The 144,179-nt window shown below is 45.8% G+C and overlaps 5 protein-coding genes and 6 pseudogenes across 7 annotated transcripts; all 11 read right to left on the bottom strand.

Moving 5' to 3' along the window:
• Nucleotides 1-20,694: 20,694 nt before the first annotated feature.
• LOC147966377 (uncharacterized) lies at nt 20,695-22,475 on the bottom strand. Its single transcript, XM_087530806.1, has 5 exons — nt 22,448-22,475; nt 21,980-22,365; nt 21,236-21,350; nt 20,868-21,155; nt 20,695-20,795 (listed from the first exon to the last, which is right to left on the bottom strand). Exons 1-5 carry the CDS (start codon nt 22,473-22,475, stop codon nt 20,695-20,697), a joined length of 918 nt encoding a protein of 305 aa, XP_087386932.1.
• Nucleotides 22,476-51,522: 29,047 nt separating this feature from the next.
• On the bottom strand, nt 51,523-53,518 carry LOC125516955 (uncharacterized). The gene is made up of 3 exons (XM_048682209.2): nt 53,182-53,518; nt 52,549-52,784; nt 51,523-52,469 (listed from the first exon to the last, which is right to left on the bottom strand). The coding sequence occupies exons 1-3, from the start codon at nt 53,312-53,314 to the stop codon at nt 51,804-51,806; spliced, it is 1,035 nt and encodes a 344-aa protein (XP_048538166.2). The 5' UTR covers nt 53,315-53,518; the 3' UTR covers nt 51,523-51,803.
• Nucleotides 53,519-65,944: 12,426 nt separating this feature from the next.
• On the bottom strand, nt 65,945-67,005 carry LOC147966376 (uncharacterized; annotated as a pseudogene).
• Nucleotides 67,006-68,199: 1,194 nt separating this feature from the next.
• LOC147966375 (cytochrome c oxidase copper chaperone 2 pseudogene) lies at nt 68,200-69,530 on the bottom strand (annotated as a pseudogene). The gene is made up of 2 exons (XR_015607736.1): nt 69,348-69,530; nt 68,200-68,632 (listed from the first exon to the last, which is right to left on the bottom strand). The product of XR_015607736.1 is annotated as a cytochrome c oxidase copper chaperone 2 pseudogene (transcript).
• A 3,320-nt stretch (nt 69,531-72,850) lies between these two features.
• On the bottom strand, nt 72,851-73,717 carry LOC147966374 (uncharacterized; annotated as a pseudogene).
• A 2,440-nt stretch (nt 73,718-76,157) lies between these two features.
• LOC125516954 (uncharacterized) lies at nt 76,158-77,779 on the bottom strand. The gene is made up of 3 exons (XM_048682208.2): nt 77,626-77,779; nt 76,939-77,174; nt 76,158-76,835 (listed from the first exon to the last, which is right to left on the bottom strand). The coding sequence occupies exons 1-3, from the start codon at nt 77,777-77,779 to the stop codon at nt 76,158-76,160; spliced, it is 1,068 nt and encodes a 355-aa protein (XP_048538165.2).
• A 10,467-nt stretch (nt 77,780-88,246) lies between these two features.
• LOC147966373 (uncharacterized) lies at nt 88,247-90,411 on the bottom strand. The gene is made up of 6 exons (XM_087530805.1): nt 90,384-90,411; nt 89,916-90,301; nt 89,172-89,286; nt 88,804-89,091; nt 88,664-88,731; nt 88,247-88,477 (listed from the first exon to the last, which is right to left on the bottom strand). The coding sequence occupies exons 1-6, from the start codon at nt 90,409-90,411 to the stop codon at nt 88,247-88,249; spliced, it is 1,116 nt and encodes a 371-aa protein (XP_087386931.1).
• A 29,047-nt stretch (nt 90,412-119,458) lies between these two features.
• Nucleotides 119,459-121,454, bottom strand: LOC147966372 (uncharacterized). The gene is made up of 3 exons (XM_087528864.1): nt 121,118-121,454; nt 120,485-120,720; nt 119,459-120,405 (listed from the first exon to the last, which is right to left on the bottom strand). Exons 1-3 carry the CDS (start codon nt 121,248-121,250, stop codon nt 119,740-119,742), a joined length of 1,035 nt encoding a protein of 344 aa, XP_087384990.1. The 5' UTR covers nt 121,251-121,454; the 3' UTR covers nt 119,459-119,739.
• Nucleotides 121,455-133,890: 12,436 nt separating this feature from the next.
• LOC147966371 (uncharacterized) lies at nt 133,891-134,951 on the bottom strand (annotated as a pseudogene).
• Nucleotides 134,952-136,027: 1,076 nt separating this feature from the next.
• Nucleotides 136,028-137,476, bottom strand: LOC147966370 (cytochrome c oxidase copper chaperone 2 pseudogene; annotated as a pseudogene). The gene is made up of 2 exons (XR_015608894.1): nt 137,294-137,476; nt 136,028-136,578 (listed from the first exon to the last, which is right to left on the bottom strand). The product of XR_015608894.1 is annotated as a cytochrome c oxidase copper chaperone 2 pseudogene (transcript).
• Nucleotides 137,477-144,045: 6,569 nt separating this feature from the next.
• The window catches only part of LOC147966369 (uncharacterized), a 1,622-nt pseudogene continuing 1,488 nt past the window's right edge, over nt 144,046-144,179 (bottom strand).

The following is a 144,179-nucleotide window of genomic DNA, read 5'->3' as shown; positions in this document are numbered from 1 at the left end:
CAATAGTTTCAAACAAGAGATTAGAAAAGTATTTATGCTATGTTGTCATGATACGGGGACTTTCTGGTAGATGGCCTCGACGTTTCCTCAAGCTATGAAAATGCACTATAATTTGCTTATCATCAATGCCTGCAAATCTCTGTCTCTCTCAACATAGTAGATCATCATTAGACACTAAATCCTTTAATGAGATTGCAAAATGCTTGCATTAGATCCCTCATTAGACACTATATGTTCATCACCAGGAGCATGTAAAATGTTTGCATCAAATCCTTCATTAGCAGTCTATTCATTAGACACTTCAGGCTCAAGAACAACATGAGCTTGTATGTTTGCACCGGAAACTTGATTAGATACATCAGATTCAGTCAGTTCAGTATTGATTGGGGGATTTATAAAATAAGTAGAAATTGGTTTCATTTTATCATAGATTCCCTACATACAAGCAGTTTTACAACACCGTCAGGTTTAACTATTGGCCAGAAATTGAAGAGTTGAATTAGATATAATCAGGGATGTGATGTACCTGCTCGTTGCGCATGCTACTCTTGCAATTAGCGACTGTCCATTTGCGCAAGCTCGATGCCATGCCCGTGCTGCCGCCGCTGCCTCCCACGAAGGTACACCCAGGGTTGGATCTTCATCTTCTTGTCCTTCCATTCGCTTGAAGCCCGGCGACCGCCCTCCAACGAGGGCGCGAGGAAGTGCTGTGTCGGTCTGTCCAGCGGCGGCTAGGTTAGGAGCGAACCAGACTGGAGGCTGGAGCGAATGAATTCGGATTTTTCCTGCTGTCGATCGATATGGGAGGCGCTCGTTTGGGCCGCGAGCCTGCTATAGGGCATGCCTTGCACTTATGTTATTGGCCCATCCAAATTGAAACATTTTTCTTCATTTTTTACATTGCCTACTCGTGCGTTGGGATGAACAAAACTAGCATGGGCCAACCTGGACGACTCAAACTAGGTGCACACTTTCCAGCCACCTGAGGCGGCCGCCCATACCAAGACCCTATGGTGGCGTCACCCCTTTTTGCGTGTATGATTGGATAGTGAAAAATATTCCAGTGGCGCTTTTGATTTACCCACATAATGGTTGAATTGCTTGTTTCTATGAACTGATTTCGCCAATAATGTGAAGGATGCCAGTCTTTTCATCCTATTGTAGATTGCTTAGATCTCGATATGCCAAAAGTAATCGCATGAAATATACAGTAAAAGCTAGTGTGATGTGTTTGGCTACAACTAGTCTGACTACACGTCCTCATATAACATATCAAGGATGCACCATCTTACCAGATTAACCATTCGACTTACCCATGCAGTTTGGGAAGAAAGAAGTATTGGGACTGCGTATCCAAGCAATTGATGCCATGGACTCCTTCGTACAACCTTGTAAGCGAAAAAGAAGTTGCAGTGTGCCTGTACAAAGAACTAGTGTAAGTTCAGTTACCTGCTTCTCGGAATTTTTGTTAGCCACTTATTGCAAAATGTTCAATTATGTTGCTTGGCTTAATTTAGTTTGCTACTGATTACATAATGGCACAGCCTGTTAATCATATTGTAGACTGCACCTATCTATGTGTTTGATACTTACTGTTAAGAATTACCTGTTTGCCTTAACTTAAATATCTACTTGTTTGTTTAACTGCTTTGCTGCTGCAACAGCGTGTTACAATGATGTTAATAACTACTTTTCAGCATCCAATTGAAACTCTTTAATTCCTTGATTGTTTAACTGGTTTGCTGTTATAACTCCCAGTTGAGATGTTTTGCTAACTTCAACTTTTCTGAATCCAATCGGAACTTCAATGGCAAAACAGGTTAGCCCAAGATCAAAGAGCAAGGTCCCCATGGACGTTGCATCATCCCACAGCAGTGGCACCGGCCCAATCGTGCATTATGAATTGCCAACTGCTGATGCTCTAGAGGCTAAACTAGTGGTAGAAAGAGATTCTGCTTCTGCACTTGGAGATGAAGTTGACATGTTGAGGAAGCAAACAGCACAATCACAAGCAGTACTCAAGACAATCATTAAATATTTGGTGGATTTCAAAATGAAGCAAGCTGAGACTGACCAGATTGTTAAGGTCCTGAAGGAAAAAAGGAAATTAAATTCCTACTTGGTAAATCATAGGTGAAATGTTCTTTCCATAATTGAATAACCTTTGTGTTGTCTGTTCATGTAATCAATCAAACCATTTGTTTTCGAGATCATATAATAATTGTTTTTTTTGTTTTTCTGTTTGTAATTTTATTTGAGCACAAGTCTGTATTAATTGATAAGACTCGGAGACATTTCATTTGGATTGCTGTGCCAGACCTACAAATATGCCAATCGGGATGAATGTGCATTCAGCAATAGTAGTATAGATGGACCATAAGTGGCACGCATCGGAAAGGGCCAAGATGCTGGCTAAAAAAAGGATGTTGTTGTAGCCAAAAAAAAGTACAATGGCCTGGCTTATGTATGTTAGTTGATATTATTGATCCATATACTCTATAAGTGTTTATATGTCTGTTAGTTCCGTACATTCTTGGTTGATTGACTGGGTATTTGAATCTTGATACATCACTTGTGTACATATCTAAATGGGAGTACACATTATGCTGCGTGTGACATTTGAGTTGGACATGAAGTGTTCCAAATATTTGAATTCACCTTAAACTGGATTCTAGTTTCTGAATTTGAGTATCGGCATTTGTAAACCATATTCATATATGACAGTGGAATACATCTTTGCCGTCCTTTTGAAGATATATAAAAACACATACAATGATTTATAAAGATTCATATAGGAATACAAAATGGATTTGAATTTAGTTGCCAGGGTAAACGTGGATGCTTATTGTCCCAAAATTCGAAAGAAACAACAAAATGTCCACTCCCACATCGGTTGCCCGAAGCCAAGTGTTTGGGAGATGGAAATTACTGCCTACCCATTACACGGACAATCCGTCGGCCCGATTTCCACTGCTCTCAATAGGGGTAGGTTAGTAACTTCAATTAGACATGACACGACCGCCTCTGAGCCCATTCCGACACGGTGGGCGTCAAACATGGCGGCAAAACTCATTTGATTCAAGCTCGTCCGAAGGACCTCTGTTTCTCCCTCCATTCCCCATTCATACATGGTGGGCGGCAAAACAAACTATCCTCGTCCGAAATAGATGTAGGCTAATATTTTAAATAGGGGCAGATGTGTAACTTCCATCAGACGTGACACAACCGCCCTACCTGTCAGCCCCGTTCATACACCGTGGGCGCCAACCATGGGCGGCAAAACACCCTCTCCTCACCCGAAATAGTTACCGGCAAATATTTGGGAGATGCGAGATTACCGTCCTATCCCCAACCGATGAGACGTCCAAACTTGAAACGACGGATAAGTTCATAACTTTCCCATATTTCAGACAGGCGCGTCCCAAAAACATGGTTCCCCGTACCTCTCCCTCCATTTTCCCATTCATACACCGTCCGCGCTGGAACACCCCATTCCCACACCAGCCTCCGTCCGCCACCCCATCCATCGCCGCCGTCCTCCACCACATCCATCGCCACCGTCCTCCACCATGCCGGAGCGCCTACAAGACCGCGTCGTCCACTGCTAGAGATGGACGTTTCTCATCCACGGTGACGGACCAATAGCCTTGCATCGCGTCCTCTCGCTTCATCGGCGCCGTCGTCCTCTTTGCCGGGGCCGCTCACAAAACCTTCTCTTCCACCGCAACGGGACTTATCCCCCGATGCACCCGTCTACCGTCGCAGATCTGCTTCAACACCACCGACAGCCATCGCACCCCCGATGCCTACACGGCGCCGCAAGAGAGGCGGTTCTTCATATCTCCTCAACTTTTTGATCTCAACTAGAAAATAGATCTTAACTTGGTTACTCTACTTTCTTTTCAGCTCTTAGAATTTAGTTCTTAGTTCGAAGCAAACAATGGATGCTAAATGTCATTTCTCCGGTTTGCAGCTTCAAATCTGCCATGGCACAGCCATAATACGGTTTAATTGATCATGCTTAGGGTTTAATTAATCAGGTTGATTCCGTGGTGGTTTCTTTAATAGAAATCAAAGGGGAAACCCTCTTTTGCTAAAAAATATATGCTTAGAGTTTCCCCCTTTTATGATCACTATACGATCAGAATACGTGCTTCGTGTCATAATAACATTGCTCCACCCATCAAGCTAAACAAGCTTAGTTGTTCAAATACGAATCTGATATTATTAGAACAGAGTTGTTTAATTGGTCAGCTAAATGTTCCTAAATTAGTTTCGAAAATGCATGTTCGCCACTCGGGTGTGTATCTCTGTGTGTGGTTTGGTCAGCATGGTTGGGGAGGTGAACTTTGCATATGCAGGGGTTTATAGGGAGACACTCTCCGAGTTGAAACCGCAATGCATTCCATAGATAATCTGACTACTTTTTATGTTTTCATGAATCTCAGATTCTGAACAGCATCATAATGATTATGAGCTTCCGCGCATGAAAAGAATAAAGCAGAACAATGCCATGGCTGTCAAACTTGGCATTAAGGGACTGAAATCAAGTCTGGATGCAATGCAATGCAAACACTCTCCACCTACAGATTCATGCTCAGAATATGATCCTAACAATGATTCTGAGCTAGAGGGAGACCTAAGTCAATGTAGCTCCCTAGTGGAGGAGTCAGAGGAAGATGCCCTATCTTATTCACCCATCAAGGTACTTGCTCTAACTTTCCTAGGTTGCATTGCTTGCACATATCTTGCAACTGATGCTTTGCATTGCTTCTACTTTGTTGAACTGCCATTAGCTTAGTTTACACACCGTGTATGTGAATACGCCCTGCCTATCCATTTTCAGTACATATTCCATCTGTCATCATACCATATTTATCCATTCAAATGATGTTCTTGTGTATCAAACGTTCAAAAGGAAGAGGGCGATTGTTGATCGTGGAGGAGCACAAGAAAAGTATTTGGAAAAGCTAGTGGCACCTGATAAATCAAATAGCCCATTAGGTGTAGTTGCAATATCACCTGACCCACAAAATACCCCAACTCTAGCAGACTCTAGCCCTACTACACTGGTCATTTCTGATGCCCCAACTCAGCAGACCCCAACTGCAGCAAACTGTATGATTATGCCAGTTGACATAGCACCAGCTGTACGACGTAAAACCCCCATTCTAGCAAAGAGTACACCAAATCCAGTTGCCAAATCCCTTTTCGAACCAGAGAGAGCCCCAATTGCAGCAAATAGGACCCCTGTTCCATTTCTTCCCAGTTTAGAAGACGAAGCTTATGTTGTTGTCAGGAACTTTGTGCACATCTTTCCTTCATGGAAAGATTATACCGCAGACACAGAACAATTTCCAGTCTTCCTCCACAACTTACGCGTAAGTAATGTACTAATGTTATTCATGGTCATTACTGCATATGTTTCTGCTGACAGAAGACACAAGATTTCATTCTTTTAAATAGGTGAGGCGCAAACTGGATTGTGATGACGAGCAAGGGTTGGTTGCGCTTTTCAAGCACTCATTGATGAAGTATCATTACTACCCGAGGCAAGCGCACTTCGATGGCAAGCCTCTGAACGAAATTTTTGTAAAGTCTCCGGTGCTACATTTATCCGACGATGACTGGAATAATCTTGTTACACATTGGTCTCGGCTGCAGCGTAAGGTATTGTCTATGATATCACATCACAATTTGAACTACATTTCTGCATTTGCCTTAATGTCTCACTTGTACGAAAACTGTTAGCAGAAGAACATTCGTTCTCAAGGGACCATAAAATCTCGCAACTATACTGCACACTGCATTGCTCTTGTGAGTACCTCTTGCCATGTATGACCATACTTACTTTCATAGTTGTTTGATTATGTAGCATCACTGCACATGTTAGCCTCGTAATCGTCCATTTGGTGGACATTATAAGATCCGTATGGACTCTTACATAAATTTAGAATCAACCCAATGCTTTTGAAGAGGTTTAGCTCTGCAGTCCTCTTGTAAGGACTGAACGTGGTCTATCACTGTACTTACATTAACAGCTACTCCCTCTGTCCCATAATATAAGAACGTTTTGTACAGTACACCAGTGTTCAAAACACTCTTGTATTATGGGAAGAGGGATTGGTTCATTTTGTAGCATTCTGCATCTTATCTCCCTCGCCCACCATTTACTAAAAAAGATCAGATCTATATTTAATCTTACCAACAAGTAGAATACACAGACAATGACAGTGCAGAAGTGTAGCCCATTGCTCTTGTCAGTACATTTTGTCCTGTAACGCTTGTACTTCCAGGGATTAGTAGTTGATTATGTAGCATCAATCTGCATCTTATCTTCATTATCCTCTATCCCTTCCAGTATTATCATATTTATAATTACTCTCTACAAAATGTAGAGTACAGGCAATGCTTATGAAGAAGATTCTGTGTTGAAATTCTTGAGTTATCCTTCCCTTGAGATGGAGAAGGGCATTATAAAGCCGGTGTTAACTGTTAACGTAAGTCAGTCCTTCTAAAGCCTTTATCCTCAACTGCTGTTTAATTTGCTCATACTCCCTATCGTTTACTGCTGTTTAGTTTGTTGTTTCTACCAAAATGCATGTTCATAAGAACCGTAAGTTCTAAGTTTTACTTGTAAAACCAAATTCCTTATTCATACCATGCACATTACTTAATACTCCCTATATGTATGCTCGTTTTTGTGGATCTATAATCCAGTGTGTGGTGAAGCAGCCCACGTTTGCACCTTGTCATCTCCTGTTTTATCTTACTGATGTGGCTGATGATATGAACAACATGCCATGCACATTATCCAAAATAGATACAATGATTTTATTTGCCCTTCATCTATGCTTGTTATGTTGACATGGTAATCCAGTAGTGTGGTGAAGCTCCCCGCATTATGAACAATGCCAAATTATGCTATTGATATTTTGAACATACTCTTTATTTTCTAATTTGAAATTGGATAGAATTGATAGAACAGTTATCATCTTTGTTTATACATGTGGAAAACCTGTCATCTCTCTTCTTTGTTTCAGGGTGATATGCCTGATGGCATGCATAAGTCTGCTGAAGGCTGTGAGACAAACCCAACATATATTGCAGCAAAGAAGGCAAAACATCTTGAAGATAGCGAGGCAACCCCAAAGTCTTGTCTTGATGCAGTGTTCAAGTTACTTGAGATTAACAGTCAGACAAGCTCACAGAATTCGTTGTCTAAATCAGTTCGACTTCTTCAGTCCCAAGTTCTAGCAGAAAGGCATTCTGCAACTCAACTTCGACTTGAAGTCCTATCTCTAAGAAAGATTGCGGAAAACACCAATGAGAACCTCATCACTAAACAGCTACACCTGGAAGCTATGACCGACATGCTAGGCCGGTCTCACAGCCTTGCTCAGCAGCTTGCGCAGTAGTTCCCCGCAAGGCTAACCTTTCTTGAACTGTCTTGGAAGTGGTCTCGGTTCAGTATTATTTTGTTACGCTGCAATGGTGCCCAGTTTTTGTAATCTGCTTCTTCGTTGCGCTTTATGATCTCTGGTGGCGAACTTCGATGCCCAGTGGATGTAATATACCTTAAACCCTTTATTGTATAGTGTAGGTTTATTCTAAGTTACTATGTCGTAATTTATTTATTGTATAGAGTAGGTTTGTTCTTAATTCATACTAGTTACGCAGCATCCCGAAATGAACCCCGGCCCATGATTGTGCGAATCAAATCACGGGCTTTTAATAGGCCAAAATTGTCTCTGTCCTTGTTTGGCCCAATCAGATATCGGCTGCGAGCAGGCCGGATGCAAACAGGGCCGTAGTTAGGCCCAACTATATGACGAGCTTTTAACAGGCCGAAATTAATATAAGGCCGAAATGTTAAACGGGCCCTTAACAGGCCAAAACTAATATCAGGTCGAATTACTAAGTGGGCCTTTACCAAGTGGGCTCAAAAGCATAGTGTCCAGTTGACGGGCCGAATCTGCTATGGGCCATAATTGAGCCCAAAGCCTCTTAAAGGGCCGGACCTGATCTGGGCCGTAATTTGGCCCAGAACGTGGTAGGCTTTTAACAGGCTGGATCTCATATGGGCCACTATTAGGCCCGAAGCGTGGCAGGCCATTAATGGATCGGATCAAATATGGGCCGGCATTTGGCCCAAAACATGGCAGCCAGTTAATGGACCAGCCTACTAGGGTCCTCAAAATCTTGTGGGCCTACAGCTGGGCCGGCCCATTAATTTCAGCGAAATCTCGTGGACCTTTAGCTGGGCCGGCCCATTATGACCGACAAGAATCTTGTGGGCTTTACCTGGGCCGGCCCATTATGGCACAAAAAAATCTTGTGGGCCTTTACCTGGGCCGGCCCATTATGGCCTGCAAAATCTTGTGGGCCTTTAGTTGGGCCAGCCCATTATGGTCCACAAAATCTCGTGGGCCTTTAGCTAGGCCGGCCCATTATGGTCCGCAAAATCTTGTGGGCCTTCAGTTGGGCCAGCCCATTTAAACTTCATGGGGCGGTCCACGTGTCAACATATCATAGGCGCGTCTCGCCCATTGGATGAGTTGACACGTGTCTCCTCCAGCCAATGATGATTTTACACATGGAAAATCCCCATTGGTCGCGGCTATTAACGGGTTATCGGATCCAAAACCCGACCCGATAGCTTAACGGCGTTCCGTTATGGTGGATGCCACGTGTCGGTCACCCTTGACGAAAGCACTTCTGTGACGCGCGATTTATTGTCATGGAAGTGGACACTTTCGTGATGATAATTTTGGTAATGTCATGGAACACTTCTACGACAGCACAGGTATGACTATCTTGATTCTGTCATAAATTTTTCATGGATGTACATGCATGACAAAAAAAGCGACCTACTGTGATAAACACGTATCATCACGGAAGTGTATTTTTTTGTAGTGTCTCAACGTCGAGGCGCTCCCCGTCCGCGGGGCGACGCACTTTCGCACGTGCCTCCGCGGTGTCCTTCTCCGGCAGCCGTCGACCCAGTATCGGTCGGCTCCCATGGCGTCCTCGCTCCTCGCTGATCGCCGGCACAAGCGATCCGGTCGGTCGCGGCTTCAGCGGTGGGTGAGGCACGCGGTGGCCTGTCAGTCGGCCACCCCACAAGTCATGGCAATCGAACCCGATGAAACTCTCTACGGCATGTTCGACTGGCTCCGTCGAGACCGCATCCGAGTGCGATAGAAGCGATCCCGCGGTTGAAGTCTTGATGGTCAACGGACCATGCAGTCCCCCTGGCTTCCCCCGCGACGACGGCGGTGATGGTGGCGGTGACCCGTCACGTGTTCACGAGGAGTACCACCTCGAGCCCCTTTCTTCATAGCAGAGGGAAGAGCTTCGCTGACGCAATATGGATGCACTTCACACTCCCATCGTTGGAGAAACCCCCGAGGCCCGGGCCTTGGAGGAGGTACGCCTGGCGAACTTGGTTGAGCTCACTCGACTGGAGAACCTACAGCATGCTCTCGATGAGCGTGCTCGGCAACGGATCCCTGAATCCAGTCGACGACAGCTTTGTCCGCCTCAACCTCAGGTATACCGCACTCCGATTCAAAATCTCACAGCTGTAGCCCGAATAGCAGAGTCAATTCAGCCTTCCCAGTCGGAAGCTGGCAGAGGTTTGATGCAGATCCGGGTCTTGCTCCAAGCAGCCGAAGAGCAGAACACAGCAGTGTCTCAGTCATAGAATAGGATTCATAGCAGGTCTGTGATGGCAGATACAGTTGAGTCGGCCCACAGCCCAAGATCACCCCCGCGGCGTGAGGGACGTGGGAACTGGTAAGATCAGTACAGAAACCACGAGTAGTATGAGCACCGACTCGGTTGCGATGACCGTCGTCGAGTGCCCACGCCCCCTCCGAGGAGTGGATCATATGTTCCTTGGCAACATGATGACAGATGCCATCACAGCGGCGAGCGAAGAATACCAGTCGACCCAAGGGAGCCAGGCTTTGATGTGAGATCTATTCTCGTTCAAGGTCTAGTTGACAGGAACAGAGCACACTGAGAGGGCCATGACAGAGATCACCCGACTGGCAGCAGAGTGCATGTTTCAGGTCCAGAGTGTTTTAGCAGGGCCATCAGGGCCGCAGTGATTCCTCCCAACTTCAGGTTGGCGACTGGAGTCAGCAAGTTTACCGGTGAGTCCAAGCCTGACACTTGGCTTGAGGATTACCGAGTGGCTGTATAGATTGGTGGCGGCAATGACGAAGTGGCCATGAAGCACCTTCCTCTTATGTTGGAAGGCTCGGCCAGGGCATGGTTGACTCAGTTAGCACCTGGCAGTATATTCAGTTGGGAGGAACTTGCCCAAGTGTTTGTTAGAACTTTTGAAGGTACTTGCAAACGACCAGCAGGGTTAATAGAATTGTAGCACTGCGTGCCAAAACCGAATGAAACCCTGAGAGATTATATCCAGAGATGGATCACGTTGCACCATACAGTGGAGAATGTGTCAGATCACCAAGCAGTTTGTGCCTTCAAAGAAGGCATTAAGTATCGAGAGTTGAATCTGAAATTCGGTGGGACAGGGGATATGTCCCTGACTCGGATGATGGAGATTGCCACCAAATACGCTAACGGCGAAGAGGAAGACCGACTCTAGAGTGGCAAGCACAAAACAGTCGCCCAGGAAACCGGAGGAGGGAATTCCAATCAGAACCAGAAGCGCAAGGCCGAGCCATCTGCTCCTAGTGAAGCTTTAGTCGTGGCTCAAGCAAAGTTCAAGGGGAAACCCAAAGGGTCCTAGACCCCCAAGAAAGTGAAAGATCAAGCCGGAAATGATGTGTTGGATTTGCCATGCCACATTCACATCAAGAAAGATGAGGAAGGTAATCTGATTTATCCTAAACATACCACCCGACAGTGTCGAGTTCTGATACAGCAGTTCCGAGAAAAGCAACCCAATGAGAAGGAAAAGGAGTTGGACAAGGATGAGGATAAGGAATAAGATGACGATGGTTTTCCCAGCGTCAATTCCACTCTGATGATTTTTGCCAATGTGGAGAGCAAAAGTCGACTGAAAGTTATCAACAAAGAAGTAAACATGGTTGCTCCGGCAACACCCAGTTATTTGAAGTGGTCTCAGACTGCCATCACATTCGACCAGTCTGATCACCCAACGCGTATAGCCACCCCTGGCAGGTAAGCGTTGGTGGTTGACCCAGTTGTTGAAGGCACTCGACTGACCAAAGTGCTGATGGATGGTGTGATGACCCACAAGTATAGGGGATCTATCGTAGTCCTTTCGATAAGTAAGAGTGTCGAACCCAACGAGGAGCAGAAGGAAATGATAAGCGGTTTTCAGCAAGGTATTCTCTGCAAGTACTGAAATAAGTGGTAACAGATAGTTTTGTGATAGGATAATTTGTAACGAGCAACAAGTAACAAAAGTAAATAAAGTGCAGCAAGGTGGCCCAATCCTTTTTGTAGCAAAGGACAAGCCTGAACAAACTCTTATATAGAGAAAAGCGCTCCCGAGGACACATGGAATTATCATCAAGCTAGTTTTCATCACGTTCATATGATTCGCGTTTGGTACTTTGATAATTTGATATGTGGGTGGACCGGTGCTTGGGTGATGTTCTTAATTGAACAAGCATCCCACTTATGATTAACCTCTATTGCAAGCATCCGCAACTACAACAAAAGTATTAAGGTAAACCTAACCATAGCATGAAACATATGGATCCAAATCAGCCCCTTACGAAGCAACTCATAAACTAGGGTTTAAGCTTCTGTCACTCTAGCAACCCATCATCTACTTATTACTTCCCAATGCCCTCCTCTAGGCCCAAATAATGGTGAAGTGTTATGTAGTCGACGTTAATGTAACACCACTAGAGGATAGACAACATACATCTCATCAAAATATCGAACGAATACCAAATTCACATGACTACTAATAGCAAGACTTCTCCCATGTCCTCAGGAACAAACGTAACTACTCACAAAGCATATTCATGTTCATAATCAGAGGGGTGTTAATATGCATAAAGGATCTGAACATATGATCTTCCACCAAATAAACCAACTAGCATCAACTACAAGGAGTAATCAACACTACTAGCAACCTACTAGTACCAATCCCGGACTTGGAGACAAGAATTGGATACAAGAGATGAACTAGGGTTTTGAGAGGAGATGGTGCTGGTGAAGATTTTGATGGAGATTGCCCTCTCCCGATGAGAGGAGCATTGGTGATGACGATGGCGATGATTTCCCCTCCTGGAGGGAAGTGTCCCCGGCAGAGCAGCTCTGCCGGAGCCCTAGATTGGTTCCGCCAAGATTCCGCCTCGTGGCGGCGGAGTCTCTTCCCGAAAGGTTGCTTATGATTTTTCTTCGGACAAAAGACCTCATATAGCAGAAGATGGGCATCGGAGGGCCACCAGGGGACCCACGAGGCAGGGAGGCGCGCCCAGGGGGGTAGGGCGCCCCCCCCCCCCCACCCTCGTGGGGAGGATGTGGCCCCCCTCTGGAACTTCTTGCGCTCAATATTTTTTATATATACTGAAAATAACTTCTGTGGAGTTTCAGGACTTTTGGAGTTGTGCAGAATATGTCTCTAATGTTTGCTCCTTTTCCAGCCCAGAATCCCAGTTGCCGGCATTCTCCCTCCTTATGTAAACCTTGTAAAATAAGAGAGAATAGGCATAAGTACTGTGACATAACATGTAATAACAGCCCATAATGCAATAAATATCAATATAAAAGCATGATGCAAAATGGACATATCATGGTGGTAGCGGCTTGAATATCCTTTATGCTGAAACCTTGAATGGAATGGGCATTCTGATGTCCAAGCTTAGTGAAAGTAATATGAGTTTCCATGGCGTTATACCTGGCAAGAAGGCTGAATCACTTGGCCAGATCGCCCTTGATGTGGTTTTCGGTGATTCCAAGAATTACCGCAAAGAAAAGTTGACATTTGAAGTAGTGGATTTCCAGAGTGCTTATCATGCTATTCTGGGTAGGCCTGCCTATGCACGTTTTATGGCTCGACCATGTTACGTATACCTCAAATTGAAGATTCCTGGCCCCAGAGGAGTGATCACTATGACTGGCAATCGGCAGAAGGCAGAAGAGTGCTTCCAGAAGGGCTCAAAAATCGCCGATGCACAAATGGCAGCAGTCGAAATGCAAGAATACTGGAAGAATGCAGATCCGAGTGATTTACTGCGAGCCAAGAAGCCTGCCACAGATTCTGCATTTCAGTCGTCCGGTGAAACGAAGCCGATTCATATTCACCCGACCGATCCTAATGCTGCTCCTACTCATATTTCAACGTCACTCGATAGCAAATAGGAAGAAGCGCTCATCCAGTTCCTCCGTGAGAACTGGGACATCTTTGCATGGAAACCTTCTGACATGCCGGGTGTACCCAGGGGACTGGCTGAGCACCATTTGCGAGTCGACCCGAAAGTAAAACCAGTCAAGGAACATCTTCGACAGTCCGCCGTACAGAAGAGAAAGGCAATTGGTGAGGAAGTGGCTCGGCTCCTGGCTGCTGAGTTCATCCGAGAGATTTTCCACTCCGAGTGGCTCGCCAATGTTGTCATGGTCCCCAAGAATGACGACTCACTTCGCATGTGCATTGACTTCAAGCATATAAATTGGGCCTGCCCGAAAGATCATTTCCCTCTCCCCCATATTGATCAAATAGTCGACTCGACTGCGGGGCGTGAGCGTTTGTCTTTTTTGGACGCATATTCCGGGTACCATCAGATCCGACTGTATGGACCCGATGAGATAAAAACAGCTTTCATCACTCTATTCGGGTGTTTTTGTTATGTCACCATGCCATTTGGTCTCAAGAACGCTGGTTCCACATTTATGAGGATGATTCAGAAGTGTCTACTCACTCAAATCAATCGGAATGTGGAAGCATACATGGATGACATTGTGGTCAAGTCGCGTAAAGGTTCCGACCTACTGGCTGACCTTGCTGAAACCTTTGCCAACTTGAGAAGGTATGATATAAAGCTTAATCCATCAAAGTGCACATTCGGAGTTCCTGGTGGAAAATTACTCAGTTTCCTTGTTTCCGAACGAGGGATCGACGCGAACCCAGAGAAAGTTGGTGCCATACTTCGCATGAAGCGCCCTGTGCGTGTGCATGATGCCCAGAAGCTTACTGGTTGTTTGGTCGCCTTGAGTTGATTCATCTCTCATCTCAGTGAAAAGGCATTGCCTCTTTACCGACTGATGAAGAAATATGATAAGTTCGAGTGGACTCCTGAAGCTGACGCAGCGTTTGCAGAGCTCAAACCCTGCTTTCCACCTAGCCGGTGCTCGCTGCCCCAATCAGCAAAGAGCCTTTACTGGTTTATATTGCAGCCACTGGACAAGTTGTCAGTACAGTACTCACGGTCGAGCAGGAAGAAGAAGGAAAAGCCTATAAAGTTCAGCGCCCAGTGTACTATGTTTCTGAAGTTTTGACTCAATCTAAGCAAAGATATCCACATTATCAGAAACTTGTCTATGGAATTTATATGACCACGAAGAAGGTTGTGCATTATTTCTCTAATCACTCCATTATAGTCGTCAGCAACGCACCATTGTCAGAAATTCTGAACAACAGAGATGCAACTGGTCGAGTGGCAAAGTGGGCGATTGAACTCCTTCCCTTGGATATCAAGTTTGAGGCAAAGAAAGCTATCAAGTCCCAAGCAATAGCAGATTTCCTCGCCGAGTGGGTTGAGCAGCAACTACCGACTCAGGTTCACTCAGTGCATTGGACCATGTTTTTTGATGGATCCAAGATGCTGAATGGTTCGGGTGCTGGAGTAGTATTGGTATCCCCCCGAGGAGACAGACTCGACTACATTCTTCAAATTCATTTCAATTCCTCCAACAATGAGGCTGAATACGAAGCACTTCTATACGGGTTGTGTATGGCCATTTCACTTGGCGTCCGTCGCCTAATGGTCTACAGTGACTCAGATTTGGTGGTTAATCAAGTAATGAAGGAATGGGACGTCAGGAGCCCAGCTATGACTGGTTATTGCAATGCAGTGAGAAAGTTAGAGAAGTTTGAGGGGTTAGAGCTCCATCACATACCCCGATTGAAAAATCAAGCAGCTGATGATTTGGCAAAGATTGGTTCCAAGAGGGAGGCCATTCCCAGCAATGTGTTTTTGGAACATATTCATACACCTTCAGTTCAGGAAGATCCTTTCACTGAAGAGCCCCCACAACCAAAGAGTGCCACTGATCCGACTGAAGTCGAAGTCCCAGCCGTGGTCGACTTGATCATGGAGGTTTTTTTCATCACTCCCGACTGGGCAGTGCCGTACATCGCGTACAATCTTAGGAAGGAACTCCCAGAGGATGAAGAAGAGGCTCGACAGATCGTTCGTCGATCCAAAGCCTTTACTGTGATAAGAGAACATCTGTTCAGAGAAAGTGTAACTGGAGTCAGCCAGAAATGCATAACACCAGAAGAAGGTCAAGTGATCCTCAACGACATCCACTCGGGGACCTGTGGTCACCATGCGTCCTCTCGGACCATTGTGGCCAAAGCATACCGAGCGGGATTTTATTGGCCACGAGCAAATGAAATGGCGAAAGAAATAGTCGACAAATGTGAAGGTTGCCAGTTTTACTCCAACATGTCTCACAAGCCTGCATCAGCCCTGAAGACCATTCCACTCGTCTTGCCCTTTGTTGTTTGGGGATTGGATATGGTTGGGCCTCTGAGGACTGGTAGGAGCAGCTTCACTCACGTGCTCGTGGCAGTCGACAAGTTCACCAAATGGATTGAAGCCAAGCCTATCAAGAATCTTGAGGCCAGTACTACTGTCGGCTTCATCAGAGAGTTAACATTCAGATATGGGGTTCCGCAAAGCATCATCACTGACAATGGTTCGAACTTTGATTCTGATGAGTTCAGAGCCTCCTGCGCTTCCCAAGGCACTCGAGTCGACTATATTTCAGTCGCCCATCCCCAGTCGAATGGACAAGCTGAAAGAGCAAACAGATTGATTCTCAAAGGACTGAAACCCCGATTGATGCGCGATCTCAAGCATGCAGCAGGCGCCTGGGTCAACGAACTTCCATCAGTGCTTTGGGGATTAAGGACAACTCCTAATCGGTTGACTGGCCAAACTCCATTCTTCTTGGTCTATGGAGCTGAGGCTGTACTTCCGAGTGACTTGCTTCACAATGCACCCCGAGTCGAGCTTTTCTTAGAAGATGAAGGAGAACAGGCACGGCAAGATGCAGTTGATCTCCTGGAAGAGGAAAGAGAGATGGCCCTAATCCGTTCGACCATCTATCAACAAGACCTGCGTCGATTCCACGCCAGAAACGTGAGGAGTCGAGCATTTCAAGAGGGAGACTTGGTTCTTCGAGTGGATCAGTAGAAACCACACAAGCTTGCTCCTGCTTGGGAAGGCCCCTTCATTGTCACCAGAGAGCTCCACGACAGAGTGTACCACCTTTACAACCACGAGCACAAGAAAGATGAGCCACGCGCTTGGAATGCGGAGCTGGTCCGCCCCTTTTACACTTAAGCATTCAGATTGTTGAGATGTAATAAGAAATACCTTCTAGTTTGATTATCAAAGACACAGTTTTTACAGTCTCATAAATGATTGTTGTTCCTTTTTTATATGCTCTAAATCCCCCAGTGGGTGGCTTAGCTGCGAACCCATTTCGCCTAAGTTTGAAAAATCGTACCGAGTGATGAGCAAGCCTTTCCCTCGGAGGCTTAGCTGCGAATCCGTTTGGCCTAAATTTGAAAAATCCTATCGAGTGATAAGCCAGCCTTTCACTCGGAGGCTTAGCTGCGAATCCGTTTTGCCTAAGTTTGCAAAATCCTACCGAGTGATGAGCAAGCCTCTCACTCGGAGGCTTAGCTGCGAATACGTTTCGCCTAAGTTTGAAAAATCCTACTGAGTGATGATCAAGCCTTTCACTCGGAGGCTTAGCTGCGAATCTATTTCGCCTATGTTTGAAAATTCCTACCGAGTGATAAGCAAGCCTCTCACTCGGGGGCTTAGCTGCAGTCCAATACTCGCCTAAGTGTGAAAAATCCTACCGAGTGGTGAGAAACCCTCTCACTCGGGGGCTTAGCTGCAGTCCAGTACTCGCCTAAGTTTGAAAAATCCTACCAAGTGGTGAGTGCTACCTCTTGAGCACTGCATTGGATTTCCCCGAAGACGAGAGGATGATGCAGCAAAGTAGCATAAGTATTTCCCTCAGTTTTTGAGAACCAAGGTATCAATCCAGTAGGAGGCCACGCGCGAGTCCCTCGTACCTACACAAAATGATAGCTCAACACAACCAACGCGATTAGGGGTTGTCAATCCCTTCACGGTCACTTACGAGTGTGAGATCTGATAGAGATGATAGATAATATTTTTGGTATTTTTGGTATAAAGATGCAAGGTAAAATAAAAGGCAAAGGTAAAAAGCAAAGCAAATATAAAGGGATTGAAGATTGATATGATGAGAATAGACCCTGGGGCCATAGGTTTCACTAGTGGCTTCTCTCAAGAGCATAAGTATTTCTACGGTGGGTGAACAAATTACTGTTCAGCAATTGACAGAATTGAGCATAGTTATGAGAATATCTAGGCATGATCATGTATATAGGCATCACGACCGAGACAAGTAGACCAACTCCTGCCTGCATCTACTACTATTACTCCACTCATCGACTGCTATCCAGCATGCATCTAGAGTATTAAGTTAATGAAAACAGAGTAACGCCTTAAGCAAGATGACATGATGTAGAGGGATAAATTCATGCAATATGATATAAACCCCATCTTGTTATCCTCGATGGCAACAATACAATATATGCCTTGCTGCCCCTTCTGTCACTGGGAAAGGACACCACAAGATTGAACCCAAAGCTAAGCACTTCTCCCATTGCAAGAAAAACCAATCTAGTAGGCCAAACCAAACTGATAATTCGAAGAGACTTGCAAAGATAACCAATCATACATAAAAGAATTCAGAGAAGATTCAAATATTGTTCGTAGATAATCTTGATCATAAACCCATAATTCATCGGTCTCAACAAACACACCGCAAAAAGAAGATTACATCGAATAGATCTCCACGAGAGAGGGGGGGACATTGTATCGAGATCCAAAAAGAGAGAAGAAGCCATCTAGCTACTAACTATGGACCCGAAGGTCTGAGGTAAACTACTCACACTTCATCGGAGAGGCTATGGTGATGATGTAGAAGCCCTCCATGATCGATTCCCCTTCCGACGGAGCTCCGGAACAGGCCCCAAGATGGGATCTCGTGGATACAGAAAATTGCGGTGGTGGAATTAGGTTTTTGGCTCCGTATATGATTGTTTGGGGGTACGTAGGTATATATAGGAGGAAGGAGTACGTCAGTGGAGCTTCGAGGGGCCCACGAGGCAGGGGGAGCGCCCTAGGGGGGGCGCCCTCCACCCTCGTGACCGCCTCGTGGCTTTCTTGAGGGAGGGTCCAAGTCTCCTGGATCATATCTGATGAGAAAATCACGTTCCCGAAGGTTTCATTCTGTTTGGACTCCGTTTGATATTCTGTTTCTTCAAAACACTGAAATAGGCAAAACACAGCAATCCTCCGGTTAATAGGTTAGTCCCAAAAGTAATATAAAAGTGGAAAATAAAGCCCAATATAGTCCAAAACAGTAGATAATATAGCATGGAGCAATCAAAAATTATAGATACGTTGGACACGTATCAGTGAGCAAGCCTCTCACTCGGGGGCTTAGCTGCAGTCCAGTACTCGCCTAAGTTTGAAAAATCCTACCGAGTGGTGAGCAAGCCTCTCACTCGGGGGCTTAGCTATAGTCCAGTACTCACCTAAGTTTCAAAATTCCTACCGAGTGCTGAGCAAGCCTCTCACTCGGGGGCTTAGCTGCAGTCCAGTACTCGCCTAAGTTTGAAAAATCCTACCGAGTGGTGAGCAAGCCTCTCACTCGGGGGCTTAGCTGCAGTCCAGTACTCGCCTAAGTTTGAAAAATCCTACCGAGTGGTGAGCAAGCATCTCACTCGGAGGCTTAGCTGCAGTCCAGCACTCGCCTAAGTTTGAAAAATCCTACCGAGTGGTGAGCAAGCCTCTCACTCGGGGGCTTAGCTGCAGTCTAGTACTCGCCTAAGTTTGAAAAATCCTACCGAGTAGTGAGCAAGCCTCTCACTCGGGGGCTTAGCTGTAGTCTAGTACTCGCCTAAGTTTGAAAAATCCCAGCGAGTGGTGAGCAAGCCTCTCGCTCGGGGGCTTAGCTGCAGTCCAGTACTCGCCTAAGTTTGAAAAATCCTACCGAGTGGTGAGCAAGCCTCTCACTCGGGGGCTTAGCTGCAGTCCAATACTCGCCTAAGTTTAAAAAATCCTACCGAGTGGTGAGCAACCCTCTCACTCGAGGGCTTAGCTGCAGTCCAGTACTCGCCTAAGTTTAAAAAATCCTACCGAGTGGTGAGCAACCCTCTTACTCGGGGGCTTAGCTGCAGTCCAATACTCGCCTAAGTTTCAAAAGTCCTACCGAGTGGTGAGCAACCCTCTCACTCGGGGGCTTAGCTACAGTCCAGTACTCGCCTAAGTTTAAAAAATCCTACCGAGTGGTGAGCAACCCTCTCACTCGGGGGCTTAGCTGCAGTCCAGTACTCGCCGAAGTTTAAAAAATCCTACCGAGTGGTGAGAAACTCTCTCACTCGGGGGCTTAGATGTAGTCCAGTACTCGCATAAGTTTAAAACACATTCCGATCCACAAGGACGACGAGGTACAGGTCGACTGCGACCTTCTCCTCAGAACTACGCCACGAGTACAACATGCGCTCAATCCTGATCCGCAAGAACGACGAGGTGCAGGTCGACTGCGACCTTCTCCTCACAGCTGCACCACAAGTACAACGTGCGCTCCATCCTGACCCGCAAGGACGATGAGGTGCAGGTCGACTGCGACCTTCTCCTCAGAGATGCGCCACAAGTACAACGTTCGCTCCACCCTGATCCGCAAGGACGACGAGGTGCAGGTCGACTGCGACCTTCTCCTCAGAGCTGCGCCACAAGTACAACGTGCGCTCCATCCTGATCTGCAAGGACGACGAGGTGCAGGTCGACTGTTACCTTCCCCCTCAGAGATGCAGCACAAGTTCGAAGACTATTCCGAGTGAAGAACAAGTTCCACTCAAAGGCAAACACAAGCATATTGAGAGATGTTCATATAAATCCTAAGGTTCCGGACCACGGATTAAAGTACTCGAGCATCAAGCCTGAAGGAGTTTAACAGTTACAAAATCACTCGGCATTCCGAGGAAAATTTAAAGTGAGGCATAAAGTTTGTGCACTCCGCAGGAGGAGGGCTAGCAGGCTCGACGATCTCGTCCAGGTCAATTCCGTCAGCGATCCGAGTGGCAGCAGCAATGAAGGTTTCCATGAAGGATTGGAAGTCATGCCTTTTTGTATTGGCCACCTTGATTGCTGCCAGCTTCTCTTCTCGCACTTCCTTGCAATGGACACGAACCAAGGACAGGGCCACATCAGTACCGCATTGAGCAGAAGATTTCTTCCATTCCTGCACTCAACTGGGGATCTCATTAAGTCGAGTCATCAAAGACTCGAGGTCATTTCGAAGCGTCGCCCTTGGCCAGAGTGTTGTATCGATCCTCGACACCGCAACCTTCAGTCGAGCAAGGTAGTCAACAATGCCAGCAACACGGGACTTCAATCAGAGCATGTTCATGGCAGCTTCGTCTTTAACAGGGGACTGGATGGGGTCCAAGTTTGTCTCAATTTTCTCGGTCTCTTCCTCAAAGTTCCGGCAAAACTCTGCTCAACACAATTCATCGGTGGTTATATATCGAGTCGACAGTAACAAGTCAGTCGGACAAAGGAAAATACCTTCAAGCATGACGAACAGCTTCTTGGCAAGCCCTCCCAGATAGCTCTCCAGATCGTCCCTCTTGCGAGCAATGCCTTCTATCTTTTCAGTCAGATCCTTCTTGACCTTCTTCAGACGAGTCACCTCCTTGTTGGCTTCATCAAGGACAGTTTTCAGTTTGGCGTTCTCTTCCTCCAGTTTGCCGACTGAAGGCATCTTCTGTTCAGCGAGTGTAGTTTTCTCATCAGCTGTTTTCTGTGCGGCTGCAAGGTCTTGATCCTTCTTCGCGAGAGCCTGGTTCAGGGTTTCTGAAAGAAATAACGCTTGGTTCAGAAAAAGCAAATAACATCCGGTTCAAAAGAAAATCCGTCGATAAGGTTTTTCATACCAGTGGCTTCATCCTTGGCCTTCTGCAAGTTTGTCTTGGCCAACTCCAGGTCGAGGTTGAGCTGAATCTGCTTCTTCTCCAGGTCGGCAAAACAAGCTCCAAGTTCACAAGATTTCTGTAATCAAAAGATAGTCAATCGACAGATGGAAAGATTGGTTACCTCAGAGCAATAGTCTAATAAATTCAACAAGTTCTAAAACTACTGCCGAATCAAACATCCAACAGTAGTCTCGGGGACTACACCCAGTGGGTGCACTTAGCGTGCCCCCACTGGTCCAGTTTCCACTCGACGTGGTCTGTCCAGGCCGAGTGTAAAAAAACAAAAAAGAAGGAAGTTGTTCTCATACCATAGTCGACTGCCCGCAGTCGACCACGGTCTCGGGGACTACACCCAGTGGGTGCACTTAGCGTGCCCCCACTAGTTCAGGTTCCACTCGACACGGTCCGTCCGGGCCGAGTGGAAAATTCAGATTCTCAGACCACAGTCGACTGCCCGCAGTCAACTATGGCCTCGGGGACTACACCCAGTGGGTGCACTTAGCATGCCCCCACTAGTTCAAAGATTCAATCGACACAACCTAGTCGACTCAAGATACAAATTTGCTCAGTGGCAAGTCAAAACACCCAGTGGGTGTACAAATGCGAAACGCAGACGGATGAAAAGATTCTTCAAGGAAAGTTTTCAGGTAGCATATCCTAACAAAACAAGCGACAAGCTAAAGAGTCAGTCGGTGATCAACCAACCTGGACGTTGCTCTGAAGAGCTGAGCTGGCGTCATAAGCAGCTTGACTGACTTCCCGGACCATCTTCATCTGCTCCATCATGATGCCCGCCTGGCGTATAGCTTCCTTAGCAGAGCCCACTTGGTCCTCTAGGACGTGATGTGCAGTAAAGAGTGAAGATGGATTGGCTGGAGTCTGCGCAGTCGATGCTGAAGGCTGAGCACTCGTCAATGGTATGGAGAAAGTCACAGAAGTCCGATTGGCATTGCCGCCCTCCTGGATTGCCGTTTCTGTCGCCGACGTAGACTGAGGCATTTTACCAGCTGATGCCTTCCTGTTTCTTCTACCCTGAGGCCTCAGCGGCACATCCTCGTCGTCATCTGGAAGATCAATGACATTGGGAGTGGCTGCAAAAAGAATCAATCACCAGAAATTCAATCGACCAATAAAATGGTCGAGTAAATGAAGACAGGATTACAAGAGTCGTACCCGGGTTGGAGGTGACTGCATCTTCCATTTCTTCATCTTCATTCCTGTAAGCGGAAGTCTCGGAGGTAGCAGCACTGCAAATTTCAAGATTCAGTCGGTCATGTCTATCACAGTGAGTCGACCAAAACTCGATCGTACTAAACCAAGAAATCAAGTCCAACTATTACCCGAAAACAGTGGGAATGGCCACTTTGATCTTGGGCAAGGCCTTCTGCATTTTCGACCGTGCAACTTTCGGTTGCTTCAGTGCCTTCTCAGTCGGCGCTGGAGAAGACGTCTGAGAGCGCTTTGACGACTGCCCGGTCTGCGCGGTCCCTTTGCCACGGATGCTTGCCGAGTCGTGAGTGTGCTTGGAACGCCTTTCCCTACGGGGAGGTGAGTCGACCTCTTCTTCATCACTCGGGTCGTCGCTCTCCTCATCCTCTTCTCCATCAGAGTGCCACTCGCCGCTCTCGCCTCTGCTCGCCTCCCCCTTTGGATCCTGCTCCTGCTCCCCGTTGGGCATCGAGTACATCCCAGTAAGGGCCTGAAAGACAACAAGCGAAACAAAAATTAGTCGGTTGACAACAAGCAGTTACATGATAAATCAAGAAAACACTCGGCAATTTAGAGTTGGACCTTGTCTGGTTCATACGAGTTGTCGAGTGGAGGGATGAAGGAAATATGCCCTAGAGGCAATAATAAAGTTATTATTTATTTCCTTATATCATGATAAATGTTTATTATTCATGCCAGAATTGTATTAACCGGAAAATTAGTACATGTGTGAATACATAGACAAAAATAGTGTTACTAGTATGTCTCTACATGACTAGCTCGTTAATCGAAGATGGTTGAGTTTCCTAGCCATGGACATGAGTTGTCATTTGATTAACGGGATCACATCATTAGGAGAATGATGTGATTGACTTGACCCATTCCGTTAGCTTAGCACTTGATCGTTTAGTATTCTGCTATTGCTTTCTTCATGACTTATACATGTTCCTATGACTATGAGATTATGCAACTCCCGTTTACCGGAGGAACACTTTGTGTGCTACCAAACATCACAACGTAACTGGGTGATTATAAAGGTGCTCTACAGGTGTCTCCAAAGGTACTTGTTGGGTTGGCATATTTCGAGATTAGGATTTGTCACTCCGATTGTCGGAGAGGTATCTCTGGGCCCACTCAGTAATGCACATCACATAAGCCTTGCAAGCATTGTAACTAATGAGTTAGTTACGGGATGATGTATTACGGAACGAGTAAAGAGACTTGCCAGTAACGAGATTGAACTAGGTATTGAGATACCGACGATCGGGGCAAGTAACATACCGATGACAAAGGGAACAACGTATGTTGTTATGCGGTTTGACCGATAAAGATCTTCGTAGAATATGTGGGAGCCAATATGAGCATCCAGGTTCCGCTATTGGTTATTGGCCGAAGACGTGTCTCGATCATGTCTACATAGTTCTCAAACCCATAGGGTCCGCACGCTTAAAGTTAGATGACGATTTGTATTATGAGTTATGTGATTTGATGTACCGAAGATAGTTCGGAGTCCCAGAAGAGATCGGGGACATGACGAGGAGTCTCGAAATGGTTGAGACATAAAGATCGATATATTGGACGACTATATTCGAACATCGAAAAGGTTCTGAGTGATTCGGGTACTTTTCGGAGTACCAGAGAGTTATGGGAATTCATATTGGACCTTAACGGGCCATACGGGAAAGGAGAGAAAGGCCTCAAAAGGTGGCCGCAACCCTCCCAATGGTCTGGTCCGAATTGGACTAGGGAAGGGGGTGCTACCTCTTGAGCTTGCGTTGGATTTCCCTGAAGAGGAGAGGATGATGCAGCAGAGTAGCGTAAGTATTTCCCTCAGTTTTTGAGAACCAAGGTATCAATCCAGTAGGAGGCCACGCGCAAGTCCCTCGTACCTACACAAAAGCAATAGCTCCTCGCAACCAACGCGATTAGGGGTTGTCAATCCCTTCACGGTCACTTACGAGAGTGAGATCTGATAGAGATGATAGATAATATTTTTGGTATTTTTGATATAGAGATGCAAAGTGAAAAGTAAAAGGCAAAGTAAAAAAGCAAAGCAAGATTAAAGTGATGGAGATTGATATGATGAGAATAGACCCGAGGGCCATAGGTTTCACTAGTGGCTTCTCTCAAGAGCATAAGTATTCTACGGTGGGTGAAAAAATTACTGTTGAGCAATTGACAAAATTGAGCATAGTTATGAGAATATCCAGGTATGATCATGTATATAGGCATCACGTCCGAGACAAGTAGACCGAAACGATTCTGCATCTACTACTATTGCTCCACTCATCGACTGCTATCCAGCATGCATCTAGAGTATTAAGTTAAAAACAGAGTAACGCCTTAAGCAAGATGACATGATGTAGAGAGATAAATTCATGCAATATGAAATAAACCCCATCTTGTTATCCTCGATGGCAACGATACAATACGTGCCTTGCTGCCCCTTCTATCACTGGGTAAGGACACCGCAAGACCGAACCCAAAGCTAAGCACTTCTCCCATGGCAAGAACTACCAATCTAGTTGGCCAAACCAACGGGAATAATTCGAAGAGACTTGCAAAGATAACCAATCATACATAAAAGAATTCAGAGAAGATTCAAATATTATTCATAGATAGACTTGATCATAAACCCACAATTCATCGATCTCAACAAACACACCACAAAAAGAAGATTACATCGAATAGATCTCCACAAGAGAGGGGGAGAACATTGTATTGAGATCCAAAAAGAGAGAAGAAGCCATCTAGCTAATAACTATGGATCCAAAGGTCTGAGGTAAACTACTCACACTTCATCGGAGAGGCTATGATGATGTAGAAGCCCTCCGTGATGATGGCCCTCTCCGGCGGAGCTCCAGAACAGGCCCCAAGATGGGATCTCGTGGATACAGAAAGTTGCGGCGGTGGAATTAGGTTTTTGGCTCTGTATCTGATCATTTGGGGGTACGTAGGTATATATAGGAGGAAGAAGTACGTCGGTGGAGCTTCGAGGGGCCCACGAGGCAGGGGGTGCGCCTTAGGGGGGCGCCCCCACCCTTGTGACCGCCTCTCTGATGCCTTGGCGTAGGGTCCAAGTCTCCTGGGTCATATTCGGTGAGAAAATCACGTTCCCAAAGGTTTCATTCCGTTTGGACTCCGTTTGATATTCCGTTTCTTCGAAACACTGAAATAGGCAAAAAATAGCAATTCTGGGCTGGGCCTACGGTTAATAGGTTAGTCCCAAAAATAATATAAAAGTGGAAAATAAAGCCCAATATAGTCCAAAACAGTAGATAATATAGCATGGAGCAATCAAAAATTATAGATACGTTTGAGACGTATCAGGCATCCCCAAGCTTAATTCCTACTCGTCCTCGAGTAGGTAAATGATAAAAAGAGTATTTTTGATGCGGAGTGCTACTTGGCATAATTTCAATGCAAATCTTCTTAATTGTGGTATGAATATTCAGATTCGAAAGATTCAAGACAAAAGTTCATATTGACATAAAAAATAATAATACTTCAAGCATACTAACAAAGCAATTATGTCTTCTCAAAATAACATGGTCAAAGAAAGCTATCCCTACAAAATCATATAGTCTGGCTATGCTCTATCTTCACCACACAAAGTATTTAAATCATGCACAACCCCGATGACAAGCCAAGCAATTGTTTCATACTTTAACATTTTCAAAACTTTTTCGATCTTCACGCAATACATGAGCGTGAGCCATGGATATAGAACTTATGTGGAATAGAGTGGTAGTTGTGGAGAAGACAAAAAGAGGGGAAGATAGTCTCACATCAACTAGGCGATTCAACGGGCTACGGAGATGCCCATTAATAGATATCAATGTGAGTGAGTAGGGATTGCCATGCAACGGATGCACTAGAGCTATAAGTATATGAAAGCTCATCAAAGGAAACTAAGTGGGTGTGCATCTAACTCGCTTGCTCACGAAGACCTAGGGCAATTTTGAGGAAGCCCGTCATTGGAATATACAAGCCAAGTTCTATAATGAAAAATTCCCACTAGTATATGAAAGTGACAAAATGAGAGACTCTCTATCATGAAGATCATGGTGCTACTTTGAAGCACAAGTGTGGTAAAAGGATAGTAACATTGTCCCTTCTCTCTTTTTCTCTCTTTTTTTTATATTTGGGCCTTTTCTCTTTTTTTATGGCCTCTTTTTTTCGTCCGGAGTCTCATACCGACTTATGGGAGAATCATAGTCTCCATCATTCTTTCCTCACTTGGGACAATGCTCTAAAAATTGATGATCATCACACTTTTATTTTTCTTACAACTCAACAATTACAACTCGATACTTAGAACAAATATGACTCTATATGAATGCCTCCGGCGGTGTACCGGGATATGCAATGAAACAAGAGTGACATGTATGAAAGAATTATGAATGGTGGCTTTGCCACAAATACGATGTCAACTACATGATCATGCTAGCAATATGACAATGATGGAGCGTGTCATAATAAACGGAACGGTGGAAATTTGCATGACAATATATCTCGGAATGGCTATGGAAATGCCATAATAGGTAGGTATGGTGGCTGTTTTGAGGAAGGTATATGGTGGGTGTATGATACCGGCGAAAAGTGCGCAGTAAGAGAGAGGCTAGCAATGGTGGAAGGATGGGAAAAAGTGCATATAATCCATGGACTCAACATTAGTCATGAAGAACTCATATACTTATTGCAAAAATCTAGAAGTTATCAAAGCAAAGTATTACGCGCATGCTCCTAGGGGGATAGATTGGTTGGAAAAGACCATCGCTCATCCCCGAACGCCACTCATAAGGAAGACAATCAATAAATAAATCATGCTCCGACTTCATCACATAACGGTTCACCATACGTGCATGCTACGGGAATCACAAACTTTAACACAAGGATTTCTCAAATTCACAACTACTCAACTAGCATAACTCTAATATCACCATATTTATATCTCAAAACAATTATCAAGCATCAATCTTTTCTTAGTATTCAACGCACTCAAAAGAAAGTTTCACAAATCTTGAACACCAAGCATATTATTATTAAGCAATTTACCATGCTATTAAGACTCTCAAAATAATCTAAGTGAAGCATGAGAGATCAATAGTTTCTTTAAAACAAACCACCACCATGCTCTAAAAGATCTAAGTGAAGCACATAGAGCAAAATTATAACGCTCAAAAAGATATAAGTGAAGCACATAGAGCAAAACTACATAGCTCAAAAGATATAAGTGAAGAACATAGAGTATTCTATCAAATTCCAATTCATGTATGGCTCTCTCAAAATGTGTGTACAGCAAGGATGATTGTGGCACACTAACAAACAAAGACACAAATAATACAAGACGCTCCAAGCAAAACACATATCATGTTGGTGAATAAAAATATAGCTCCAAGTAAATTACCGATGGAAGTAGACGAAAGAGGGGATGCCTTCCGGGGCATCCCCAAGCTTTGACTTTTTGGTGTCCTTGGATTATCTTGGGGGTGCCATGGGCAGCCCCAAGCTTAAGCTCTTGCAACTCCTTGTTCCATAATCCATCAAAAGAATTCACCCAAAACTTGAAAACTTCACAACACAAAACTCAATAGAAATCTCGTGAGCTCCGTTAGAGAAAGAAAACAAAAGACCACTTCAAGGTACTGTAATGAACGCATTCTTTATTTATATTGGTGTTAAACCTACTGTATTCCAACTTATCTATGGATTATAAACTATTTTACTAGCCATAGATTCATCAAAACAAGCAAACAACACACGAAAAACAGAATCTGTCAAAAACAGAACAGTCTGTAGTAATTTGTAACTAACGCAAACTTCTGGAACCCAAAAAATTCTAACAAAATTGGAAGACCTAGACAATTTGTATATTGATCAGCAGAAATTGGAATCAGTATGTTATCTCGTTCTTATGATTTTTAATAATTCAGGCACTGAGCGCAAAGTTTCTGGAAATTACAGCAAGATCAAATAACTATCATCCAAGAAGATCCAATAGGTCTAACTTGGCACAAACACTAATTAAAACACAAAACCACATCCAAACAGAAGGTAGATGGGCTATTTATTCCCTAACATAAGAAAAACACAAAAAAATAAAAATAAAATTGGGTTGCCTCCCAACAAGCGCTTTTCTTTAAGGCCTTTTAGCTAGGCATTGATAATTTTAATGATGCTCGCAAGAAAGACAAGAATTGAAGCACAAAGAGAGCATCATGAAACACGTGACAAACACATCTAAGTCTAACATACTTCCTATGCATAGGCATCTTATAGGCAAACAAATTATCGTAGCAAGCAAAAACTAGCATATGCAAGGAAGCGGAAAGAAACAATAGCAGTCTCAACATAACGAGAGGTAATTTATTATCATGAAAATTTCTAGGACCATATTTTCCTCTCTCATAATAATTACATGTGGGATCATAATCAAACTCAACAAAATAGCTATCACATAACATATTCTCAACATGATCCACATGCATTCGAAGTTGACACTCTTCCAAAATAGTGGGATTATCATTAACTAAAGTCATGATTTCTCCAAACCCACTTTTATCAAAAACTTCATAAGATTGAACATTATCCAAATATGTGGGATCTAAAGTTGACACTCTTCCGAACCCACTTTCAATATTATTGCAAACAATATTATCAATCTCATATTCATCATGGGGCTTAAGTAAATTTTCAAGATCATAAGAAGAATCACCCCAATCATGATCATTGCAACAAGTAGTAGACATAGCAAAACTAGCATCCCCAAGCTTAGGGTTTTGCATCTTATTAGCACAATTGACATCAAAATAATTTATAATAGAATCATTGCAATCATGCTTTTTATTCAAAGATCTATCGTGAGTCACTTTACGGATTTCAGGCAAAACCTTATAAAGATAATCTAGTGCATCCAAATCACTAGGAATTGGTTCATCATAATTGGATCTCTTAAAAAGATTGGCAAGTGGATGAGGATCCATAGATCTTAGCTTCTCTGTTTAGGAATAAATACTCAACTATTTCAACCAAACGAGCAAACGAGCCAAGTAAGACATCAAGGCAAACGGAAAAGAGAGGGCGAATAAAACGACAAGGGGGAAGTGGGGGAGAGGAAAACGAGAGGCAAATGGCAACTAATGTAATGCGGGATATAGGGATTGTGATGGGTACTTGGTATGTTGACTTTTTGCGTAGACTCCCCAGCAACGGCGCCAGAAATTCTTCTTGCTACCTCTTGAGCTTGCGTTGGATTTCCCCGAAGAGGAAAGGATGATGCAGCAGAGTAGCATAAGTATTTCCCTCAGTTTTTGAGAACCAAGGTATCAATCCAGTAGGAGGCCACGTGCAAGTCCCTCGTACCTACATAAAAGCAATAGCTCCTCGCAACCAACCGTTCTAAGGAAAGGTCTACCAAGAATAATAGGGCAAGAAGGATTGCAATCTATATCAAGAACGATGAAATCTACGGGCACATAATTCCTATTTGCAACAATAAGAACATCATTAATTCTTCCCATAGGTTTCTTAATAGTGGAATCCGCAAGATGCAAGTTTAGAGAGCAATCATCAAAATCACGGAAGTCTAGCAAATCACACAAAGTTTTGGGGATAGTGGAGACACTAGCACCCAAATCACACAAAGCATAAAACTCATGATCTTTAATTTTAATTTTAATAGTAGGTTCCCACTCATCATAGAGTTTTCTAGGGATAGAGACTTTCAACTCAAGTTTTTCTTCATAAGATTGCATCAAGGCATCAACGATATGTTCGGTAAAGGCTTTCTTTTGACTATAAGCATGATGAGAATTTAGCACGGATTGCAACAAGGAAATACAATCAATTAAAGAGCAACTTTCATAATTAAATTCCTTGAAATCCAATATAGTGGGTTTAGCAACATCTAGATTTTTATTTCTTTCAATCCCACTTTCATCAATTTCATCATAAAGATCTAAATACGCGGAATTTTTGGAACGCCTTCTAGGTAAAGGAAGATCATATTCAGTTTCATCAAGATTCATATTGCAAAACAAAGATTTGATAGGGGACACATCAATAACTTTTAGATCTTCATCTTGATTTTCATAGGAATTGGAAGAACACGCTTTAATAAAGGCATCTTTTGTAGCATGCATCCTAGCGGTTCTTTCCTTGCACTCATCAATGGAAATTCCCATGGCTTTGAGAGACTCATTGATATCATGCTTAGGAGGAATAGATCTAAGCTTTAAAGAATCAACCTCAAGAGAAATTCTATCAACGTTCCTAGCCAAATCATCAACTTTAAGTAATTTCTCCTCAAGCAAAGCATTAAAATTCTTTTGTGAGTTCATAAACTCTTTAACACTATTCTCAAATTCAGAGGGCATCTTATTATAATTTCCATAAGAGTTGTTGTAGGAATTTCCATAATTATTAGAAGGATTACTAGGATAAGGCCTAGGATTAAAATTCCCTCTATACGCGTTGTTACCAAAATTGTTCCTACCAACAAAATTCACATCCATAGATTCATTGTTGTTCTCAATCAAAGTAGACAAAGGCATATCATTAGGATCAGAAGAAACACTCTTAGTAGCAAATAATTTCATAAGTTCATCCATCTTTCCACTCAAAACATTAATTTCTTCTATCGCATGCACTTTTTTATTAGAAGATCTTTCAGTATGCCATTGAGAATAATTAACCATAAAATTATCTAGGAGTTTAGTAGCATCTCCTAAAGTGATTTCCATAAAAGTGCCTCCCGCGGCCGAATCTAAAAGATTTCTAGAAGAAAAATTTAATCCGGCATAAAATTTTTGTATAATAATCCATAAGTTCAAACCATGAGTAGGGCAATTACGTATCATTAATTTCATTCTCTCCCAAGCTTGTGCAACATGTTCATGATCAAGTTGCTTAAAATTCATAATGTCATTTCTAAGAGAGATGATCTTAGCGGGAGGAAAATACTTAGAGATAAAAGCATCTTTGCACTTGTTCCAAGAATCAATACTATTTTTAGGCAAAGACGAAAACCAAGCTTTAGCACGATCTCTAAGCAAAAAAGGAAATAGCTTCAATTTAACAACGTCGTTATCGACATCTTTTTTATTTTGCATATCACATAAATCAACGAAGCTATTAAGATGAGTAGCGGCATCTTCACTAGGAAGGCCGGCGAATTGGTCTTTCATAACAAGATTCAACAAAGCGGTATTGATTTCACAAGATTCAGTATTGGCAAGAGGAGCAATCGGAGTGCTAAGGAAATCATTATTATTGGTATTGGTGAAGTCACACAATTTGGTAGTATCTTGAGCCATCGCGACAAACAAGCAATCCAACACACGAGCAAACAAAAGGCAAGTGAGAAAAAGGCAAACGGAGAAGGAGAAGGAGATTGAGAGACAGAGGGCAAATAAAATGGCAAGGGTGAAGTGGGGGAGAGGAAAATGAGAGGCAAATGGCAACTAATGTAATGCAAGAGATAGGGATTGTCATGGGTACTTGGTATGTTGACTTTTTGCATAGACTCCCCGGCAACGGCGCCAGAAATTCTTCTTGCTACCTCTTGAGCTTGCGTTGGATTTCCCCGAAGAGGAGAGGATGATGCAGCAGAGTAGCGTAAGTATTTCCCTCAGTTTTTGAGAACCAAGGTATCAATCCAGTAGGAGGCCACGCGCAAGTCCCTCGTACCTACACAAAAGCAATAGCTCCTTGCAACCAACGCGATTAGGGGTTGTCAATCCCTTCAGGTCACTTACGAGAGTGAGATCTAATAGAGATGATAGATAATATTTTTGGTATTTTTGATATAGAGATGCAAAGTGAAAAGTAAAAGGCAAAGTAAAAAAGCAAAGCAAGATTAAAGTGATGGAGATTGATATGATGAGAATAGACCCGGGGGCCATAGGTTTCACTACTGGCTTCTCTCAAGAGCATAAGTATTCTATGGTGGGTGAACAAATTACCATTGAGCAATTGACAGAATTGAGCATAGTTATGAGAATATCCAGGTATGATCATGTATATAGGCATCACGTCCGAGACAAGTAGACCGAAACGATTCTGCATCTACTACTATTACTCCACTCATCGACGGATATCCAGCATGCATCTAGAATATTAAGTTAAAAATAGAGTAACACCTTAAGCAAGATGACATGATGTAGAGAGATAAATTCATGCAATATGAAATAAATTCACGCCAAACCAAATGGATAATTCGAAGAGACTTGCAAAGATAACCAAGCATACATAAAAGAATTCAGAGAAGATTCAAATATTATTCATAGATAGACTTGATCATAAACCCACAATTCATCGGTCTCAACAAACACACCGCAAAAAGAAGATTACATCGAATAGATCTCCACGAGAGAGGGGGAGAACTTTGTATTGAGATCCAAAAAGAGAGAAGAAGCCATCTAGCTACTAACTATGGACCCGAAGGTCTGAGGTAAACTACTCACACTTCATTGGAGGGGCTATGATGATGTAGAAGCCCTCCGTGATGACGGCCCTCTCCGGCGGAGCTCCGGAACAGGCCCAAAGATGGGATCTCATGGATACAGAAAGTTGCGGCGGTGGAATTAGGTTTTTGGCTCCCCTTCTGATCATTTGGGGGTACGTAGGTATATATAGGAGGAAGGAGTACGTCGGTGGAGCACCGAGGGGCCCACGAGGCAGGGGAGCATGCCTTAGGGGGCGCCCCCCACCCTCGTGACCGCCTCTCTGATGCCTTGGCGTAGGGTCCAAGTCTCCTGGATCACGTTCGGTGAGAAAATCATGTTCCCGAAGGTTTTATTCCGTTTGGACTCCGTTTGATATTCTATTTCTCCGAAATACTGAAATAGGCAAAAAAAACAACAATTCTGGGCTGGGCCTCCGGTTAATAGGTTAGTCCCAAAAATAATATAAAAGTGGAAAATAAAGCCCAATATAGTCCAAAACAGTAGATAATATAGCATGGAGCAATCAAAAATTATAGATACGTTGGAGACGTATCAAAGCACAAGTAGTATATCTACTTGGTGCGATGAATTTGGCTAGCACTAGGGGGAAAGGCAAGCTCAACCATGTTGGATTACATCGAATAGATCTCCACGAGAGAGGGGGAGAACATTGTATTGAGATCCAAAAAGAGAGAAGAAGCCATCTAGCTAATAACTATGGACCCGAAGGTCTGAGGTAAACTACTCACACTTCATAGGAGAGGCTATGATGATGTAGAAGCCCTCCGTGATGACGGCCCTCTCCAGCGGAGCTCCGGAACAGGCCCCAAGATGGGATCTCATGGATACAGAAAGTTGCGGTGTTGGAATTAGGTTTTTGGCTCCGTATCTGATCGTTTGGGGGTACATAGGTATATATAGGAGGAAGAAGTACGTTGGTGGAGCTTCAAGGGGCCCACGAGGCAGGGGCGCACCCTAAGGGGGGGCGCCCTCCACCCTCGTGACCGCCTCTTTGATGCCTTGGCATAGGGTCCAAGTCTCCTAGGTCATATTCGGTGAGAAAATCACGTTCCCGAAGGTTTCATTCCGTTTGGACTCCGTTTGATATTCCGTTTCTTCGAAACACTGAAATAGGCAAAAAAACAGCAATTCTGGGCTGGGCCTCCGGTTAATAGGTTAGTCCCAAAAATAATATAAAAGTGGAAAATAAAGCCCTAGTCCAAAACAGTAGATAATATAGCATGGAGCAATCAAAAATTATAGATACGTTGGAGACGTATCAGTGGGGCGCCCCCTTTCTTCCTTCTCCTTTTCCCTTCCCCTTTTCCTATTCCATGTGGGAGGAGGAATCCTACTAGGACTAGGGAGTCCTAGTAGGACTCCACGCTTCTGGCGCGCCCTAGGGGCTGGCCGGCCTACCCTCCTCCATCCTTTATATACGGGGGCAGGGGCACCTCTAGACACAACAATTGATCCATTGGATCTCTTAGCCATGTGCGGTGCCCCCCTCCACCGTAGTCCACCTCGATAATATCGTAGCGGTGCTTAGGCGAAGCCCTGCGTCGGTAGAACATCATCATCGTCACCACGCCGTCGTGCTGACGGAACTCTCCCTCAAAGCTCGGCTGGATCGGAGTTCGAGGGACGTCATCGAGCTGAACGTGTGCTGAACTCGGAGGTGTCGTACGTTCGGTACTTGATCGGTCGGATCATGAAGACGTACGACTACATCAACCGCGTTGTGCTGATGCTTCCGCTTTCGGTCTATGAGGGTACGTGGACAACACTCTCCCCTCTCGTTGCTATGCATCACCATGATCCTGTGTGTGCGTAGGAATTTTTCTGAAATTACTACGTTCCCCAACAGTGGCATCCGAGCCTGGTTTTATGCGTAGATGTTATATGCACGAGTAGAACACAAGTGAGTTGTGGGCGATACAAGTCATACTGCTTACCAGCATGTCATACTTTGGTTCGGCACTATTGTTGGATGAAGCAGCCCAGACCGACATTACGCGTACGCTTATGCGAGACTAGTTCTACCGACGTGCTTTGCACACAGGTGGCTGGCGGGTGTCTGTTTCTCCAACTTTAGTTGAACCGAGTGTGGCTACGCCCGGTCCTTGAGAAGGTTAAAACAGCACTAACTTGACGAACTATCATTGTGGTTTTGATACGTAGGTAAGAACGGTTCTTGCTCAGCCCGTAGCAGCCACGTAAAACATGCAACAACAAAGTAGAGGACGTCAAACTTGTTTTTGCAGGGCATGTTGTGATGTGATATGGTCAACACATGATGCTATATTTTATTGTATGAGATGATCATGTTTTGTAACCGAGTTAGCGGCAACTGGCAGGATCCATATGGTTGTCGCTTTATTGTATGCAATGCAATCGCCCTGTAATGCTTTACTTTATCACTAAGCGGTAGCGATAGTCGTAGAAGCAATAGTTGGTGAGACGACAATGATGCTACGATGGAGATCAAGGTGTCACGCGGTGACGATGGTGATCATGACGGTGCTTTGGAGATGGAGATCACAAGCACAAGATGATGATGGACATATCATATCACTTATATTGATTGCATGTGATGTTTATCTTTTATGAATCTTATTTTGCTTAGATCGACGGTAGCATTATAATAAGATGATCTCTCACTAAATTTCAAGGTATAAGTGTTCTCCCTGAGTATGCACCGTTGCGAAAGTTCTTCGTGCTAAGACACCACGTGATGATCGGGTGTGATAGGCTCTACGTTCAAATACAACGGGTGCAAAACAGTTGCACACGCGGAATACTCAGGTTAAACTTGACGAGCCTAGCATATGCAGATATGGCCTCGGAACGCTGGGACGTGAAAGGTCGAGCGTGAATCATATAGTAGATATGATCAACATAGTCATGTTCACCATTGAAACTACTCCATCTCACGTGATGATCGGACATGGTTTAGTTGATATGGATCACGTGATCACTTAGAGGATTAGAGGGATGTCTATCTAAGTGGGAGTTCTTAAGTAATATGATTAATTGAACTTTAATTTATCATGAACTTAGTCCTGGTAGTATTAGCATATCTATGTTGTAGATCAATAGCTCGCGTTTAGCTCCCCTGTTTTATTTTGATATGTTCCTAGAGAAAACTGAGTTGAAAGATGTTAGTAGCAATGATGCGGATTAGATCCGTGATATGAGGATTATCCTCATTGCTGCAAAGAAGAATTATGTCCTTGATGCACCGCTAGGTGACAGACCTATTGCAGGAGCAGATGCAGACGTTATGAACGTTTAACTAGCTCAATATGATGACTACTTGATAGTTTAGTGCACCATGCTTAACAACTTAGAATCAGGACTTCAAAGACGTTTTTGAACGCCATGGACCATATGAGATGTTCCAGGAGCTGAAGTTAATATTTCAAGCAAATACCCGAGTTGAGAGATATGAAGTCTCCAACAAGTTCTATAGCCAAAAGATGGAGGAGAATAGCTCAAGCAGTGAGCATGTGCTCAGATTGTCTGGGTACTACAATCCCTTGAATCAAGTGGGAGTTAATCTTCCAGATAAAATAGTGCTTGATAGAATTCTCTAGTCACCATCACCAAGTTAGTAGAACTACGTGATGAACTATAATATGCAAGGGATGACAAAAACAATTCCCAAGCTCTATGCGATGCTAAAATCGGCACAGGTAGAAATCAAGAAAAACATCAAGTGTTTATGGTTGACAAGACCACTAGTTTCAAGAGAAAGGGCAAAGGGAAGAAGGGGAACTTCAAGAAGAACGACAAGCAAGTTGCTGCTCAAGTGAAGAAGCCCCAGTCTGGACCTAAGCCTGAGACTAAGTGCTTCTACTGCAAAGGGACTGGTCACTGGAAGCGGAACTACCCCAAGTATTTGGCAGATAAGAAGGATGGCAAAGTGAAAAAAGGTATATTTGATATACATGTTATTGATGTGTACTTTACTAGTGTTTATAGCAACCCCTCGGTATTTGATACTGGTTCAGTTGCTAAGAGTAGTAACTCGAAACGGGAGTTGCAGAATGAACAGAAACTAGTTAAGGGCGAGGTGACGATGTGTGTTGAAAGTAGTTCCAAGATTGATATGATCATCATCGCACACTCCCTATACTTTCGGGATTAGTGTTGAACCTAAATAAGTGTTATTTGGTGTTTGCGTTGAGCACGAATATGATTTGATCATGTTTATTGCAATACGGTTATTCATTTAAATTAGAGAATAATTGTTGTTCTGTTTACATGAATAAAACCTTCTATGGTCATACACCCAATGAAAATGGTTTATTGGATCTCGATCGTAGTGATACACATATTTCATAATATTGAAGCCAAAAGATGCAAAGTTAATAATGATAGTGCAACTTATTTGTGGCACTGCCGTTTAGGTCATATTGGTGTAAAGCGCATGAAGAAACTCCATGCTGATGGGCTTTTGGAATCACTTGATTACGAATCACTTGATGCTTGCGAACCATGCCTCTTGGGCAAGATGACTAAAACGTCGTTCTCCGGAACAATGGAGCGAGCAACAGATTTGTTGGAAATCATACATACTGATGTATGTGGTCCGATGAATATTAAGGCTCGCGGCAGGTATCGTTATTTTCTAACCTTCACATATGATTTGAGCAGATATGGGTATATCTACTTGATGAAGCATAAATTCTGAAACATTCGAAAAGTTCATATAATTTCAGAGTGAAGTGGAAAATCATCGTAACAAGAAAATAAAGTTTCTATGATCTGATCGTGGAGGAGAATATTTGAGTTACGAGTTTGGACTACATTTGAAACAATGCAGAATAGTTTCGAAACTCACGCCACCCAGAACACAACAGCGTAATGGTGTGTCCGAACATCGTAATCGTACTTTACTAGATATGGTGCGATCTATGATGTCTCTTGCCGATTTACCACTATCGTTTTGGGGTTATGCATTAGAGACAGCTACATTCACATTAAATAGGGCACCATCTAAAATCCGTTGAGACGACACTATATGAACTGTGTTTGGCAAGAAACCAAAGTTGTCGTTTCTTAAAATTTGGGGTTGCGATGCTTATGTGAAAAAGTTTCATCCTAATAAGCTCAAACCTAAATCGGAGAACTGTGTCTTCATAGGATACCCAAAGGAGACAGCTGGGTACACCTTCTATCACCGATCCGAAGGCAAGACATTCGTTGCTAAGAATGGATACTTTCTAGAGAAGGAGTTTCTCTCGAAAGAAGTGAGTGGAAGGAAAGTAGAACTTGATGAGGTAACTGTACATGCTCCCTTATTGGAAAGTAGTTCATCACAGAAACTGGTTCCTGTGACACCTACACCAATTAGTGAGGAAGCTAATGATGATGATCATGTAACTTCAGATCAAGTTACTACCGAACCTCGTAGGTCAACCAGAGTGAGATCCGCACCTGAGTGGTACGGTAATCCTGTTCTGGAGGTCATGTTACTTGACCATGATGAATCTATGAACTATGAGGAAGCGATGATGAGCCCAGATTCCGCGAAATGGCTTGAGGCCATGAAATCTGAGATGGGATCCATGTATGAGAAAAAAGTGTGGACTTTGGTTGACTTCCCAATGATCAGCAAGCCATAGAGAATAGATGGATCTTCAAGAGGAAGACGGACGCTGATGGTAGTATTACTATCTACAAAGCTAGACTTGTCGAAAAAGGTTTTTGACAAAGTTCAAGGTGTTGACTACGATGAGTTTTTCTCACTCGTAGAAATGCTTAAGTCTGTCTGAATCATGTTAGCAATTGCCGCATTTTATGAAATCTGGCAAATGGATAAACAAAACTGCATTCCTTAATGGATTTATTAAAGAAGAGTTGTATATGATGCAACCAGAAGGTTTTGTTAATCCTAAAGTACTAACAAAATGTGCAAGCTCCAACAATCCATCTATGGACTGGTGCAAGCATCTCGGAGCTGGAATATACGCTTTAATAAGTTGATCAAAGCATATAGTTTTATACAGACTTGCGGTGAAGCCTGTATTTACAAGAAAGTGAGTGGGAGTACTACAGCATTTCTGATAAGTATATGTGAATAACATATTGTTGATCGAAAATAATGTAAAATTATTCTGCAAAGCATAAAGGAGTGTTTGAAAGGAGTTTTTCAAAGAAAGACCTCAGTGAAGCTGCTTACATATTGAGCATCAAGATCTATAGAGATAGATCAAGATGCTTGATAAGATTTTCAATGAGTATGTACCTTGACAAGATTTTGAATTAGTTCAAGATGGAACAGTCAAAGAAAGAGGTCTTGCATGTGTTACAAAGGTGTGAAGTTGAGTAAAGACTCAAAACATGACCACAGCAGAAAATAGAAAGAGAATGAGAAGTCATTCCCTATGCCTCAGTCATAGGTTCTATAAAGTATGCTATGCTGTGTACCAAACCTATTGTGTACCTCACCAAGAGTTTGGCAAGAGGGTACAATAGTGATCTAGGAGTAGATCATTGGACAGCGGTCAAAATTATCCTTAGTGGAATAAGGATATGTTTCTCGATTATGGAGGTGACAAAAAGGTTCGTTGTAACGGGTTACGTCGATGCAAGTTTTGACACTGATCCAGATGACTCTAAGTCTCAATCTGGATACATATTGAAAGTGGGAGCAATTAGCTAGAGTAGCTCCGTGCAGAGCATTGTTGACATAGAAATTTGCAAAATACATACGGATCTGAATGTGGCAGACCCGTTGACTGAACTTCTCTCACAAACAAAACATGATCACACCTTAGTACTCTTTGGGTGTTAATCACATAGCGATGTGAACTAGATTATTGACTCTAGTAAACCCTTTGGGTGTTGGTCACATGACGATGTGAACTATGGGCATTAATCACATGGTGATGTGAACTATTGGTGTTAAATCACATGGTGATGTGAACTAGATTATTGACTCTAGTGCAAGTGGGAGACTGAAGGAAATATGCCCTAGAGGAAATAATAAAGTTATTATTTATTTCCTTATATCGTGATAAATGTTTATTATTCATGCTAGAATTGTATTAACCGGAAACTTAGTACATGTGTGAATACATAGACAAACATACTGTCACTAGTATGCCTCTACTTGACTAGCTCGTTAATTGAAGATGGTTGAGTTTGCTAGCCATGGACATGAGTTGTCATTTGATTAACGGGATCACATCATTAGCAGAATGATGTGATTGACTTGACCCATTCCGTTAGCTTAGAACTTGATCGTTTAGTATTCTGCTATTGCTTTCTTCATGACTTATACATGTTCCTATGACTATGAGATTATGCAACTCCCGTTTACCGGAGGAACACTTTGTGTGCTACCAAACGTCACAATGTAACTGGGTGATTATAAAGGTGCTCTACAGGTGTCTCCAAAGGTACTTGTTGGGTTGTCGTATTTCGAGATTAGGATTTGTCACTCCGATTGTCGGAGAGGTATCTCTGGGCCCACTCGGTAATGCACATCACTATAAGGCTTGCAAGCATTGTAACTAATGAGTTAGTTATGGGATGATGTATTACGGAACGAGTAAAGAGACTTGCCAGTAACGAGATTGAACTAGGTATTGAGATACCGACGATTGAATCTCGGGCAAGTAACATACCGATGACAAAGGGAACAACGTATGTTGTTATGCGGTTTGACCGATAAAGATCTTCATAGAATATGTGGGAGCCGATATGAGCATCCAGGTTCCGCTATTGGTTATTGGCCGGAGACATGTCTCGGTCATGTCTACATAGTTCTCGAACCCGTAGGGTCCGCACGCTTAAAGTTAGATGATGATTTGTATTATGAGTTATGTGATTTGATGTACCGAAGGTAGTTTGGATTCCCGGATGAGATCGGGGACATGACGAGGAGTCTCGAAATGGTCGTGACGTAAAGATCGATATATTGGACGACTATATTCGGACATCGGAAAGGTTCCGAGTGATTCGGGTATTTTTCAGAGTACCGGAGAGTTACGTGAATTCATATTGGACCTTAATGGGCGATACGGGAAAGGAGAGAAAGGCCTCAAAAGGTGGCCGCACCCCTCCCCATGGTCTGGTCAGAATTGGATTAGGGAAGGGGGGCGCCCCCTTTCTTCCTTCTCCTTTTCCCTTCCCCTTTTCCTATTCCATGTGGGAGGAGGAATCCTACTAGGACTACGGAGTCCTAGTAGGACTCCATGCTTCTGGCGTGCCCTAGGGGCTGGCCGGCCTCCCCTCCTCCATCCTTTATATACGGGGGCAGGGGGCACCTCTAGACACAACAATTGATCCCTTGGATCGCTTAGCCGTGTGCGGTGACCCCCTCCACCGTAGTCCACCTCGATAATATCATAGCGGTGCTTAGGCGAAGCCCTGCATCGGTAGATCATCATCGTCACCACGCCGTCGTGCTGACGGAACTCTCCCTCAAAGCTCGGCTAGATCTGAGTTTGAGGGACGTCATCGAGCTGAACGTGTGCTGAACTCGGAGGTGTCGTATGTTCAGTACTTGATCGGTCGGATCGTGAAGACGTACGACTACATCAACCGCGTTGTGCTAAGGCTTCCGCTTTCGGTCTACGAGGGTGCGTGGACAACACTCTCCCCTCTCGTTGCTATGCAACACCATGACCCTGTGTGTGCGTAGGAATTTTTTTGAAATTACTACGTTCCCCAACAAGGGACTCTCCTAGACCCCCTGGGGTTATCCTTGTTGCCAGTGATACCCCTCAGCCACTTCTCCACTGTATAATCGTCGACTTCCTCTGGGTGGATCTGTCTGGTGTCATAAATGCACGAATACATCCACATCGGATGGTCACGAGCTTGAAGCGGTTGAATGCGTCGTCTGAGGAAGACCTCCAACAGATCCATGCCGGTCACGCCGTCACGGACAAGCTGGACCACTCGCTCGACCAGCACCTTCACCTCCACTTTCTCCTCCGGGGTCACTTTCAAGGCGGAGGGCTTCTCGACTCGAGCCATGGAAAAGGGGGGAAGTCCAGTCGACTGGCCTGGAGTCGGCTGGTCTTTGCAGTACAACCAGGTCGACTGCCACCCTCGGACTGACTCGGGAAGGATCATGGTTGGGAAAGTGCTTTTACCTCTCATTTGAATCCCAAGACCTCCACACATCTGGATCACTTGCATTCTCTCGTCACTCGGATTGGCCTTCTTGACCGACTGAGAACGACACATGAAAATGTGCTTGAAGAGACCCCAATGTGGTCGACAACCCAGGAAATTCTCGCACATGGACACGAAGGCAGCGAGATACACGATGGTGTTGGGGGAAAAGTGATGAATTTGTGCTCCAAAGAAGTTCAAGAAATCTCAGAAGAAAGGATGGGGAGGCAAAGAAAACCCGCGGTCGACGTGAGTAGCGAGGAGAACGCACTCACCCTCCTGCGGCCGTGGCTCAGTCTCGCCCTCCGGGAGCCGCGCTGATTCGTGGGGGATCAGTCCCCCCTCGGCCAGATCGTCGATGTCGTCCTAACGGATCGTCGACCGAATCCAATCGCCCTGGATCCAGCCGCGCGGCAGGCCGGACCTCGACAAAGGTCCGCCCCGGCTGGACTTCTTCCTCTTCGCCTTTGCCGTTGCCTTCTTCGCGCGCTCCAAGGCTGTCGTCTTCTCTTTCCCCATTGCAGCGGGCGGAGCTCGAACAGAGCGGCGGCGCCGAGAGAAGAGGTGGATTTGGTGGAGAAAACGGAGGAGAATGAAGAGGAATGGGAATGCACTGTGCAAAAAACCCTAGTCTGGCACCTTATATGAGGTCGTTTTCGAGTGGCTGACCCGTGGGCCCAGGCGATCCTATCAAATCCCGCAACAGTCGCGCATGCGATACATGGCGAAAAAGGTGGCGCAGGGATCGAGGCGGCCCTGCCTAATCCATCCCGATTACTGCGGCCTCCTTCGCCCCGCGCGCTTCCCAAAATTAGAATCCCGCAAGATCCGCGAGCAGCAGAGCAGGCTGTCAGACTGAAGATTTTTTTCGTATCAACACTCGAAGCTTAGCAATAAAAGTTCACTCGACAAAACCAAGAATGGATCAAGGCGACTGAAAAAGAAGTTGAAGTCATCATGATTGTTCATTTGATCCCAGTAAGACGCTTCCGAAGCGCAAAAATTGAATCGGAGGTATTCTCAACTCCTTCTCCACTCGAACCCTGAACCATTCGGGGGCTAATGATGAAGCTATGTACCTAGTGTAGGGTCATAGGCCTGACCTAGACACCCTCCCCTAGGACATTACCCTAAAACCAGAAGCATTCAAAGGATAGCATCATCCACTCGACCAGAAGCATTCCACTCAGAAGACTCGAAGTCACTCGACCAGAAGCATTCCACTCAGAAGACTCGAAGTCACTCGACCGTGACAACTATCACTCGACAGACAGAAGATCTAAAGTCACTCTGCACAGCAACGGTCGGACGTTTACTTCATAGACTTAATGATCATTTATGTCGCTTTATTACTAGCTTTACCAGTAACGCCCTCTCTTGATGTACCTTAAACCCCTTGTAACGTGGGCTGGCTGCGGTCTGGGCGCACTCTATATAAGTCACCCCCCTCCACTAGCACAGGGGTTCGCACCCCCTGTAACACACACACACACACGCATAATCCAGTCGACCGCCTCCGGGCTCCGAGACGTAGGGCTATTACTTCCTCTGCGAAGGGCCTGAACTCATAAAACTTGTGTGTACAACTTCGCCATAGCTAGGATCTTGCCTCCTCATACCTACCCCCCATTCTCCTGTCAGTCTTAGAACCACGAAAGACAACACTCTCCCCTCTCGTTGCTATGCATCACCATGATCTTGCGTGTGCGTAGGATTTTTTTTAAAATTACTACGTTCCCAAAAGTGGCATCCGAGCCAAGTTTATGCGTAGATGTTATATGCACGAGTAGAACACAAGTGAGTTGTGGGCGATAATAGTCATACTGCTTACCAGCATGTCATACTTTGATTCGGTGGTATTGTTGGAGGAAGCGGCCCGGACCGACATTACGCGTACGCTTACGCGAGACTGGTTCTACCGACGTGCTTCGCACACAGGTGGCTGGTGGGTGTCAGTTTCTCCAACTTTAGTTGAATCAAGTGTGGCTATGCCCGGTCCTTGTTGAAGGTTAAAACATCACATACTTGACGAAAATCGTTGTGGTTTTGATGCGTAGGTAAGAACGGTTCTTGCTCAGCCCGTAGCAGCCATGTAAAACTTGCAACAACAAAGTAGATAACGTCTAACTTGTTTTTGCAGGGGTTGTTGTGATGTGATATGGTTAAGACGTGATGAGATATAAGTTGTTGTATGAGATGATCATGTTTTTTTGAAGTTATCGGCAACTGGAAGAAGCCTTATGGTTGTCTCTTTATTGCATAAGATGCAAGCACCAAATAATTGCTTTACTTTATCGCTATGCGATAGCAATAGTTGCAAGAGCAATAGTTGGCGAGACGACCATGTGACGACACGTTGATAGAGATCAAGATGATGGAGATCATGGTGTCATGCCGGTGACGATAGAGATCATGACGGTACTTTGGGGATGGAGATCAGAGGCGCAAGATGATCATGGCCATATCATGTCACATATTTTGATTGCATGTGATGTTTATCTTTTATACATCTTATTTTGCTTAGTTCGGCGGTAGCATTATAAGATGATCCCTTACTAAAATTTCAAGGTATAAGTGTTCTCCATGAGTATGCACAGTTGCGACAGTTCTTCGTGATGAGACACCACGTGATGATCAGGTGTGATAGGCTCTACGTTCACATACAACGGGTGCAAGCCAGTTTTGCACACGCAGAATACTCGGGTTAAACTTGACGAGCCTAGCATATGGAGATATGGCCTCGGAACACCGAGACCGAAAGGTCGAGCATGAATCATATAGTAGATATGATCAACATAGTGATGTTCACCATTGAAAACTACTCCATCTCACGTGATGATCAGACATGGTTTAGTTGATATGGATCACGTGATCACTTAGATGATTAGAGGGATGTCTATCTAAGTGGGAGTTCTTAAGTAATATGATTAATTGAACTTTAAATTTATCATGAACTTAGTCCTGGTAGTATTAGCATATCTATGTTGTAGATCAATAGCTCGCGTTTAGCTCCCCTGTTTTATTTTTGATATGTTCCTAGAGAAAACTAAGTTGAAAGATGTTAGTAGCAATGATGCGGATTGGATCCGTGATCTGAGGATTATCCTCATTGCTGCACAGAAAAATTATGTCCTTGATGCACCGCTAGGTGACAGACCGATTGCAGGAGCAAATGCAGACGTTATGAACGTTTGGCAAGCTCGATATGATGACTACTTGATAGTTTAGTGCACCATGTTTTACGGCTTAGAATCGAGGCTTCAAAGACGTTTTTGAAACGCCACAGAGAATATGAGATGTTCCAAGAGTTGAAATTAGTATTTCAGACTCATGCCCATGTCAAAAGGTATGAGACCTTTGACAAGTACTTTGCCTACAAGATGGAGGAGAATAGCTCAGCTAGTGAGCATGTGCTCAGAATGTCTGAGTACTACAATCACTTGAATCAAATGGGAGTTAATCTTCCAGATAAGATAGTGATTGACAGAGTTCTCTAGTCACTATCACCAAGTTACTAGAACTTCATGATGAACTATAATATGCAAGGGATAATGGAAACGATTTCCAAGCTCTTCGTGATGCTGAAATTGACGAAGGTAGAAACCAAGAAAAGCATCAAGTGTTGATGGTTGACAAGACCACTAGTTTCAAGAAAAGGGTAAAGGGAAGAAGGGGAACTTCAAAAAGAACGGCAAGCAAGTTGCTGCTCCCGTGAAGAAGCCCAAAGCTAGACCCAAGCCTGAAATTAAGTGCTTCTACTGCAAAGGAAATGGTCACTAAAAGTGAAACTGCCCTAGAAACTTGGCGGATAAGAAGGATGGCAAAGTGAACAAAGGTATATTGGATATACATGTTATTGATGTGTACTTTACTAGTGTTTATACCAACCCCTCGGTATTTGATACTAGTTCAGTTGCTAAGAGTAGTAACTCGAAACGGGAGTTGTAGAATGAACATAAACTAGTTAAGGGCGAGGTGACGATGTGTGTTGGAAGTAGTTCCAAGATTGATATGATCATCATCGCACACTCCCTATACTTTTGGGATTACTGTTGAACCTAAATAAGTGTTATTTGGTGTTTGCGTTGAGCATGAATATGATTTGATCATGTTTATTGCAATACGGTTATTCATTTAAGTTAGAGAATAATTGTTGTTCTGTTTACATGAATAAAACCTTCTATGGTCATACACCCAATGAAAATGGTTTGTTGGATTTCGATCGTAGTGATACACATATTCATAATATTGAATCCAAAAGATGCAAAGTTAATAATGATAGTGCAACTTATTTGTGGCACTGCCGTTTAGGTCATATTGGTGTAAAGCGCATGAAGAAAGTCCATGCTGATGGGCTTTTGGAATCACTTGGTTATGAATCAGTTGATGCTTGCGAACCATGCCCCATGGGCAAGATGACTAAGACTGCGTTCTCCGGAACAATGGAGCGAGCAACAAACTTGTTGGAAATAATACATACTGATGTATGCAGTCCGATGAGTGTTGAGGCTAGCGACAGGTATCGTTATTTTCTGACCTTCACAGATGATTTGAGCAAATATGGGTATACCTACTTGATGAAACATAAATCTGAAACATTTGAAAAGTTCAAATAATTTCAGAGTGAAGTTGAAAATCATCATAATAAGAAAATAAAGTTTCTACGATCTGATCGTGGAGGAGAATATTTGAGTTACGAGTTTGGTCTTCATTTGAAACAATGCGGAATAGTTTGCAACTCATGCCACCTGAAACACCACAGCGTAATGGTGTGTCCGAACATCGTAACCGTACTTTATTAGACATGGTGCAATCTATGATGTCTCTTACCGATTTACCACTATCGTTTTGGGGTTATGCATTAGAGACAACTGCATTCACATTAAATAGGGCACCATCTAAATCCTTGAGACGACACCATATGAACTGTGGTTTGGAAAGAAACCAAAGTTGTCGTTTCTTAAAGTTTGGGGTTGCGATGCTTATGAGAAAAAGTTTCATCCTGATAAGCTCAAACCCAAATCGGAGAAATGTGTCTTCATAGGATACCCAAAGGAGATAGTTGGGTACACCTTCTACCACAGATCCGAAGGCAAGACATTCGTTGCTAAGAATGGATCCTTTCTAGAGAAGGAGTTTCTCTCGAAAGAAGTGAGTGGGAGGAAAGTAGAACTTGATGAGGTAAATGTACCTGCTCCCTTATTGGAAAGTAGTTCATCACAGAAATATGTTTATGTGACTCCTACACCAATTAGTGAGGAAGCTAATGATGTTGATCATGTAACTTCAGATCAAGTTACTACTGAACCTCGTACGTCAACCAGAGTAAGATCCGCACCAGAGCGGTACGGTAATCCTGTTCTGGAGGTCATGTTACTTGACCATGATGAACCTACGAACTATGAGGAAGCGATGATGAGCCCAGATTCCGCGAAATGGCTTGAGGCCATGAAATCTGAGATGGGATCCATGTATGAGAACAAAGTGTGGACTTTGGTTGACTTGCCCGATGATAGGCAAGCCATAGAAAAATAAATGGATCTTCAAGAGGAAGGCAGACGCTGATAGTAGTGTTACTATCTACAAAGCTCGAATTGTCGCAAAAATGTTTTCGACAAGTTCAAGGTGTTGACTACGATGAGATTTTCTCACTTGTATCGATGCTTAAAAGTCTATCCGAATCATGTTAGCAATTGCCGCATTTTATGAAATTTGGCAAATGGATATCAAACCTGCATTCCTTAATGGATTTCTTAAAGAAGAGTTGTATGTGATGCAACAAGAAGGTTTTGTCGATCCTAAAGGTGCTAACAAAATATGCAAGCTCCAGCGATCCATCTATGGACTGGTGCAAGCATCTCGGAGTTGGAATATACGCTTTGATAAGTTGATCAAAGCATATAGTTTTTATACAGGCTTATGGTGAAGTCTGTATTTACAAGAAAGTGAGTGGGAGCGCTTCATCATTTCTGATAAGTATATGTGAGTGACATTTTGTTGATCGGAAATAATGTAGAATTTTCTAGAAAGCATAAAGGAGTGTTTCAAAGGAGTTTTTGAAAGAAAGACCTCAGTGAAGCTGCTTACATATTGAGCATCAAGATCTATAGAGATAGATCAAAACGCTTGATAAGTTTTTTTAATGAGTACCTACCTTGACAAGTTTTTGAAGTAGTTCAAAATGGAATAGTCAAAGAAGGAGTTCTTGCCTGTGTTGCAAGGTGTGAAGTTGAGTAAGACTCAAAGCACGACCACGGCAGAATATAGAGAATGAAAGTCATCCCTATGCCTCAGCCATAGGTTCTATAAAGTATGCCATGCTGTGTACCAGACCTATTGTATACCCTGCCCTGAGTTTGGCAAGGGAGTACAATAGTGATCTAGGAATAGATCACTGGACATTGGTCAAAATTATCCTTAGAGGACTAAGGAAATATTTCTCGGTTATGGAGGTGACAAAGAGTTCGTCGTAAAGGGTTAAGTCGATGCAAGTTTTGACACTGATCCAGATGACTCTAAGTCTCAATCTGGATACATATTGAAAGTGGGAGCAATTAGCTAGAGTAGCTCCATGCAGAGCATTGTTGACATAGAAATTTGCAAAATACATATGGATCTGAATGTGGCAGACCCGTTGACTAAACTTCTCTCACAAGCAAAACATGATCACACCTTAGTACTCTTTGGGTGTTAATCACATAGCAATGTGAACTAGATTATTGACTCTAGTAAACCCTTTGGGTGTTGGCCACATGACGATGTGAACTATGGGTGTTAATCACATGGTGATGTGAACTATTAGTGTTAAATCACATGGCGATGTGAACTAGATTATTGACTCTAGTGCAAGTGGGAGACTGAAGGAAATATGCCCTAGAGGCAATAATAAAGATATTATTTATTTCCTTATTTCATGATAAATGTTTATTATTCATGCTAGAATTGTATTAACCGGAAACTTGATACATGTGTGAATACATAGACAAACAGAGTGTCACTCGTATGCCTTTACTTGACTAGCTCGTTGAATCAAACATGGTTAAGTTTCCTAGCCATAGACATGAGTTGTCATTTGATTAACGGGATCACATAATTAGAGAATGATGTGATTGACTTGACCCATTCTGTTAGCTTAGCACTTGATCGTTTAGTATGTTGCTATTGCTTTCTTCATGACTTATACATGTTCCTAAGAGTATGAGATTATGCAACTCCCGGATACCGGAGGAACACTTTGTGTTCTACCAAACATCACAATGTAACTGGGTGATTATAAAGGTGCTCTACAGGTGTCTCCGATGGTACTTGTTGAGTTGGCATAGATCGAGACTAGGATTTGTCACTCCGATTGTCGGAGAGGTATCTTTGGGCCCTCTCGGTAATGCACATCACTGTAAGCCTTGCAAGCATTGTAACTAATGAGTTAGTGTGGGATGATGCATTACGGAACGAGTAAAGAGACTTGCCGGTAATGAGAACTAGGTATTGAGATACCGACGATCGAATCTCGGGCAAGTAACGTACCGATGACAAAGGGAACAACGTGTGTTGTTATGCTGTTTGACCGATAAAGATCTTCGTAGAATATGTAGGAACCAATATGAGCATCCAGGTTCCGGTATTGGTTATTGACCGGAGATGAGTCTCGGTCATGCCTACATAGTTCTCGAACCCGTAGGGTCCGCACGCTTAACGTTCGGTGACGATCGGTATTATGAGTTTATGTGTTTTGATGTACCGAAGGTAGTTCGGAGTCCCGGATATGATCACGGACATGACGAGGAGTCTCAAAATGGTCGAGACATAAAGATCGATATATTTGACGACTATATTTGGACATCGGAATGGTTCCGGGTGAGATCGGGCATATACCGGAGCACCGGGAGGTTACCGGAACCCCCCGGGAGGTATATGGGCCTTATTGGGCCATAGTGGGAGAGAGGACAAGGTAGCAAAGGAGGGGGCGCCCCCCCCCCCAAGCCCAATCTGAATTGGGAGGGGGGCCGGCCCCCCCTTTCCTTCCTCCTTCCTCCCCCTTCCTTCTCTCCTAATCCAACTTGGGAAGGGGGGAATCCTACTCCCGGTGGGAGTAGGACTCCCCTTGGGGCGCACCTAGGAGGCCGTCCTCCTCCCCCTCCTCCACTCCTTTATATACGGGGGAGGGGGCACCCCATAGACACACAAGTTCACCATTGATCTTTTAGCCGTGTGCGGTGCCCCCTTCCACCATAATCCACCTCGGTCATATCATCGTAGTGCTTAGGCGAAGCCCTGCGCCGGCAACTTCATCATCACCATCATCATGCCGTCGTGCTGACGAAGCTCTCCCTCGAAGCTCTACTGGATCGTGAGTTCGTGGGACGTCACCGAGCTGAGCATGTGCAGATCGCGGAGGTGTCGTACGTTCGGTACTAGGATCGGTCGATCGTGAAGACGTACGACTACATCAACCGCGTTCTCATAACGCTTACGCTTTCGGTCTATGAGGGTACGTGGACAACACTCTTCTCTCTCGTTGCTATGCATCACCATGATCTTGCATGTGCATAGGAATTTTTTTGAAATTACTACGTTCCCCAACAGCGTCATCCATGGCCGCGACCTCGCCGCCGTCAGATCCCCACCCCTCTAGTACTAGTATTAACGTAGTATGTAGTATGAACTATGTTTGTAGTGTTTGATCGTGTAAAATCTATGTAGTATGTGATGACCTACTCGCGTCAACGAGGTGCAATTTCTCCCGCAAAATTGTTTTTTCAAATTATGCAGTTTTAGATACGGTTACTGTTCGGCCATGCTAGTTTTCAACCCGCAAACGAGATCTTCGTGAAACTACAAACGCGTTTTGCGGGTCGAGTTTTTGCGGGATCTGCTAGAGTTGCTCTTAACAAACTGTAGGCCTTGATTGGGCCAGAAAATACCATGGGTTTTTAACAGGCTGAAAAAGTATATTTGGCCTGAATTGGGCCAAAGAATTCACCTGCCGACATAGGCCGTAATATACCTTGGCCTATGATGGGCCCAATTACATGACGGACCGTTAACAGGCCAAAATATATCTCGGGCCTTGGTTGGCCCAGTTACATAATAGGTTGTTAGCAAGCCGGATGCAAATTCAGGCCATAGATAGGGCCAATTATTCCACGGGCCTTTAACATGCCGATTGTCAGGTTTAGCTGAAAATTTTCCACGAAAACCCTGGGCCGTTAAGAGGTCAAAAGTCACTTCGGACTAGAAATGGGCTCAAATGTAGCAAGGGCCATTAAAATGCCAAAAGTTGGTGGCGCGACAGCGGCCGGGCCAGTGGGCAGAAGAGCAGGCGGCGGTGGCGGAGCGGCAGCAGGAGGGCAGAGCCGTCGTTCGCAGGGGGTGAGAGGAGTCAGGGGCGTCGCCCATAGCAGCGGAAGCAGGATCGACGATCGAAGCAAAGGGATTGATCTGGTCGGGGGTATCTGAAACCATGTTTGAGGAGGGAGGAAGTATGGAATCAACACACATCCATTAGCTCATCGGCTGGGGTTAATATACAAGTTACATAGGGCCTCGGCCGAGGGGATCATGCGCCACTACACACAAATCGTGTGCCACGATCACACGCACTCACACATACAACGGTTGACCATATACATGCGTTGTACGGTATATACACAGTATATATACTCTAACATGCGCAAAGGTTTGGTTGGTGTTGCCTTGTCTTTTCAGTGTTCCACGCCACAACCTCCTAGCTATCAGTTTTAGACAAACTGTCGTTGTGCCACAATTTCCCTTTTGCTTGTAGGGACAAGGGACCAAGCAATCGTAATCATCACCTCAACATCTGCAATGACAAATTTATCCTGGCTTATGTTGCAAACCTGGGGCGCGAAACAAATACGACCCTGTGCACCGATATCACCAGATTTTGTGTAGGCTTCTATGGCAATGTCCAACACTCCTTCAATTTCTACAAAAACAACTTGCCTCGGCAGGTATGTGTGACCATTAAGACCTTTCAGCATTGCTCCATCTTTTGATTCAAGCATTACAATTTGGCTAGATGAGGGATTAATAGCACAAGTGACTCCACTATCAGTGACCACCGTTTCCCGTGAAGCTGAGGAGCAAGCAACTCGGCCACCATATTCAAACGGCCATGAACCACACTTGACAACTCGGACACTCAAGATGGTAGCCTGGACTGTTCGTTTGACACGCTGCAAGCATAACTCCAGTGTACACAAACAATTATCAATGCAAAGGGTCGATATGCCAAGACCACCTCCACTATAATTGGCGACATAGCTGATCAATGCTTTATCTTGAGACATTGTCGGACCTTTCACTTTCAGTTGGATTTTAATGTCAACTATGTCTGTTAACACAATTGCACGTGATGGCCCAATTAAGCGCAAAAAAGAATCCTACAAACATCATCGATCACCCCATTAACCAACAAATATCTCCAAAATAAAATGAAGAGCAAATTAAGATGGTACGTACATCTTGTTTGAGTTCTTGGGCCTCGCTCCTATCGCAAGAGAAGAGAAGGTTACGGTTATGATCCGCGATGTCCCGAACAGCAGTCGCACCATACACAGACAATGGCCAGGCGAGAGCCCCAGCTATTTCAGCGAGTTTGATGGAGAAAACCTGCAAGGTTTCTGGAGTAGACCCAGCACGATTGTCTGAGATGCGTCCAGGTACATAGTGCGTAAATTGCATGGAACTCAGCGACGCTGTAAAAAAGGTTAACCCCGCATTAGAATGTTCTAATTAACAGGCATGAGCTGGCATGAACTACCACTCGATAACCAGCAAAATAAACAAGAACCCATTCTCCATATTATATAGTACTCCCTTCATCCCATAGTGTAAGAGCGTTTTTGACACAGTGTAAAACCATATTATATTATGGGACGGAGGGAGTATATGTGTATGGGAAGACGGGAACAGATGGGAGCGAAAATGTTCTACGGATCCCCATATGGAATTGTCACATTATGATCCCTAGGGTCAAAGGCACTGCTCTTATCTAGTAATTTCGAATCAAGCGAAGAGTTTCCAAGCACCAGGTGATCAGCAGAACCGATTATAATTAAACAAAATTGATCGGTCGATTGGTGTGTTACTCACTGGTGTCCGTGAAGTAGCCGCAGGTCTTGCTCCAGGCGGATTCCCAAACACGAGCATGTGCAGCGAATGTCTCTGCCTCGTACGCCATCTCCTCTTGGATTTCACCCGGACTCATCAGCGCCGAGCTCTTCATCTGCGTGTTCGTCGATTCGCCTGCTGATCTGTCGATCTTACTCCGCGCTCGATGGATGCGCACGTGCTGGGCAAAAAGTCGGCGGCGGGGCTGCGGACGAGTGAGAGGGTTTGTTTGGGATCAATTTGATTCCTACTTATAGGTGCGAAGCAAGGGATCAATTTGGGATCGGATCTGGAGGCTTTTTCCGATTGGTTTTGGTTTCGGTTTCTTTCCTGACACAACCCCCACACGCATACGTATACGTATACGAAGCCAAAACCAACCGTCTGACTGAAACCAATCGTCCCAAAATTCATGTCCGACCGTAGTGCAGTCTATTTTTTTTTTCAAAATCCCCCTCATAGAATTAACTAGCTATGCCCGCGCCGCGCCTATTGATAAGTTATGTGAGAAATTCTGTATACAGCTTTATCCATTTATTATCCTATTAATTGTTCTATTTTTGCTTGTTCACTTTACTTTTTATGTTATGGTGTATGTACAAAAATCATATTGGTATCGATGCTGAAATCTTTCATAAAGAAAAGCTTTATTGCATGAAAATAGTTGGTACATTGTAGATAAATTGAATACATATTGATATTGCATGATTACTTTTTGGTTCTTTGGTAATTCATAGCATCCTTGTTCAACAGCCCGCTGGGTTTGTGCAGGTAATGAAATGATACGGAGCTCTGTCGATATACTTCATGTTGAAATTACATACGTTGTAAAAGGAATCCTTATGTGTTACTTCTTCGACTGTTTGATTGGTTGCTAGTTTGGACATCATTTCTTTGCTCGGATCGTTCAAGAATCATTTATGTGGCCAGGTTGGTTATATTAAAGCATACCATTGTGTTTTTCTTTTCCTTTTCTTTTTTACTTTGATGTATTAGTGTTTCTTCCTCTTATTCAAGAAAACCTCAAAAAGCACTATTAGGCAAGGTATCTATCTGTTGTCCCCGCCTGCCCTGCTTGCGTATGAGGGAACAAACATAAATAAAAGTGTACCCAAACAGTTGCATATGTAACATGATGGACAACTTACTGGATTGTCTTATATTGCAATTAAGCTAGGATAGACGAATAAGGCACTTTGAAAAGTGCAACTTTATTACGTAAATCAACCATTGTTTCGGACCGAATTAAACTGAAAGCTTCAGTTTTGTCACACAAACTGCTAGGGATTTTGTTACAATCAGGCTTGGTGATAAAAAAAATAAAGACATTGATTCTGCCCCCAAAGAATTAAACCTGAAGAAACAACAAAAGTTAGTAAGCTAAGATGCAAGGACCATGATATTATTAATGAATGTTGTGCATACGTGTTGTGTGTCACGAAGATGACAGCCCTATGTTGGTACCACCCCATTGACCCCATATAGGTTACCAATTTTTTTTTACTATGATGATGTATTATAGGTCAATATCACAAAGAACTGTAATATATATATATATATATATATATATATATATATATATATATATATGCATAGAACAGGAAAATTCACAATCTGAAATAATGTAGTGGACATGAACCTCAAACAAAAGAAAAGAACAATAAAAAAGTATTTTTGTTCAATTTTTGGTTTGAGTGGCAAGCAAATGTATATGCTTACTTAGTTTACTTAATGGGGCCCAACACAAAGGTAATTATTGAAGGCTCAGTCGCATGCAATGATCCAAGGTCAACCTCGTGATAGCTTCTCATACTGAGATTTCAATTATTCAACTCAAACTGAAATCAATATAATTTTTTCACTTAAGAATGTGAATTGATCGCAGAGAAAAACACCCCTCCCCCCCAAATATCAAATCGTAATAATAAATGGAGGTGTACATGAATAAAATAAAATGTGAAAAATTATAACTAATGCACCATTACGCCATTATGTAAGAAACCCAAGAGATAAAATATTGGATTAATTTTGTAAAAGATTATGTCTTAGCATGAAAATTGCAAGATACATCTTGTCATTTGTGAAGTAGCTTATAGAGTTGTGTCTATCACCTTACCTCAGATATAATATATATAGAGCTACAAAAATGTAGAGAAAAGGAAAATCAAACTATCTTTTATTTATGCCCACGTAGTTCAATTACAGATTTCATTCTCATCAAAATGAGGATAGGTAGCCTATATCATCTTTAAAAAAATGCAAAAACATTTTTTGCATCTCCGTTTTCCTTTCTTAAAAAGTTTGTACTGACTGGGTATGAAACAAAAGCAATAATACTATTGCGCCTCGCATGGTGTACAGTGCCTAGTAGCATGCCAAAAGACCACGATAAATATTCACCGCCCTACAAGAAGGACCACGTCTATACCATCAGGCATCAGCAGGCGGTCAGGCAGAACGCGGACGACCCGAACGACGCCCAGCACAGCGACCACGCCTTTTTTTTCTTTTGCAGGGAGAGCCACCACTCCTTGATGCCATGAAGGAAACAAATATAACAACCACGGAAAACAACAAACTGAAACGCAGCATATCCACACCTTTAATATGCACCGGTCCCTATCATGAGCACCATTATTAATATACTAAACCTAGTAGAAATATTCTAGAACACCAAAAACTGCAGCCAAAGCGGCAGCCGACCTGAAGCAGCAGAAAAAAAATTCAACACGACGCTGCTGACAAGAATGAAATAACATGTGTGCGAACGTGAACAAATAAACAAATCAGTCTCAGAGAAAATATCTCTTTGTAAGCATGGAGAGGCAAAAATATAATAAAGAAAAGAAGCCACCAACATGAAACATGAAACGCCCGAAGGAAAAATATCTCAATAAAAAGAACTAATATAATTCAAAAACGCTTGCGTTAATCGCATGCACGTAGTCACATCGGCTGCCAAATCATATCGCTTCGAAATTTGCACCGATGAGTGCAGGCATCTATCGGCGGCCAAACTACCATACCACAGAGAGAAGGCAGTTTGATCAAACAAAACAAATCCAAGGATAAATCACTATGCCTACCCAAGGTGTGTACCACTCGATTGTCCCAGATTTCAAATGGCGAACCCATAAAATTCGCTGTTCAATCCAATAAAATCTCAAATAAAAGAGGAGAAAAGAAATTGCTTGCGGGGATAGATTTGTTTTTTCTGTCAAATGATCTTTGTTGGCCATACGGGAATACTTGGTTGGACGTGAATTTTGGGGTTGATGAGACCACGTGCATGGGAGTAGGAGATGATGTGTCTACGTGCATAGGACTTGGAAACAGTCTTGTCCTCTCACTGTTTGGTCAAGGATTAGGATTTCTTTCTGCTTGAATCCGTACAACGTGTTGGGTCTTCAAATAATCTGGAGGACCATGCACAATGCAAACTAAAAATCTAACTTGAGTTTTTGCAGCATGGAAGCACGACTTCCTGCTGCATGTTAATTTGTTAGAGAGTGACATGTTCTGGGTGCAAAGGGAAGACCTCTTGGATATCAAGTTCAAATTGTTGGTATCCTTGTCCTTAATGCACTCAGGTAATCATATCCTCTTAGCAGTATTTTCCTCCAAGAAATAGCTCGATCAGCGATTACATATTCATATATGGAAAAGATATTTTCCTGCAAGAAATTGATATATACCTCAATTAGTGATTACATATATTCATATGAATGAAACACCCTCATAAATCAACCCAAAATCAAAGTACATGCATAAATTCAACCAGATATATTCTTAGTATGCTTCAGCCTCTAAGAAAAGTCATGCTCATATTAACTTAAGAAAAAAATACCTTTTTAAACAAATATACTCCCTCTTTAAAATAGTATAAGAATGTTTAGATCACTACTTTAATAATGATCTAAACAATCTTATATCTCTTTACGGAGGGAGTATGTACTTAGAGCATCTCCAACAGGCGCCCAAAAAGAGCTCCGCGCATTAAAATTTTGTTTTTTTGGGCGCCGCACAGCTCCAACAGATCTAAAAGTTTTTGGGTGTGCGCTGAAAAATGCTATCGCGCGCAGCATATTTTGGATTCCGGATTGCGCGCTTCATGATTTGCACTGTGTGCTATTTGTGCGCGCGTTTTTGGACGTCTGCAAAAACGATGTTGGTCCCGGCGCACTAAAAGTGCTAAAGTGGCGCGCTATAACTTTTATTGGGCGCCAAATTTTTGTGCGGCCGTTGAAGATGCTCTTAGGTAAGTTCTATTGACATGGAAATAAAGGTGGACAGTTTTTCTGCAATTTATGTCACGACAAAAAGGTGAGTACATGTGCAGTTCAAAAGAGGATTATATACACAGACCTATTCACCATGAATGTTTATATACAATGAAAAAACAGAACAACTCAGTTCAGACATATGCAACGGCAATAAAAAAGGGCAATCTTTTGAAGCGAGATGGAGATCGAAAAAGACATGGTTATGTACCGTACATGAGCATATCGATGTCGGTTAGGAACTTAGGAAGCCATAGATGCACACAGAGCCTCCAAAAGGCCTAAAAAAACCGAAAAATATTCTTTGGCGATCTGTGGGCAGGTGTAAAAGGTATGACTAATAGTTAACATAATTTAAACTGCATAATGGGAATTTGAGATATACTTGTTTGCATACTGTATGGGCTAGCTAGGTTCCCAGCAGAAAGTCTGAAAGTAGCATATGGATCAAAGCTCACCAGAGTATAGTAAATCAGTCGTTGACTTAAACAGCTAATGAACCGTGCATTGAGCGCGGTGGTCCACCTCCCACCACATTCCCGGCGCCCGGACGCTCCTCTTACAATGGGAGATGCTTAGGAAGGTGATTAGAAAAATAAACCAGGTTTTTCTGAAGCACTTATGCCTATTTCTATAGAAAAGACGCTTAGTTAAGCGTCTATCCTGTATAAATAAGCACCGGTGCTTAAAAAATACTGATTTATTTCTCTAAGCACCTCTCATTGTAAGGGCTTAGAGCTGCCTGCGGAGCTTCCATATGGTTGTGGCGGCTACCGTCGACGCGCATAGTTTCACTGAAGAAACGACGCGAGTCAATAGCGGAGAAAAGCCATGCGAGTCGCGAGTGGTCAATCTCCGGAGGCAGCGCCCGTGGTGATGGCGACGCGGTTGTTCCTGCGCTGAGCCACGGCTGCAGCTCCAGCGGGCCACAGTGAACGCGTGGAGGTGACGACCGACCACGGGGACGGCTAGATAGCGCGCAACCACGTGGTCCGCGGCTTCGCACGTTGGAGGCGTCCAGGCTTGGGACGGCCGGGCGCCCAGGCATGGTCGCGGTTTCACACATTGCTTGGAGGCGACTCATCATTGGTTGGACCAGGCACGGCGACACTCCCACCATCGCTGCTCCTCGTCAAGTTGGACGCGGCTGATGTGCGGGATCACGCGCTTAACTCGCCGCCGCTGGTTAAGTTCTCCGACTCCAGCGACTGCCGGCTCGCGAGCCAGGGCCACGACCTGGTCGCTGCCGCCGCGGCCGTATGACCGAAAGGCCTCTTTCTCGTGCTCTGCTCCGTATTCGCCGTCGTGCTCGCCGTCGCCACCGCACTCCTCTGGTACATGCAGCTCCGCGCGTGATTGCTTTCCAGGAACTGGTCCATCAGTCGTAGTCGCCATGGCTAGACCGCGCGCTTAAGGGCAAATGAGCTCCATGGCCGTCCACGCTGCGCCGACAAGGGGAGGAGAGCACCGCCGGGAGGAAGGAGGGGCAGGTGATGAGAAGAGGCTCCTCCATGGTTGGGTGGTCGTGATGAAGGGATGTGGTTGGGTGGTCGTGATGAAGAGATGGGGCGTCAATTGTACCGGTAAAAGAGGCCGAGAATTAGGAAAGAAGATGCAACAACATGAGGAAGCTGCAACGGAGGAAGTTGAGCTTTTATAGGACCATAAAGCGGTGGGGTATTTTACCTGATCCTTCTGGAGGGCACGATTATAGCGGCGCCAAGAAATTTCGAGTGCCAACGAATTAAGCGGCACCGACTATTATCATCACATGCAAAACCGCATGCAACCACGTAGGCACGTCACGTGTCCATCCCCAACATGCATCAACCAATCAAAAAAAACTAACAAACCATCCCACCAGATCCGGTCAACACGTGAGCAACTCCAACCACAAGCGCTAGACAAAAGGATTGGCACCCTTCCATGCATAATCGTTAGGTCCACCCGAGGTGCACACGCCCGCATCACCCAGTAATTAGCGTGTCGGACTCCCATTGGCTGGTTTTTGACTGATAGGAAAAAGTCAAAAAAAACCAGGTAAAAGGATCCTAGTCAGGTTTAGTATTATGTATAATTCTCGCACTAATCACCCCATCTCCACCTTCCTCCTTCCCGTCTTCACCATCGGCAGCTTTCCCAAGCGCAGCCGCCGTCGGGCCTCAACCTTCCCGGCACGCTTCCGAGCGCAGCTCCCGGGACCATTGTCTCTGTTGGCACTCCTCCTGTGAAACTGATGTGAAATTACTTTTTTTGCGAGGTAAAGCATGGGTTTTATTACTTAGAAATAGTGTTACAGTCTGCTAATACAAACTCTAAAACAACATCTGAAACTCGGTGCAATCAACAGGCGGTGCAACCCCAGAATGACCAATATTAGCTAGACTATGAGCAACTCTATTTTGAATACGATCTACTTTTAACGGAATAAACACCCGAAGAGCTAGGATTTTCTTAATCTCCATAATCAGATGACCATATGTCGACCGGTCCAGTGAATTGTTTGTCAAGGCCGCAATAACAGTCGAGCTATCAGAATGAATGATGATAGGCAACTCTGACTGTTGCATGCTCAGTGACAGTCCTTCAAGAGTGACACTAATCTCAGCTTCAAGGGCATCTTTGCATTGGAATAAGTACCGGTATGCCGAGAAAATAACAGTGCCATTGCTATCCCTGAGGATCATACATGTACCTGTTGCACCAGTATCTTGCACGAAAGAACTGTCGATGGACAACGCCACCCATCTGGGCTCGGGTCTCGGCCATGGGGGGTGAAGCCTTTGTACTGGCCCAGGTTTTGGCAGTGAGTCACACACTGGAAATTTGCCCTTGATAATCTCTTCAACACTACGCATCGTAGCTTGTTGAAACGAGGATAGACAACTGCTTAAGAACAATTTGGAGGAATCAGGAGGTGGGACCTCTTTATCATGCGTCAGCTCATTATGCAGACTCCAAATCCTCCAGAGTAGCATAATGATCATCGCTCGTTCATTGTCAGGCCTATTAACCAGAAGACCAAAAATCCATTCGGGACCAGAATTGAGCAAGAAACAGAGAAAGGCAGAAACAACAGTGTGGATCAGCAGTGACAGGCAAAACAAAAGAAAGCAATAGTGTGGATCAGTGAAATCATTCACTTCTTTACTCCTCCTGTGAAGTTGAGCGGTGGATCAACAATAGTGTGTTTAAAATTGATCTGGAGAGGCAGAAAGCATTTGTACTCCATACTGAACACTTGATCAGTGGCTGATCAAGTTCACAGCCTTCATACTCAACACTTGATCCATCCATGGTTGTAAATCTGCTACTCCTAGTGTATGAAGATACAGAATTATTATGGGGTAGAGTAGAAGTTGTGATCGTGATTTTCTGGCAAAGTAATATCTTCTCTGCATGTGATTATTTGGCAAAGAAGATACCAATTTATATGAAATACAGTAGCTTATTGTGAGTTTTGAATAATTGTGAGGACAATTCAGTAGAAGTTGGATCACGATCTGTAGAAGTTGGGCTCAGGACTTCTATTTATACAAACTAGAAAGCCATACAAGCTAGTGTTTTCATGTTTATTTATATCTTCTCTGCATGCTTTCGCAAAGAAAGTTGTGAAATATCTATTGCTTTCAGGACACAAAATCAGGCCTGACGGCGGCTCTCCGCAGCGGCAAACGCAGCAGTCGACTCTACGTCACCATAAAAGTTGGTACAGTATATCTTTTGCCTTCATGCTCTGTGATTGTGGTCTGCTGCTGTCCTGTCTGTGGCATATCTTTTGCCTTCATGCTCTGTGAATTACATTGGTATGGTTTTGCTTGGATGATGCGCACATTTCATTTGCTGCATCATCAACTTCCATGCAACAGAAAACGAATGCATCTTCAAATGAGAGTGCAAACATAGTACATTTCTTTTTTCTTTTTTTGCGCTTCCATCGATGGGGTGCTGAATAATTCTCAGGACTTGGATGTTCTTCGGTGGCTTACAGTGCGTCCAAGGAGATCGTCCTGTACCGGGTCAAACCCAACGGGAATGGGCTCTACCTCAACAAGTATTCACGGAACAGAGGTGAGCCGGCCACCAGCCTCAGTTACCAATTACCACCGCTGCTGTTATTTTTTGCCTACAGAAGTATTTTTCAGCACGAGTGACTGACTGAATTTTGTTGTTGCATGCAGAGGCAAACCTTCTCTTCCTTGAGTCGCCGGCTGGAGTGGGCTTCTCCTACTCCAACACCTCCTCCGATCTCAAGACCTCCGGCGACGAGAGGACCGGTAATCCTTCATCATATAACATTTTTTTTGAAAGACACAGTTTCCTGGCTTTTCATTGATTTAGCAGAAGAGAGAGTTATAAAAATGTCACTGATCAGGAGAGATTAGCAACAGAAGAAAGAAAGAAAGACCGGGTTTGAAGGAGAGCGCGCAGGCTCTCCTCCTCCCCCTCCCCTCTAGGTACAGACTAAGGGTTGTTTATCTCTCATGTGATATCTCCAAAGGGGGGCTCTAATCCTTTCGCTCCTGCTAGTCTCCATTGTTCTAGCTCTCTTCTGCAAGCGCTAATCACATCGTCAACGCAAGCCTCTTTCTTCCTGAACGTGCAGCTGTTGCGTTCCTGCCAGATGTGCCACGCCACCAGAGCCATCATGGATTTGGTGGCTCGCCTGTCGGATGGTGATGATGCAGAGACTATTGCAGTGACGGCCTCCGTTGTGGTCTTGCACCCGTCCCAGGTGGCTGGGTTTAGCGCGCCCCAACCCCTCCATGCCGCTGCCTTTGCCCAAATCTGCTGCGACGTGGGGCAGTTCCAAAGGAGGTGTGCCGAGCTCTCCAAGCTTCTAAGGCATAACTGGCATAAATAGCCATTTTTCCAGCCGCGCCGCTGTAACCGGTCATTGCACCAGAGCCGGTCGTGGTGCACCGCAGCCTCGCCGTTCTTTCTGGCAGCGGCGCGAGCGCACCATTTCTTGTAGCTGCTTCCAGTAGCCGATGCAACGGGTCCATGGCAAGAATGAACAGAATTGGGGACAGGGGGTCGCCTTGCCTTAGCCCACATTGATGCAGGATGCTTGGCCCAGGGTCTCCGTTGAGCATGCAGGAGGACGTTGCAGACGAGAGGAGGAGCGCAACCCAGTCGCACCATCTCAAGGGAAAACCCATTTGCTGCATGAGTTCAAGGAGATATTCCCAGGATACGGTGTCGAAGGCTTTGGCAATGTCTAATTTGAGCAGAAGCATTGGTTTTCTCTTTCTCTGAAACTTTCTGACGCAGTTCTGGACATAGAGGAAACTGTCATGGATTCCTTTCTTCCTTTGGAAAGCGCTCTGCGCTGGAGAGATGAGTTGATCCAGTACACCTGCGAGCCTGATGGACAGCACCTTTGTGATCAACTTAGCCACTGAATGTATCAGGCTGATGGGCCTGAAATCACCCATTTGAATTGCACCATCTTTTTTGGGTAGTAGCACGATGAGGGCACGGTTCAGCGCACCAAAATCCCCGTCAGCCAGCTGATAGAAGCTTTCAAACACAGCCATTACATCCCCCTTGATAGTTGGCCAGCATGCTCTGAAGAAGGTGCCGTTGAAGCCGTCGGGGCCTGGCGCCTTCTCCGACGGGGATGCACAAATTGCTTCCCAGACCTCTGCCTCCGAGAAGGGGTTGTCGAGCCCGCCCCCAGCTTGCAGCCTTGGTAGCCCCAGCGCCTCCCAGTTGATCGTGCGAGGCCGATTTCTTCTCTGCCCCAGCAAGGAGGAGAAGTGCTCATGTACATCAGCCACCTTGTCGGCGTGGCTAGTCTTCAGGCAGCCTGCCGTTTGGATGCACTGAATGAAGTTTCTTCGTCGCCTGTAGGTTTGCTTTGCCGGAAAAAATGTTGTGGAAGCGTCACCCGCCTTCAGCCAAGTGATTCGCGAGGCCTGCCTCCTTCTGACGCGCTCGAGGGCTGCAAGGCCGACGATCTTCAGCTTCAGGGTTTTCCGAAGCCAGAACTCACTGCGTGTGAGCTGCCTCTTCTCTTGTGCGACATCCAGACGTAGTACAACCTCCGACGCCAGATGGAACTGCAGCTTGGTCTCGCTGAACAGAGTTTTTGCCCAGATCTTCAGGTCAGCTGTGGCTCTTTTCATTTTGATCTTCAGTCTTGTGAAAGGGCAACTATGGTTGACCGGCCTCTGCCAGGCCCTGGCCACCGTCTGCTGGAAGTGCGGGAACCGCGTCCAGAACGTCTCAAACCTAAAAATTGCCTTGCGGTGCGGTGTAGTGGCGTTGGACAGCAGGAGAGGGCAGTGATCAGAGCATGTTGTGGATGCAGCCATCAGGATGTAGGAGGCGAACAGGGTTTCCCACTCCAGGTTGCAGAACATTTTGTCGATGGCGACGAACGTGGGGTTTTCCCTCTCATTGCTCCAAGTAAAACGTCTGTTCTTGCATTTGATCTCTCGCAGCCCAGCTCTGTCAATGTCCGCTCTGAATCTGCCCATGATCCGCCTGTTTAGGTTGAGGTTGCTCTTGTCCCTCGCCTCATAGATTATGTTGAAGTCACCATTGATTAACCAGGGCTCCCCGGCAGGTGGCATGGCTCTGACTAGCTTGTCAAGGAACTCCTCCTTGCGGTTGTCGTCGGTAGGCCCGTAGACAGTGGTAATCCAGAACGTGCTACTGCTCTACAGGAGCGTTGCGTGGGCTGTGATGCAGAATTGGCCGATCGCATGTGTGGTGATGGTGATCTTGGAGGAGTCCCACAGAATCGCCGCCCCCCCTCTCGTGCCGTCCGCCGGCAGGACCGCGGCGGCGTCAAGTCGACTACCTCCTATTTCTTTCACTAACGCCGGCGACCATGCTTCTATCTTGGTCTCCTGGAGGCACAGCACGACCAGCCTGTGCGAGTCCGCGACCTCACAGGCCGTGGTTCTCCTGGCTGGCGAGTTCAGCCCTCGCACGTTCCAGCTCATTGTGGCACAGTTTGTACTAATCATGGGCACAAGTGTTTTCGCTCCGGGGGCAAACAGATGCACTAGATAAGTTGAAAAACAGGTACACCACCCTGCTAGCATGGGCGTAGCAGCGACCACCAATAGGCCCCAAACCTCGTTGTCTACGATCTAACCCCTGAATCCTGACACTAGACATTACAAATGATCCTAACTCGAACTGGCTGACAGCCAGCCGCCGCCGGAGACTAGCTAAATCTGCGTCTACCATAACTAAGCTTGAACAGCTCCGTCGGGGCCGGCCAGGCCGGCCATGGTGCGAAGGGCGTCGACGTTGAGGCGCGTGAGCTTGGCGATGCAGTTGACGTCGTCTTCGGACAGCGGCTCGTCGAAGCGTCGAAGCAGCACCTCCGCCGCCTTAACCGTCATGCGCTCCCTTGGGCCGAGGACACCGTGCTCCTGGACGAGGCGAAGCGTGGCCCGTTGTGCGACCGGCACGGGGGAGTGGTTTGCAGCCTGCCTGGCGCTCTGCCTGACCGGAGCGGACGGGGCCCGTGTCTTTGGAGGGGCGGAGGGGCGGTGGCGCGGCTGCGAGGAGGGGCGGCGGAGCATCAGTGAAGAGCTGTCGGGCTGCGGAGCCATCGATGCCGAGCTGCAGCTGCTGGACCTGGTGAGTGACTGCGCCGAGCTGCGTGGCGATGGTGGCCGTGGGAGGGGTCGTGCGGCATGCTTGGATGGAATCCGCTTGCATGCATGCAGCCGGCCCCCGTTGACCTTGCTGCCAGCCTGGAGAGCGTTGGCGGGCCCACCATCAAACTCGAGAGGGGTTGCCAGCGCGTCGGAGATGGCCGCCTCTAGCTCGCAGCGGCAGTGGTCGACACGCGTGGGTAGGGACAGCTTTGCTGGTTCGCCCTGGAAGAACTCCGCGACCGGGTCCCGGACGCGGCAGGCCCCCGATGGAGGCGGTGGGGGCAGAGGAGGCGGTGGTGGCGGAGGAGTCGGAGACGGCGCGCGACGTAGCGGAAGGGGAGGGGTGACGCGGATGGCCACGTCGCGGCCGCGACAGCTCTTGTCCCGGTGCCTGCTGGTGGGGGTTCTGCTGCGCTTACGGTGCTGCTGCGGCTGGTCCTTCGATGCCGCAAGCGGGCGGCTGGCATGGCCCCGGCCCAACAGCGTGTCCTTCCATGAGCGACGGCTGCCGTGGCCGTCGCCGTTGGGGTCGTCGTGGTCGCGGCGAGCGCCACCCAGCTGCAGGCCCTGGCAACCAGAAGGGGCCACCGCCGGCGACTGCCTCTTGGCGTGGCCCTGCCCATCCTCCACCTGCCGGGTCCAGGCGCTCGGGTAGACGGCTGGGAAAGGGGCGCCGTCGTCAGAGCCCGAGGAGGGGAGCCCGCTCTGGGCGGAGCGGGAGGGGCGCGAGGACGGCGGGGTCCAGTCCTCCACCCTGTCGACGTGGACTAGCATGTCGTGCCTTCATACTCCAGGTGACGGGGCGACTTCACGGCTCGGCGCGAGTGCCCGAGCATGGCCTCAACACGCCCCGCCCCGCGCTTCGCCCGCCAAATGATGCGCCTGGTGGGGATGTTGGCGACGTCCCACACCCACACCCAGCACGCGAAGGTCTTGGTGTGGCCGCGCTCGTGGGTGCGCGTGTCGAGCCGATCGACGATGCACTTGTCGCCAATGATCTTCGCCGCCCCCTCCAGCAACCAGAGTTGCATGGGGACCTTCTCGATGACGACGCGGACATGGAGCGTGAAGTCTTGGAGCACGGTGTGGCCGTCCTCGTGCCATGGCTTGAAGTTGAAGGCGACGCCGTCGACGGTGATGGAGCCGCGGCGGATGGCGTTCTCGTGATGCGCCGGCAGCTTGAAGTAGACGAGGAAGTCTTCAGGGTCGTGGCTTGTCACCCGCAGCAGTTGAGGAGGGATGCGCAGCTGCTCGTCGACGGCCCGCCCGATGGACAGGGGGCTAGCCGCGTGCTGCGGCGATTCCACCATGAGGAGAGCGGCGTGCTTGCGGAACAGGAACTCCTGGTGCTCCATGGCTGGGGTGGAGATGAGCACCTTGTGGCTTGCTCGAGCCCGGCGGGAGGGATCGACATGGCGGTGCAAACGCTCCATGGAAGCCGGCGGGGAGGGGAAGCGCAGCCTCCCGTGCACTGGCCCTCTACCCCGTGGTGACCGCGGCTTGGAGCCGCCGCCCCCCTTTCTACCTAGCAACTAGCGCTTCTGCGGGCACTCTCTACCGTAGTGGCCAGGCTGCTTGCAGACTATGCATCTTAGCGGATCCCTACAATCTATCCGGCGATGCTCGGTGCTGAGGCAGCGGAAACAGAGGCCGTCGAAGCGGCTTAAAAAGGCAGCACGCCCATCCCGGCCATTAATGGCGGCGTCCCTCGGCGAGCGGCGCGGCCGGTGGCGCCCGTCGCGCAGCAGTAAACTCCTCGCTGCCTTTCGTGCAGCAGCACGCTCTTTCTTGGACTTGACCACCGTCCATCCATCTCCATCTCCAGAAGGGGAAAGGGAGGCCGAGGGTGAGGGCCTTACCACGATGGATTTGAGCTTGGGCTGGCCCCCGAGGGGATCCATCGCTCGGACCGCTGGAGGGGACGGGGGCGCCAGGTTGGAGCACTTGCCCCTCAGCAGGATTTGCGGCGGGGGGCGGAGTGGACGGATGACGCCTGGCGATGCAGCGTTGAGACCGGGGCCGAGGGAGGACCGCTGGGGCGAAGCAGATCTGAGCTGGCCGCAGCCATATATAACATTTTTGGGTCATGTAAGATTTTGATTGTTGAAATCTAGTAATTTTCATGTGCCTCTGGATGTGATGCAGCTCAAGACTCGCTGCAGTTCTTGATCAGCTTGATGTTGCGGTTCCCACAGTACCGGCACCGGGACTTCTACATTGCCGGAGAAAGCTACGCCGGTGAGTGTGTGTAGCATTGGGAACCCAGTATGGTAGCTTTCCTTCCATTGTTCTGGCTTTCAGAGCAGAGCGCCAGAAGAAGAAAATCTATGATTACCGTCACAGTAGCACAATGACAGGAAGTATTACCAGTGTCACCTGGCAAGTAACTTTCATTCAGTTCCTTTTATCTCCAGGCCACTACGTGCCCCAGTTGGAAGGAAGATCGTCGAGTACAACAAGGTTCACCGAATCCCTTCATCAACCTGGAGGGAATCCTTGTGAGCACCACACTCAAAAGCTCTGCTGCAGCATTCCGCAGTGGGTGGATCGCATTCTCATGTCAACTTTTATGTCTCTGTGGATTGTGATGATGTACTACTCAGGTGGGGAAGGCGGTGACCGACAACTACCACGACAACATCGGCGCGGTGACCTACTGGTGGATGCACGCCATGATCTCCGGCGGCACCTACAGGGCCATCCTCAAGCTCTGCAGCGTGATGCCTAGCTAAGGGTCTGAAAACTGTTGTAAGATGGATGGAGAGAGTGATGTAGAGTGCTCAGAAGTAGTAGAAAATAACTACTAGTTCATAGGTGAGGAGTGATTGTTTTGGTGCTGAGGAAAAGGATGAGAAGAGAACAAGGGTGATTATGCCATGGAAACCATGGGCATTTGCAGCAACGAGCAAATAAACTTGGAAGTCTATATTCTTGATGTTGTCTTGTCAGTTTTCACTGAAATTTCCATATCAAGAATATTGTACTCCGGTACTATCAAATTTCCACATCAGGAATATTGTATCTTCCATGCCAAACAAAGCAGAGATGGACAAAAAATAATAACACCAAGAAAATTTCTCATGTAGTATCAGTAATTTATTTCCCATGGAAACAGGCATCAAGCTCGCTAACCATTAAACCATACAGGCACAGCATTGAAAAACAAGACAACTCCTCTGACGGAATCTCAAATAGCATGTTCTGCAACATCCATGATCAGGGTACAAGAGAAGAATCAGACTTTGAAGCCCTCGGCACGGAGGCATTGCTTGTGAGCCTCGATCCACTTGGTGCACGCAGACTCCCCGTACTCGACGATGCACTCGTCTCTCAGCCTCTTGGTGTCGGGGCAAGCGCAGCATATCTTCTTCTTGGGCTTGGAGTCAGTGGCAGGAGCTGGGGCTTCGTTCACAATGGAGCAAGCAGCTGGAGCTGGTGGGCCTTCGTTCACAATGGAGCACACAGGTGCCTGCACGGGCGTTGGGGCTTCCGTGCTACCCATTTCAGCAGCAGCAACTCGGGTATGACCTGCAAATTGGGGGGCGGGGAAAAGAGAAAATTCACTTCAGTCTCCATTGATTTTTTTTTTTAGAACGAAGGCTCGCGAAGAGCCCGGCTTTGAATTAACAAAGCCATCAACCGGCCAGGAATTACAGCAGACAAACCAACTTACAACGGTCAGAACGATACAACGGGGAACACTGGAAAGACTACTCACTACAACCTCCACAAGCCACAAAAGATTACAGCTAGTAAAGGCCGAGCACTCCACACTAGGATCATATGTAGCAGAAATATTATGTTGTCCTCTGAACTTGCTGACGAACAAAAACTGATAATATTTCCCGCAAATTTTATCTGATCATTTCGGTGCAGCAAATGGACGCAACAGGGAGATGAGATAATAACCTGATCTCATGCACCAAGGTGCAAGCGTCAAGCCTCCGGATTAAATTCCAGATCTTGATGATAACTACTCCTACAGTATGAGAAATCGGCTATCTGAATTTCTTTTCAGAAACCGCCCGCCTGAAGGCCTAAACCATGGAGCAAATCTTGCTCCGCTACTCGAATGAGCAGAGATAACCACGAAGATCCTGCTCCGCTACTCGAAGGCCTAAATCAACACAAAAAAGCGAACAACAAAAAGACTAAACCGAGTATATTTGCAGAGCCCGCACGGACGCCCGACCGCGGGGACTAAACAGAGATGCGTGCGGGGATCGAAGCCGGAGAAACTTGCCTGGACGGAAACGAGGAAGTAGATTGTTGAAGGGGGGAAGCGCCGCTGCCGACTGTCGTCTTGGTGTGTGCGCCGCGGGCGGTCGGTCCGGCTCCGGCGGGTGGGTTTTATGTGTCGACGGCGGCCGCGCGGTGGCCGTCCGTGCCTCTTTTTCTTCTTCTTCTTCTTGGGGCTTAAGAAAGAAACACGTAGGTGGGTAAGGAAGGGAGGCAAAAGGCCGTGCCGGACGGGCCCGGCCCGGCAGGAGGCCACGCTTCCCGTTTTTTTTCCTTGACAGTGCACACTTCCTGTATACTTTTCTCTTCGCTGTCCGGAATACTTTTGTTAAATATGAGCGAATTTCTGTTTAAAATTATTAACTTTATGGTGGATCTAGTGACATCTGTTAAAGCAGAACAATGTGATGAACTCACGGAGCTAATTAGCACAACGTTGGAAGGGAAATAAACTTCGGTTCCCGGTTGTAGATAAACCTATATCGGGATTTTTTTAATAACTAAATAAAAAGTCAAAATATGTAAGAACTATTTTTAGAATAAACTTGACTTACTTTTGCACTAGTGTATAATTTTTCACGAAAAAAAACCAACGTTGACTTCACAGCGAAAAAGACCAAATTCATTTGCTATTATAGGTCACTATTCACGCTATTTTGGCCAAAAATTTCTCTTTTTTAAAAAGAGGTCAAAGGGCGATTTTCTTTTTGTGGAATTTTTCTCACGAGTACAATGGAGGGTCAAGTTTATGTCAAAAAATATTTTCAGAATTTTTTGACTTTTTGTTGAATTACTAATTTTTTTCCATATAAGGTGTAGATGTTTCCATAGACCAAACGTCCGCCTCCAACGTTCGAGAATGATTGATGCTGACAGTGGGTTGTGCTGGCATCTGTGCATCTCTCCGACAAACTAACATACGCAAGACGGAGGACTCATCGACCCAACCAAAATGTTGATGATACAGTAGCGGTGTCACTAATAGAAAAGGCAGACGCGGACAACTTATTGACCCAAAACGTTGCTGATGCAGCAGCCGAGTCACTGATAGAAAAGAGGCCAGATGTGTTTGTTGAGCGATCATCAGTTGGTTCTACAAAACCATGTCTATCGGGTCGTGGACTTGGCGCAATTCCAGAGTATGCCATCCTTGTTTCCCAGCATCGGTGGATGTTAAACAAGAGTGCATCAAGCCACAGTTGCAGTAATCAGAAATGCCACAGCTCTGCATGGTTCGGTTGACACAATGGGTCTGGATATCAAACCTTCTGTGCTTACTTCTGAGAATAGCTCAGAGGTGCACTTGGGTGAAAATTGTACAGTCCGGTCGCGGTGCCAAAACGTTGGTTTTAACCAAATAGGTTTCAATTCAAACCGAGTCTACATGCAGTTGTTGTTCGACAAAGCCTCTGAATGCTCATCTCTAAAATATATCATATTGCTAAGTGTAGGCCTACATTTATCTCTAACTTCCCTGCTGCAGCTACATCTTCTATTGGCTTTCACCCATGGATCAATCACATCAACAAACCAAGAACATATGCAGTAAAAAGAGCTTCTAGGAAAGGACTGGTATCGCGCCTTCCTTTCATTTTCTTTATTTATCAACATTTTGACATTTAAAACCATGGACTCGTGTTGCTTATATATATATATATATATATATATATATATATATATATATATATATATATATATATATATATATAGCCGCAACCTAAACTCAACCGCTGACTCGTAACTAGGCTTGGTGAACTAATTAAGCCGACCCGAACACAAACCAATGCTATGGCATGCAAGCCATGCATACGCATGTACACGGACACTTACCAAAATTAATCGGCAAGGTTATTTCAGCGTGGCTTTCAGGTTTATACACTTTAGTCTTTTTGTTGTTCTCTGCTTATTTGTGTTGATTGGAGGTTCTTCGGTGCTTAGTAGTAGAAGGTTGTTTTCTCTGATGAGAGCATCCTAGAGATAGCCAGATATCTGAGGATGTATGTTGTCGTTCTTAGTGTGGTTGTTTGTTGCATCAGTAAGTGTCACAAAATTAAAGTGGTAGGTTGGATGATGTATAACTCCATTTGGGTAATGAAAATGGGGGCCGTATAGCCCCTTCTATCAAAAAAAAAAAAACCCGTCAAGCTTGATCACCGTTCTACTAATCCTAACCAGACTTAAACACGAACTATACTTATTAGTACGTCCAGTTTAACCTAATTGATCTGCTCGCGGAATGGCTTATCCCATAGCTACATGAATTAGGTTGATGCAGAGGCCGAGGTCATGCTCCTTTTTAAAAAATCTACGCGGATTAGATTAGATTAAGCTAACAGTCTCCGCGCCCTCCTTAGGCTACTTCTCTTCTTCTCCTTAATCTCATGCCGAGCTCTACCATAGCATTCTCGTCGATCTCATCATCGAAAGAGGGAGAAAAGCATGTCGGTGAACCCATGCTGGCCTCCCGCGGCCTCGCGGCGCCACGACCGCGCGACAATCTTGAGGCTGAGGCTCGTTGCCCATCTTGTGCTCATCGTTGATGGGCGTGCGGAGCCAGGGAGCAGGGTCGTTGTCGTCCGGGTAAAGAGATGAGAGGAGGTAGGTTGTCATGAACTGGCAATATCATGCCGCTAGAGAGGAAGGGGGGTAAATATGTCATTTGGTATAATGCCAACATCCCAAGAGGAAGAGAGGGATGAGATGGGGACCCAGTAGGATAGACCACGGGGGAAAACAATTGATGAATCACCTTTTTGAGGGTTGATGGGCAAAATGTGAGTTGACTATATTATTATAGTTGAGACCCAGGAGGATAGGCACTGAAAGAAAAAACAGTAAAAAAGAAAATTAAGCATGAAAGTAGGTTAAAATTTTAAAACTAAGTTGGCAACATCATTTTCTTATTTTTAACAAAAAGACCCGCATTTATTAGGAAGGTTTAAAAGAGTTACAAAGCACACTAAACATAAAAATTACATCGAGTACCCTACACCATCAAACTACCACTACCGCTGTCGGAATGAGTCATCGACGATCCATTGTTGCTGCTCCAGTCTAACCTTGTCGATGACAGTTATAAAATCTTAGTGCACGTACCTCTAAGTACCAAAATGTCCAGAGTTGCAACCGTCACCATCAAACCTTGAAATGATCTAAAGTGTCTCACACAAATCTGGCTGTCCGCTCGGACGGCGAGAAAGCCTAGCCTCGCCACCCAAGAAGACAACAAGAATCTACGCCAAAGCTTGATCCATTCCGCTAAGGTGGAAAAAAAATTGAGTAGAATTGGAGCCCCACACCACCGGTCGCCCGAGCAGGGTATCTTTGCCTACTTGCCTAGTCTGTTCTGAGTTGGCTACATTATTACATCAGAACCAAAATGGCGTGAGCTTAGGGGTAGCATGTAGTCGCCGAGTTGGCGCTCCAGCAGGAGCAGCTCCCGGGAGAGCTGAACAGCCATGAAACTGAGAATGCTGCGTCGCTGCTTCTTGGTGTTGTCGTGATTGGTTACCCAGAGGCAAAACCTACCACCTCCATAGTACCCGACCTGGGCCATTTGCCCGCATGTTCCATATCCAGCGCGCCACAGCTGCTTAGCAGGACATGCTTCCGGCCAGGTCGCGACGACCGTTGGCGGACTGGCGTCCATGTCGACGGCGCAGAAGGGATTCTCATTGTCATACTTATCTAAAGCACGGAAGCCGAAGAGCAGCCGCCGGCCGGTGCCGAGGAAGTCCGAAACTAGCACGCCCCTCCGGTAGATGGGCAGCTCCCAGGCACCCTCCGCGCGCCACCGGCGGCGCGCCGTGTGATAGGAGTAGGTGCCCTGGTACCGCACGGAGACCCAGACGCGCGCACCCGACACAAAGTAGGCCTTGACTTCCGCCGGGCGTCCGGGACGGCGCTCCAGGCCCAGCGGCTGCCGTCGCCAGGGCTCGGCTGCTGCTGGAGAGCCTCGAACCGGGGTCCCGAGTCGTATTCGGGGTAGGCGGTGATGGCGAAGAACATGCGGCAGCGCACGGGGACTAGGAAGAACACGAAACGCTTAGGGGAGATCATGTCGGGGCCGCGGGTGAAGGCGGCGCCGTCGTAGAGCAGGGTCCGTCCGTTGGCGCCGATGCCGGCAATGAGGTCGCCGCACGGAGAGTCCGAGAACACCATATACTCATTGAAGTGGATTCTCCTAAAGCAGGCGACGGGGTCGGGCAGGCTGAGCAGCGGCGGCGGCGGGCAGTCGACGTCGGGCTGGGGTTGCGGTTTCTCCTGGGAGGAGAAGAGACAGTTGAGGTCGAGGCTGAAGAGGAGGTAGCCTCCTTCACCGTCGTCCGGCGCCGCCACAAACAGTCGGGTGCGGTAGCGCTGCACGGCGGCCATGGCTCGATCGATCGACTCCACGGTCAATCGAACTATCTGCAAACAATATATAAATCGTTTCTTTCCAGAGTCCGCCTCCGGATTGGACACAAAATAGTTGGCATAATTATGGAAGAACTACTAGGATTAGGATCCCTATATATCGTACGTTCAGTCGGACCAGCGCGACGCCAATCAACTAGTCTCGTTGGATTAGCGCTTTAAACGTGGACCCTCTCGCATAAGATAATACAAACACAATGACATCAATTCGCAGCCAATGTGGTGGCCGTGGTTGGATCAAGCGCATGAATCTTGGTGCAGAATGAAGCGTCAAGATAAACAAACACAATAATCACACACCCGAAATCCGTCTCTTTTTTACTCCGAAAGGAGATGAGTACATATAGATCAACTTTTTTTTTTACAAAGGGTTGATTTCGTAGACACAAAATAAAGCATCAACATAATACAAACAAAATGAGCACACAACCGGCCTCTACATAGATAGGATGCACACGACCAACACAAACACACATAAAAAACAGGCCGACAAATAACAACATTGTAAAAGATCAAGGTTATGCCTAAGCGAGGGAAAGGAGGAAAGTCCGAAGCGATCAAATCCGCGATCAACAAACTACATCAATGATCATATCCGCACCAAACATCTCATGACACCATAAGTATGACAAGATTTTTCAATGGTAATGCCTTCAGAAAGGGAGCGATGCTTAAACGTTGTTGTCACATGGATCCAATTATCAAAGGCCAGATTCTAGGTTCTCACCCTGAAGAACCAATTTGAGCATATCCGAACAATGCCTTCAAAAAGGTAATGCCGTAAAAAACATCATCATTATCGGGTATGACCTAGGTTTTCACCCTGGAGCTCGAGACCGGGTGCACGAGTAGCATCGACCTCGAAGTCCATCATGTGTTACCGCAATCACTTTTCTATGATCCCAACATCTACATGCGATGACCCGCCACCGTTGCACAATTATTGACACTGCGTCAAGCCGTGGTCCATAGACTGCATCTCATGGACGAAGGCAAACACCAGATCTGGAGGGAGAAACCCACATGAAAACCTTTTGGTAATCACCACATTCCGCAGCGAGGCCGCCGCTGTAGGCTGGAGTGATCACCATGCATACGGATCAACAACGATGATGAAGAACACCACTTCTGATTGTTGTCTTGCCGGAGAGACCCCTATTGAGGCCCATCGGCCCCGAGGCCGACATGGCTGGATCTAGGAGTACAAAAGGCAGATTTTTCGGCGAACAGGAACCAAGGCGCCACGGACCTCCTCGCTGCAGCACCCATGACCCCAAGCCCACCATCCTGATAGCACCAGCAAGGGGCACCGTAGTCTGCTAGCCACGAATCTCGAGCAGAGCCACCTCATCGGATCAGCAGGGCGGCGCCGCCCAACCGGGGGAAGCCCCGCGATCCACATGCCTTCGATCTTGTTACTGCACCTCCGGAGGACGATCTCTTGCGGGCACACGCGAGCAACATGGGACATCGTGCAGGGGGGCATTGACCTCGATGCCTGTGCGGCCAAGGTTGTCGGCCAGAACCAGAAGCTCCCGCTAGCTGCGAAGCCAGCGATGCACCACCACCTGTCGCCGCCACCATGATTTCGGAGCCCCCCGCGGGGTGATGGCGCGACCAGATCCTCACCGCAACCATCACCGGTGGCCCCGTGGCGCTGGCGATGGGCAATGATCCCCCCCTCCTAGTCGCTCCTACAGGAGAGACGCAGGGCCGGTCGGGTAACCTATACGGCTGTCGCCAATGCAGTTCACCTGAATGTCCAAAAACGTCATCTGCCAACCAGATCTGAAGATGTAGTACTACAAATGTAGCATTCTTCATTTCCCATAATTAGGTAGAAAAACAACGCATGCATATGCCAGCAAGATAAAGCTAGACAACTTCAGTAATTAATCATGATAAGTGCCATCATACAACATTTTATTGAATGTGCAAAGAAAGAACAATTCACGGAAATTACAATATAACTTGATAAGCAGCAAATTAATTAAGTAGCTTGGTGCCATCCCTGCAAAAGTTTCGTGAAAAAAAGACGTCTCCCCTTTTGCATTATACAAGGGCTATCTGACGTGCCTGAATCGCTTGTTAAACAAGATTGCTTGATTGATTTCTTAGTTAAGGCACATGTTGTGCCACACGCCCTAATTTGAGTAGAGGTTGAGTAGCATTAGCACACAATCTATGCAAATGGTCATGCATATGTGGCATTTACACACAACATAACCTAGACTTTACAGTCTGTACACAAATAGTTGGTCAAATTACATAGCTAACAAATACAGATATACTAGCAACCTCTAATAAGCTAGTACATGTAAATTAGAGTAGGGGTTTGCTTGGTATTCTGTTGATTTGCTCTCTCCTTTTAGTCTTCCCCGACTGATATCTTCTAGCTTCAAACAAGATTCCCTCTGCGGCTTCCATCATCCACGATTAAACACCTTTCCGTAGGGACAAGAGACCAAGCAACAGTAATCAACACCTCGGCGCCATCAAGGGCACATTTCTCCTGGCTTATGTTGCAAAATTTGGTCATGAAACTAACATGACCCCGTGTAGCAATATCACCAGATTTGGAGTAGGCTTGTATCTCAACGCCCAATTCTCCTCTAGTTCCTACAGAGACAACTTGCCTCCACACATGCAGGTGACCATCAAAACCTTTCGGTTTTGCTCCATCTTTTGAATCAAGCAGCACAATTTGGCTAGACGAGGAATTAATAATACGGGCGAGTCCAGCATCAGTGCACACAATTTCACCTGATAGCGAGGAGCAAGCAACTCGTGCGCCATGTTCAAAAGGCCATGACCCCTTCACAACTTGGATACCCAAGATAGTGTCCTGGACCGTTTGAGCAACTCGCTGCAGACATAACTCAAGTGTGCACCGAGAGTTCTTATAGCAAACTGTAGATACACCATGACCAAATCCTCCACTGCAATCACGTGCACATCTGATCAATGCTTCATCTTGAGACTGTGTTGTACCTTTTATTTTTAGTTGGATTTCAAATTCAACCGTGTCCGAACACACAATTGCACGGGTTGGGCCAGTCAATCGCAAAAAAGGATCCTGCAAGCACCACCAGTCAATATATTTTAATCAACAAGAGAGGACTAAGGTAGGGGGGCACACAATCTCAAAAGGAAAATCAAAAGATAGTAGCAATACTTACATCCTGTTTCAATTCCTGGGCCTGGCTCCTAATGCAGGAGAAGAGAATGTTGCGGTTGTGATCCACGATGTCACGGGCAGCAACCACGCCATACACTGACAATGGCCACTTAAAGCCACCAGCTATTTCCACGAGCTTGATGGAGAAGATCTGCAAGGTCTCCGGGGTTGACCCGGCACTATTGGTTGGGATGCGTCCGGGGGTGTGGTGTATATATTGCATGGAAGTCAGTGCAGCTATAGAAAGGTGAAGCATGCATTAGACACGTTAATATTAGACAATATATTAATTGCATTGCACACTAATACAATATTTGACAAGGTCTTAATTGCATTGCACACTAATATTTGACAAGATCTCAATCGCATGCTGACATTAGATATGATATAATTAATTGGTTAGCGCTAGCATGCATATTGGGTTGTGCGAGGGAGGTCATGCCTATGTGATTGAGGCAATGACGTGTGTGAAGTTGTGGCGGAACATTGAATATAAACTCTTAGATTGGATGACAAACCAAGTAAGCAATGCCAACTTTTAGATTTAATTACCCGCAAAAAAAAAACTCTTAGATTTAATTAGAAGGACTACTACATCATAGGGTGTGGGTTGTTGTGGGTAATTTTGTTAGCCATGATCTATCTATAGCTAAACCAAACAATGCGATATGTTAGTTACTATACTCACTTTGGTCTATGAAGAAACCGCAGGTTCTGCTCCATGCAGACTCCCAGTAACTAATGTAGGAAGCGAATCTCTCCGCCTCATGAGCCATCTCCTCGTCGGCACCGTCCGGACGCATGGGCGTTTGCGTCTCCGTACTCGCTGGTTTGCCCTCCATCATCTCACTCCACTGATCGATCGCGCACAAAACTGCTTACTCCCAGGGCCCTGGGAGATCGTCTCACTGGTCGATCGAATACACAAAACTGAGGCGGCAGCGGCGGCGCTGGCGAGAGGATACACGTGCTCTTCTTCTTTGACTCGTAAGTACTTATAGGTGCGAGCTGCAGAGCTGGGGTCACCTCGATGGGACTTGGAGTCGGGGTCGGCTACAAACTTATTTGGAGCCCGGCCGGTTCGGTTGATTTTAGCTTCCTTTTTTCGTGGAATAGACACCCTCTGACCGAATCTACTCCGGTGTCTGGAGTCAGTTATAGGCGCAAGCTAGGTTCTTCTCGACCGGAGTCCGAGTCGGTTACAATCTGGAGGCTGGTTAGTTTGATTTTATTTTCTTTTCATATCGTAATTTTTTTTTTTGGAAAAACCGCCAGACCCACAAGCATGCGTACGTACAGTATATGTCACACCCGCGCCAATTCGGGGAAAAGAAAGATGCCCGCACCAAGCGAACTGAAATCTCCCAGGGCCCAAACCACACCACCATAGACACAGATTCATCTACAACCAGCCACCCCAAACCGTTGCCAAATGTCCGAACGGACGGCCTGGTCACTGATCGGTCGTGAAAAACCAAACCCAGCCGGGCGCTTTAAATCGTTCTCAAACGTCCGGACTGTCCGGTGTCCCTCATACCCAGTCCAAATTTGGGGCGGCCCGGGCGTGTCCGCCACGTCGGCTTGGCCCAGCCTAGCCCATGCGTGCCTCACAAATATCCTCATCCGGAAAACCATAGACCGCAGTCCACTTCAGTCCCCTCTCCGGACAATCCACTTCCGATCCCTGAACCTATTCAATGGCGGGCGACCAAAGCAGCGCTAGCTCTGGTGGGGATTTCGGCTACGACGACGACTGGGCAAGCATGCTGCGTGAAGCGGAGCCCGGCGGTGTGGAGGAGGTCGCCCTCCGCATTGAGTTGAGGCATTCGCAGCTCGATCAAGGAGGATCCGGTAGCGGCGGTTCTACTTCGCCAGCGCCCGGCAACGTCACCGGCCCGTCCCGCCCAGCGCGCAGCTCTGGCCACTCCGCTCCTTCAGCTCTGCTCCGGAAGTGGTACCCAGCCACCGCTAGGTCCCTGTGCCCTTGCCGGGGCCGACGTGCACGAGGACGCCCGAGTCTGAGGCACGAGCAGCCCAACGTGAGCGGCAACGGGCGAGGGAGAGGGCAGCGGCGGGGGAGGGATGTTCGCGCGCCGGTCGATCCCGAGGCCACGCTCCTCGCGTCGGACCTCCGCCGCTTTCTCACAACGACGGAGACGGATGCGCGACATCTACGTCGTAAGAATGCCAAGGCGCTCCGACTCGCCATCGAGTTGTCGGAGGGCGAGGCAAAGAAGAAGGCGGCGACGAAGGCAAAGACGGACCGCCATGCGAAGGAGCAGGACCGCCTGCTCCATAGGCTGTTGGGCAAAAGGTGCAACTCCGACTCCAGCCTGATGGACGGCTCCACCTGTAGCTCGATCGACGATGCACCTTCGAACGTCGATGCCTACATGGAGGAGGGGAACAGCCGCGCCTACAACCGGAACGGGAAGGGGCCGGCGAGGAAATGATGATTTCCTCCACTTCCACGTTTATTTATGTTTTATCTATGTTCTAAGTATTTGTAGTATGAATTTGCACTGTCCACCGATGAACCTTCAATGAACTTTGTGCTTTTGTCCGGCGATGCAATGATAATCCGGCTAGTTGATTGTGTTTATACGTAGCATTGCATGGGTGGCATGGGCTTGAGGTTTCGGATATGAGGGACGCAGGTCTGGAAGCCAACATATGAGGCATGCCCGGTTAGTACCCGCGGACGCGTCTGCCTCTGCGGGCGTTTGAGGGGCCGGATTTGCCATGTCCAGCTATAGATGCTCTAAGCGTTATACAAATGCCCGCGCGTTGCAACGAAAGACATTATTATATTCGTCCCATGCCTCCTTATTTCCGTCCATCCTCGTCTCCTCGTCCTAGTTGGCATCAACTTCTCCACACGACTTCTCTATCTTGGCCCTTGAGACCTACGCCCTATTGTCCTCCTCCTCACTCACGGAACTCATCCAGTAGACCCCGGACAATGAGTTTCTTCACATTCATCAATGCAGTCTTATTGGAATGTGATGTTCCGTTGTGTAAACTGCCCGTTCAGACAGAATAGAAGGGTATATAGCTGTCATGGTCATTGCACACACAAGATGGTGTGGGTATAATATAGTAAAAAAAGAATAGAAGAGCCATGCAAGTTTCTTGTTGTTTTGATTTGTGAACGTTCATGACTACTTAATTACCACTTACATACACAGCATGCGCGCGTCCTCTTTTAATTATGTGAAAATATATTCAATGATGAATCTAATATTGGTGTTGATTTACTATTGTAGATGCTAATATATTTTCAATAATAAACTTGATCAAAATTTACAAAGTTTGAGTTAAGGTAAAACTAATATACAGAGTAAACAAAAAAGGAGGGAGTACATAAATTATATCAAACTCCAATAAACTACATGGAAATCAGTTGGTGTTCTCTTAATTTTGCCACTCCTTTTTGCCTTCCCCACTATTGATCTTCCACCCGCAAGCTTCAAATAACCTTCGCGCCGCTCCATCCCTCTGCCATGATGTCCCGCTTGTCCGTAGGGACAAGAGACCAAGCAACAGTAACCACTACCTCAGCGCCATCTAGGTCACATTTCTCATGGCTTATGTTGCAAAGTTTGGGCAGGAAACTGACATGACCTCGTGTAGCGGTATCATCAGATTTGGAGTAGGCTTGCATCTCAACATCCAACATTCCTCTAATTCCTACCGAAACAACCCGCCTCGAAAGATGCACATAACCATGGAAACCTTTCAGTTCCGCTCCATCTTTTGAATCATGCAGCACAATTTGGCTGGACGAGGGATCAATAGCACGGACAACTCCCCTATCCGTGGGCACAAATTCTCCTGACAGCGAGTAGCAAGCAACTCGTCCGCCATATTCAAAGGGCCATGACCCTTTCACAACCTGGACACTCACAATACTGGCCTGGACCGATCGAGTAACTCGCTGCAGGCATAACTCCAGCGAGCAGAAACAGTTCTTAATAGTTACACCAGGACCATATCCTCCTCCCGCGTAACTGCATACATGTCTGATCAGTGCTTCATCTTCAGACTGGGTTGTACCTTTCACTTTTAATTGGATTTCGAAGTCGAGCATGTCCTCAAACACAATTGCACGGGACGGGCCAATCAAGTGCAAAAAAGGATCCTGCAAGCATCATCAGTTTAACACTATTAATCGACGCCATGCATGCACAAGATCTTTGAAATAAAATAAAAAGATAGTAGCATATACGCACATCTTGTTTCAGTTCTTGGGCATGGCTCCTATCGCAAGAGAAGATAAGATTGCGGTTGTTTTTTTTTCAAAAAAGGGGTTTACTCCATCCTCTGCATCAGAAAAATGCATATGGCTCATATTATTAAAAATAGAATCCAGTAACAAAGTCTCCAAGTATCGATGTGCGACAAAAAAGCAAAAGCTCGAAAGAGCTGAAATCCTAAGCCACAACCGGCTGGCAAACACAATAGGAGCACTACATGCCTATCCTATTACATGACCGCCATCCAAACCGGTTGAAAATATCCCGCGCTACCATCTCCCATCGGGTAGACGCAGTAACCAAACGCTCCCTGGCCTCCGTCGGAGTGAGTAGCGACCACATACGGATGAATGCCGTGGCCCTGAAGATCACCTGCAAAAAGTGAATGTTTGTTGATCTGTTAAATACTAAATCATTTCTGCAGTTCCATACTGCCCAAAGTAAAGCACAAACGCCAACACGAATGTGTCTTGCAGTATCGGAATCAACCCCATCAAGCCATGGTCCAAATAACATGTTGATAGAGGTGGACTGATTAATATTAAACGCAATATGAATTGACCGCCACAAAATCTTAGCCAACGGACAATCGAGAAAGAGGTGTTTGATGTTTTCATTATTATTGCAAAAGCTACACCTAGATGAGCCCATCCAGTTGCGTTTTGCCAGGTTATCCTTAGTCAAAATGACCTGTTTATGCACAAACCACATAAACACTTTGATGCGTAAGGGAACCTTTACTTTCCAAACGTGAATCGAGGAAGGGACAACGCTAGGGTTAATAACATCCAGATACATAGACTTAACCGAGAACGCACCGGTCTTAGTAAGTTTCCAACGCAATTGATCTGGTTGCTGGTTCAGCCGAACCTCCATTAAACGTCTAACAAGGTGGAGCCAAGCCTCCCAACGATTTCCGACTAGCGTCCTCCGAAAACTAATATTGAGGGGAGTGGATTGTAGAACAGATGCAACGTAGGCTTCTCTACGTCGCACAATGTTGTACAAAGTAGGATATTGAAGTGCAAGGGGAGTCTCCCCAAGCCACGTATCCTCCCAAAATCTCGCAGTGGCTCCATTCCCAACAATAAATTTTGACTTGTTGAAAAAAAGTTGTTTGACTCTCATCAAACCCTTCCAAAAGGGTGAGTCGGAAGGCCTCACATTTACCTGGGCCAGGGTTTTAGCATAAAGATACTTATTACGCAAAATCTGAACCCAAGTAGCTTCCGTCTCAGACGAAAGTTTAAAAAGCCATTTGCTAAGGAGACATATGTTTTTAACTTCCAAATTTTCAATGCCTAGACCCCCTTGGTCCTTCGGCCTACATATTATATCCCACTTAGCAAGTCTATACTTTCGTTTGAGGTCGTCATTCTGCCAAAAGAACCGAGATCGGTAGAAATCTAACCTTTTCCTGACTCCCACCGGAACCTGGAAAAAGGATAAGAGAAACATAGGCATACTGGTAAGGACCGAATTAATCAGAATCAATCGTCCTCCGTATGACATGAGCTTTCCTTTCCAACAGCTCAGTTTCTTTTCAAAGCGATCCTCGATGCATTTCCACTCACTGTTAGTCAGCTTACGATGATGAATGGGTATACCTAAGTACGTAAACGGTAAGGAACCCAATTCACATCCGAACAATTGTTTATACGTGTCCTGGCCCTCCTTTGCTCTTCCAAAGCAAAACAATTCGCTCTTGTGAAAGTTAATTTTGAGGCCAGATAGTTGTTCAAATAAGCATAATAGCAGCTTCATGTTTCTTGCTTTCGCCAAGTCGTGCTCCATAAAGATGATTGTATCATCAGCATACTGAAGAATGGAAATCCCTCCGTCAACTAGATGTGGGACCAGGCCACCTACCTGCCCTGCATCCTTGGCCCGACCTATTAAGATAGTGAGCATATCAGCCACTATATTAAACAGGATCGGTGACATCGGGTCTCCTTGCCTTAGCCCCTTGTGTGTTCGGAAATAGTGACCTATGTCGTTATTCACTTTAATCCCTACACTCCCTTTTTGTGTAAAGGAATCAATCTGGTTTCTCCAGGCCGGATCAAAACCTTTCATACGCAAAGCTTGTTGAAGGAAAGGCCATTTAACTTTATCATATGCTTTTTCAAAATCCACTTTAAAAACTACGCCATCAAGTTTTTTTGAGTGGAGTTCATGGAGCGTTTCATGCAAGACAACAACCCCTTCAAGGATGTTTCGATCAGGCATGAAAGCAGTCTGGGACGGATGAACCACAGAGTGCGCAATCTGCGTAAGTCTGTTCGTCCCGACCTTGGTGAAGATTTTGAAACTCACATTAAGCAGACATATGGGTCTGAACTGCTCAATGCAAACCGCGTCTGTCTTCTTAGGAAGAAGAGTTATCGTTCCAAAATTCAGCTTAAACAACTGAAGCCATCCCTCAAAAAACTCGTGGAACATGGGCAACAAATCACCCTTAATAAAGTGCCAGCACTTTTTGTAGAACTCCGCTGGAAACCCATCCGGTCCTGGAGCCTTATTATTCTCCATCTGTGCAATGGCTTCAAACACCTCTTTCTCAGAGAAAGGAGCAGTCAGGAGCTCATTCTCGGCAGTCTCAAGTTGAGGAACATCCTGAACCCTAGACTCATCTAAAGACACAAAATTCTCTTCCGGAGGACCAAACAACTGCTTATAATAATTGGTAATATAGACTTTCAGATTGTCTTGACCAACTATCGTCCCTTCATCTTGTTCTAACTGAAAAATTCTCTTTTTACGATGCTTCCCATTAGCAATCATATGAAAGAATTGAGTATTGTCCTCTCCTTGTACTATCTTGCGAACCTTAGCTCGCAACGCCCACTTCAATTCCTCCTCGCGAAGAAGCTGTTTAAGACGCATCTCCGCCTCTATCTTTGTTTCCAACTCACTGGAATCTAAGATAGAAGTTTCAGCTTTAACTTCAAGGTTTTGAATAAGTAGAAGAAGTCTCTCCTTCTCCGCCTTATAAATACCATGCGTATGCTTAGCCCATCCTCGAAGGAACCTTCGGAGATGACGAATCTTACATTGCCATCGCTCGATAGGCGTCCTTCCTCCTGAGTCTTTAGCCCACTCCCGAGCTAACAACTCAATGAAACATTCTCTTTCAAACCAGGCAAGTTCAAACGAGAAAATGTTCTTGTTTCCCACAAACGTTTGAACCCCTGAATCGACTAGTAACGGTGTATGGTCAGAGACACCCCTTGTCAATGCCTGCACGGTTACCAGAGGAAACTTCTGTTCCCACTCGACACTTGCTAAGACACGGTCAAGTTTCTCAAACGTCGGGACCGGTAACGAATTAGCCCAAGTGAATTTCCTACCCGAAAGCTCTATCTCTCTGAGATCCAAACTTTCGATAATAGTGCTGAACATAAACGACCATCGGCCGTCAAAATTGTCATTATTCTTCTCCTCCTTCCTACGAATAATGTTGAAATCCCCCCCCCCACTAAGAGGGGTAGCTGTTCGTTACCACAAATACGAACCAGATCCGCCAAAAAGTCTGGCTTGAGCTCTGGTTGCGCAGCTCCGTACACCACCACCAAAGCCCAATCAAACCCATCTGCCTTAGTTCGAACTCGGAACTTGACGGCAAAATCCCCCAAAACTACACTCCGGACTTCCAACGTTTCGCACTTAACCGCAAGTAAAACCCCACCGGATCTTCCTCGAGGGGGGAGGCAATGCCAATCAAACTCTACCCCCCTGGACAAAGTGGCAAGAAATTGAGAAGTGAAGTTGCTTCTTCCAGTCTCAGACAAAGCAATAAAATCTAAACGATGCTCAAGAGAAGCCTCCGCTAGAAATCTTCTTTTAGCCAAGTCTCTAAGACCTCTGCTATTCCAGAAAATGCCTCTCATAACTCATCATGAAATTTTTTTGCAGTGCGGATCCTAGCACTCCTACGTGCAGCCGAGACTGGATAAACCTTCCGTTTCCACGTCCGCTTTGGCTTAATGTGACCATCAGCCTGGTCAGCACAGGTAATCTCTGCTCCTCGGGCTCATCTACATAGAGAGGCACCTCAGGAATGGTATCTTCCTCCGTCTCGGGTAGTGCAGGGTCAAGATCGGCACACAGGCCATCAAGAACCCTAACCCCCAGTGCATCTATCTCCGAGTCGTTCATAGGTTTAACAGCAGCAATGTGACGGATCATATCTACCGCACGATCAGCTTCCAAATCAAGAATGTCATTAACCGACCTAGAGACCTCTAACTCATTGTTACCAAGTGAAACTCCTATTTGATTTGCATTATGAATAATTTCAGCATCAGTAAAATGCAAAATGAAATTGGACTGATTAACCAACATACCAGTGGAGGATTCGACGTCGCGCAGCTTGGCAGCTCTCAAAGCAGACCTCAGCTGCATATCATCAACGTCCGGCTGCTCCTGCAGCCTCCCGCTGACCCGCCTCCCCTGAGAAACTGGGTCCGGGATACCGCCAAAGGCGATGACCTCCTCGCGTGAAGCTCTGCTAGAGGAAAGGCCTCCTGCCCATCCCCCAGTAGCGGCACCCCGGGCCTTAGCCACCGGGGCAGGAGAACAACACGGCGACGACACCCGCGTCCTGTCCACGGGCGATCTGCCGACAGCAGGAGCGGGGGAGACCTGCGCACGGCGCTCCGGAGAGGGAGCCGGGGAGATGGACACACCACCTGACCCGACCACCGCAGCGGGGAAAAGAGGGCCGGCGGCCACCTGCACGGCCACCCCTCCTCCCGCGCGCGGCGATGTGGAGAAGAGCGCCGAGTCCTCAGGGGGCGCCGGCGTCAACGGCATCACAGGAGACCGGGCCTCCTGCCCATCACCTGTAGCCACGACCGCAAGCGCTGCACCATCCACAGAAGGCAACAGCGAAGTAGGAGATATGGGAAGGGCCGCCTGCCCCTCGGGATCTCCCACCTCAACCGCAAGCGCACAAAGAGGAGCCACGGGATCCACGGAACCCGGAGAAACACCCCGAAGGCGAGGCGGAGCAGAGAAAGGTCCCAAGGACCCAATCTGCAACGTGGACGTCGGAGCCACCCCAGAAGAACTAGCAGGCGCAATATCAGTAGACTCAGATGGACCTACCGGACCCTTGGCCCCGTTATCATCACCCAAAGCCGAATCATCCTGGTTTCCCGGGGCACCTCCTCCCTCGGTCGTGTCCATAGGGTTGTCATCCTCAAACTCGTCGAACAAATTAGGATCCTCATACAGAACGTCCAGCTGATACATAACACCATCGTACGTCCAAGGCACCACATTCGGCAAGAACTCAATATTAGCCACACTGACGAGTAAACGCGCCACTCCGTTGGCCCTAGTGAATGGCATATCCACCTGTTCAGTCTTGCCGATCAAAGACCCCAAACTCCACGTCACCAAGAAGCTATCCAAGGGATCGGATGGCGCCCCGGAGAAACGAACCCAAATCTGCCTCAAAGGCATGCCCTGTGGCTCCTTCTTCTTCCACTCATCAAACTGCAACACAAAACTAGTGCCTGTGACCCTGCTCATACCAAACTTGAGGATTCGCACCTGATCCAGTACTCACCTAAGTTTCAAAATTCCTACCGAGTGCTGAGCAAGCCTCTCACTCGGGGGCTTAGCTGCAGTCCAGTACTCGCCTAAGTTTGAAAAATCCTACCGAGTGGTGAGCAAGCCTCTCACTCGGGGGCTTAGCTGCAGTCCAGTACTCGCCTAAGTTTGAAAAATCCTACCGAGTGGTGAGCAAGCATCTCACTCGGAGGCTTAGCTGCAGTCCAGCACTCGCCTAAGTTTGAAAAATCCTACCGAGTGGTGAGCAAGCCTCTCACTCGGGGGCTTAGCTGCAGTCTAGTACTCGCCTAAGTTTGAAAAATCCTACCGAGTAGTGAGCAAGCCTCTCACTCGGGGGCTTAGCTGCAGTCTAGTACTCGCCTAAGTTTGAAAAATCCCACCGAGTGGTGAGCAAGCCTCTCGCTCGGGGGCTTAGCTGCAGTCCAGTACTCGCCTAAGTTTGAAAAATCCTACCGAGTGGTGAGCAAGCCTCTCACTCGGGGGCTTAGCTGCAGTCCAATACTCGCCTAAGTTTAAAAAATCCTACCGAGTGGTGAGCAACCCTCTCACTCGAGGGCTTAGCTGCAGTCCAGTACTCGCCTAAGTTTAAAAAATCCTACCGAGTGGTGAGCAACCCTCTTACTCGGGGGCTTAGCTGCAGTCCAATACTCGCCTAAGTTTCAAAAGTCCTACCGAGTGGTGAGCAACCCTCTCACTCGGGGGCTTAGCTACAGTCCAGTACTCGCCTAAGTTTAAAAAATCCTACCGAGTGGTGAGCAACCCTCTCACTCGGGGGCTTAGCTGCAGTCCAGTACTCGCCGAAGTTTAAAAAATCCTACCGAGTGGTGAGAAACTCTCTCACTCGGGGGCTTAGATGTAGTCCAGTACTCGCATAAGTTTAAAACACATTCCGATCCACAAGGACGACGAGGTACAGGTCGACTGCGACCTTCTCCTCAGAACTACGCCACGAGTACAACATGCGCTCAATCCTGATCCGCAAGAACGACGAGGTGCAGGTCGACTGCGACCTTCTCCTCACAGCTGCACCACAAGTACAACGTGCGCTCCATCCTGACCCGCAAGGACGATGAGGTGCAGGTCGACTGCGACCTTCTCCTCAGAGATGCGCCACAAGTACAACGTTCGCTCCACCCTGATCCGCAAGGACGACGAGGTGCAGGTCGACTGCGACCTTCTCCTCAGAGCTGCGCCACAAGTACAACGTGCGCTCCATCCTGATCTGCAAGGACGACGAGGTGCAGGTCGACTGTTACCTTCCCCCTCAGAGATGCAGCACAAGTTCGAAGACTATTCCGAGTGAAGAACAAGTTCCACTCAAAGGCAAACACAAGCATATTGAGAGATGTTCATATAAATCCTAAGGTTCCGGACCACGGATTAAAGTACTCGAGCATCAAGCCTGAAGGAGTTTAACAGTTACAAAATCACTCGGCATTCCGAGGAAAATTTAAAGTGAGGCATAAAGTTTGTTCACTCCGCAGGAGGAGGGCTAGCAGGCTCGACGATCTCGTCCAGGTCAATTCCGTCAGCGATCCGAGTGGCAGCAGCAATGAAGGTTTCCATGAAGGATTGGAAGTCATGCCTTTTTGTATTGGCCACCTTGATTGCTGCCAGCTTCTCTTCTCGCACTTCCTTGCAATGGACACGAACCAAGGACAGGGCCACATCAGTACCGCATTGAGCAGAAGATTTCTTCCATTCCTGCACTCAACTGGGGATCTCATTAAGTCGAGTCATCAAAGACTCGAGGTCATTTCGAAGCGTCGCCCTTGGCCAGAGTGTTGTATCGATCCTCGACACCGCAACCTTCAGTCGAGCAAGGTAGTCAACAATGCCAGCAACACGGGACTTCAATCAGAGCATGTTCATGGCAGCTTCGTCTTTAACAGGGGACTGGATGGGGTCCAAGTTTGTCTCAATTTTCTCGGTCTCTTCCTCAAAGTTCCGGCAAAACTCTGCTCAACACAATTCATCGGTGGTTATATATCGAGTCGACAGTAACAAGTCAGTCGGACAAAGGAAAATACCTTCAAGCATGACGAACAGCTTCTTGGCAAGCCCTCCCAGATAGCTCTCCAGATCGTCCCTCTTGCGAGCAATGCCTTCTATCTTTTCAGTCAGATCCTTCTTGACCTTCTTCAGACGAGTCACCTCCTTGTTGGCTTCATCAAGGACAGTTTTCAGTTTGGCGTTCTCTTCCTCCAGTTTGCCGACTGAAGGCATCTTCTGTTCAGCGAGTGTAGTTTTCTCATCAGCTGTTTTCTGTGCGGCTGCAAGGTCTTGATCCTTCTTCGCGAGAGCCTGGTTCAGGGTTTCTGAAAGAAATAACGCTTGGTTCAGAAAAAGCAAATAACATCCGGTTCAAAAGAAAATCCGTCGATAAGGTTTTTCATACCAGTGGCTTCATCCTTGGCCTTCTGCAAGTTTGTCTTGGCCAACTCCAGGTCGAGGTTGAGCTGAATCTGCTTCTTCTCCAGGTCGGCAAAACAAGCTCCAAGTTCACAAGATTTCTGTAATCAAAAGATAGTCAATCGACAGATGGAAAGATTGGTTACCTCAGAGCAATAGTCTAATAAATTCAACAAGTTCTAAAACTACTGCCGAATCAAACATCCAACAGTAGTCTCGGGGACTACACCCAGTGGGTGCACTTAGCGTGCCCCCACTGGTCCAGTTTCCACTCGACGTGGTCTGTCCAGGCCGAGTGTAAAAAAACAAAAAAGAAGGAAGTTGTTCTCATACCATAGTCGACTGCCCGCAGTCGACCACGGTCTCGGGGACTACACCCAGTGGGTGCACTTAGCGTGCCCCCACTAGTTCAGGTTCCACTCGACACGGTCCGTCCAGGCCGAGTGGAAAATTCAGATTCTCAGACCACAGTCGACTGCCCGCAGTCAACTATGGCCTCGGGGACTACACCCAGTGGGTGCACTTAGCATGCCCCCACTAGTTCAAAGATTCAATCGACACAACCTAGTCGACTCAAGATACAAATTTGCTCAGTGGCAAGTCAAAACACCCAGTGGGTGTACAAATGCGAAACGCAGACGGATGAAAAGATTCTTCAAGGAAAGTTTTCAGGTAGCATATCCTAACAAAACAAGCGACAAGCTAAAGAGTCAGTCGGTGATCAACCAACCTGGACGTTGCTCTGAAGAGCTGAGCTGGCGTCATAAGCAGCTTGACTGACTTCCCGGACCATCTTCATCTGCTCCATCATGATGCCCGCCTGGCGTATAGCTTCCTTAGCAGAGCCCACTTGGTCCTCTAGGACGTGATGTGCAGTAAAGAGTGAAGATGGATTGGCTGGAGTCTGCGCAGTCGATGCTGAAGGCTGAGCACTCGTCAATGGTATGGAGAAAGTCACAGAAGTCCGATTGGCATTGCCGCCCTCCTGGATTGCCGTTTCTGTCGCCGACGTAGACTGAGGCATTTTACCAGCTGATGCCTTCCTGTTTCTTCTACCCTGAGGCCTCAGCGGCACATCCTCGTCGTCATCTGGAAGATCAATGACATTGGGAGTGGCTGCAAAAAGAATCAATCACCAGAAATTCAATCGACCAATAAAATGGTCGAGTAAATGAAGACAGGATTACAAGAGTCGTACCCGGGTTGGAGGTGACTGCATCTTCCATTTCTTCATCTTCATTCCTGTAAGCGGAAGTCTCGGAGGTAGCAGCACTGCAAATTTCAAGATTCAGTCGGTCATGTCTATCACAGTGAGTCGACCAAAACTCGATCGTACTAAACCAAGAAATCAAGTCCAACTATTACCCGAAAACAGTGGGAATGGCCACTTTGATCTTGGGCAAGGCCTTCTGCATTTTCGACCGTGCAACTTTCGGTTGCTTCAGTGCCTTCTCAGTCGGCGCTGGAGAAGACGTCTGAGAGCGCTTTGACGACTGCCCGGTCTGCGCGGTCCCTTTGCCACGGATGCTTGCCGAGTCGTGAGTGTGCTTGGAACGCCTTTCCCTACGGGGAGGTGAGTCGACCTCTTCTTCATCACTCGCGTCGTCGCTCTCCTCATCCTCTTCTCCATCAGTGTGCCACTCGCCGCTCTCGCCTCTGCTCGCCTCCCCCTTTGGATCCTGCTCCTGCTCCCCGTTGGGCATCGAGTACATCCCAGTAAGGGCCTGAAAGACAACAAGCGAAACAAAAATTAGTCGGTTGACAACAAGCAGTTACATGATAAATCAAGAAAACACTCGGCAATTTAGAGTTGGACCTTGTCTGGTTCATACGAGTTGTCGAGTGGAGGGATGAAGGAAATATGCCCTAGAGGCAATAATAAAGTTATTATTTATTTCCTTATATCATGATAAATGTTTATTATTCATGCCAGAATTGTATTAACCGGAAAATTAGTACATGTGTGAATACATAGACAAAAATAGTGTTACTAGTATGTCTCTACATGACTAGCTCGTTAATCGAAGATGGTTGAGTTTCCTAGCCATGGACATGAGTTGTCATTTGATTAACGGGATCACATCATTAGGAGAATGATGTGATTGACTTGACCCATTCCGTTAGCTTAGCACTTGATCGTTTAGTATTCTGCTATTGCTTTCTTCATGACTTATACATGTTCCTATGACTATGAGATTATGCAACTCCCGTTTACCGGAGGAACACTTTGTGTGCTACCAAACATCACAACGTAACTGGGTGATTATAAAGGTGCTCTACAGGTGTCTCCAAAGGTACTTGTTGGGTTGGCATATTTCGAGATTAGGATTTGTCACTCCGATTGTCGGAGAGGTATCTCTGGGCCCACTCAGTAATGCACATCACATAAGCCTTGCAAGCATTGTAACTAATGAGTTAGTTACGGGATGATGTATTACGGAACGAGTAAAGAGACTTGCCAGTAACGAGATTGAACTAGGTATTGAGATACCGACGATCGGGGCAAGTAACATACCGATGACAAAGGGAACAACGTATGTTGTTATGCGGTTTGACCGATAAAGATCTTCGTAGAATATGTGGGAGCCAATATGAGCATCCAGGTTCCGCTATTGGTTATTGGCCGAAGACGTGTCTCGATCATGTCTACATAGTTCTCAAACCCGTAGGGTCCGCACGCTTAAAGTTAGATGACGATTTGTATTATGAGTTATGTGATTTGATGTACCGAAGATAGTTCGGAGTCCCAGAAGAGATCGGGGACATGACGAGGAGTCTCGAAATGGTTGAGACATAAAGATCGATATATTGGACGACTATATTCGAACATCGAAAAGGTTCTGAGTGATTCGGGTACTTTTCGGAGTACCAGAGAGTTATGGGAATTCATATTGGACCTTAACGGGCCATACGGGAAAGGAGAGAAAGGCCTCAAAAGGTGGCCGCAACCCTCCCAATGGTCTGGTCCGAATTGGACTAGGGAAGGGGGTGCTACCTCTTGAGCTTGCGTTGGATTTCCCTGAAGAGGAGAGGATGATGCAGCAGAGTAGCGTAAGTATTTCCCTCAGTTTTTGAGAACCAAGGTATCAATCCAGTAGGAGGCCACGCGCAAGTCCCTCGTACCTACACAAAAGCAATAGCTCCTCGCAACCAACGCGATTAGGGGTTGTCAATCCCTTCACGGTCACTTACGAGAGTGAGATCTGATAGAGATGATAGATAATATTTTTGGTATTTTTGATATAGAGATGCAAAGTGAAAAGTAAAAGGCAAAGTAAAAAAGCAAAGCAAGATTAAAGTGATGGAGATTGATATGATGAGAATAGACCCGAGGGCCATAGGTTTCACTAGTGGCTTCTCTCAAGAGCATAAGTATTCTACGGTGGGTGAAAAAATTACTGTTGAGCAATTGACAAAATTGAGCATAGTTATGAGAATATCCAGGTATGATCATGTATATAGGCATCACGTCCGAGACAAGTAGACCGAAACGATTCTGCATCTACTACTATTGCTCCACTCATCGACCGCTATCCAGCATGCATCTAGAGTATTAAGTTAAAAACAGAGTAACGCCTTAAGCAAGATGACATGATGTAGAGAGATAAATTCATGCAATATGAAATAAACCCCATCTTGTTATCCTCGATGGCAACGATACAATACGTGCCTTGCTGCCCCTTCTATCACTGGGTAAGGACACCGCAAGACCGAACCCAAAGCTAAGCACTTCTCCCATGGCAAGAACTACCAATCTAGTTGGCCAAACCAACGGGAATAATTCGAAGAGACTTGCAAAGATAACCAATCATACATAAAAGAATTCAGAGAAGATTCAAATATTATTCATAGATAGACTTGATCATAAACCCACAATTCATCGATCTCAACAAACACACCACAAAAAGAAGATTACATCGAATAGATCTCCACAAGAGAGGGGGAGAACATTGTATTGAGATCCAAAAAGAGAGAAGAAGCCATCTAGCTAATAACTATGGATCCAAAGGTCTGAGGTAAACTACTCACACTTCATCGGAGAGGCTATGATGATGTAGAAGCCCTCCGTGATGATGGCCCTCTCCGGCGGAGCTCCAGAACAGGCCCCAAGATGGGATCTCGTGGATACAGAAAGTTGCGGCGGTGGAATTAGGTTTTTGGCTCTGTATCTGATCATTTGGGGGTACGTAGGTATATATAGGAGGAAGAAGTACGTCGGTGGAGCTTCGAGGGGCCCACGAGGCAGGGGGTGCGCCTTAGGGGGGCGCCCCCACCCTTGTGACCGCCTCTCTGATGCCTTGGCGTAGGGTCCAAGTCTCCTGGGTCATATTCGGTGAGAAAATCACGTTCCCAAAGGTTTCATTCCGTTTGGACTCCGTTTGATATTCCGTTTCTTCGAAACACTGAAATAGGCAAAAAATAGCAATTCTGGGCTGGGCCTACGGTTAATAGGTTAGTCCCAAAAATAATATAAAAGTGGAAAATAAAGCCCAATATAGTCCAAAACAGTAGATAATATAGCATGGAGCAATCAAAAATTATAGATACGTTTGAGACGTATCAGGCATCCCCAAGCTTAATTCCTACTCGTCCTCGAGTAGGTAAATGATAAAAAGAGTATTTTTGATGCGGAGTGCTACTTGGCATAATTTCAATGCAAATCTTCTTAATTGTGGTATGAATATTCAGATTCGAAAGATTCAAGACAAAAGTTCATATTGACATAAAAAATAATAATACTTCAAGCATACTAACAAAGCAATTATGTCTTCTCAAAATAACATGGTCAAAGAAAGCTATCCCTACAAAATCATATAGTCTGGCTATGCTCTATCTTCACCACACAAAGTATTTAAATCATGCACAACCCCGATGACAAGCCAAGCAATTGTTTCATACTTTAACATTTTCAAAACTTTTTCGATCTTCACGCAATACATGAGCGTGAGCCATGGATATAGAACTTATGTGGAATAGAGTGGTAGTTGTGGAGAAGACAAAAAGAGGGGAAGATAGTCTCACATCAACTAGGCGATTCAACGGGCTACGGAGATGCCCATTAATAGATATCAATGTGAGTGAGTAGGGATTGCCATGCAACGGATGCACTAGAGCTATAAGTATATGAAAGCTCATCAAAGGAAACTAAGTGGGTGTGCATCTAACTCGCTTGCTCACGAAGACCTAGGGCAATTTTGAGGAAGCCCGTCATTGGAATATACAAGCCAAGTTCTATAATGAAAAATTCCCACTAGTATATGAAAGTGACAAAATGAGAGACTCTCTATCATGAAGATCATGGTGCTACTTTGAAGCACAAGTGTGGTAAAAGGATAGTAACATTGTCCCTTCTCTCTTTTTCTCTCTTTTTTTTATATTTGGGCCTTTTCTCTTTTTTTATGGCCTCTTTTTTTCGTCCGGAGTCTCATACCGACTTATGGGAGAATCATAGTCTCCATCATTCTTTCCTCACTTGGGACAATGCTCTAAAAATTGATGATCATCACACTTTTATTTTTCTTACAACTCAACAATTACAACTCGATACTTAGAACAAATATGACTCTATATGAATGCCTCCGGCGGTGTACCGGGATATGCAATGAAACAAGAGTGACATGTATGAAAGAATTATGAATGGTGGCTTTGCCACAAATACGATGTCAACTACATGATCATGCTAGCAATATGACAATGATGGAGCGTGTCATAATAAACGGAACGGTGGAAATTTGCATGACAATATATCTCGGAATGGCTATGGAAATGCCATAATAGGTAGGTATGGTGGCTGTTTTGAGGAAGGTATATGGTGGGTGTATGATACCGGCGAAAAGTGCGCAGTAAGAGAGAGGCTAGCAATGGTGGAAGGATGGGAAAAAGTGCATATAATCCATGGACTCAACATTAGTCATGAAGAACTCATATACTTATTGCAAAAATCTAGAAGTTATCAAAGCAAAGTATTACGCGCATGCTCCTAGGGGGATAGATTGGTTGGAAAAGACCATCGCTCATCCCCGAACGCCACTCATAAGGAAGACAATCAATAAATAAATCATGCTCCGACTTCATCACATAACGGTTCACCATACGTGCATGCTACGGGAATCACAAACTTTAACACAAGGATTTCTCAAATTCACAACTACTCAACTAGCATAACTCTAATATCACCATATTTATATCTCAAAACAATTATCAAGCATCAATCTTTTCTTAGTATTCAACGCACTCAAAAGAAAGTTTCACAAATCTTGAACACCAAGCATATTATTATTAAGCAATTTACCATGCTATTAAGACTCTCAAAATAATCTAAGTGAAGCATGAGAGATCAATAGTTTCTTTAAAACAAACCACCACCATGCTCTAAAAGATCTAAGTGAAGCACATAGAGCAAAATTATAACGCTCAAAAAGATATAAGTGAAGCACATAGAGCAAAACTACATAGCTCAAAAGATATAAGTGAAGAACATAGAGTATTCTATCAAATTCCAATTCATGTATGGCTCTCTCAAAATGTGTGTACAGCAAGGATGATTGTGGCACACTAACAAACAAAGACACAAATAATACAAGACGCTCCAAGCAAAACACATATCATGTTGGTGAATAAAAATATAGCTCCAAGTAAATTACCGATGGAAGTAGACGAAAGAGGGGATGCCTTCCGGGGCATCCCCAAGCTTTGACTTTTTGGTGTCCTTGGATTATCTTGGGGGTGCCATGGGCAGCCCCAAGCTTAAGCTCTTGCAACTCCTTGTTCCATAATCCATCAAAAGAATTCACCCAAAACTTGAAAACTTCACAACACAAAACTCAATAGAAATCTCGTGAGCTCCGTTAGAGAAAGAAAACAAAAGACCACTTCAAGGTACTGTAATGAACGCATTCTTTATTTATATTGGTGTTAAACCTACTGTATTCCAACTTATCTATGGATTATAAACTATTTTACTAGCCATAGATTCATCAAAACAAGCAAACAACACACGAAAAACAGAATCTGTCAAAAACAGAACAGTCTGTAGTAATTTGTAACTAACGCAAACTTCTGGAACCCAAAAAATTCTAACAAAATTGGAAGACCTAGACAATTTGTATATTGATCAGCAGAAATTGGAATCAGTATGTTATCTCGTTCTTATGATTTTTAATAATTCAGGCACTGAGCGCAAAGTTTCTGGAAATTACAGCAAGATCAAATAACTATCATCCAAGAAGATCCAATAGGTCTAACTTGGCACAAACACTAATTAAAACACAAAACCACATCCAAACAGAAGGTAGATGGGCTATTTATTCCCTAACATAAGAAAAACACAAAAAAATAAAAATAAAATTGGGTTGCCTCCCAACAAGCGCTTTTCTTTAAGGCCTTTTAGCTAGGCATTGATAATTTTAATGATGCTCGCAAGAAAGACAAGAATTGAAGCACAAAGAGAGCATCATGAAACACGTGACAAACACATCTAAGTCTAACATACTTCCTATGCATAGGCATCTTATAGGCAAACAAATTATCGTAGCAAGCAAAAACTAGCATATGCAAGGAAGCGGAAAGAAACAATAGCAGTCTCAACATAACGAGAGGTAATTTATTATCATGAAAATTTCTAGGACCATATTTTCCTCTCTCATAATAATTACATGTGGGATCATAATCAAACTCAACAAAATAGCTATCACATAACATATTCTCAACATGATCCACATGCATTCGAAGTTGACACTCTTCCAAAATAGTGGGATTATCATTAACTAAAGTCATGATTTCTCCAAACCCACTTTTATCAAAAACTTCATAAGATTGAACATTATCCAAATATGTGGGATCTAAAGTTGACACTCTTCCGAACCCACTTTCAATATTATTGCAAACAATATTATCAATCTCATATTCATCATGGGGCTTAAGTAAATTTTCAAGATCATAAGAAGAATCACCCCAATCATGATCATTGCAACAAGTAGTAGACATAGCAAAACTAGCATCCCCAAGCTTAGGGTTTTGCATCTTATTAGCACAATTGACATCAAAATAATTTATAATAGAATCATTGCAATCATGCTTTTTATTCAAAGATCTATCGTGAGTCACTTTACGGATTTCAGGCAAAACCTTATAAAGATAATCTAGTGCATCCAAATCACTAGGAATTGGTTCATCATAATTGGATCTCTTAAAAAGATTGGCAAGTGGATGAGGATCCATAGATCTTAGCTTCTCTGTTTAGGAATAAATACTCAACTATTTCAACCAAACGAGCAAACGAGCCAAGTAAGACATCAAGGCAAACGGAAAAGAGAGGGCGAATAAAACGACAAGGGGGAAGTGGGGGAGAGGAAAACGAGAGGCAAATGGCAACTAATGTAATGCGGGATATAGGGATTGTGATGGGTACTTGGTATGTTGACTTTTTGCGTAGACTCCCCAGCAACGGCGCCAGAAATTCTTCTTGCTACCTCTTGAGCTTGCGTTGGATTTCCCCGAAGAGGAAAGGATGATGCAGCAGAGTAGCATAAGTATTTCCCTCAGTTTTTGAGAACCAAGGTATCAATCCAGTAGGAGGCCACGTGCAAGTCCCTCGTACCTACATAAAAGCAATAGCTCCTCGCAACCAACCGTTCTAAGGAAAGGTCTACCAAGAATAATAGGGCAAGAAGGATTGCAATCTATATCAAGAACGATGAAATCTACGGGCACATAATTCCTATTTGCAACAATAAGAACATCATTAATTCTTCCCATAGGTTTCTTAATAGTGGAATCCGCAAGATGCAAGTTTAGAGAGCAATCATCAAAATCACGGAAGTCTAGCAAATCACACAAAGTTTTGGGGATAGTGGAGACACTAGCACCCAAATCACACAAAGCATAAAACTCATGATCTTTAATTTTAATTTTAATAGTAGGTTCCCACTCATCATAGAGTTTTCTAGGGATAGAGACTTTCAACTCAAGTTTTTCTTCATAAGATTGCATCAAGGCATCAACGATATGTTCGGTAAAGGCTTTCTTTTGACTATAAGCATGATGAGAATTTAGCACGGATTGCAACAAGGAAATACAATCAATTAAAGAGCAACTTTCATAATTAAATTCCTTGAAATCCAATATAGTGGGTTTAGCAACATCTAGATTTTTATTTCTTTCAATCCCACTTTCATCAATTTCATCATAAAGATCTAAATACGCGGAATTTTTGGAACGCCTTCTAGGTAAAGGAAGATCATATTCAGTTTCATCAAGATTCATATTGCAAAACAAAGATTTGATAGGGGACACATCAATAACTTTTAGATCTTCATCTTGATTTTCATAGGAATTGGAAGAACACGCTTTAATAAAGGCATCTTTTGTAGCATGCATCCTAGCGGTTCTTTCCTTGCACTCATCAATGGAAATTCCCATGGCTTTGAGAGACTCATTGATATCATGCTTAGGAGGAATAGATCTAAGCTTTAAAGAATCAACCTCAAGAGAAATTCTATCAACGTTCCTAGCCAAATCATCAACTTTAAGTAATTTCTCCTCAAGCAAAGCATTAAAATTCTTTTGTGAGTTCATAAACTCTTTAACACTATTCTCAAATTCAGAGGGCATCTTATTATAATTTCCATAAGAGTTGTTGTAGGAATTTCCATAATTATTAGAAGGATTACTAGGATAAGGCCTAGGATTAAAATTCCCTCTATACGCGTTGTTACCAAAATTGTTCCTACCAACAAAATTCACATCCATAGATTCATTGTTGTTCTCAATCAAAGTAGACAAAGGCATATCATTAGGATCAGAAGAAACACTCTTAGTAGCAAATAATTTCATAAGTTCATCCATCTTTCCACTCAAAACATTAATTTCTTCTATCGCATGCACTTTTTTATTAGAAGATCTTTCAGTATGCCATTGAGAATAATTAACCATAAAATTATCTAGGAGTTTAGTAGCATCTCCTAAAGTGATTTCCATAAAAGTGCCTCCCGCGGCCGAATCTAAAAGATTTCTAGAAGAAAAATTTAATCCGGCATAAAATTTTTGTATAATAATCCATAAGTTCAAACCATGAGTAGGGCAATTACGTATCATTAATTTCATTCTCTCCCAAGCTTGTGCAACATGTTCATGATCAAGTTGCTTAAAATTCATAATGTCATTTCTAAGAGAGATGATCTTAGCGGGAGGAAAATACTTAGAGATAAAAGCATCTTTGCACTTGTTCCAAGAATCAATACTATTTTTAGGCAAAGACGAAAACCAAGCTTTAGCACGATCTCTAAGCAAAAAAGGAAATAGCTTCAATTTAACAACGTCGTTATCGACATCTTTTTTATTTTGCATATCACATAAATCAACGAAGCTATTAAGATGAGTAGCGGCATCTTCACTAGGAAGGCCGGCGAATTGGTCTTTCATAACAAGATTCAACAAAGCGGTATTGATTTCACAAGATTCAGTATTGGCAAGAGGAGCAATCGGAGTGCTAAGGAAATCATTATTATTGGTATTGGTGAAGTCACACAATTTGGTAGTATCTTGAGCCATCGCGACAAACAAGCAATCCAACACACGAGCAAACAAAAGGCAAGTGAGAAAAAGGCAAACGGAGAAGGAGAAGGAGATTGAGAGACAGAGGGCAAATAAAATGGCAAGGGTGAAGTGGGGGAGAGGAAAATGAGAGGCAAATGGCAACTAATGTAATGCAAGAGATAGGGATTGTCATGGGTACTTGGTATGTTGACTTTTTGCATAGACTCCCCGGCAACGGCGCCAGAAATTCTTCTTGCTACCTCTTGAGCTTGCGTTGGATTTCCCCGAAGAGGAGAGGATGATGCAGCAGAGTAGCGTAAGTATTTCCCTCAGTTTTTGAGAACCAAGGTATCAATCCAGTAGGAGGCCACGCGCAAGTCCCTCGTACCTACACAAAAGCAATAGCTCCTTGCAACCAACGCGATTAGGGGTTGTCAATCCCTTCAGGTCACTTACGAGAGTGAGATCTAATAGAGATGATAGATAATATTTTTGGTATTTTTGATATAGAGATGCAAAGTGAAAAGTAAAAGGCAAAGTAAAAAAGCAAAGCAAGATTAAAGTGATGGAGATTGATATGATGAGAATAGACCCGGGGGCCATAGGTTTCACTACTGGCTTCTCTCAAGAGCATAAGTATTCTATGGTGGGTGAACAAATTACCATTGAGCAATTGACAGAATTGAGCATAGTTATGAGAATATCCAGGTATGATCATGTATATAGGCATCACGTCCGAGACAAGTAGACCGAAACGATTCTGCATCTACTACTATTACTCCACTCATCGACGGATATCCAGCATGCATCTAGAATATTAAGTTAAAAATAGAGTAACACCTTAAGCAAGATGACATGATGTAGAGAGATAAATTCATGCAATATGAAATAAATTCACGCCAAACCAAATGGATAATTCGAAGAGACTTGCAAAGATAACCAATCATACATAAAAGAATTCAGAGAAGATTCAAATATTATTCATAGATAGACTTGATCATAAACCCACAATTCATCGGTCTCAACAAACACACCGCAAAAAGAAGATTACATCGAATAGATCTCCACGAGAGAGGGGGAGAACTTTGTATTGAGATCCAAAAAGAGAGAAGAAGCCATCTAGCTACTAACTATGGACCCGAAGGTCTGAGGTAAACTACTCACACTTCATTGGAGGGGCTATGATGATGTAGAAGCCCTCCGTGATGACGGCCCTCTCCGGCGGAGCTCCGGAACAGGCCCAAAGATGGGATCTCATGGATACAGAAAGTTGCGGCGGTGGAATTAGGTTTTTGGCTCCCCTTCTGATCATTTGGGGGTACGTAGGTATATATAGGAGGAAGGAGTACGTCGGTGGAGCACCGAGGGGCCCACGAGGCAGGGGAGCATGCCTTAGGGGGCGCCCCCCACCCTCGTGACCGCCTCTCTGATGCCTTGGCGTAGGGTCCAAGTCTCCTGGATCACGTTCGGTGAGAAAATCATGTTCCCGAAGGTTTTATTCCGTTTGGACTCCGTTTGATATTCTATTTCTCCGAAATACTGAAATAGGCAAAAAAAAAACAATTCTGGGCTGGGCCTCCGGTTAATAGGTTAGTCCCAAAAATAATATAAAAGTGGAAAATAAAGCCCAATATAGTCCAAAACAGTAGATAATATAGCATGGAGCAATCAAAAATTATAGATACGTTGGAGACGTATCAAAGCACAAGTAGTATATCTACTTGGTGCGATGAATTTGGCTAGCACTAGGGGGAAAGGCAAGCTCAACCATGTTGGATTACATCGAATAGATCTCCACGAGAGAGGGGGAGAACATTGTATTGAGATCCAAAAAGAGAGAAGAAGCCATCTAGCTAATAACTATGGACCCGAAGGTCTGAGGTAAACTACTCACACTTCATAGGAGAGGCTATGATGATGTAGAAGCCCTCCGTGATGACGGCCCTCTCCAGCGGAGCTCCGGAACAGGCCCCAAGATGGGATCTCATGGATACAGAAAGTTGCGGTGTTGGAATTAGGTTTTTGGCTCCGTATCTGATCGTTTGGGGGTACATAGGTATATATAGGAGGAAGAAGTACGTTGGTGGAGCTTCAAGGGGCCCACGAGGCAGGGGCGCACCCTAAGGGGGGGCGCCCTCCACCCTCGTGACCGCCTCTTTGATGCCTTGGCATAGGGTCCAAGTCTCCTAGGTCATATTCGGTGAGAAAATCACGTTCCCGAAGGTTTCATTCCGTTTGGACTCCGTTTGATATTCCGTTTCTTCGAAACACTGAAATAGGCAAAAAAACAGCAATTCTGGGCTGGGCCTCCGGTTAATAGGTTAGTCCCAAAAATAATATAAAAGTGGAAAATAAAGCCCTAGTCCAAAACAGTAGATAATATAGCATGGAGCAATCAAAAATTATAGATACGTTGGAGACGTATCAGTGGGGCGCCCCCTTTCTTCCTTCTCCTTTTCCCTTCCCCTTTTCCTATTCCATGTGGGAGGAGGAATCCTACTAGGACTAGGGAGTCCTAGTAGGACTCCACGCTTCTGGCGCGCCCTAGGGGCTGGCCGGCCTACCCTCCTCCATCCTTTATATACGGGGGCAGGGGCACCTCTAGACACAACAATTGATCCATTGGATCTCTTAGCCATGTGCGGTGCCCCCCTCCACCGTAGTCCACCTCGATAATATCGTAGCGGTGCTTAGGCGAAGCCCTGCGTCGGTAGAACATCATCATCGTCACCACGCCGTCGTGCTGACGGAACTCTCCCTCAAAGCTCGGCTGGATCGGAGTTCGAGGGACGTCATCGAGCTGAACGTGTGCTGAACTCGGAGGTGTCGTACGTTCGGTACTTGATCGGTCGGATCATGAAGACGTACGACTACATCAACCGCGTTGTGCTGATGCTTCCGCTTTCGGTCTATGAGGGTACGTGGACAACACTCTCCCCTCTCGTTGCTATGCATCACCATGATCCTGTGTGTGCGTAGGAATTTTTCTGAAATTACTACGTTCCCCAACAGTGGCATCCGAGCCTGGTTTTATGCGTAGATGTTATATGCACGAGTAGAACACAAGTGAGTTGTGGGCGATACAAGTCATACTGCTTACCAGCATGTCATACTTTGGTTCGGCACTATTGTTGGATGAAGCAGCCCAGACCGACATTACGCGTACGCTTATGCGAGACTAGTTCTACCGACGTGCTTTGCACACAGGTGGCTGGCGGGTGTCTGTTTCTCCAACTTTAGTTGAACCGAGTGTGGCTACGCCCGGTCCTTGAGAAGGTTAAAACAGCACTAACTTGACGAACTATCATTGTGGTTTTGATACGTAGGTAAGAACGGTTCTTGCTCAGCCCGTAGCAGCCACGTAAAACATGCAACAACAAAGTAGAGGACGTCAAACTTGTTTTTGCAGGGCATGTTGTGATGTGATATGGTCAACACATGATGCTATATTTTATTGTATGAGATGATCATGTTTTGTAACCGAGTTAGCGGCAACTGGCAGGATCCATATGGTTGTCGCTTTATTGTATGCAATGCAATCGCCCTGTAATGCTTTACTTTATCACTAAGCGGTAGCGATAGTCGTAGAAGCAATAGTTGGTGAGACGACAATGATGCTACGATGGAGATCAAGGTGTCACGCGGTGACGATGGTGATCATGACGGTGCTTTGGAGATGGAGATCACAAGCACAAGATGATGATGGACATATCATATCACTTATATTGATTGCATGTGATGTTTATCTTTTATGAATCTTATTTTGCTTAGATCGACGGTAGCATTATAATAAGATGATCTCTCACTAAATTTCAAGGTATAAGTGTTCTCCCTGAGTATGCACCGTTGCGAAAGTTCTTCGTGCTAAGACACCACGTGATGATCGGGTGTGATAGGCTCTACGTTCAAATACAACGGGTGCAAAACAGTTGCACACGCGGAATACTCAGGTTAAACTTGACGAGCCTAGCATATGCAGATATGGCCTCGGAACGCTGGGACGTGAAAGGTCGAGCGTGAATCATATAGTAGATATGATCAACATAGTCATGTTCACCATTGAAACTACTCCATCTCACGTGATGATCGGACATGGTTTAGTTGATATGGATCACGTGATCACTTAGAGGATTAGAGGGATGTCTATCTAAGTGGGAGTTCTTAAGTAATATGATTAATTGAACTTTAATTTATCATGAACTTAGTCCTGGTAGTATTAGCATATCTATGTTGTAGATCAATAGCTCGCGTTTAGCTCCCCTGTTTTATTTTGATATGTTCCTAGAGAAAACTGAGTTGAAAGATGTTAGTAGCAATGATGCGGATTAGATCCGTGATATGAGGATTATCCTCATTGCTGCAAAGAAGAATTATGTCCTTGATGCACCGCTAGGTGACAGACCTATTGCAGGAGCAGATGCAGACGTTATGAACGTTTAACTAGCTCAATATGATGACTACTTGATAGTTTAGTGCACCATGCTTAACAACTTAGAATCAGGACTTCAAAGACGTTTTTGAACGCCATGGACCATATGAGATGTTCCAGGAGCTGAAGTTAATATTTCAAGCAAATACCCGAGTTGAGAGATATGAAGTCTCCAACAAGTTCTATAGCCAAAAGATGGAGGAGAATAGCTCAAGCAGTGAGCATGTGCTCAGATTGTCTGGGTACTACAATCCCTTGAATCAAGTGGGAGTTAATCTTCCAGATAAAATAGTGCTTGATAGAATTCTCTAGTCACCATCACCAAGTTAGTAGAACTACGTGATGAACTATAATATGCAAGGGATGACAAAAACAATTCCCAAGCTCTATGCGATGCTAAAATCGGCACAGGTAGAAATCAAGAAAAACATCAAGTGTTTATGGTTGACAAGACCACTAGTTTCAAGAGAAAGGGCAAAGGGAAGAAGGGGAACTTCAAGAAGAACGACAAGCAAGTTGCTGCTCAAGTGAAGAAGCCCCAGTCTGGACCTAAGCCTGAGACTAAGTGCTTCTACTGCAAAGGGACTGGTCACTGGAAGCGGAACTACCCCAAGTATTTGGCAGATAAGAAGGATGGCAAAGTGAAAAAAGGTATATTTGATATACATGTTATTGATGTGTACTTTACTAGTGTTTATAGCAACCCCTCGGTATTTGATACTGGTTCAGTTGCTAAGAGTAGTAACTCGAAACGGGAGTTGCAGAATGAACAGAAACTAGTTAAGGGCGAGGTGACGATGTGTGTTGAAAGTAGTTCCAAGATTGATATGATCATCATCGCACACTCCCTATACTTTCGGGATTAGTGTTGAACCTAAATAAGTGTTATTTGGTGTTTGCGTTGAGCACGAATATGATTTGATCATGTTTATTGCAATACGGTTATTCATTTAAATTAGAGAATAATTGTTGTTCTGTTTACATGAATAAAACCTTCTATGGTCATACACCCAATGAAAATGGTTTATTGGATCTCGATCGTAGTGATACACATATTTCATAATATTGAAGCCAAAAGATGCAAAGTTAATAATGATAGTGCAACTTATTTGTGGCACTGCCGTTTAGGTCATATTGGTGTAAAGCGCATGAAGAAACTCCATGCTGATGGGCTTTTGGAATCACTTGATTACGAATCACTTGATGCTTGCGAACCATGCCTCTTGGGCAAGATGACTAAAACGTCGTTCTTCGGAACAATGGAGCGAGCAACAGATTTGTTGGAAATCATACATACTGATGTATGTGGTCCGATGAATATTAAGGCTCGCGGCAGGTATCGTTATTTTCTAACCTTCACATATGATTTGAGCAGATATGGGTATATCTACTTGATGAAGCATAAATTCTGAAACATTCGAAAAGTTCATATAATTTCAGAGTGAAGTGGAAAATCATCGTAACAAGAAAATAAAGTTTCTATGATCTGATCGTGGAGGAGAATATTTGAGTTACGAGTTTGGACTACATTTGAAACAATGCAGAATAGTTTCGAAACTCACGCCACCCAGAACACAACAGCGTAATGGTGTGTCCGAACATCGTAATCGTACTTTACTAGATATGGTGCGATCTATGATGTCTCTTGCCGATTTACCACTATCGTTTTGGGGTTATGCATTAGAGACAGCTACATTCACATTAAATAGGGCACCATCTAAAATCCGTTGAGACGACACTATATGAACTGTGTTTGGCAAGAAACCAAAGTTGTCGTTTCTTAAAATTTGGGGTTGCGATGCTTATGTGAAAAAGTTTCATCCTAATAAGCTCAAACCTAAATCGGAGAACTGTGTCTTCATAGGATACCCAAAGGAGACAGCTGGGTACACCTTCTATCACCGATCCGAAGGCAAGACATTCGTTGCTAAGAATGGATACTTTCTAGAGAAGGAGTTTCTCTCGAAAGAAGTGAGTGGAAGGAAAGTAGAACTTGATGAGGTAACTGTACATGCTCCCTTATTGGAAAGTAGTTCATCACAGAAACTGGTTCCTGTGACACCTACACCAATTAGTGAGGAAGCTAATGATGATGATCATGTAACTTCAGATCAAGTTACTACCGAACCTCGTAGGTCAACCAGAGTGAGATCCGCACCTGAGTGGTACGGTAATCCTGTTCTGGAGGTCATGTTACTTGACCATGATGAATCTATGAACTATGAGGAAGCGATGATGAGCCCAGATTCCGCGAAATGGCTTGAGGCCATGAAATCTGAGATGGGATCCATGTATGAGAAAAAAGTGTGGACTTTGGTTGACTTCCCAATGATCAGCAAGCCATAGAGAATAGATGGATCTTCAAGAGGAAGACGGACGCTGATGGTAGTATTACTATCTACAAAGCTAGACTTGTCGAAAAAGGTTTTTGACAAAGTTCAAGGTGTTGACTACGATGAGTTTTTCTCACTCGTAGAAATGCTTAAGTCTGTCTGAATCATGTTAGCAATTGCCGCATTTTATGAAATCTGGCAAATGGATAAACAAAACTGCATTCCTTAATGGATTTATTAAAGAAGAGTTGTATATGATGCAACCAGAAGGTTTTGTTAATCCTAAAGTACTAACAAAATGTGCAAGCTCCAACAATCCATCTATGGACTGGTGCAAGCATCTCGGAGCTGGAATATACGCTTTAATAAGTTGATCAAAGCATATAGTTTTATACAGACTTGCGGTGAAGCCTGTATTTACAAGAAAGTGAGTGGGAGTACTACAGCATTTCTGATAAGTATATGTGAATAACATATTGTTGATCGAAAATAATGTAAAATTATTCTGCAAAGCATAAAGGAGTGTTTGAAAGGAGTTTTTCAAAGAAAGACCTCAGTGAAGCTGCTTACATATTGAGCATCAAGATCTATAGAGATAGATCAAGATGCTTGATAAGATTTTCAATGAGTATGTACCTTGACAAGATTTTGAATTAGTTCAAGATGGAACAGTCAAAGAAAGAGGTCTTGCATGTGTTACAAAGGTGTGAAGTTGAGTAAAGACTCAAAACATGACCACAGCAGAAAATAGAAAGAGAATGAGAAGTCATTCCCTATGCCTCAGTCATAGGTTCTATAAAGTATGCTATGCTGTGTACCAAACCTATTGTGTACCTCACCAAGAGTTTGGCAAGAGGGTACAATAGTGATCTAGGAGTAGATCATTGGACAGCGGTCAAAATTATCCTTAGTGGAATAAGGATATGTTTCTCGATTATGGAGGTGACAAAAAGGTTCGTTGTAACGGGTTACGTCGATGCAAGTTTTGACACTGATCCAGATGACTCTAAGTCTCAATCTGGATACATATTGAAAGTGGGAGCAATTAGCTAGAGTAGCTCCGTGCAGAGCATTGTTGACATAGAAATTTGCAAAATACATACGGATCTGAATGTGGCAGACCCGTTGACTGAACTTCTCTCACAAACAAAACATGATCACACCTTAGTACTCTTTGGGTGTTAATCACATAGCGATGTGAACTAGATTATTGACTCTAGTAAACCCTTTGGGTGTTGGTCACATGACGATGTGAACTATGGGCATTAATCACATGGTGATGTGAACTATTGGTGTTAAATCACATGGTGATGTGAACTAGATTATTGACTCTAGTGCAAGTGGGAGACTGAAGGAAATATGCCCTAGAGGAAATAATAAAGTTATTATTTATTTCCTTATATCATGATAAATGTTTATTATTCATGCTAGAATTGTATTAACCGGAAACTTAGTACATGTGTGAATACATAGACAAACATACTGTCACTAGTATGCCTCTACTTGACTAGCTCGTTAATTGAAGATGGTTGAGTTTGCTAGCCATGGACATGAGTTGTCATTTGATTAACGGGATCACATCATTAGCAGAATGATGTGATTGACTTGACCCATTCCGTTAGCTTAGAACTTGATCGTTTAGTATTCTGCTATTGCTTTCTTCATGACTTATACATGTTCCTATGACTATGAGATTATGCAACTCCCGTTTACCGGAGGAACACTTTGTGTGCTACCAAACGTCACAATGTAACTGGGTGATTATAAAGGTGCTCTACAGGTGTCTCCAAAGGTACTTGTTGGGTTGTCGTATTTCGAGATTAGGATTTGTCACTCCGATTGTCGGAGAGGTATCTCTGGGCCCACTCGGTAATGCACATCACTATAAGGCTTGCAAGCATTGTAACTAATGAGTTAGTTATGGGATGATGTATTACGGAACGAGTAAAGAGACTTGCCAGTAACGAGATTGAACTAGGTATTGAGATACCGACGATTGAATCTCGGGCAAGTAACATACCGATGACAAAGGGAACAACGTATGTTGTTATGCGGTTTGACCGATAAAGATCTTCATAGAATATGTGGGAGCCGATATGAGCATCCAGGTTCCGCTATTGGTTATTGGCCGGAGACATGTCTCGGTCATGTCTACATAGTTCTCGAACCCGTAGGGTCCGCACGCTTAAAGTTAGATGATGATTTGTATTATGAGTTATGTGATTTGATGTACCGAAGGTAGTTTGGATTCCCGGATGAGATCGGGGACATGACGAGGAGTCTCGAAATGGTCGTGACGTAAAGATCGATATATTGGACGACTATATTCGGACATCGGAAAGGTTCCGAGTGATTCGGGTATTTTTCAGAGTACCGGAGAGTTACGTGAATTCATATTGGACCTTAATGGGCGATACGGGAAAGGAGAGAAAGGCCTCAAAAGGTGGCCGCACCCCTCCCCATGGTCTGGTCAGAATTGGATTAGGGAAGGGGGGCGCCCCCTTTCTTCCTTCTCCTTTTCCCTTCCCCTTTTCCTATTCCATGTGGGAGGAGGAATCCTACTAGGACTACGGAGTCCTAGTAGGACTCCATGCTTCTGGCGTGCCCTAGGGGCTGGCCGGCCTCCCCTCCTCCATCCTTTATATACGGGGGCAGGGGGCACCTCTAGACACAACAATTGATCCCTTGGATCGCTTAGCCGTGTGCGGTGACCCCCTCCACCGTAGTCCACCTCGATAATATCATAGCGGTGCTTAGGCGAAGCCCTGCATCGGTAGATCATCATCGTCACCACGCCGTCGTGCTGACGGAACTCTCCCTCAAAGCTCGGCTAGATCTAAGTTTGAGGGACGTCATCGAGCTGAACGTGTGCTGAACTCGGAGGTGTCGTATGTTCAGTACTTGATCGGTCGGATCGTGAAGACGTACGACTACATCAACCGCGTTGTGCTAAGGCTTCCGCTTTCGGTCTACGAGGGTGCGTGGACAACACTCTCCCCTCTCGTTGCTATGCAACACCATGACCCTGTGTGTGCGTAGGAATTTTTTTGAAATTACTACGTTCCCCAACAAGGGACTCTCCTAGACCCCCTGGGGTTATCCTTGTTGCCAGTGATACCCCTCAGCCACTTCTCCACTGTATAATCGTCGACTTCCTCTGGGTGGATCTGTCTGGTGTCATAAATGCACGAATACATCCACATCGGATGGTCACGAGCTTGAAGCGGTTGAATGCGTCGTCTGAGGAAGACCTCCAACAGATCCATGCCGGTCACGCCGTCACGGACAAGCTGGACCACTCGCTCGACCAGCACCTTCACCTCCACTTTCTCCTCCGGGGTCACTTTCAAGGCGGAGGGCTTCTCGACTCGAGCCATGGAAAAGGGGGGAAGTCCAGTCGACTGGCCTGGAGTCGGCTGGTCTTTGCAGTACAACCAGGTCGACTGCCACCCTCGGACTGACTCGGGAAGGATCATGGTTGGGAAAGTGCTTTTACCTCTCATTTGAATCCCAAGACCTCCACACATCTGGATCACTTGCATTCTCTCGTCACTCGGATTGGCCTTCTTGACCGACTGAGAACGACACATGAAAATGTGCTTGAAGAGACCCCAATGTGGTCGACAACCCAGGAAATTCTCGCACATGGACACGAAGGCAGCGAGATACACGATGGTGTTGGGGGAAAAGTGATGAATTTGTGCTCCAAAGAAGTTCAAGAAATCTCAGAAGAAAGGATGGGGAGGCAAAGAAAACCCGCGGTCGACGTGAGTAGCGAGGAGAACGCACTCACCCTCCTGCGGCCGTGGCTCAGTCTCGCCCTCCGGGAGCCGCGCTGATTCGTGGGGGATCAGTCCCCCCTCGGCCAGATCGTCGATGTCGTCCTAACGGATCGTCGACCGAATCCAATCGCCCTGGATCCAGCCGCGCGGCAGGCCGGACCTCGACAAAGGTCCGCCCCGGCTGGACTTCTTCCTCTTCGCCTTTGCCGTTGCCTTCTTCGCGCGCTCCAAGGCTGTCGTCTTCTCTTTCCCCATTGCAGCGGGCGGAGCTCGAACAGAGCGGCGGCGCCGAGAGAAGAGGTGGATTTGGTGGAGAAAACGGAGGAGAATGAAGAGGAATGGGAATGCACTGTGCAAAAAACCCTAGTCTGGCACCTTATATGAGGTCGTTTTCGAGTGGCTGACCCGTGGGCCCAGGCGATCCTATCAAATCCCGCAACAGTCGCGCATGCGATACATGGCGAAAAAGGTGGCGCAGGGATCGAGGCGGCCCTGCCTAATCCATCCCGATTACTGCGGCCTCCTTCGCCCTGCGCGCTTCCCAAAATTAGAATCCCGCAAGATCCGCGAGCAGCAGAGCAGGCTGTCAGACTGAAGATTTTTTTCGTATCAACACTCGAAGCTTAGCAATAAAAGTTCACTCGACAAAACCAAGAATGGATCAAGGCGACTGAAAAAGAAGTTGAAGTCATCATGATTGTTCATTTGATCCCAGTAAGACGCTTCCGAAGCGCAAAAATTGAATCGGAGGTATTCTCAACTCCTTCTCCACTCGAACCCTGAACCATTCGGGGGCTAATGATGAAGCTATGTACCTAGTGTAGGGTCATAGGCCTGACCTAGACACCCTCCCCTAGGACATTACCCTAAAACCAGAAGCATTCAAAGGATAGCATCATCCACTCGACCAGAAGCATTCCACTCAGAAGACTCGAAGTCACTCGACCAGAAGCATTCCACTCAGAAGACTCGAAGTCACTCGACCGTGACAACTATCACTCGACAGACAGAAGATCTAAAGTCACTCTGCACAGCAACGGTCGGACGTTTACTTCATAGACTTAATGATCATTTATGTCGCTTTATTACTAGCTTTACCAGTAACGCCCTCTCTTGATGTACCTTAAACCCCTTGTAACGTGGGCTGGCTGCGGTCTGGGCGCACTCTATATAAGTCACCCCCCTCCACTAGCACAGGGGTTCGCACCCCCTGTAACACACACACACACACGCATAATCCAGTCGACCGCCTCCGGGCTCCGAGACGTAGGGCTATTACTTCCTCTGCGAAGGGCCTGAACTCATAAAACTTGTGTGTACAACTTCGCCATAGCTAGGATCTTGCCTCCTCATACCTACCCCCCATTCTCCTGTCAGTCTTAGAACCACGAAAGACAACACTCTCCCCTCTCGTTGCTATGCATCACCATGATCTTGCGTGTGCGTAGGATTTTTTTTAAAATTACTACGTTCCCAAAAGTGGCATCCGAGCCAAGTTTATGCGTAGATGTTATATGCACGAGTAGAACACAAGTGAGTTGTGGGCGATAATAGTCATACTGCTTACCAGCATGTCATACTTTGATTCGGTGGTATTGTTGGAGGAAGCGGCCCGGACCGACATTACGCGTACGCTTACGCGAGACTGGTTCTACCGACGTGCTTCGCACACAGGTGGCTGGTGGGTGTCAGTTTCTCCAACTTTAGTTGAATCAAGTGTGGCTATGCCCGGTCCTTGTTGAAGGTTAAAACATCACATACTTGACGAAAATCGTTGTGGTTTTGATGCGTAGGTAAGAACGGTTCTTGCTCAGCCCGTAGCAGCCATGTAAAACTTGCAACAACAAAGTAGATAACGTCTAACTTGTTTTTGCAGGGGTTGTTGTGATGTGATATGGTTAAGACGTGATGAGATATAAGTTGTTGTATGAGATGATCATGTTTTTTTGAAGTTATCGGCAACTGGAAGAAGCCTTATGGTTGTCTCTTTATTGCATAAGATGCAAGCACCAAATAATTGCTTTACTTTATCGCTATGCGATAGCAATAGTTGCAAGAGCAATAGTTGGCGAGACGACCATGTGACGACACGTTGATAGAGATCAAGATGATGGAGATCATGGTGTCATGCCGGTGACGATAGAGATCATGACGGTACTTTGGGGATGGAGATCAGAGGCGCAAGATGATCATGGCCATATCATGTCACATATTTTGATTGCATGTGATGTTTATCTTTTATACATCTTATTTTGCTTAGTTCGGCGGTAGCATTATAAGATGATCCCTTACTAAAATTTCAAGGTATAAGTGTTCTCCATGAGTATGCACAGTTGCGACAGTTCTTCGTGATGAGACACCACGTGATGATCAGGTGTGATAGGCTCTACGTTCACATACAACGGGTGCAAGCCAGTTTTGCACACGCAGAATACTCGGGTTAAACTTGACGAGCCTAGCATATGGAGATATGGCCTCGGAACACCGAGACCGAAAGGTCGAGCATGAATCATATAGTAGATATGATCAACATAGTGATGTTCACCATTGAAAACTACTCCATCTCACGTGATGATCAGACATGGTTTAGTTGATATGGATCACGTGATCACTTAGATGATTAGAGGGATGTCTATCTAAGTGGGAGTTCTTAAGTAATATGATTAATTGAACTTTAAATTTATCATGAACTTAGTCCTGGTAGTATTAGCATATCTATGTTGTAGATCAATAGCTCGCGTTTAGCTCCCCTGTTTTATTTTTGATATGTTCCTAGAGAAAACTAAGTTGAAAGATGTTAGTAGCAATGATGCGGATTGGATCCGTGATCTGAGGATTATCCTCATTGCTGCACAGAAAAATTATGTCCTTGATGCACCGCTAGGTGACAGACCGATTGCAGGAGCAAATGCAGACGTTATGAACGTTTGGCAAGCTCGATATGATGACTACTTGATAGTTTAGTGCACCATGTTTTACGGCTTAGAATCGAGGCTTCAAAGACGTTTTTGAAACGCCACAGAGAATATGAGATGTTCCAAGAGTTGAAATTAGTATTTCAGACTCATGCCCATGTCAAAAGGTATGAGACCTTTGACAAGTACTTTGCCTACAAGATGGAGGAGAATAGCTCAGCTAGTGAGCATGTGCTCAGAATGTCTGAGTACTACAATCACTTGAATCAAATGGGAGTTAATCTTCCAGATAAGATAGTGATTGACAGAGTTCTCTAGTCACTATCACCAAGTTACTAGAACTTCATGATGAACTATAATATGCAAGGGATAATGGAAACGATTTCCAAGCTCTTCGTGATGCTGAAATTGACGAAGGTAGAAACCAAGAAAAGCATCAAGTGTTGATGGTTGACAAGACCACTAGTTTCAAGAAAAGGGTAAAGGGAAGAAGGGGAACTTCAAAAAGAACGGCAAGCAAGTTGCTGCTCCCGTGAAGAAGCCCAAAGCTAGACCCAAGCCTGAAATTAAGTGCTTCTACTGCAAAGGAAATGGTCACTAAAAGTGAAACTGCCCTAGATACTTGGCGGATAAGAAGGATGGCAAAGTGAACAAAGGTATATTGGATATACATGTTATTGATGTGTACTTTACTAGTGTTTATACCAACCCCTCGGTATTTGATACTAGTTCAGTTGCTAAGAGTAGTAACTCGAAACGGGAGTTGTAGAATGAACATAAACTAGTTAAGGGCGAGGTGACGATGTGTGTTGGAAGTAGTTCCAAGATTGATATGATCATCATCGCACACTCCCTATACTTTTGGGATTACTGTTGAACCTAAATAAGTGTTATTTGGTGTTTGCGTTGAGCATGAATATGATTTGATCATGTTTATTGCAATACGGTTATTCATTTAAGTTAGAGAATAATTGTTGTTCTGTTTACATGAATAAAACCTTCTATGGTCATACACCCAATGAAAATGGTTTGTTGGATTTCGATCGTAGTGATACACATATTCATAATATTGAATCCAAAAGATGCAAAGTTAATAATGATAGTGCAACTTATTTGTGGCACTGCCGTTTAGGTCATATTGGTGTAAAGCGCATGAAGAAAGTCCATGCTGATGGGCTTTTGGAATCACTTGGTTATGAATCAGTTGATGCTTGCGAACCATGCCCCATGGGCAAGATGACTAAGACTGCGTTCTCCGGAACAATGGAGCGAGCAACAAACTTGTTGGAAATAATACATACTGATGTATGCAGTCCGATGAGTGTTGAGGCTAGCGACAGGTATCGTTATTTTCTGACCTTCACAGATGATTTGAGCAAATATGGGTATACCTACTTGATGAAACATAAATCTGAAACATTTGAAAAGTTCAAATAATTTCAGAGTGAAGTTGAAAATCATCATAATAAGAAAATAAAGTTTCTACGATCTGATCGTGGAGGAGAATATTTGAGTTACGAGTTTGGTCTTCATTTGAAACAATGCGGAATAGTTTGCAACTCATGCCACCTGAAACACCACAGCGTAATGGTGTGTCCGAACATCGTAACCGTACTTTATTAGACATGGTGCAATCTATGATGTCTCTTACCGATTTACCACTATCGTTTTGGGGTTATGCATTAGAGACAACTGCATTCACATTAAATAGGGCACCATCTAAATCCTTGAGACGACACCATATGAACTGTGGTTTGGAAAGAAACCAAAGTTGTCGTTTCTTAAAGTTTGGGGTTGCGATGCTTATGAGAAAAAGTTTCATCCTGATAAGCTCAAACCCAAATCGGAGAAATGTGTCTTCATAGGATACCCAAAGGAGATAGTTGGGTACACCTTCTACCACAGATCCGAAGGCAAGACATTCGTTGCTAAGAATGGATCCTTTCTAGAGAAGGAGTTTCTCTCGAAAGAAGTGAGTGGGAGGAAAGTAGAACTTGATGAGGTAAATGTACCTGCTACCTTATTGGAAAGTAGTTCATCACAGAAATATGTTTATGTGACTCCTACACCAATTAGTGAGGAAGCTAATGATGTTGATCATGTAACTTCAGATCAAGTTACTACTGAACCTCGTACGTCAACCAGAGTAAGATCCGCACCAGAGCGGTACGGTAATCCTGTTCTGGAGGTCATGTTACTTGACCATGATGAACCTACGAACTATGAGGAAGCGATGATGAGCCCAGATTCCGCGAAATGGCTTGAGGCCATGAAATCTGAGATGGGATCCATGTATGAGAACAAAGTGTGGACTTTGGTTGACTTGCCCGATGATAGGCAAGCCATAGAAAAATAAATGGATCTTCAAGAGGAAGGCAGACGCTGATAGTAGTGTTACTATCTACAAAGCTCGAATTGTCGCAAAAATGTTTTCGACAAGTTCAAGGTGTTGACTACGATGAGATTTTCTCACTTGTATCGATGCTTAAAAGTCTATCCGAATCATGTTAGCAATTGCCGCATTTTATGAAATTTGGCAAATGGATATCAAACCTGCATTCCTTAATGGATTTCTTAAAGAAGAGTTGTATGTGATGCAACAAGAAGGTTTTGTCGATCCTAAAGGTGCTAACAAAATATGCAAGCTCCAGCGATCCATCTATGGACTGGTGCAAGCATCTCGGAGTTGGAATATACGCTTTGATAAGTTGATCAAAGCATATAGTTTTTATACAGGCTTATGGTGAAGCCTGTATTTACAAGAAAGTGAGTGGGAGCGCTTCATCATTTCTGATAAGTATATGTGAGTGACATTTTGTTGATCGGAAATAATGTAGAATTTTCTAGAAAGCATAAAGGAGTGTTTCAAAGGAGTTATTGAAAGAAAGACCTCAGTGAAGCTGCTTACATATTGAGCATCAAGATCTATAGAGATAGATCAAAACGCTTGATAAGTTTTTTTAATGAGTACCTACCTTGACAAGTTTTTGAAGTAGTTCAAAATGGAATAGTCAAAGAAGGAGTTCTTGCCTGTGTTGCAAGGTGTGAAGTTGAGTAAGACTCAAAGCACGACCACGGCAGAATATAGAGAATGAAAGTCATCCCTATGCCTCAGCCATAGGTTCTATAAAGTATGCCATGCTGTGTACCAGACCTATTGTATACCCTGCCCTGAGTTTGGCAAGGGAGTACAATAGTGATCTAGGAATAGATCACTGGACATTGGTCAAAATTATCCTTAGAGGACTAAGGAAATATTTCTCGGTTATGGAGGTGACAAAGAGTTCGTCGTAAAGGGTTAAGTCGATGCAAGTTTTGACACTGATCCAGATGACTCTAAGTCTCAATCTGGATACATATTGAAAGTGGGAGCAATTAGCTAGAGTAGCTCCATGCAGAGCATTGTTGACATAGAAATTTGCAAAATACATATGGATCTGAATGTGGCAGACCCGTTGACTAAACTTCTCTCACAAGCAAAACATGATCACACCTTAGTACTCTTTGGGTGTTAATCACATAGCAATGTGAACTAGATTATTGACTCTAGTAAACCCTTTGGGTGTTGGCCACATGACGATGTGAACTATGGGTGTTAATCACATGGTGATGTGAACTATTAGTGTTAAATCACATGGCGATGTGAACTAGATTATTGACTCTAGTGCAAGTGGGAGACTGAAGGAAATATGCCCTAGAGGCAATAATAAAGATATTATTTATTTCCTTATTTCATGATAAATGTTTATTATTCATGCTAGAATTGTATTAACCGGAAACTTGATACATGTGTGAATACATAGACAAACAGAGTGTCACTCGTATGCCTTTACTTGACTAGCTCGTTGAATCAAACATGGTTAAGTTTCCTAGCCATAGACATGAGTTGTCATTTGATTAACGGGATCACATAATTAGAGAATGATGTGATTGACTTGACCCATTCTGTTAGCTTAGCACTTGATCGTTTAGTATGTTGCTATTGCTTTCTTCATGACTTATACATGTTCCTAAGAGTATGAGATTATGCAACTCCCGGATACCGGAGGAACACTTTGTGTTCTACCAAACATCACAATGTAACTGGGTGATTATAAAGGTGCTCTACAGGTGTCTCCGATGGTACTTGTTGAGTTGGCATAGATCGAGACTAGGATTTGTCACTCCGATTGTCGGAGAGGTATCTTTGGGCCCTCTCGGTAATGCACATCACTGTAAGCCTTGCAAGCATTGTAACTAATGAGTTAGTGTGGGATGATGCATTACGGAACGAGTAAAGAGACTTGCCGGTAATGAGAACTAGGTATTGAGATACCGACGATCGAATCTCGGGCAAGTAACGTACCGATGACAAAGGGAACAACGTGTGTTGTTATGCTGTTTGACCGATAAAGATCTTCGTAGAATATGTAGGAACCAATATGAGCATCCAGGTTCCGGTATTGGTTATTGACCGGAGATGAGTCTCGGTCATGCCTACATAGTTCTCGAACCCGTAGGGTCCGCACGCTTAACGTTCGGTGACGATCGGTATTATGAGTTTATGTGTTTTGATGTACCGAAGGTAGTTCGGAGTCCCGGATATGATCACGGACATGACGAGGAGTCTCAAAATGGTCGAGACATAAAGATCGATATATTTGACGACTATATTTGGACATCGGAATGGTTCCGGGTGAGATCGGGCATATACCGGAGCACCGGGAGGTTACCGGAACCCCCCGGGAGGTATATGGGCCTTATTGGGCCATAGTGGGAGAGAGGACAAGGTAGCAAAGGAGGGGGCGCCCCCCCCCCCCAAGCCCAATCTGAATTGGGAGGGGGGCCGGCCCCCCCTTTCCTTCCTCCTTCCTCCCCCTTCCTTCTCTCCTAATCCAACTTGGGAAGGGGGGAATCCTACTCCCGGTGGGAGTAGGACTCCCCTTGGGGCGCACCTAGGAGGCCGTCCTCCTCCCCCTCCTCCACTCCTTTATATACGGGGGAGGGGGCACCCCATAGACACACAAGTTCACCATTGATCTTTTAGCCGTGTGCGGTGCCCCCTTCCACCATAATCCACCTCGGTCATATCATCGTAGTGCTTAGGCGAAGCCCTGCGCCGGCAACTTCATCATCACCATCATCATGCCGTCGTGCTGACGAAGCTCTCCCTCGAAGCTCTACTGGATCGTGAGTTCGTGGGACGTCACCGAGCTGAGCATGTGCAGATCGCGGAGGTGTCGTACGTTCGGTACTAGGATCGGTCGATCGTGAAGACGTACGACTACATCAACCGCGTTCTCATAACGCTTACGCTTTCGGTCTATGAGGGTACGTGGACAACACTCTTCTCTCTCGTTGCTATGCATCACCATGATCTTGCATGTGCATAGGAATTTTTTTGAAATTACTACGTTCCCCAACAGCGTCATCCATGGCCGCGACCTCGCCGCCGTCAGATCCCCACCCCTCTAGTACTAGTATTAACGTAGTATGTAGTATGAACTATGTTTGTAGTGTTTGATCGTGTAAAATCTATGTAGTATGTGATGACCTACTCGCGTCAACGAGGTGCAATTTCTCCCGCAAAATTGTTTTTTCAAATTATGCAGTTTTAGATACGGTTACTGTTCGGCCATGCTAGTTTTCAACCCGCAAACGAGATCTTCGTGAAACTACAAACGCGTTTTGCGGGTCGAGTTTTTGCGGGATCTGCTAGAGTTGCTCTTAACAAACTGTAGGCCTTGATTGGGCCAGAAAATACCATGGGTTTTTAACAGGCTGAAAAAGTATATTTGGCCTGAATTGGGCCAAAGAATTCACCTGCCGACATAGGCCGTAATATACCTTGGCCTATGATGGGCCCAATTACATGACGGACCGTTAACAGGCCAAAATATATCTCGGGCCTTGGTTGGCCCAGTTACATAATAGGTTGTTAGCAAGCCGGATGCAAATTCAGGCCATAGATAGGGCCAATTATTCCACGGGCCTTTAACATGCCGATTGTCAGGTTTAGCTGAAAATTTTCCACGAAAACCCTGGGCCGTTAAGAGGTCAAAAGTCACTTCGGACTAGAAATGGGCTCAAATGTAGCAAGGGCCATTAAAATGCCAAAAGTTGGTGGCGCGACAGCGGCCGGGCCAGTGGGCAGAAGAGCAGGCGGCGGTGGCGGAGCGGCAGCAGGAGGGCAGAGCCGTCGTTCGCAGGGGGTGAGAGGAGTCAGGGGCGTCGCCCATAGCAGCGGAAGCAGGATCGACGATCGAAGCAAAGGGATTGATCTGGTCGGGGGTATCTGAAACCATGTTTGAGGAGGGAGGAAGTATGGAATCAACACACATCCATTAGCTCATCGGCTGGGGTTAATATACAAGTTACATAGGGCCTCGGCCGAGGGGATCATGCGCCACTACACACAAATCGTGTGCCACGATCACACGCACTCACACATACAACGGTTGACCATATACATGCGTTGTACGGTATATACACAGTATATATACTCTAACATGCGCAAAGGTTTGGTTGGTGTTGCCTTGTCTTTTCAGTGTTCCACGCCACAACCTCCTAGCTATCAGTTTTAGACAAACTGTCGTTGTGCCACAATTTCCCTTTTGCTTGTAGGGACAAGGGACCAAGCAATCGTAATCATCACCTCAACATCTGCAATGACAAATTTATCCTGGCTTATGTTGCAAACCTGGGGCGCGAAACAAATACGACCCTGTGCACCGATATCACCAGATTTTGTGTAGGCTTCTATGGCAATGTCCAACACTCCTTCAATTTCTACAAAAACAACTTGCCTCGGCAGGTATGTGTGACCATTAAGACCTTTCAGCATTGCTCCATCTTTTGATTCAAGCATTACAATTTGGCTAGATGAGGGATTAATAGCACAAGTGACTCCACTATCAGTGACCACCGTTTCCCGTGAAGCTGAGGAGCAAGCAACTCGGCCACCATATTCAAACGGCCATGAACCACACTTGACAACTCGGACACTCAAGATGGTAGCCTGGACTGTTCGTTTGACACGCTGCAAGCATAACTCCAGTGTACACAAACAATTATCAATGCAAAGGGTCGATATGCCAAGACCACCTCCACTATAATTGGCGACATAGCTGATCAATGCTTTATCTTGAGACATTGTCGGACCTTTCACTTTCAGTTGGATTTTAATGTCAACTATGTCTGTTAACACAATTGCACGTGATGGCCCAATTAAGCGCAAAAAAGAATCCTACAAACATCATCGATCACCCCATTAACCAACAAATATCTCCAAAATAAAATGAAGAGCAAATTAAGATGGTACGTACATCTTGTTTGAGTTCTTGGGCCTCGCTCCTATCGCAAGAGAAGAGAAGGTTACGGTTATGATCCGCGATGTCCCGAACAGCAGTCGCACCATACACAGACAATGGCCAGGCGAGAGCCCCAGCTATTTCAGCGAGTTTGATGGAGAAAACCTGCAAGGTTTCTGGAGTAGACCCAGCACGATTGTCTGAGATGCGTCCAGGTACATAGTGCGTAAATTGCATGGAACTCAGCGACGCTGTAAAAAAGGTTAACCCCGCATTAGAATGTTCTAATTAACAGGCATGAGCTGGCATGAACTACCACTCGATAACCAGCAAAATAAACAAGAACCCATTCTCCATATTATATAGTACTCCCTTCATCCCATAGTGTAAGAGCGTTTTTGACACAGTGTAAAACCATATTATATTATGGGACGGAGGGAGTATATGTGTATGGGAAGACGGGAACAGATGGGAGCGAAAATGTTCTACGGATCCCCATATGGAATTGTCACATTATGATCCCTAGGGTCAAAGGCACTGCTCTTATCTAGTAATTTCGAATCAAGCGAAGAGTTTCCAAGCACCAGGTGATCAGCAGAACCGATTATAATTAAACAAAATTGATCGGTCGATTGGTGTGTTACTCACTGGTGTCCGTGAAGTAGCCGCAGGTCTTGCTCCAGGCGGATTCCCAAACACGAGCATGTGCAGCGAATGTCTCTGCCTCGTACGCCATCTCCTCTTGGATTTCACCCGGACTCATCAGCGCCGAGCTCTTCATCTGCGTGTTCGTCGATTCGCCTGCTGATCTGTCGATCTTACTCCGCGCTCGATGGATGCGCACGTGCTGGGCAAAAAGTCGGCGGCGGGGCTGCGGACGAGTGAGAGGGTTTGTTTGGGATCAATTTGATTCCTACTTATAGGTGCGAAGCAAGGGATCAATTTGGGATCGGATCTGGAGGCTTTTTCCGATTGGTTTTGGTTTCGGTTTCTTTCCTGACACAACCCCCACACGCATACGTATACGTATACGAAGCCAAAACCAACCGTCTGACTGAAACCAATCGTCCCAAAATTCATGTCCGACCGTAGTGCAGTCTATTTTTTTTTTCAAAATCCCCCTCATAGAATTAACTAGCTATGCCCGCGCCGCGCCTATTGATAAGTTATGTGAGAAATTCTGTATACAGCTTTATCCATTTATTATCCTATTAATTGTTCTATTTTTGCTTGTTCACTTTACTTTTTATGTTATGGTGTATGTACAAAAATCATATTGGTATCGATGCTGAAATCTTTCATAAAGAAAAGCTTTATTGCATGAAAATAGTTGGTACATTGTAGATAAATTGAATACATATTGATATTGCATGATTACTTTTTGGTTCTTTGGTAATTCATAGCATCCTTGTTCAACAGCCCGCTGGGTTTGTGCAGGTAATGAAATGATACGGAGCTCTGTCGATATACTTCATGTTGAAATTACATACGTTGTAAAAGGAATCCTTATGTGTTACTTCTTCGACTGTTTGATTGGTTGCTAGTTTGGACATCATTTCTTTGCTCGGATCGTTCAAGAATCATTTATGTGGCCAGGTTGGTTATATTAAAGCATACCATTGTGTTTTTCTTTTCCTTTTCTTTTTTACTTTGATGTATTAGTGTTTCTTCCTCTTATTCAAGAAAACCTCAAAAAGCACTATTAGGCAAGGTATCTATCTGTTGTCCCCGCCTGCCCTGCTTGCGTATGAGGGAACAAACATAAATAAAAGTGTACCCAAACAGTTGCATATGTAACATGATGGACAACTTACTGGATTGTCTTATATTGCAATTAAGCTAGGATAGACGAATAAGGCACTTTGAAAAGTGCAACTTTATTACGTAAATCAACCATTGTTTCGGACCGAATTAAACTGAAAGCTTCAGTTTTGTCACACAAACTGCTAGGGATTTTGTTACAATCAGGCTTGGTGATAAAAAAAATAAAGACATTGATTCTGCCCCCAAAGAATTAAACCTGAAGAAACAACAAAAGTTAGTAAGCTAAGATGCAAGGACCATGATATTATTAATGAATGTTGTGCATACGTGTTGTGTGTCACGAAGATGACAGCCCTATGTTGGTACCACCCCATTGACCCCATATAGGTTACCAATTTTTTTTTACTATGATGATGTATTATAGGTCAATATCACAAAGAACTGTAATATATATATATATATATATATATATATATATATATATATATATATATATATATATGCATAGAACAGGAAAATTCACAATCTGAAATAATGTAGTGGACATGAACCTCAAACAAAAGAAAAGAACAATAAAAAAGTATTTTTGTTCAATTTTTGGTTTGAGTGGCAAGCAAATGTATATGCTTACTTAGTTTACTTAATGGGGCCCAACACAAAGGTAATTATTGAAGGCTCAGTCGCATGCAATGATCCAAGGTCAACCTCGTGATAGCTTCTCATACTGAGATTTCAATTATTCAACTCAAACTGAAATCAATATAATTTTTTCACTTAAGAATGTGAATTGATCGCAGAGAAAAACACCCCTCCCCCCCAAATATCAAATCGTAATAATAAATGGAGGTGTACATGAATAAAATAAAATGTGAAAAATTATAACTAATGCACCATTACGCCATTATGTAAGAAACCCAAGAGATAAAATATTGGATTAATTTTGTAAAAGATTATGTCTTAGCATGAAAATTGCAAGATACATCTTGTCATTTGTGAAGTAGCTTATAGAGTTGTGTCTATCACCTTACCTCAGATATAATATATATAGAGCTACAAAAATGTAGAGAAAAGGAAAATCAAACTATCTTTTATTTATGCCCACGTAGTTCAATTACAGATTTCATTCTCATCAAAATGAGGATAGGTAGCCTATATCATCTTTAAAAAAATGCAAAAACATTTTTTGCATCTCCGTTTTCCTTTCTTAAAAAGTTTGTACTGACTGGGTATGAAACAAAAGCAATAATACTATTGCGCCTCGCATGGTGTACAGTGCCTAGTAGCATGCCAAAAGACCACGATAAATATTCACCGCCCTACAAGAAGGACCACGTCTATACCATCAGGCATCAGCAGGCGGTCAGGCAGAACGCGGACGACCCGAACGACGCCCAGCACAGCGACCACGCCTTTTTTTTCTTTTGCAGGGAGAGCCACCACTCCTTGATGCCATGAAGGAAACAAATATAACAACCACGGAAAACAACAAACTGAAACGCAGCATATCCACACCTTTAATATGCACCGGTCCCTATCATGAGCACCATTATTAATATACTAAACCTAGTAGAAATATTCTAGAACACCAAAAACTGCAGCCAAAGCGGCAGCCGACCTGAAGCAGCAGAAAAAAAATTCAACACGACGCTGCTGACAAGAATGAAATAACATGTGTGCGAACGTGAACAAATAAACAAATCAGTCTCAGAGAAAATATCTCTTTGTAAGCATGGAGAGGCAAAAATATAATAAAGAAAAGAAGCCACCAACATGAAACATGAAACGCCCGAAGGAAAAATATCTCAATAAAAAGAACTAATATAATTCAAAAACGCTTGCGTTAATCGCATGCACGTAGTCACATCGGCTGCCAAATCATATCGCTTCGAAATTTGCACCGATGAGTGCAGGCATCTATCGGCGGCCAAACTACCATACCACAGAGAGAAGGCAGTTTGATCAAACAAAACAAATCCAAGGATAAATCACTATGCCTACCCAAGGTGTGTACCACTCGATTGTCCCAGATTTCAAATGGCGAACCCATAAAATTCGCTGTTCAATCCAATAAAATCTCAAATAAAAGAGGAGAAAAGAAATTGCTTGCGGGGATAGATTTGTTTTTTCTGTCAAATGATCTTTGTTGGCCATACGGGAATACTTGGTTGGACGTGAATTTTGGGGTTGATGAGACCACGTGCATGGGAGTAGGAGATGATGTGTCTACGTGCATAGGACTTGGAAACAGTCTTGTCCTCTCACTGTTTGGTCAAGGATTAGGATTTCTTTCTGCTTGAATCCGTACAACGTGTTGGGTCTTCAAATAATCTGGAGGACCATGCACAATGCAAACTAAAAATCTAACTTGAGTTTTTGCAGCATGGAAGCACGACTTCCTGCTGCATGTTAATTTGTTAGAGAGTGACATGTTCTGGGTGCAAAGGGAAGACCTCTTGGATATCAAGTTCAAATTGTTGGTATCCTTGTCCTTAATGCACTCAGGTAATCATATCCTCTTAGCAGTATTTTCCTCCAAGAAATAGCTCGATCAGCGATTACATATTCATATATGGAAAAGATATTTTCCTGCAAGAAATTGATATATACCTCAATTAGTGATTACATATATTCATATGAATGAAACACCCTCATAAATCAACCCAAAATCAAAGTACATGCATAAATTCAACCAGATATATTCTTAGTATGCTTCAGCCTCTAAGAAAAGTCATGCTCATATTAACTTAAGAAAAAAATACCTTTTTAAACAAATATACTCCCTCTTTAAAATAGTATAAGAATGTTTAGATCACTACTTTAATAATGATCTAAACAATCTTATATCTCTTTACGGAGGGAGTATGTACTTAGAGCATCTCCAACAGGCGCCCAAAAAGAGCTCCGCGCATTAAAATTTTGTTTTTTTGGGCGCCGCACAGCTCCAACAGATCTAAAAGTTTTTGGGTGTGCGCTGAAAAATGCTATCGCGCGCAGCATATTTTGGATTCCGGATTGCGCGCTTCATGATTTGCACTGTGTGCTATTTGTGCGCGCGTTTTTGGACGTCTGCAAAAACGATGTTGGTCCCGGCGCACTAAAAGTGCTAAAGTGGCGCGCTATAACTTTTATTGGGCGCCAAATTTTTGTGCGGCCGTTGAAGATGCTCTTAGGTAAGTTCTATTGACATGGAAATAAAGGTGGACAGTTTTTCTGCAATTTATGTCACGACAAAAAGGTGAGTACATGTGCAGTTCAAAAGAGGATTATATACACAGACCTATTCACCATGAATGTTTATATACAATGAAAAAACAGAACAACTCAGTTCAGACATATGCAACGGCAATAAAAAAGGGCAATCTTTTGAAGCGAGATGGAGATCGAAAAAGACATGGTTATGTACCGTACATGAGCATATCGATGTCGGTTAGGAACTTAGGAAGCCATAGATGCACACAGAGCCTCCAAAAGGCCTAAAAAAACCGAAAAATATTCTTTGGCGATCTGTGGGCAGGTGTAAAAGGTATGACTAATAGTTAACATAATTTAAACTGCATAATGGGAATTTGAGATATACTTGTTTGCATACTGTATGGGCTAGCTAGGTTCCCAGCAGAAAGTCTGAAAGTAGCATATGGATCAAAGCTCACCAGAGTATAGTAAATCAGTCGTTGACTTAAACAGCTAATGAACCGTGCATTGAGCGCGGTGGTCCACCTCCCACCACATTCCCGGCGCCCGGACGCTCCTCTTACAATGGGAGATGCTTAGGAAGGTGATTAGAAAAATAAACCAGGTTTTTCTGAAGCACTTATGCCTATTTCTATAGAAAAGACGCTTAGTTAAGCGTCTATCCTGTATAAATAAGCACCGGTGCTTAAAAAATACTGATTTATTTCTCTAAGCACCTCTCATTGTAAGGGCTTAGAGCTGCCTGCGGAGCTTCCATATGGTTGTGGCGGCTACCGTCGACGCGCATAGTTTCACTGAAGAAACGACGCGAGTCAATAGCGGAGAAAAGCCATGCGAGTCGCGAGTGGTCAATCTCCGGAGGCAGCGCCCGTGGTGATGGCGACGCGGTTGTTCCTGCGCTGAGCCACGGCTGCAGCTCCAGCGGGCCACAGTGAACGCGTGGAGGTGACGACCGACCACGGGGACGGCTAGATAGCGCGCAACCACGTGGTCCGCGGCTTCGCACGTTGGAGGCGTCCAGGCTTGGGACGGCCGGGCGCCCAGGCATGGTCGCGGTTTCACACATTGCTTGGAGGCGACTCATCATTGGTTGGACCAGGCACGGCGACACTCCCACCATCGCTGCTCCTCGTCAAGTTGGACGCGGCTGATGTGCGGGATCACGCGCTTAACTCGCCGCCGCTGGTTAAGTTCTCCGACTCCAGCGACTGCCGGCTCGCGAGCCAGGGCCACGACCTGGTCGCTGCCGCCGCGGCCGTATGACCGAAAGGCCTCTTTCTCGTGCTCTGCTCCGTATTCGCCGTCGTGCTCGCCGTCGCCACCGCACTCCTCTGGTACATGCAGCTCCGCGCGTGATTGCTTTCCAGGAACTGGTCCATCAGTCGTAGTCGCCATGGCTAGACCGCGCGCTTAAGGGCAAATGAGCTCCATGGCCGTCCACGCTGCGCCGACAAGGGGAGGAGAGCACCGCCGGGAGGAAGGAGGGGCAGGTGATGAGAAGAGGCTCCTCCATGGTTGGGTGGTCGTGATGAAGGGATGTGGTTGGGTGGTCGTGATGAAGAGATGGGGCGTCAATTGTACCGGTAAAAGAGGCCGAGAATTAGGAAAGAAGATGCAACAACATGAGGAAGCTGCAACGGAGGAAGTTGAGCTTTTATAGGACCATAAAGCGGTGGGGTATTTTACCTGATCCTTCTGGAGGGCACGATTATAGCGGCGCCAAGAAATTTCGAGTGCCAACGAATTAAGCGGCACCGACTATTATCATCACATGCAAAACCGCATGCAACCACGTAGGCACGTCACGTGTCCATCCCCAACATGCATCAACCAATCAAAAAAAACTAACAAACCATCCCACCAGATCCGGTCAACACGTGAGCAACTCCAACCACAAGCGCTAGACAAAAGGATTGGCACCCTTCCATGCATAATCGTTAGGTCCACCCGAGGTGCACACGCCCGCATCACCCAGTAATTAGCGTGTCGGACTCCCATTGGCTGGTTTTTGACTGATAGGAAAAAGTCAAAAAAAACCAGGTAAAAGGATCCTAGTCAGGTTTAGTATTATGTATAATTCTCGCACTAATCACCCCATCTCCACCTTCCTCCTTCCCGTCTTCACCATCGGCAGCTTTCCCAAGCGCAGCCGCCGTCGGGCCTCAACCTTCCCGGCACGCTTCCGAGCGCAGCTCCCGGGACCATTGTCTCTGTTGGCACTCCTCCTGTGAAACTGATGTGAAATTACTTTTTTTGCGAGGTAAAGCATGGGTTTTATTACTTAGAAATAGTGTTACAGTCTGCTAATACAAACTCTAAAACAACATCTGAAACTCGGTGCAATCAACAGGCGGTGCAACCCCAGAATGACCAATATTAGCTAGACTATGAGCAACTCTATTTTGAATACGATCTACTTTTAACGGAATAAACACCCGAAGAGCTAGGATTTTCTTAATCTCCATAATCAGATGACCATATGTCGACCGGTCCAGTGAATTGTTTGTCAAGGCCGCAATAACAGTCGAGCTATCAGAATGAATGATGATAGGCAACTCTGACTGTTGCATGCTCAGTGACAGTCCTTCAAGAGTGACACTAATCTCAGCTTCAAGGGCATCTTTGCATTGGAATAAGTACCGGTATGCCGAGAAAATAACAGTGCCATTGCTATCCCTGAGGATCATACATGTACCTGTTGCACCAGTATCTTGCACGAAAGAACTGTCGATGGACAACGCCACCCATCTGGGCTCGGGTCTCGGCCATGGGGGGTGAAGCCTTTGTACTGGCCCAGGTTTTGGCAGTGAGTCACACACTGGAAATTTGCCCTTGATAATCTCTTCAACACTACGCATCGTAGCTTGTTGAAACGAGGATAGACAACTGCTTAAGAACAATTTGGAGGAATCAGGAGGTGGGACCTCTTTATCATGCGTCAGCTCATTATGCAGACTCCAAATCCTCCAGAGTAGCATAATGATCATCGCTCGTTCATTGTCAGGCCTATTAACCAGAAGACCAAAAATCCATTCGGGACCAGAATTGAGCAAGAAACAGAGAAAGGCAGAAACAACAGTGTGGATCAGCAGTGACAGGCAAAACAAAAGAAAGCAATAGTGTGGATCAGTGAAATCATTCACTTCTTTACTCCTCCTGTGAAGTTGAGCGGTGGATCAACAATAGTGTGTTTAAAATTGATCTGGAGAGGCAGAAAGCATTTGTACTCCATACTGAACACTTGATCAGTGGCTGATCAAGTTCACAGCCTTCATACTCAACACTTGATCCATCCATGGTTGTAAATCTGCTACTCCTAGTGTATGAAGATACAGAATTATTATGGGGTAGAGTAGAAGTTGTGATCGTGATTTTCTGGCAAAGTAATATCTTCTCTGCATGTGATTATTTGGCAAAGAAGATACCAATTTATATGAAATACAGTAGCTTATTGTGAGTTTTGAATAATTGTGAGGACAATTCAGTAGAAGTTGGATCACGATCTGTAGAAGTTGGGCTCAGGACTTCTATTTATACAAACTAGAAAGCCATACAAGCTAGTGTTTTCATGTTTATTTATATCTTCTCTGCATGCTTTCGCAAAGAAAGTTGTGAAATATCTATTGCTTTCAGGACACAAAATCAGGCCTGACGGCGGCTCTCCGCAGCGGCAAACGCAGCAGTCGACTCTACGTCACCATAAAAGTTGGTACAGTATATCTTTTGCCTTCATGCTCTGTGATTGTGGTCTGCTGCTGTCCTGTCTGTGGCATATCTTTTGCCTTCATGCTCTGTGAACTACATTGGTATGGTTTTGCTTGGATGATGCGCACATTTCATTTGCTGCATCATCAACTTCCATGCAACAGAAAACGAATGCATCTTCAAATGAGAGTGCAAACATAGTACATTTCTTTTTTCTTTTTTTGCGCTTCCATCGATGGGGTGCTGAATAATTCTCAGGACTTGGATGTTCTTCGGTGGCTTACAGTGCGTCCAAGGAGATCGTCCTGTACCGGGTCAAACCCAACGGGAATGGGCTCTACCTCAACAAGTATTCACGGAACAGAGGTGAGCCGGCCACCAGCCTCAGTTACCAATTACCACCGCTGCTGTTATTTTTTGCCTACAGAAGTATTTTTCAGCACGAGTGACTGACTGAATTTTGTTGTTGCATGCAGAGGCAAACCTTCTCTTCCTTGAGTCGCCGGCTGGAGTGGGCTTCTCCTACTCCAACACCTCCTCCGATCTCAAGACCTCCGGCGACGAGAGGACCGGTAATCCTTCATCATATAACATTTTTTTTGAAAGACACAGTTTCCTGGCTTTTCATTGATTTAGCAGAAGAGAGAGTTATAAAAATGTCACTGATCAGGAGAGATTAGCAACAGAAGAAAGAAAGAAAGACCGGGTTTGAAGGAGAGCGCGCAGGCTCTCCTCCTCCCCCTCCCCTCTAGGTACAGACTAAGGGTTGTTTATCTCTCATGTGATATCTCCAAAGGGGGGCTCTAATCCTTTCGCTCCTGCTAGTCTCCATTGTTCTAGCTCTCTTCTGCAAGCGCTAATCACATCGTCAACGCAAGCCTCTTTCTTCCTGAACGTGCAGCTGTTGCGTTCCTGCCAGATGTGCCACGCCACCAGAGCCATCATGGATTTGGTGGCTCGCCTGTCGGATGGTGATGATGCAGAGACTATTGCAGTGACGGCCTCCGTTGTGGTCTTGCACCCGTCCCAGGTGGCTGGGTTTAGCGCGCCCCAACCCCTCCATGCCGCTGCCTTTGCCCAAATCTGCTGCGACGTGGGGCAGTTCCAAAGGAGGTGTGCCGAGCTCTCCAAGCTTCTAAGGCATAACTGGCATAAATAGCCATTTTTCCAGCCGCGCCGCTGTAACCGGTCATTGCACCAGAGCCGGTCGTGGTGCACCGCAGCCTCGCCGTTCTTTCTGGCAGCGGCGCGAGCGCACCATTTCTTGTAGCTGCTTCCAGTAGCCGATGCAACGGGTCCATGGCAAGAATGAACAGAATTGGGGACAGGGGGTCGCCTTGCCTTAGCCCACATTGATGCAGGATGCTTGGCCCAGGGTCTCCGTTGAGCATGCAGGAGGACGTTGCAGACGAGAGGAGGAGCGCAACCCAGTCGCACCATCTCAAGGGAAAACCCATTTGCTGCATGAGTTCAAGGAGATATTCCCAGGATACGGTGTCGAAGGCTTTGGCAATGTCTAATTTGAGCAGAAGCATTGGTTTTCTCTTTCTCTGAAACTTTCTGACGCAGTTCTGGACATAGAGGAAACTGTCATGGATTCCTTTCTTCCTTTGGAAAGCGCTCTGCGCTGGAGAGATGAGTTGATCCAGTACACCTGCGAGCCTGATGGACAGCACCTTTGTGATCAACTTAGCCACTGAATGTATCAGGCTGATGGGCCTGAAATCACCCATTTGAATTGCACCATCTTTTTTGGGTAGTAGCACGATGAGGGCACGGTTCAGCGCACCAAAATCCCCGTCAGCCAGCTGATAGAAGCTTTCAAACACAGCCATTACATCCCCCTTGATAGTTGGCCAGCATGCTCTGAAGAAGGTGCCGTTGAAGCCGTCGGGGCCTGGCGCCTTCTCCGACGGGGATGCACAAATTGCTTCCCAGACCTCTGCCTCCGAGAAGGGGTTGTCGAGCCCGCCCCCAGCTTGCAGCCTTGGTAGCCCCAGCGCCTCCCAGTTGATCGTGCGAGGCCGATTTCTTCTCTGCCCCAGCAAGGAGGAGAAGTGCTCATGTACATCAGCCACCTTGTCGGCGTGGCTAGTCTTCAGGCAGCCTGCCGTTTGGATGCACTGAATGAAGTTTCTTCGTCGCCTGTAGGTTTGCTTTGCCGGAAAAAATGTTGTGGAAGCGTCACCCGCCTTCAGCCAAGTGATTCGCGAGGCCTGCCTCCTTCTGACGCGCTCGAGGGCTGCAAGGCCGACGATCTTCAGCTTCAGGGTTTTCCGAAGCCAGAACTCACTGCGTGTGAGCTGCCTCTTCTCTTGTGCGACATCCAGACGTAGTACAACCTCCGACGCCAGATGGAACTGCAGCTTGGTCTCGCTGAACAGAGTTTTTGCCCAGATCTTCAGGTCAGCTGTGGCTCTTTTCATTTTGATCTTCAGTCTTGTGAAAGGGCAACTATGGTTGACCGGCCTCTGCCAGGCCCTGGCCACCGTCTGCTGGAAGTGCGGGAACCGCGTCCAGAACGTCTCAAACCTAAAAATTGCCTTGCGGTGCGGTGTAGTGGCGTTGGACAGCAGGAGAGGGCAGTGATCAGAGCATGTTGTGGATGCAGCCATCAGGATGTAGGAGGCGAACAGGGTTTCCCACTCCAGGTTGCAGAACATTTTGTCGATGGCGACGAACGTGGGGTTTTCCCTCTCATTGCTCCAAGTAAAACGTCTGTTCTTGCATTTGATCTCTCGCAGCCCAGCTCTGTCAATGTCCGCTCTGAATCTGCCCATGATCCGCCTGTTTAGGTTGAGGTTGCTCTTGTCCCTCGCCTCATAGATTATGTTGAAGTCACCATTGATTAACCAGGGCTCCCCGGCAGGTGGCATGGCTCTGACTAGCTTGTCAAGGAACTCCTCCTTGCGGTTGTCGTCGGTAGGCCCGTAGACAGTGGTAATCCAGAACGTGCTACTGCTCTACAGGAGCGTTGCGTGGGCTGTGATGCAGAATTGGCCGATCGCATGTGTGGTGATGGTGATCTTGGAGGAGTCCCACAGAATCGCCGCCCCCCCTCTCGTGCCGTCCGCCGGCAGGACCGCGGCGGCGTCAAGTCGACTACCTCCTATTTCTTTCACTAACGCCGGCGACCATGCTTCTATCTTGGTCTCCTGGAGGCACAGCACGACCAGCCTGTGCGAGTCCGCGACCTCACAGGCCGTGGTTCTCCTGGCTGGCGAGTTCAGCCCTCGCACGTTCCAGCTCATTGTGGCACAGTTTGTACTAATCATGGGCACAAGTGTTTTCGCTCCGGGGGCAAACAGATGCACTAGATAAGTTGAAAAACAGGTACACCACCCTGCTAGCATGGGCGTAGCAGCGACCACCAATAGGCCCCAAACCTCGTTGTCTACGATCTAACCCCTGAATCCTGACACTAGACATTACAAATGATCCTAACTCGAACTGGCTGACAGCCAGCCGCCGCCGGAGACTAGCTAAATCTGCGTCTACCATAACTAAGCTTGAACAGCTCCGTCGGGGCCGGCCAGGCCGGCCATGGTGCGAAGGGCGTCGACGTTGAGGCGCGTGAGCTTGGCGATGCAGTTGACGTCGTCTTCGGACAGCGGCTCGTCGAAGCGTCGAAGCAGCGCCTCCGCCGCCTTAACCGTCATGCGCTCCCTTGGGCCGAGGACACCGTGCTCCTGGACGAGGCGAAGCGTGGCCCGTTGTGCGACCGGCACGGGGGAGTGGTTTGCAGCCTGCCTGGCGCTCTGCCTGACCGGAGCGGACGGGGCCCGTGTCTTTGGAGGGGCGGAGGGGCGGTGGCGCGGCTGCGAGGAGGGGCGGCGGAGCATCAGTGAAGAGCTGTCGGGCTGCGGAGCCATCGATGCCGAGCTGCAGCTGCTGGACCTGGTGAGTGACTGCGCCGAGCTGCGTGGCGATGGTGGCCGTGGGAGGGGTCGTGCGGCATGCTTGGATGGAATCCGCTTGCATGCATGCAGCCGGCCCCCGTTGACCTTGCTGCCAGCCTGGAGAGCGTTGGCGGGCCCACCATCAAACTCGAGAGGGGTTGCCAGCGCGTCGGAGATGGCCGCCTCTAGCTCGCAGCGGCAGTGGTCGACACGCGTGGGTAGGGACAGCTTTGCTGGTTCGCCCTGGAAGAACTCCGCGACCGGGTCCCGGACGCGGCAGGCCCCCGATGGAGGCGGTGGGGGCAGAGGAGGCGGTGGTGGCGGAGGAGTCGGAGACGGCGCGCGACGTAGCGGAAGGGGAGGGGTGACGCGGATGGCCACGTCGCGGCCGCGACAGCTCTTGTCCCGGTGCCTGCTGGTGGGGGTTCTGCTGCGCTTACGGTGCTGCTGCGGCTGGTCCTTCGATGCCGCAAGCGGGCGGCTGGCATGGCCCCGGCCCAACAGCGTGTCCTTCCATGAGCGACGGCTGCCGTGGCCGTCGCCGTTGGGGTCGTCGTGGTCGCGGCGAGCGCCACCCAGCTGCAGGCCCTGGCAACCAGAAGGGGCCACCGCCGGCGACTGCCTCTTGGCGTGGCCCTGCCCATCCTCCACCTGCCGGGTCCAGGCGCTCGGGTAGACGGCTGGGAAAGGGGCGCCGTCGTCAGAGCCCGAGGAGGGGAGCCCGCTCTGGGCGGAGCGGGAGGGGCGCGAGGACGGCGGGGTCCAGTCCTCCACCCTGTCGACGTGGACTAGCATGTCGTGCCTTCATACTCCAGGTGACGGGGCGACTTCACGGCTCGGCGCGAGTGCCCGAGCATGGCCTCAACACGCCCCGCCCCGCGCTTCGCCCGCCAAATGATGCGCCTGGTGGGGATGTTGGCGACGTCCCACACCCACACCCAGCACGCGAAGGTCTTGGTGTGGCCGCGCTCGTGGGTGCGCGTGTCGAGCCGATCGACGATGCACTTGTCGCCAATGATCTTCGCCGCCCCCTCCAGCAACCAGAGTTGCATGGGGACCTTCTCGATGACGACGCGGACATGGAGCGTGAAGTCTTGGAGCACGGTGTGGCCGTCCTCGTGCCATGGCTTGAAGTTGAAGGCGACGCCGTCGACGGTGATGGAGCCGCGGCGGATGGCGTTCTCGTGATGCGCCGGCAGCTTGAAGTAGACGAGGAAGTCTTCAGGGTCGTGGCTTGTCACCCGCAGCAGTTGAGGAGGGATGCGCAGCTGCTCGTCGACGGCCCGCCCGATGGACAGGGGGCTAGCCGCGTGCTGCGGCGATTCCACCATGAGGAGAGCGGCGTGCTTGCGGAACAGGAACTCCTGGTGCTCCATGGCTGGGGTGGAGATGAGCACCTTGTGGCTTGCTCGAGCCCGGCGGGAGGGATCGACATGGCGGTGCAAACGCTCCATGGAAGCCGGCGGGGAGGGGAAGCGCAGCCTCCCGTGCACTGGCCCTCTACCCCGTGGTGACCGCGGCTTGGAGCCGCCGCCCCCCTTTCTACCTAGCAACTAGCGCTTCTGCGGGCACTCTCTACCGTAGTGGCCAGGCTGCTTGCAGACTATGCATCTTAGCGGATCCCTACAATCTATCCGGCGATGCTCGGTGCTGAGGCAGCGGAAACAGAGGCCGTCGAAGCGGCTTAAAAAGGCAGCACGCCCATCCCGGCCATTAATGGCGGCGTCCCTCGGCGAGCGGCGCGGCCGGTGGCGCCCGTCGCGCAGCAGTAAACTCCTCGCTGCCTTTCGTGCAGCAGCACGCTCTTTCTTGGACTTGACCACCGTCCATCCATCTCCATCTCCAGAAGGGGAAAGGGAGGCCGAGGGTGAGGGCCTTACCACGATGGATTTGAGCTTGGGCTGGCCCCCGAGGGGATTCATCGCTCGGACCGCTGGAGGGGACGGGGGCGCCAGGTTGGAGCACTTGCCCCTCAGCAGGATTTGCGGCGGGGGGCGGAGTGGACGGATGACGCCTGGCGATGCAGCGTTGAGACCGGGGCCGAGGGAGGACCGCTGGGGCGAAGCAGATCTGAGCTGGCCGCAGCCATATATAACATTTTTGGGTCATGTAAGATTTTGATTGTTGAAATCTAGTAATTTTCATGTGCCTCTGGATGTGATGCAGCTCAAGACTCGCTGCAGTTCTTGATCAGCTTGATGTTGCGGTTCCCACAGTACCGGCACCGGGACTTCTACATTGCCGGAGAAAGCTACGCCGGTGAGTGTGTGTAGCATTGGGAACCCAGTATGGTAGCTTTCCTTCCATTGTTCTGGCTTTCAGAGCAGAGCGCCAGAAGAAGAAAATCTATGATTACCGTCACAGTAGCACAATGACAGGAAGTATTACCAGTGTCACCTGGCAAGTAACTTTCATTCAGTTCCTTTTATCTCCAGGCCACTACGTGCCCCAGTTGGAAGGAAGATCGTCGAGTACAACAAGGTTCACCGAATCCCTTCATCAACCTGGAGGGAATCCTTGTGAGCACCACACTCAAAAGCTCTGCTGCAGCATTCCGCAGTGGGTGGATCGCATTCTCATGTCAACTTTTATGTCTCTGTGGATTGTGATGATGTACTACTCAGGTGGGGAAGGCGGTGACCGACAACTACCACGACAACATCGGCGCGGTGACCTACTGGTGGATGCACGCCATGATCTCCGGCGGCACCTACAGGGCCATCCTCAAGCTCTGCAGCGTGATGCCTAGCTAAGGGTCTGAAAACTGTTGTAAGATGGATGGAGAGAGTGATGTAGAGTGCTCAGAAGTAGTAGAAAATAACTACTAGTTCATAGGTGAGGAGTGATTGTTTTGGTGCTGAGGAAAAGGATGAGAAGAGAACAAGGGTGATTATGCCATGGAAACCATGGGCATTTGCAGCAACGAGCAAATAAACTTGGAAGTCTATATTCTTGATGTTGTCTTGTCAGTTTTCACTGAAATTTCCATATCAAGAATATTGTACTCCGGTACTATCAAATTTCCACATCAGGAATATTGTATCTTCCATGCCAAACAAAGCAGAGATGGACAAAAAATAATAACACCAAGAAAATTTCTCATATAGTATCAGTAATTTATTTCCCATGGAAACAGGCATCAAGCTCGCTAACCATTAAACCATACAGGCACAGCATTGAAAAACAAGACAACTCCTCTGACGGAATCTCAAATAGCATGTTCTGCAACATCCATGATCAGGGTACAAGAGAAGAATCAGACTTTGAAGCCCTCGGCACGGAGGCATTGCTTGTGAGCCTCGATCCACTTGGTGCACGCAGACTCCCCGTACTCGACGATGCACTCGTCTCTCAGCCTCTTGGTGTCGGGGCAAGCGCAGCATATCTTCTTCTTGGGCTTGGAGTCAGTGGCAGGAGCTGGGGCTTCGTTCACAATGGAGCAAGCAGCTGGAGCTGGTGGGCCTTCGTTCACAATGGAGCACACAGGTGCCTGCACGGGCGTTGGGGCTTCCGTGCTACCCATTTCAGCAGCAGCAACTCGGGTATGACCTGCAAATTGGGGGGCGGGGAAAAGAGAAAATTCACTTCAGTCTCCATTGATTTTTTTTTTTAGAACGAAGGCTCGCGAAGAGCCCGGTTTTGAATTAACAAAGCCATCAACCGGCCAGGAATTACAGCAGACAAACCAACTTACAACGGTCAGAACGATACAACGGGGAACACTGGAAAGACTACTCACTACAACCTCCACAAGCCACAAAAGATTACAGCTAGTAAAGGCCGAGCACTCCACACTAGGATCATATGTAGCAGAAATATTATGTTGTCCTCTGAACTTGCTGACGAACAAAAACTGATAATATTTCCCGCAAATTTTATCTGATCATTTCGGTGCAGCAAATGGACGCAACAGGGAGATGAGATAATAACCTGATCTCATGCACCAAGGTGCAAGCGTCAAGCCTCCGGATTAAATTCCAGATCTTGATGATAACTACTCCTACAGTATGAGAAATCGGCTATCTGAATTTCTTTTCAGAAACCGCCCGCCTGAAGGCCTAAACCATGGAGCAAATCTTGCTCCGCTACTCGAATGAGCAGAGATAACCACGAAGATCCTGCTCCGCTACTCGAAGGCCTAAATCAACACAAAAAAGCGAACAACAAAAAGACTAAACCGAGTATATTTGCAGAGCCCGCACGGACGCCCGACCGCGGGGACTAAACAGAGATGCGTGCGGGGATCGAAGCCGGAGAAACTTGCCTGGACGGAAACGAGGAAGTAGATTGTTGAAGGGGGGAAGCGCCGCTGCCGACTGTCGTCTTGGTGTGTGCGCCGCGGGCGGTCGGTCCGGCTCCGGCGGGTGGGTTTTATGTGTCGACGGCGGCCGCGCGGTGGCCGTCCGTGCCTCTTTTTCTTCTTCTTCTTCTTGGGGCTTAAGAAAGAAACACGTAGGTGGGTAAGGAAGGGAGGCAAAAGGCCGTGCCGGACGGGCCCGGCCCGGCAGGAGGCCACGCTTCCCGTTTTTTTTCCTTGACAGTGCACACTTCCTGTATACTTTTCTCTTCGCTGTCCGGAATACTTTTGTTAAATATGAGCGAATTTCTGTTTAAAATTATTAACTTTATGGTGGATCTAGTGACATCTGTTAAAGCAGAACAATGTGATGAACTCACGGAGCTAATTAGCACAACGTTGGAAGGGAAATAAACTTCGGTTCCCGGTTGTAGATAAACCTATATCGGGATTTTTTTAATAACTAAATAAAAAGTCAAAATATGTAAGAACTATTTTTAGAATAAACTTGACTTACTTTTGCACTAGTGTATAATTTTTCACGAAAAAAAACCAACGTTGACTTCACAGCGAAAAAGACCAAATTCATTTGCTATTATAGGTCACTATTCACGCTATTTTGGCCAAAAATTTCTCTTTTTTAAAAAGAGGTCAAAGGGCGATTTTCTTTTTGTGGAATTTTTCTCACGAGTACAATGGAGGGTCAAGTTTATGTCAAAAAATATTTTCAGAATTTTTTGACTTTTTGTTGAATTACTAATTTTTTTCCATATAAGGTGTAGATGTTTCCATAGACCAAACGTCCGCCTCCAACGTTCGAGAATGATTGATGCTGACAGTGGGTTGTGCTGGCATCTGTGCATCTCTCCGACAAACTAACATACGCAAGACGGAGGACTCATCGACCCAACCAAAATGTTGATGATACAGTAGCGGTGTCACTAATAGAAAAGGCAGACGCGGACAACTTATTGACCCAAAACGTTGCTGATGCAGCAGCCGAGTCACTGATAGAAAAGAGGCCAGATGTGTTTGTTGAGCGATCATCAGTTGGTTCTACAAAACCATGTCTATCGGGTCGTGGACTTGGCGCAATTCCAGAGTATGCCATCCTTGTTTCCCAGCATCGGTGGATGTTAAACAAGAGTGCATCAAGCCACAGTTGCAGTAATCAGAAATGCCACAGCTCTGCATGGTTCGGTTGACACAATGGGTCTGGATATCAAACCTTCTGTGCTTACTTCTGAGAATAGCTCAGAGGTGCACTTGGGTGAAAATTGTACAGTCCGGTCGCGGTGCCAAAACGTTGGTTTTAACCAAATAGGTTTCAATTCAAACCGAGTCTACATGCAGTTGTTGTTCGACAAAGCCTCTGAATGCTCATCTCTAAAATATATCATATTGCTAAGTGTAGGCCTACATTTATCTCTAACTTCCCTGCTGCAGCTACATCTTCTATTGGCTTTCACCCATGGATCAATCACATCAACAAACCAAGAACATATGCAGTAAAAAGAGCTTCTAGGAAAGGACTGGTATCGCGCCTTCCTTTCATTTTCTTTATTTATCAACATTTTGACATTTAAAACCATGGACTCGTGTTGCTTACATATAGCCGCAACCTAAACTCAACCGCTGACTCGTAACTAGGCTTGGTGAACTAATTAAGCCGACCCGAACACAAACCAATGCTATGGCATGCAAGCCATGCATACGCATGTACACGGACACTTACCAAAATTAATCGGCAAGGTTATTTCAGCGTGGCTTTCAGGTTTATACACTTTAGTCTTTTTGTTGTTCTCTGCTTATTTGTGTTGATTGGAGGTTCTTCGGTGCTTAGTAGTAGAAGGTTGTTTTCTCTGATGAGAGCATCCTAGAGATAGCCAGATATCTGAGGATGTATGTTGTCGTTCTTAGTGTGGTTGTTTGTTGCATCAGTAAGTGTCACAAAATTAAAGTGGTAGGTTGGATGATGTATAACTCCATTTGGGTAATGAAAATGGGGGCCGTATAGCCCCTTCTATCAAAAAAAAAAAAACCCGTCAAGCTTGATCACCGTTCTACTAATCCTAACCAGACTTAAACACGAACTATACTTATTAGTACGTCCAGTTTAACCTAATTGATCTGCTCGCGGAATGGCTTATCCCATAGCTACATGAATTAGGTTGATGCAGAGGCCGAGGTCATGCTCCTTTTTAAAAAATCTACGCGGATTAGATTAGATTAAGCTAACAGTCTCCGCGCCCTCCTTAGGCTACTTCTCTTCTTCTCCTTAATCTCATGCCGAGCTCTACCATAGCATTCTCGTCGATCTCATCATCGAAAGAGGGAGAAAAGCATGTCGGTGAACCCATGCTGGCCTCCCGCGGCCTCGCGGCGCCACGACCGCGCGACAATCTTGAGGCTGAGGCTCGTTGCCCATCTTGTGCTCATCGTTGATGGGCGTGCGGAGCCAGGGAGCAGGGTCGTTGTCGTCCGGGTAAAGAGATGAGAGGAGGTAGGTTGTCATGAACTGGCAATATCATGCCGCTAGAGAGGAAGGGGGGTAAATATGTCATTTGGTATAATGCCAACATCCCAAGAGGAAGAGAGGGATGAGATGGGGACCCAGTAGGATAGACCACGGGGGAAAACAATTGATGAATCACCTTTTTGAGGGTTGATGGGCAAAATGTGAGTTGACTATATTATTATAGTTGAGACCCAGGAGGATAGGCACTGAAAGAAAAAACAGTAAAAAAGAAAATTAAGCATGAAAGTAGGTTAAAATTTTAAAACTAAGTTGGCAACATCATTTTCTTATTTTTAACAAAAAGACCCGCATTTATTAGGAAGGTTTAAAAGAGTTACAAAGCACACTAAACATAAAAATTACATCGAGTACCCTACACCATCAAACTACCACTACCGCTGTCGGAATGAGTCATCGACGATCCATTGTTGCTGCTCCAGTCTAACCTTGTCGATGACAGTTATAAAATCTTAGTGCACGTACCTCTAAGTACCAAAATGTCCAGAGTTGCAACCGTCACCATCAAACCTTGAAATGATCTAAAGTGTCTCACACAAATCTGGCTGTCCGCTCGGACGGCGAGAAAGCCTAGCCTCGCCACCCAAGAAGACAACAAGAATCTACGCCAAAGCTTGATCCATTCCGCTAAGGTGGAAAAAAAATTGAGTAGAATTGGAGCCCCACACCACCGGTCGCCCGAGCAGGGTATCTTTGCCTACTTGCCTAGTCTGTTCTGAGTTGGCTACATTATTACATCAGAACCAAAATGGCGTGAGCTTAGGGGTAGCATGTAGTCGCCGAGTTGGCGCTCCAGCAGGAGCAGCTCCCGGGAGAGCTGAACAGCCATGAAACTGAGAATGCTGCGTCGCTGCTTCTTGGTGTTGTCGTGATTGGTTACCCAGAGGCAAAACCTACCACCTCCATAGTACCCGACCTGGGCCATTTGCCCGCATGTTCCATATCCAGCGCGCCACAGCTGCTTAGCAGGACATGCTTCCGGCCAGGTCGCGACGACCGTTGGCGGACTGGCGTCCATGTCGACGGCGCAGAAGGGATTCTCATTGTCATACTTATCTAAAGCACGGAAGCCGAAGAGCAGCCGCCGGCCGGTGCCGAGGAAGTCCGAAACTAGCACGCCCCTCCGGTAGATGGGCAGCTCCCAGGCACCCTCCGCGCGCCACCGGCGGCGCGCCGTGTGATAGGAGTAGGTGCCCTGGTACCGCACGGAGACCCAGACGCGCGCACCCGACACAAAGTAGGCCTTGACTTCCGCCGGGCGTCCGGGACGGCGCTCCAGGCCCAGCGGCTGCCGTCGCCAGGGCTCGGCTGCTGCTGGAGAGCCTCGAACCGGGGTCCCGAGTCGTATTCGGGGTAGGCGGTGATGGCGAAGAACATGCGGCAGCGCACGGGGACTAGGAAGAACACGAAACGCTTAGGGGAGATCATGTCGGGGCCGCGGGTGAAGGCGGCGCCGTCGTAGAGCAGGGTCCGTCCGTTGGCGCCGATGCCGGCAATGAGGTCGCCGCACGGAGAGTCCGAGAACACCATATACTCATTGAAGTGGATTCTCCTAAAGCAGGCGACGGGGTCGGGCAGGCTGAGCAGCGGCGGCGGCGGGCAGTCGACGTCGGGCTGGGGTTGCGGTTTCTCCTGGGAGGAGAAGAGACAGTTGAGGTCGAGGCTGAAGAGGAGGTAGCCTCCTTCACCGTCGTCCGGCGCCGCCACAAACAGTCGGGTGCGGTAGCGCTGCACGGCGGCCATGGCTCGATCGATCGACTCCACGGTCAATCGAACTATCTGCAAACAATATATAAATCGTTTCTTTCCAGAGTCCGCCTCCGGATTGGACACAAAATAGTTGGCATAATTATGGAAGAACTACTAGGATTAGGATCCCTATATATCGTACGTTCAGTCGGACCAGCGCGACGCCAATCAACTAGTCTCGTTGGATTAGCGCTTTAAACGTGGACCCTCTCGCATAAGATAATACAAACACAATGACATCAATTCGCAGCCAATGTGGTGGCCGTGGTTGGATCAAGCGCATGAATCTTGGTGCAGAATGAAGCGTCAAGATAAACAAACACAATAATCACACACCCGAAATCCGTCTCTTTTTTACTCCGAAAGGAGATGAGTACATATAGATCAACTTTTTTTTTTACAAAGGGTTGATTTCGTAGACACAAAATAAAGCATCAACATAATACAAACAAAATGAGCACACAACCGGCCTCTACATAGATAGGATGCACACGACCAACACAAACACACATAAAAAACAGGCCGACAAATAACAACATTGTAAAAGATCAAGGTTATGCCTAAGCGAGGGAAAGGAGGAAAGTCCGAAGCGATCAAATCCGCGATCAACAAACTACATCAATGATCATATCCGCACCAAACATCTCATGACACCATAAGTATGACAAGATTTTTCAATGGTAATGCCTTCAGAAAGGGAGCGATGCTTAAACGTTGTTGTCACATGGATCCAATTATCAAAGGCCAGATTCTAGGTTCTCACCCTGAAGAACCAATTTGAGCATATCCGAACAATGCCTTCAAAAAGGTAATGCCGTAAAAAACATCATCATTATCGGGTATGACCTAGGTTTTCACCCTGGAGCTCGAGACCGGGTGCACGAGTAGCATCGACCTCGAAGTCCATCATGTGTTACCGCAATCACTTTTCTATGATCCCAACATCTACATGCGATGACCCGCCACCGTTGCACAATTATTGACACTGCGTCAAGCCGTGGTCCATAGACTGCATCTCATGGACGAAGGCAAACACCAGATCTGGAGGGAGAAACCCACATGAAAACCTTTTGGTAATCACCACATTCCGCAGCGAGGCCGCCGCTGTAGGCTGGAGTGATCACCATGCATACGGATCAACAACGATGATGAAGAACACCACTTCTGATTGTTGTCTTGCCGGAGAGACCCCTATTGAGGCCCATCGGCCCCGAGGCCGACATGGCTGGATCTAGGAGTACAAAAGGCAGATTTTTCGGCGAACAGGAACCAAGGCGCCACGGACCTCCTCGCTGCAGCACCCATGACCCCAAGCCCACCATCCTGATAGCACCAGCAAGGGGCACCGTAGTCTGCTAGCCACGAATCTCGAGCAGAGCCACCTCATCGGATCAGCAGGGCGGCGCCGCCCAACCGGGGGAAGCCCCGCGATCCACATGCCTTCGATCTTGTTACTGCACCTCCGGAGGACGATCTCTTGCGGGCACACGCGAGCAACATGGGACATCGTGCAGGGGGGCATTGACCTCGATGCCTGTGCGGCCAAGGTTGTCGGCCAGAACCAGAAGCTCCCGCTAGCTGCGAAGCCAGCGATGCACCACCACCTGTCGCCGCCACCATGATTTCGGAGCCCCCCGCGGGGTGATGGCGCGACCAGATCCTCACCGCAACCATCACCGGTGGCCCCGTGGCGCTGGCGATGGGCAATGATCCCCCCCTCCTAGTCGCTCCTACAGGAGAGACGCAGGGCCGGTCGGGTAACCTATACGGCTGTCGCCAATGCAGTTCACCTGAATGTCCAAAAACGTCATCTGCCAACCAGATCTGAAGATGTAGTACTACAAATGTAGCATTCTTCATTTCCCATAATTAGGTAGAAAAACAACGCATGCATATGCCAGCAAGATAAAGCTAGACAACTTCAGTAATTAATCATGATAAGTGCCATCATACAACATTTTATTGAATGTGCAAAGAAAGAACAATTCACGGAAATTACAATATAACTTGATAAGCAGCAAATTAATTAAGTAGCTTGGTGCCATCCCTGCAAAAGTTTCGTGAAAAAAAGACGTCTCCCCTTTTGCATTATACAAGGGCTATCTGACGTGCCTGAATCGCTTGTTAAACAAGATTGCTTGATTGATTTCTTAGTTAAGGCACATGTTGTGCCACACGCCCTAATTTGAGTAGAGGTTGAGTAGCATTAGCACACAATCTATGCAAATGGTCATGCATATGTGGCATTTACACACAACATAACCTAGACTTTACAGTCTGTACACAAATAGTTGGTCAAATTACATAGCTAACAAATACAGATATACTAGCAACCTCTAATAAGCTAGTACATGTAAATTAGAGTAGGGGTTTGCTTGGTATTCTGTTGATTTGCTCTCTCCTTTTAGTCTTCCCCGACTGATATCTTCTAGCTTCAAACAAGATTCCCTCTGCGGCTTCCATCATCCACGATTAAACACCTTTCCGTAGGGACAAGAGACCAAGCAACAGTAATCAACACCTCGGCGCCATCAAGGGCACATTTCTCCTGGCTTATGTTGCAAAATT

This window comes from Triticum urartu, chromosome 6A (assembly GCF_056163025.1).
Source record: "Triticum urartu cultivar PI428250 chromosome 6A, HENAU_Tu73, whole genome shotgun sequence".
Taxonomy (NCBI): Eukaryota; Viridiplantae; Streptophyta; class Magnoliopsida; order Poales; family Poaceae; genus Triticum; species Triticum urartu.
Note: the sequence above shows the minus strand (reverse complement) of the source record. Positions and strands in the feature narration are given on the sequence as shown.

Excerpts from the sequence above, each read along its gene's own strand:
- LOC147966373 (XM_087530805.1), bottom strand. The coding sequence starts at position 90,411 with ATGGAAGATGCAGTCACCTCCAACCCGG. Across the intron at positions 90,302-90,383 it reads TGCAGTCACCTCCAACCCGG|CCACTCCCAATGTCATTGAT; the intron begins GTACGACTCTTG and ends TTCTTTTTGCAG. Across the intron at positions 88,478-88,663 it reads TGGACCCCATCCAGTCCCCT|GAATGGAAGAAATCTTCTGC; the intron begins GTTAAAGACGAA and ends AGTTGAGTGCAG.
- LOC147966377 (XM_087530806.1), bottom strand. The coding sequence starts at position 22,475 with ATGGAAGATGCAGTCACCTCCAACCCGG. Across the intron at positions 22,366-22,447 it reads TGCAGTCACCTCCAACCCGG|CCACTCCCAATGTCATTGAT; the intron begins GTACGACTCTTG and ends TTCTTTTTGCAG. Across the intron at positions 21,351-21,979 it reads CTCTTCAGAGCAACGTCCAG|AAATCTTGTGAACTTGGAGC; the intron begins GTTGGTTGATCA and ends TTTTGATTACAG.
- LOC147966372 (XM_087528864.1), bottom strand. The coding sequence starts at position 121,250 with ATGAAGAGCTCGGCGCTGATGAGTCCGGGTGAAATCCAAGAGGAGATG. Across the intron at positions 120,721-121,117 it reads CGGCTACTTCACGGACACCA|CGTCGCTGAGTTCCATGCAA; the intron begins GTGAGTAACACA and ends CCTTTTTTACAG. Across the intron at positions 120,406-120,484 it reads CCCAAGAACTCAAACAAGAT|GATTCTTTTTTGCGCTTAAT; the intron begins GTACGTACCATC and ends TGATGTTTGTAG.
- LOC125516954 (XM_048682208.2), bottom strand. The coding sequence starts at position 77,779 with ATGGAGGGCAAACCAGCGAGTACGGAGACGCAAACGCCCATGCGTCCG. Across the intron at positions 77,175-77,625 it reads CGGTTTCTTCATAGACCAAA|CTGCACTGACTTCCATGCAA; the intron begins GTGAGTATAGTA and ends ACCTTTCTATAG. Across the intron at positions 76,836-76,938 it reads CCCAGGAATTGAAACAGGAT|GATCCTTTTTTGCGATTGAC; the intron begins GTAAGTATTGCT and ends TGGTGCTTGCAG.
- LOC125516955 (XM_048682209.2), bottom strand. The coding sequence starts at position 53,314 with ATGAAGAGCTCGGCGCTGATGAGTCCGGGTGAAATCCAAGAGGAGATG. Across the intron at positions 52,785-53,181 it reads CGGCTACTTCACGGACACCA|CGTCGCTGAGTTCCATGCAA; the intron begins GTGAGTAACACA and ends CCTTTTTTACAG. Across the intron at positions 52,470-52,548 it reads CCCAAGAACTCAAACAAGAT|GATTCTTTTTTGCGCTTAAT; the intron begins GTACGTACCATC and ends TGATGTTTGTAG.